A 144,179-nucleotide genomic window follows, 5' to 3' on the forward strand; every position below is an offset into this window, starting at 1 on the left:
AAAGACATGCAGGTCAGGTGCATTGGCGATTCTAAATTGTCCCTAGTGTGTGCTTGGTATGTGTGTGCCCTGCCTGGGGTTTGTTTCCTGCCTTGCGCTCTGTGTTGGCTGGGATTGGCTCCAGCAGACCCCCGTGACCCTATAGTTAGGATATAGCGGGTTGGATAATGGATGGATGGATGGTCTTACTTTTACTGATCTATCAGCCTCCCAAGCCCAGCCCTGTGCTTTCATGGAACATACTAGACTCTTGACTTTCCTCAGTCCCATTTCTGGTATGATGTTGTGTGGTGGCCCTAATACTCTGTCTGTGTTGATAACCTTTGTTGTATCAATGCATGAAGTTTTCTGACATTCTTGAACAATCTTGTGGGTACTGATTTGAGAACTTCAGATCATAAACACTTTACATTTGATTCAAATGTTCCAATACTTCAGTCTGCATAAAAATGTGGCATTACATTCAAGAATGTATAAATAATATTCACCATGGTCTCTTCTCTAAGCTTTGTTGATGAGCTTCTAGCTGTTGAACACTACAATTGTGTGTTTGCAATTTCATTTGCCCCTATGAAAAGAAACACTTTCCAATAAAATAAAAATAAAAACAGTAATAAAAATCATCACCCCGAAAGCAGATAGTAGACGTCACGTAGTATATGTTGTCAACGGCACCCGGGCACAGACAGGCAGACATCTTGTTTTGCACAACCACCACACGTTTATTTACAATATATACAAATTGTTCTGGTCACAAAGACCCCAGTCCTTTGGTCACACAGACCCACACAAGTGTACAAACCCCTTATCCCAAAGTCCCGGCCTCACGATGCCTTTCTTCGGGCCGCCTTCATCCTTTCCTTCTGCCTTGTCCTCCTTCCACCCGACTCCAGCCTCGAATGTATGAAGGATGGCCCCTTTTAAAGAGTGCCCGGATGAGCCGCAGGTGTTCCTGGCATTCCTCCGTTGGCCACGCCCCAGCGTGGCGGAAGTGCCGGCTGTCCTCCTGACAGCCCTCCGGGTAACACCCAAGGTCTTCCCCCCAGCACTTCCTGGTGTGGCGGAAGTGCTGGGGCAACAAGTCTCCAAGACATCGGGGCGCCTCCTGGCGGTGACCACGGGCCCCTACAGGAAGGGCTTCCATGCCCTTGACCCGTGGCCCCAAAGCAACCCGGAAGGCGAACCCCACGTGATCCAGGCCGGGCTCTGACCCTCTTCCGGTCCCTCCTGGCGTCCCGGCCGGGTCATGGCCCCTGGCATCCCTGACAATGTGTACCAAATTTCAGGTCAATAGGTCAAACGGTTTGCGAGGTACAGGCGATTTAAACTCCTGGACAGACAAACGGACAGCCACGGTAACGTATTGTATAAGAAGATATGGGGCTGGCCCTCATGGTGCCCTGAAGATTTTTAATCTCTCCCCCATTATTATGATAGATAGATAGATAGATAGATAGATAGATAGATAGATAGATAGATATGAAAGGCAGTAATGGTTATTATTGATAGAGAGTACTTTACAGTATTGATATAAAGTATAGATAAAGAGTAAAAGGGCATATTTAACTTTTCATAGAAGCTAAATACAAATAAGAAGAACAGCTTCCTCAAATATATACAAGAATTACAAAAAAGTAAAAAAAACAACTTCTGACTTGGTTAAAGATAAGAGAGCATATCAAAATGTGGAAATACAAATGTGAATTGCTGATGATATAAAGGAGCCCCAGTTGTGTTTCTTGACATGCTTCTGCTGAACGATTTATTGTCTGAAAGTCCCGTGGAGGATGTGCAGCTTGTTCATAATGGCACTCAGTTTTATTTTAATTCTCTCCTTTGCTATTACCTGCAGGGAGTCCAGAGTGCATCCCATAACTGAGCCTGTCCTTTTAATCAGCCTGTTGATTCGGTCGGCCCTTTTTTTGAAATGATGTTACCAGCCCAGCACACCACAGTGTAGATAATCACACTACTACTGTACGTGCAGGATGTCACTACCCACAATTAAAGGAATGCATTTTTTGTGTCATTCCCTTTCTTATATATTAATTGTGACTGAAAATAACATAAACATAAAGGAAAATAAAATCAGAAAAAATGTCCAAAACAGACCAAAGTATTTACAAACCACAAGATCATTGGCAGTGTGCTTGTTAGGCCTGTAGGGAGATGCAACTAGTGAGGTGCCACACATTTGGTGACAGGGACTGGACTGACTCTCAGAGTGAATTTGTGATTGAGCCAAATCCACTTTTCAATTTGACTCTTCAGATTTTTGAAACTTACAAATTATCATAGGTTTACATGAAGCTTCTGTACGCTCCTCTTGATATTTAATTCTGCTTAAGTATGAGTAGCAATCAAACATTTTTAAAAGCAAAAAGCATAGTGGCCACTCTGTGGATTGTGTATTACTTTTTCCTCATAAATTTGTAACACATTGTCTTGAGGAGCTCAGGTCAAAGTAATGTCAGCTATGAAATGTCACATGAGATCTTCAACAGCTGTTGCCATTAAGAGCATTGTGATAAGCAATCTCCTATTAGAGTGAGTAGCCATGTTTTTCATATCTGATATAAACCACCTTTAAAATAAACAGAGGCAGAGAAGTGTAATTAGGAGATAGTCTAAGTGTATTTTCAGTGCAGATAAATGTGGGAAAAACGGAGGAGAGGAAGGGTTAAATGCAGCAACAGTTAGGTAGAGCACTGAGCAAGTATAAGCCACTGCCCTGAGGGAGATGGACAGCCAGGATTAACTGGAAATACTGGACACAAGGACAGTGCAGTGACGGCAACATGGATACCCAGCAGTCCGGTCACTTTGGGCTTTACGACACAAAGGCAAGAGCTAAAAGTGGGGGACCAAGCAGTGAATATTCAGTTTGCTTCCAGAAAGAGTGTGAAAGACGAGAAAGAAGGAGTCCACCCTGTTATCAGCTTAATAGTTGCAGAGCAGTGTTACTCAACTTCATGTACTTCAGGCGACAAAAACTGGGAATTAGCCTGACTAAAGGGCCGCAATGCAAAACAACTTAACATTTTCTGACATTTTTGGCATTAATTGTTTCCTAAAGACTTAAGTTAGAATGTTTTAAAAGTAGCAAATCTATTTAACAAATTTTCTTTGCATTTGGGGTTACATTTAATAAATAATCCTTCAAAAGAATAATAAATGTAGAAATTAGCACTTTATTTAAAGTTTGAGCTAGCTTAAGACTTCTCTTGTTGCAATCAGAACAATTTTAACAAATAACATTTATCTGAAAATGGGAGTAAAGTAAAATGCATCTTAAAAAAATTATGAAAGCTATTTGAAATGTTAATGTCATTTAGATCAATTAACATTTTATTGACCCATCTACTTTTGCTCTATAAATGCCTGTATATAAGGATAATATGTAAGTAACATATGAATACTGCCAAGCTCCACCATAAATACAAACGGCAATACAATCAGGATGCTTATTAACGTTACCTCTTGTCAACAAATATCCTCTCCTCTTGTTCGGCACAGTGGTAGTGCTGCTGCCTCGCAGTAAGGAGTCCTGGGTTTGCTTCCCGGTCCTCCCTGCATGGAGTTTGCATGTTCTCCCAGTGTCTGCGTGGGTTTCCTCCCAAAGTACAAAGACATGCAGGTTAGGTGCATTGGCAATTCTAAATTGTCCCTAGTGTGTGCGCTTGGTCTATGGTGGGCTGGCACCCTGCCCGGGGTTTGTTCCTGCCTTGTGCCCTGTGTTGGCTGGGATTGGATCCAGCAGACCCCTGTGACCCTGTAGTCAGGATATAGCGAATTGGATAATGGATGGATGGATGTGTGTGCTTGGAGTGTGTATGTGTGTGTGTGTGTGCCCTGCGGTGGGCTGGCGCCTGCCCTGTGTTGGCTGGGATTGGATCCAGCAGAACTCCGTGACCCTGTAGTTAGGATATAGCGGGTTTGAGAATGACTGACTGACTGTTCGGCCTTTAAGTAGAAGAAGTGTGAGCATTTCCTCAGCAAGATCACCCACACCATGACCTGGGCCATGTCTGATATATTGGTTAACTCGTCAATGGCCAGACAAAAATGTTCCACGTTACAAGCTTTTCAAAAAGATTACCAGAAATTGTTTCAACTCTGCGGGCCAGTGTAGAATCTTATAGTTGTAATTTGGATATCTGACCAATGATATCTTTATTTTCAAAATCAGCGAAAAGAGATTCACTGCACTCCAAGAAACATTTTTTAATAAACTCACCTTCAGTAAAAGGTCTGCGGCTCTTTACAGTGTTCCACGCTATTTAATATCTGGCTTCTGTAATGGAATACTTTGCATCGCAGTAAATTATGCTGGCCATGTAGGCCGTCTAGAAGTGAGTGGATTTTATCCTTTCTTAAATTGGTCTGATGAGGATATCATTTTCTAAAGTCAGCATGACAGCTTTTGTGGTGATGCTGGATATATGCGTGTACCGCTATACTTCTCCTACAAAGCACACATAGAGGTTTATTGTTTAATTCATCCATCCATCCATCCATTATCCAACCCACTATATCCTAATACAGGGTCACGGGGGTCTGATGGAGCAAATCCCAACCAATACAGGGTGCAAGGTAGGAAACAAATCCCGGGCAGGGTGCCAGCCCACCGCAGGGCACACATATCCACACACCAAGTACACACTAGGGACAATTTAGGATCGCCAATGCACCTACAGGTAACCTGCATGTCTTTGGACTGTGGGAGGAAACCCACGCAGACACGGAGAGAACATGCAAACTCCACGCAGGGAGGACCCGGGAAGTAAACCCTGGTCTCCTTATTGTGAGGCAGCAGCGCTACCACTGCACCACCCTTGTTTATTTCAGTGATTGTGAATTCTTCTTCCCGTGCTTTGTTAAATGTTCTATGCTCGTTTGTCGTTTGGCCATTTTCTTGTCGTTTTCACCAGTAGCTCTCTAAATGTTTTGTCTACTTCACATTGCGATACAGAAAGAAACTTCGCATGAACTGAAAACACTAGTATGCCCACTTTTGAGAAAAAAAGGAATGTTCTTGTTTTGAGCAGGAATTTAAATTATGAAAATGATTAATTGACTTTAATACATTTCTTACTTCCTTGGGAGCACAGAAAATGCTTTAGGGGGCCGCATGTGGCCGGTGGGCCACGTGTTGAGTAGTCCATCCCTAGAGCCTACACTCAGAAGGACCCAAGTGTCCTTTGAACTCAATAGAGTTATACTCATAAACAGGAATACTTGTGATTTGGTGAATTGTGTTCTGAGAAACTACATGATGTTCACATATAAAAAGTTATTAGTACAACTTGCCCACCTGGTTGTCTGTCTGCCATTTAACAGTTTTACACAGAAAACCAAAAGTCCTTAGACTTACATCAATACTGAGATCAAAGAAAGATGTTTTAGGTTGAAAATGTCATCTGGTCAGTAGGGACAGTTGATGGTCTCAAGACACAAGAATAGGGAATTGTATTGTCTGTTAAAGCAAGAAGAAGGATGCCAAGAATTACCTGCTGGGCAGCAGCACCCTCTTCCAACTAGAAGTACCTCTTCTACCTCTCAGGCAGATTAGTTTGGGCCACTCTGGAAACAGACGTCTGTGTACTGTGGTGTCCGATGCTGATCCTGGAGTGCTACCATGGCTGCAGCTGTTCATTCTAACCTTTTAGTGACCAGTTTTGGTTTCTAATTAACATCTTTTGCCTTAACTGACTTGCTATTTCAGAGTTAGACCCCTTAATTGTTTCCTTTTTCTTAATTCTTAAATAGCAGTCATACAATAAAGAGATATAAAATGAGCCAACATATGACCAGCTGACCTGTGTCCATCATGCAATATCTGAAAATAAAGAAAGGAGAAAGTCTTAGTAATGCTGGTCTGTAAAACATATTGTCAGAGCTCTTAGAAAAAATAAAATCAACTGTTTTCAAAATATTATGGCACCAATAAGCCCCGGTAATAAATGGCAGATTTAATTAACATCAATAATTGTCTTCTAATTAAGAAACTGGTTGGAATGAAACTGGTGGGAGTCTGATCTAGCTGGTCTTCTATTCTTCACATCTCATGTCTGTTTGGCTGTGTCACACACGTGCGAATAGGAGAGGGCTTGGAGAATAATGGTAACACAATTGCCCAGCGGGTGGCAGGGTGCACTAACGCTCTTTCTAAGTTCCCTGCAGACCTTTCCCGGGAAATCCCATCAGGAGCCACTGCCTCATCTCAGGACATGCCACTTCCGGTCCCAGGCCCGAGGACGACATCACTTCCCCCAGACTTCCTATAAAGCCTCACAACAATTCAGTTCTGTTTTGGACTCTGTCTTGTAAACTTTACTTGCTACCAACCTTTTTACTTTTTGCAGCCTGGAACACATTATACGGGTGGCTGCCCCAAACCTTTACAATGTCTCAGGTCTCCTCTTGCCACAGCTGCTATTTAAGAAAAAAGAATCAATTCAGAAGGGTGAGTATTAAAAAATGAGTCATTGATGAAGAAAGTGTCAGGAATGAAAACCTGTGGCCAAAGTAGCCTACTTCCCCTGCTATACATCAATGCTGCATCACAACAAGGAGCCTGGAGCTTATGTTCTTGGTGCCCCCTTTGAATGTTGTGCCCATGTCCACAGGTTTCCTTCCACAGTTGTAAGTCATGTGGGTTAGGTGGACTGGCAGTACTAAATTGGCCCCCGATATGTGTGAATGTGGGTTTTCACCCTACAATGAGCTGGCACTCTGTCCAGGGACTGTCCCTGTTTTCAGCCCGATGCATGCTGGGATAGACTCCAGGCTCTCAAAAGGCCCTGCTTATGAAAAGCGGGTTTAGATAATGGAAGAATAGATGGATGAATAAAACATTTGCTGTATGTCTCATGTTGCAAGCTGTTGTTCAATCACCTTCTAATTCATTTTTTTTACTTAATCCCATAAAGCTGGAGAAACAAATTTCATTTACCATAATTAGGTGTGTGGCATTTTTCCAAAAGCAATAATATTGAGCTTCACTTGTGCTCTTAATCCATCAAGTTCTGCACTGGCACAAACTTATAAAGTACTGCCAAAGTCAATAAACTATCAAGTAAGCACAGATATCTGAGGGCAAACACAAAAAGACTCGAGCTGAGTTGCAGTTTCTTAATAGCTGAATCAATCGCTAAAAACGTCAGGTAGTGCTTCAACACTTGTGCTTTCTGATAGAGACTTCATGTTAAAAAGCCGATTCTAAACAACAAAATGCAAAAATCAGGCTATTTGCATACTGAAATGAATAGCAGAAAGGTTCGGCTTGAGAAACAACATTTGGCCTGTTTAACCAAGCAAAATGATAGCTATTTCTACCCTGAAGAAATAAGAATATCTCTTTTTCCTTTGACAGCTGCACGATGATGCAGCCCTTCTCTGGCAGCGCTCAGTGAAGCATCAGAGTGTGACAATTTTATTTTCCTTCACATATCCCTGATAGTTATTCATTCACTGAATTTCTGAATTGTGTTGTAATTCACAGGAGACATTTACTGTTTGAAGGACTTTCCCTGTTTGATGAACAACACCACCACGTTTATTCAGTATGGTCTCTGCAAACTGTTGAAACAAATATTAAACACACATCCTGCGATTGATGGTGCTTGATTGACTCCTGCTTAGAGAGTCTGTATTGGAACTGGCAGGTTTGGCAAATGAATAAATGACGAGCAGGAAATGCAAACTGACCTGGCCCCCTCTGCACAGAGATTACTAGCATTAGACTGAATCTCAGGAGGTAGGGGGATCAAAGATCCCCTGGTCACATTTCTTGTCTGAAATGTCCATTTTACAGTTAGATTTTAGTTTCAAAAGAAACTAAAGAAAGAGAAGAGTTATGACAGTGGTATTCTGGGAGTTCGCCAGGCTGTGTTTGGGGGTTGGGTGGCACAGCACTTCTAGCAAGGCTGATGTTCTCTTTTTTTTTTTAAAAAAAAGAACATTTCCTATTTTGATAACTGCCTTACCTAATTTTAAAATAAATATATCAGAAAATGTCAGTAAAGTAGTTCTGTACTAGTGCGGTTAGAGACAGTTGTCATCTGGAGTGATACTTGTGCAGCAGTCTGGTGATAATGCAAGGAAACGCCCAAAAAAGAGGGGGCGGGGCATGGGACAAGGACCAATAATTACACTCTGATAGGCTGCGCTTCAGTTCCATTACTCCTTGTCATGGTCCTCATGCATTGAGTCAGTACTCCTGTCTCACTCATCCAAATTCATTAATCTTATTTGGTGTCCACCACCCATGCCAGTTGTTGCTCATGGGTTCTGAAGAAGCAGCTCTGTATCGCTCCCCATCTCTCTGAGCCCAGTCATGTGAGGATGTAGACTGTCCTGGAACAAAAAAGCCAAGACTGATTGGTTTTTGCAAAAGAGAGTATTCTAACATGTGAGTGCTATCTTTTATAAGCTGCAAAGCGCTTCTGTTTTCTCTGGTCTAGTCCACCAGTATACATGAAAAAATCTGACATTACCCATGTTGCATAAACTAGACGGAAAGTCATCTAGTCATATGATCACAACGTGCAATATGTGTGCATCTTTTATTAAAATATTGTTAAATAAGTAACTACAGAAAGTAGTCCTCAAACAGGAAGCCCCTTCATATTGCACTTGTGAATTGAAGACCTGCCTCTTCCCTCATTCATTGGTCAAGAGTCCTGTCTTCAATTCAAGATAGTCAGATACCCCACCCACCCAGCCAATGGACTATTCAAATTTTTGCCATCTGGTTAATGCTACCGCAGTATTGCCAGACTCAGTAGGAGTTTCTTCCCACAGGCTATCACACTACTCAACTCCCTCTAACAACAAACAGCATGCTGACCTATTGGGGCTGCTATATTCCCAAACACACATATACTATTTGAACACATATATTCAGAATGTCACATCTCCTAAAATGCTGTTATGTCTGTCAGATCACGTCAGGTTGGGGAGCATGCACTGGTACAGCGTGTTGCTGCACCCACCACATGATAAAAAAGCTTGGGATCCTGGTTGTCAACCCCCCCCAGGCAGACACACGGTTCAGTCTCACCCCCGAGAAATGACCCTCTATCTGCTGACGCCAGGTGTTACATGGGTGTCCCCTTGGCCTGGTCCAGCTGCTGGGGTCTTCACCAATGAGGATCCTACGAGCTGGATCACCCTCATTGAATTGTGTCACATGGTCATAGTGCTGTAACTGATGCTCTCTCACAATATAGGTAATGTGCCTCATTTGGGACTCTGTGAGCAACAGCTAGTTCGACACAAAGTTATAATGGTTCTCTAAAGAGACACAGTACGAAGGAGTCCAGTCTTTATCTCAGGTCACTGGATAGCATCCATGTCTCGCAACCATTTAGCAAAACAGGAAGCAAAAGGACTCTGAAGACCTGGATCTTCGTCCTTTTGCAGAGATACCGGGAGTGCCACACCTCATGCTCTCCCAATCAATCTACTGACTTCATAGGAAGAGTCACCAGAGATGTGAATGTCACTGCTAAAGTAAGTAAACCTCTCAACAAGGTCGACACTCTCTCCGCAAACAGACACACTACCGATGGCTACGCCCAAGAGGTCATTAAAGGCCTGGATCTTGGTTTTTATCAGGAAACTCACAAGCAAAGACACTCGGACTCCTCGCTCAGCCTCTTCAGAGCCCCGATCAGAGCCTCCATTAACTCCGTGAAGATCACAGCATCATCAGCAAAGTCTAGAACAGTGAATCTTTCATCACCAACAATAAATTATGTTAATGTTTTTCATCACATGAACACTTTACAATTATTCACCAATGTGTCTTTTGGATTATACACATATTGTATTATGTCTGCTAATGCTGTCCATTAAATCTATTTGTTGTTATATAATATAAACTTCTCTCTATGTTTGTGTTTGTACACTGAGCCTGGAGAAAAGCAATTTCATTCAGCTGTGCACTCCTTCTTGTATGGTTTGAATAACAATAAAGTAAACCAATCCATCCATCCATCCAAAAGTGTTGATCCTGTAGGATGACAAATGTGAGTGAAGGTCACATCACATGACCCAGTTTTATGGCACCACTGTATAAGATGGTGGCACACTATCAACAACATCCAAGTTTCTAGATATTGTAAAAGAAAACCATATAAGTTAGTTCCTGAATAAATCTTTCAGACAGGTAGGACTTTAGTGTGCACTTTGAGTTTTGATTTTTGGATAGTGGTTTGGCTTTGATGACTGATATTTTTGACTTCCCAGGCTTTGAACATTTGCTAAGAATTTTTGACTAAGAATTCTCTCACCTGCTCAAAAATCGTCATTGTCCCTTGAGGCAGTCCGTCACAGGGCACAAAAGCTCATTTGTGAATCAGGTTCTTCACTGCCATCAATTCCGAGTCCCTAATGCTACTTTAGCCAGCAGGCCTCAAGCTTATCTGTGTGGGTTTCATCTCTCAGAATCTTTCTTGAGTGTCCACTTCACCCTTGGCTCAGTTTTTCAGGGTCTGGTATTAATTTCTGGATTGATTCCATGTCTGAGTCATGCCTGAGTCAGAAACGCATTTAAAGCAGGTTTCACTCAGCTTGTCATCATTTTGAATCATCCTCCACATTTTACTTTACGCATATTCATCAGCCTAATTTACATGGAAATAACCATGAGACGTGAGATGTTTCCTGCCAGCCGCATGTCTTTGGGGATATGGCCACTTGCAATTTTATTATCTGAATTGGTTTGATTAAAGCATTATGCAATTGTTTTAGAGCCTTGAGCAAAATGATTTTAAAAGTAAATGTCCTAATTTAAACTATTTATCATCCAGTGAGGCACAGTGCTCGGCGCTATTGACTTACAGATGCAGTGTGCCGGGTGTGATTTTTGTGATGAGTATGAATGTTTTTTCTGGTATCTACGTGGATTTTCCACCCAAATCCCAAAGACATGCAGGTTAAGTTTTTTGTAGATTGTAAACTGGCTATGTGGGGGATGAGAATGTGTGCACTGCTGGCTCGCAGTTAGGAGATCATGGATTCACGTCCCGGGTCCTCCCTGCACGGAGAGCACTTTCAGTAGTGAGAAAAGCATTGTATAAATGTAAAGAATTATTATTATATTATTATTACTAGTGCGACCTACAAGAGACTGGTACCTGGTGTGGGGCTGCTTCCTGCCTTGTGCCTAATGCTGCGGAGCACTAATTTACTGTAGATTACGTGTTATGCTACTAACTGGTATAAATTCTATGCATACAAATATTCTTAAACCATCTTAATATCGGGGCAGCGTGAAGCAGAAGCCTGGCACCAGCTGTCAAAGGGGTTTCACCTGATGTATTAAATAGTAATACATGTTTGAAGTTTTGCAGAGGCAGTCAAGTCACAGAATGGATGGAGGGCTCAACAGAAGAGGCCGGTACTAGGAAATGGACAGAAGCTCTACAAGCTAGTGTGCCACCAAGGGGGCAGTACAGCTAGATACTGCAGAGAAAGGAATTGTCATGGAGGGAGAGCGATGACATATTGGGGATAACTGAGCCTCACCATCTGGAGATGAAAAATGACAGCAGGTAAACTCAACAGGGTACTGGTGGGATCCTGTCATTATAACTAAATCCAGTCATAAGATCTGTCCCAAAAACCTGGACTCGTCCCCTTCTCTCTCTTATATATATATATATATATATATATATATATATATATATATATAATCCTAAGCCTAAAAATGCAACGATTTTATCTGTTTTTATGTGTCATGTTTTTTGTCACTCTTTAAATCAGGCTTATTTTAAAACCTACATATAAATGTTTGGTATCATTCTTTTCAGAATTTATCAAACTTTAATGTGATATTGTTAGATTTTCAGATTCTTATTCCGTTTTTAAATTATAAACCAAAATATCAAGAAAGTCGTAGTTTTTAATATCAAGAAAGTCTGGGTTTTTATTTTTGATCGAGTAAACTCTCTTTCACAGGAACAAACTATTAAAAAAAATGATCTATTCATAACACCAATGTTTGTAATTAGGTGATTTAGTTAGCTGAAGGTTGAGTTACGATGACCCATTGCATACCACTTTAGTTTTCATGTGATTTTTCCTGTTATTTGAATGAGTCCTTTTTTTAAAAAAAGTTTTTTTATCTATAAGAATGTCAGTTAAAATAAATGGATCGCCCTTTTCAGTCTCTTATAAATACTCATCGAGCATAGTGGACCTCAGTTTAACAGGAATAATCCGATCGGTAAGTGAGTAAATATTTTATTCTCAGTTCATGATTTTTAAATAATCTTTTACATATTTATAGAAGGGTGGCACGGTGGCACAGTGGTAGCGCTGCTGCCTTGCAGTAAGGGGCCTGGGTTTGCCCTGTTCTCCCCGTGTCTGCGTGGGTTTCCTCCCACAGTCCAAAGAAACTCAGGTTAGGTGCATTGGCGATCCGAAATTGTCCTTGGTTTGTGTGTGTGTGTGTGTGTGCCCTGCGGTGTGCTGGCACCCTGCCCGAGGTTTGTTCCTGTGCTGGCTGGGATTGACTCCAGCAGACCCCTGTGACCCTGTGTTAGGAAAATGACTGACTGATATTTATAGAATTTTGTGATTTTGACTCCAATAAATAATAATTTTTCTTTTGTACATTTACAGATTTAATAATATTTTGGCCGCAACTGGGGGTTGCGTGCCACAGGTGCCAGGGGGAGTTGGGCAATGAAGGTGCCAGGGGGGCTTGCTCCCCTAGTATAATATAACCAAGAGATGAATGAGCTGAAAAGGAGCATTTAAAAGAAAGGTGGAATGAACGAGCCTCAGCCTGAGGCAAACGTTGGAGAGCAAAACTACCCATCACTGAACATCCTTGCCCTAAGTATGCTAAAATATTTCATTTCTTTGTGAAAAGTGTTTAGTTATCTAAAAGCCTAGTGGCAGAACAGTAAGTGACACCATCTTAAATACTATTGGCATGCAGAAGTCACATGCAACAGGGTGTCATGTCAAGTGGCAAAAGTGGCAAGGCCATGACCATAGCATAGTGGGAAAACGATAAATAATAATAATTAATGTTGCTGACAAAATACCAAACTAATAACATCATTGCCATAAATAAGTAATAAAAAATGTCAGTCAGCGGAAGTATCAATTTTTACTGTCACTAGTAACTCAGCAGTCTGCATCTCTTTAACAGGCCACCATGGCCACTCCACCTGCCCGTTATTATGACTCCTTTGAATGCGACTTTTAGGAAAGACACTTCCTTAAGGGGTTCACGGAAGAAGCTTCTGGAGTCAAGTCATAATCAGCTGTTGTTCTCTCAATATTTAATGGTGCTTATGAGGGATTTCACACTGAACAATGTTTTAAATGTTTTAAATCCACAAGATTAGCTACAGATTCATCGGCATGTCTTTTGCTATTTAAATTTAAATGTGAAATCCAATCAGGATGTGACACTCAGTAAATATAAATATCAGCTTTGCAAATTTCACACGAGATTTCATTCAGTTTTTATCAGCAATTCGAGTGTGACAAATAATTGGCCACAAAGGTCAAAAACCATAATGTCTGAGCCATGTTAAGCCACCTCTAAAATAAATATAGGTGGAGGAATCCGAGTGTGAGGTTTTCATCGTGGCTTATCAAGGTCACAGAATGGGATAAATGAGGCCAAAAAGCAAAGCTGGCCAATCTTCAAGTTTGCACATCGTGGAGAGAGTCATCTGAGTGAGAAGAATGAAGATGGCGCAGTGCAGCCCTGGGTCACCTAGGTACAGGGTCCACATTTTCATCAAGTTCAGGGCTTTTTTTATGGAGCTGCTCATGTTTATCTGGTGCATGACTTTAAGGATACACTGTGGCTCAAAATTCATAGCACTGATGGTCCCATGGGGTGGTTCTTGTCCTCTTTGCCAGGCTCTTGCTCCCCTAAAATTGAAAAACAAGTTTCGCAGTTTTGAATGGTGAATAGATAAAGTCACAGCAAACTCTCAAAAGCAGCTCTGTTCAAAGTTTAAAAAAACACTAAAAATATGTCCTACTCTAACCAACAATTATGTTGACAGCATAATAAAAAAAGTCATAAAACTGCAGAGGGGGCGAGGAAGGTTGTGTGTGGCAGAGCTCTGTTTTTGCGTCAATTATGGAGGCTGAAAAAGTGCATGTAAACCCTAAACAGCAGTAAGACCTCTCCAGTTTAAAACCAAAGTGAACCTCTCCCAGGAATCAAAACCCAGCAAATGTCACCTCCACATCTGACAGTAGAGCTACGTCCACAGCGTCACCAGTAGTGCTTTGCCACCATTACTACTGAGCAGGGTGAAATATTGGGCTGGCTGCTTTTTAAAAGCCAAAAGAGTAGAAAACAAACCGCTTCAAATAATGGAACAGTAAGGAGGTGCAAACAGGAGGAGGAGTATAGGAACCTAATCAAGGACTTGTTAAACGGTGCGACTCAAACCACTTACACCTGAACACCAGCAAGACCAAGGAGCTGGTGGTGGATTTTAGGAGACCCAGGCCCCTCATGGACCCTGTGATCATCAGAGGTGACTGTGTGCAGAGGGTGCAGACCTATAAATACCTGGGAGTGCAGCTGGATGATAAATTGGACTGGACTGCCAATACTGATGCTCTGTGTAAGAAAGGACAGAGACGACTATACTTCCTTAGAAGGTTGGCGTCCTTCAACATCTGCAATAAGATGCTACAGATGTTCTATCAGACGGTTGTGGCGAGTGCCCTCTTCTACACGGTGGTGTGCTAGGGAGGCAGCATAAAGAAGAAGGACACCTCACGTTTGGACAAACTGGTGAGGAAGGCAGACTCTATTGTAGGCACGGAGCTGGACAGTTTGACATCTGTGGCAGTGCGACGGGCGCTGAGCAGGCTCCTGTCAATCATGGAGAATCCACTGCATCCACTGAACAGGATCATCTCCAGACAGAGGAGCAGCTTCATTGACAGACTGCTGTCACCGTCCTGCTCCACTGACAGACTGAGGAGATCGCTCCTCCCCCACACTATGCGACTCTTCAATTCCACCGAGGGGGTAAACGTTAACATTATACAAAGTTATTGATTGTCTGTTATACCTTCATTGTTATCACTCTTTAATTGAATATTGTTCTTTATCAGTATGCTGCTGCTGGAGTAAGTGAATTTCCCCTTGGGATTAATAAAGTATCTGTCTATTTATCTATCTAACTTTTGAAGGACGTTTTCTGCTGTTAGTTGCCATCTGTCATCAAAGCTCTCCAAATCTCTTTCTCCTATCTATTGCTCCAACCCTCCATGTAGGCCCTCCAATCTGCAGGGAAAAACCTGGGGGTTGGTGGCAGAATTGGCACTCCAGCCACCATAAAAAACCTCACACTGTTCCATTCCATCTGAACTTGTGTGGTGCTGAGATGTCATCCGTTTCATGGCTGCACTCGGGTCCTAATTTGGATCCTGAGTTGGTTTGTCATGTGGTGGGTGCGGGAATGTGCTGTATCAGCGCGTGCTCCTAACCTCTCTCTCTCTCTCTCTCTCTAGAAAACACATAAACCCACCAAACCAGGTAAAACAAATATTCACATTGGTCAACAAACTTTAACTTTGGTCAATCAGTCAAACACAAAATAAGAGACCACATAGCAGTACAGCTGCTTATTGAATGTCAAGGAGGTTGTGTGAATTACTTGTCTTCATAAGGAACTGAGAAATGTTTAATCCAAAGTTTAAAACATTCAGCGGGGCCAAAGTAAAGGCGGCCTGCTCCTTGAACAGATAGACACAACTACAACATGAATAGCAGACATTTTAGAAAATACTCAACTCTCTGTATAGGAGGCTCAAGCAAAGAGAGCCTCATGCAGTCTTTCATGGGCTAACCCGCATGTTTTTATAATCCTGTAGTTCTACAGGCCAAGCACAGCCTGCTTTTTTTGATCTTCACGGAATGGCCATCTTTTAAGATTAAATGAAAACCAAATAAAAATGAATTAAGGTAAGTCACCAAAAATAAAAACTAAAATATAAATGGCCAATATTGTATAAATCTGTAAATGAAATGACAGGTGAAAATAGAATAATTAATTTAAAAAGGTAACCTCTTCATCCTCCAGATGGGCAAAGCTGTCATTCTGTAGTGAACGGGAGTGCAGAAAAACAAATGTGCCACCAGAGGGAGTTCCAGCCTTGTGTTCCTAAACCAGTGTTGGTCTTCCCTGTCCCCAGCAGGCCAGCTGCTTATAAAATCTGAAGTCGAAAGGAGAACTGGGAGTCCAGATCCACCATGCACCAGGGTGAGAGGGAAAGAGAGAGGAGCTGAGACGGGAACCGGTTCTTGTGGTGGGCCCATGGATGAGCTGCACAACCTGATTTACAGAATGCAACAGCTATTCTGGCAGATTCAGAGTGATTATTTGTACTTTGAGATTGTGTTGGTTTGTACATGTGCAGAGGAGAGATGCTGGGAGAATTGGGAGAAGGATGTTAAGGATAGAGCTGCCAGGTAAGAGAAAAAGAGGAAGGCCTAAGAGAAGGTTTATGGATGTGGTGAGAGAGGACATGCAGGTGATGGGTGTGATAGAGCAAGATTACAAGGACAGAAAGATATGGAAAACGATGATCTTCTGTGGCAACCATTAACGGGAGCAGCCGAAAAAGAAGAAGAAGCTCTCCACATGGTTGTCCCACCCTCTAGTTTTTCTGTATTATTGAAGGTGCCATTTGTGTGTACCCTACACATTTTCCTGCTGCGTGAGTCCTCTCCTTATATATAAAAGGCCACTCACAAGTGAATGTAAATGAATTTGGAACAATTTGCTAAACTGAAACTCATTGATTTGAGCCGTTCTGCCACTAAAGCCCACCTTATGACTTTACTGGAAACTGATAGCTTTGGCTCTTTCACATGCCAGTAGCTTTGCCACCTCACAGCTGTGACGTGCCGCACTGACTCATCCTGGGTGTCCTCAAGGTGAAGTTTCTCTGTTATCCCAATGTTCCAATGGGTCTGCTCATACAATATAAAGATACAGATGAGCAACTCTAAAGCACACACACTGAGAACGTGTGGATGGACTGGCTTTTCATTCAGGGCTGATTCTTATCTTAGATTCTGAGGTAGTCCAAAAATACCTGGCATGGCACTGGAAAGTGCAATTCTGCAAATCAGATGGATGATGTTGCAGGCTAAGGTCAGCTGCATACACTATTTAGCCACCATAGTCGAAATACAGCTTTCATCAGCTAGGTTCTGTGGTATTCGGAACAATGTGATTTAGGGTTAATGTGTTTATTTTGCGGGGACTAAGCAATCAAGGAGGACATCTTGATTATCCTAAAATGCAGAAAATATACAAGTGGCAATTCCCAAAATTCCCATAGTACATGAATGCAGAGTTAAGTACCAATTACTATTCAAAGTACACACCACAGCAGGAGAGCTGCACCCTTCTTGCTGTTTACAGCACCATCCACACATTCTATGGACCTGGATGACAATCTATGGACAGAACAGTCATCTCTAACATGTATCTTGAAGTCGTTTAGCAAAAATAAAGTGTTCATCAAAGATGACGCAATTTAAAGAAATAGATAGATAGATAGATAGATAGATAGATAGATAGATAGATAGATAGATAGATAGATAGATAGATAGATAGATAGATAGATAGATAGATAGATAGATACTTTACAGCACCAGATTTAGTATGTTGCCATGGTAACAATTCCTATCCTCCCAATTGACAAGTCAGGATGCACTGCTACACATATAAACTCACAAAAAAAAGAAAAAACAAAAAAAGGCTGACAAATAAACAATGAACAACATTTAACATCTATGACTGGAAGACTTTTCAATAAATAGTGAACCGTTAATAAGATTTAGGCCATCAAAGCTGTCCAGATAAACCCTGTATTTTTAAAGTTGCCTTTTTAATTGTGATTATCATACATTATTCTAACTAGCATAGTATCTGTTGGAACATCTGAATTTTATATTACACTGAAAGTCCATCCATCTTCTGAATCTACTTTACATAAAACCTGGTGGTGGCAACCCTAATAGCTGTGAACACAAGGTAATATGAACTTCAGATCTATCAGTCCATAACAGGGTAAGTTCCAGCAAGATCATAAACTGCTGCCAGTCTGGAGATATCAAAATGCCCAGCAAGTACTAATTTGGAAGGTGGCGGAAAGCTGAAGCATACAGTGAATACACACACGGAGAACAGTACAAACTTCACAAAGGCAGTGACATGGGGTCTCATTTAGAAAGCTTGAGAGCACACAAAAAGAGACTCAAAATGTGCGCACGCAACTTCCCACGCAAACATTGCCGTGAAAGCTTGCTTATATTTATGGCAAGTACGACAACGTGTACACAACATTTAGGAGAAACTGGGAAATGACACCATTGTTCAAGTAGAAGAACACCATCAAACCAGCTAAATGACAACTCACATGGACAATAAACTCATCCACCTTCGTCAACTCTACTCCCTGCATCCTCACCATTCCACTGACCTCCCTCTCATTTACACACATGTATTCTGTCTTGTTCCTACTGACCTTCATTCCTCTCCTCTCTAGAGCATATCTCCATCTCTCCAGGGTCTCCTCAACCTGCTCCCTACTCTCACTACAGATCACCATGTCATCAGCGAACATCATAGTCCACAGGGACTCCTGTCTAATCTCATCTGTCAACCTGTCCATCGCCATTGCAAATAAGAAAGGGCTCAGAGCCGATCCCTGATGTAATCCCACTTCCACCTTGGATGCATCCGTCACTCCTACCATAGACCTCACCACTGTCACACTTCCCTCGTACATATCTTGTATTTATCAATAGCATCTGACGACCCCGACACTCTTGATTCACTGACACAATGTCTTACTTGTGCTTCTGAATGGATGAGTAGTAATTTTCTCAAACTAAATAAGGAGAAATCGGGAGTCTTGGTTGGATGTAATGAGGGTATTAGAAATACACTTAATCCATTAGGCTTGAAAGTGAAGACAGAGGTAAAGAATTTAGGGGTAATTATTGACTCTGACCTAAATTTTAAATTGCATGCTAATCAGATTACCAGGATAGCATTTTTTCACTTAAGAAATATAGCGAAAGTTAGACCTCTTATAACATTGCAAGATGCTGAAAAATCAGTTGTTTTTAAGTCAACTAGATTACTGCAATGCACTCCTCTCAGAACTACCCAAAAAAGACATCAGTAGATTGAAACTAGTGCAGAATGCAGCTGCCACAATCTTAACTAGGAAAAGAAAATCCAAGCACACCTCTCCAGTTTTGATGTCGCTACATTGGTTACCCATGTCTTTTAGAATTGACTTTAAAATACTGCTGATGGTTTACAAAGCCTTAAATAATCTCGCTCCATCTTATATCTCGGAATCCCTCTCACCTTCCACTCCAAATTCTAACCTTAGATCTTCAAATGAGTGTCTGCTTGTAATTTCAAGAACTAAGCTTAAAAGAAGTGGTGAGGCAGAGTTCTGTTGTTATGCACCTAAAATCTGGAATAGTTTACCGATAGAAATTCACCAGGCTAATACAGAGGAGCATTTTAAAAAAACTGCTAAAAACCCTTTACTTTAACATGGCTTTCTCATAGCTTCATTTTAGTGTAACTGATCTTCTGTATATGCATTTAATTATCGTAATCATTCATGGTGGCTCCTTAATCCGTACTAACCCCTACTTTCTCTGCTGTTGTCTTTCTGGTTTTCTGTGCTGGCGATCTGCGCCACCACCACCTGATCAAAGCACCGTGCAGTCCCTACATTGATGGATTGAAGGCCAGAGGTCCAAATGACAGTCATTGTTTAGTTCTTCCATGTGAATCCTGAATACCATGAGGACTGATTGAGGTCATTTCTTTTAGGTAGAATGCCTAGAGAAGGCTGGGTGGTCTTGTGACCTCAGAACCCCTGCAAATGTTTTTTTTTTCCTCCGGCCCTCTGGAGTTTTTTTTATGTCCTCCCTGGCCAGCGAACCTTACTTTATCCTTTGTTAATTAGTATTGCCTAATTTTTGCATTTTTTCTTTATTTGTTCATCTTGTAAACCACTTTGAGCTACTCATTTGTATGAAAATGTGCCATAGAAATAAAGTTGCTGTTGTTGTTCCTGATGTAATCCTGCCCATTTATCTGGGCTTGGGACCGTGTGAGGAAACACCTCGCAATGTAGTAATTGAAAAGTACTTTGCTCCGTTTTTGTTTGCATGCAAAATCTTTATAATAAAAGAAAAAAAAAAAAAACAAACTTTGTAACTTACCAGTTTGTTCCTCAGGTGCACAAGAGGTATTTTCTGTTTTGCTATATGGTTGTGACACATGAACGCTATCCAGTGACCTGAGATGAAGACTGGACTCTCAGTACCGTGTCCCTTCAGTGATTCCTTGACTACCGCTGGTTTAACTGTGTTGAATGGACGGTTGCTTACAGAGTCCCAAATGAAGCACATTACCTGCATTGTGAGGGAGAACCAGTTACGGCACTTTGGTGTTACGACCTACTTTAGACTTTTGCTTTTATATTCTAACTAGCAAAATACTCGCGCTTCGCAGCGGAGAGGTAGTGTGTTAAAGAAGCAATGAAAAAGAAAAGGAAACATTTTGAAAATAACGTAACATGATTGTCAATGTAATTGTTTTGTCACTGTTGTGAGTGATGAGTGTTGTTGTCATATATATATATATATATATATATATATAAATAAATATATATATATATATTTACACACACACACAAACATATATATATACATATCTATACATATACACATACATATACATACACACACACATATATACACACAAATACATATATATATATATACATACACACATACATACATACACACACATATATACACACAAATACATATATATATATATACATACACACACACATATATAAACATATATATACATATACATACATATCTACATATATACACACATAGCTATTTCGTATCAGTGCAATACGCTGTTTGTTAAAATGGATGACACCCGTTCTTACGTGCAAGTCTGCGTGGATATTATGAACTATCATATTTGTTCAAGTTCTATTTAAATTTTAAATAGAAGGAATTTTTATTTAGTCGACAGAAATATCTTTGGTAGGAATGGTAAAACAGACAGGAATATTATTCCTGAATAAATCAACTCAAACCTTAAACAACTTATAATATTTTGCTCTCCATAAAAATATATCCTGTCTAAATTATACAAGTTAGAAATAAAGTAAACATTAAAAGAACAAACATTCAAATTTCTTTACTCTTATGTAATTTTATATTTTATAAAAATAAACTTAGATTTTAAATATCCCAAAAGATTTTGCTCTCCATAAAAATATATCCTGTCAAAATTATACAAATTCAAATATGAACATGCTGCATAACAAAACCTAGAAATATAAATAAAATGTGTTCCTTTCAGCAATAACAAATCAAATCATTCAGTTGTCTTTGCTCATATGTCATTTTAGAGCTGGACGCCTGGCATCTTTTTTTGGCCACAAGTTCGTTTCTGTTTGGTGTGAGGTTCTGTGTTGTGGAGATTCTCAGGATGGATTGCAGGTGCTCATCAGTGAGGCGACTCCTGTGTGCTGTTTTGTTAGTCTTTATCACTGAGAAGAGCTTCTCACACAGATATGTGCTACCAAACATGCACAAGGTGTGAGCCGCATGTAGACGGACTTTTTTTGTTCTTCAAAGTCACCAAAGCGCCGTGCAAACTCAGTAAGCTCAGTTTATCAGCAAAGTGCGTATTTGGGAACACCGTAGTGACGACTTGGTTTAACATTACTTGGCAACAGGGAAAGTGGGGCAAGTGGTTGTGTCTCCCATAAAAGCAGCTCAATTGAAATCACTTTGTGATTGTGCACGGTAAAACGTCCGCTGAAGTGTCAGATTCTTATTTAATTCTTCTGCTTTCTGTATCTTCTGCATTGCATTCAGGTCTTTCAGGTTACCCTGATGTTTTGTTTTATAGTGCCGTCTTAGATTAAATTCTGTAATTACAGCCACATTAGCTCCACAAATGAGACACACGGGTTCAGTAAACATATACTCAGCCTCCCATCGTTTTTAAAGGCTCTATTTTCAGAATCAACTTTTCTCTTCAGCATCGTGTGAGCTAGCTTCGCAATAACTTGCAGCATCTTAAGGTAGACTTGATTAACGCGGTAACTGTTCGGCAAGGCAGCTGAAGCGCTGCATTATGGGATCTGTAGTTTATTGTGTTACCAGCGCTTCATATACCCGGCTTTAATAACAATAATACAGTATATAAAATGATCTCGCGGGCCGGATATAATTACACGCCGGGCGGATGTGGCCCGGGGCCCTTGAGTTTGACACATATGGACTAAATAGAACTTGAAAAGATATATTTTTCAAATGTGATCGCGCAATTCAGATAGAGTTGACGCGCACTACAGCCTGCATGCCTCAATAAGTCATCCTCCCCTCGCTCTTACTTTTTTACCGTTCATCTAATGAATACACTGAGTATGGCTTTACCAAAACAATCACTGATGGCGAATAAAGTATCCATTATTCGAGTATGTAGATCGGGTTATATATATATATACATATATATATATATATACCCGCGTATCGCAGCGGAGAAGTAGTGTGTTAAAAAAGCTAGAAAAAGAAAAGGGAACATTTTAAAAATAACGTAACATGACTGTCAATATACAGTATTTGTTTTGTGAGTGTTACTGAGTGTTGCTGTCATCAAGGATTTGATTATCATTATTTCTTTCAATCAGGTTCGTATTTGTAGGATGTGTTGTGTTCAAGTTACATTCCGTGTTTGTCAATCGTTGTAAAGATGACAGGTTTCATTCATCGATTCGTTTCTTACTGCATCAATAAACAGCTCGTCTTCTTCTTTATCTGAGACCTGACACACTGCATGCACGGGTTTTTTTTACACTGTCTTCCTTTAGCGGGACATTGACTTTTTCCAACGTGTGAGTGGAGTCTGTGAAGGACCAGTCCAGGCTGGTCTGTGCCTTGCACCCAGTGCTGCTAGGGACAGTCTTTGGTCCCATGTGTCCCTAGATTAAAATAAATACATGCCTGAATATACTGTTCCTCACAAGTGGCACTTTTTTCATGGTTTCAAAGATATCTCTTTCACATGTGTGATATTAAATTGCAAAGACAATCCTAATTTTTTCCAAAAGATAAAAAAGGAAAAACATTTTATTACAGTGAACACATATTCATTGGCAGAAAACCAGCTTGATGACATCTCTTTGTACAAAATACTACATTTTGTGGTTTTAAATATGGAAATATGTACTCCATTTAATTAAATAACAATAGCTACATAATGTGCATCAAAACAACAGTGCTTCAGAAAATGAAGCCAATAAACAAGAAGAAACTGTGGACAATTCTTTATATATACTGTATATATATATATATATATTTATAGAAAATAACAACTGCCTTTTTCAAAGCCAATTTGAATTTTATGACTTTGCACTGGCTGGGGAAATAAGAAATAAGGTTGCAAGACTGGAAAAAAAACTGCTTGTGTTGAGTAACTGATTTTTAGGCAGAATGAAGCACTGAGAAAACATGACAAATATTGAAATGTATAAAGTCCATCTGCTCAACCTTACATTCACAGCAGTAAAGGACGAATATGTCTTGGGGTGATTCCCCAGGAAAGCCTTGACTTCCCAAAACCCAAAAGATACCTAAATTACAATAACCGAGGGAGAAGAAGACACTTACTTACATAATGCAATGCTAATCTGAAACATTACACTTAAACAGATAAAAAAGCTACTATCTCAATCATTTGTGTTTGATAAACAGTAGTGTTTGCTTCATTATACAGTAAAAACCTTAGGCACTCAAAGAGAATTCAAGGTTTATAATAAACATAAACTATTACAAACATTGCATCCAAATTGCCTGAAAGAAAATTAGATATGCATGATATTCTAAATTTTCCTTTAAACTGGCTATTCTGATCTGAGCAGTTTCATTTTGCATAAAAACTAGAATAAGGCAAGCCACCAACATAGTTGGCTTTTATCTTTCAATAATTATAATACATGATCAACTAATAATTACCAACAGGTTTTACTATTTAAAATTTTATCTAACAAAAATGTCTTATCTTGACTTGAAAAACAAAATTATTCTCTTATAACACCATAAAGTGGTCAAATCTAACGATGTATACAGCAGTTTACAAACTATACATACACCAGCTCTCTGCTACAAACAATGCTGAAATGTGTAAAATAACAGAAAAAAACACACTGACAAAAAACTTAACCATTTTCAGTAAGAAAGATCACAGAAATGAGGGGATGTACTCACAAAGGGAAACATATACCATCAAAATTTAAGAAAGCATGTCCCATAATGACAGAAATGAGCTATTTCAAATATGTGGAATGAAAATTCTAAAACTGTGGAATAAAAGACAAAAATTTAAAAAGGAATGGGTAACAAAAAGAATTAAGAGTGATGACTTGCTTTAAAAATATTAAATATAGACAAGACCTGCTCACTAACTGCTGTTTGACTCAAGTAGCAAAAAAAAGAAAGAAAAAAGAAAGAAAGTGTATGACAATTTTTATATTAACAGTTTGCAATTAATGAAATGTAGAAATTGAATAAGGTTATGATATTGAACGTGTATTGCTTCATTTGGAAGTTAGGACAGCAAGTCAAATTTTCGATGCATGACTGCTGGTCATTAATGGTGTGCAAAAACTTCTAACAGTTGAAGACAAACAATACTTAAGATTTACACAGTGGAAGATCCTCCAAAATTCACAATAAAGATGCATATACTTCATGAATTTGATTATGAAATATTGTTTTCCCCTCAAACACTGTAGGACTAAAAATAAGTTATTCCACATGAGTTTTAAAAAAAGCTAAACATTTCCAGGCAGAAATAAAAAAAAAACCTGCCATACAGTACTGAGACCATTCCAGTTCAGACATTTAAAGATTACAACTGTGGTGCAAATTCACACAAATACAGCAAAGTATGTCTGCTAAAGATTGTACAAAGCTTTTAAAAGCTATAGAATATTCACAGAGACTACAAACATTTGGAGCAGATAATTATTTACTGTCTCATTTGCCTTAGCTCCTCCTTCAATTCTGTGAATAAAAGTTCATCAACATGGCTCTTCTTCCATGGGTTTATTGGCTAGAAGATTATTATTTTTGTTTTTAAATATACAGTCCATGAATGTTGCCCATCCACTGGTAATTATATGGTTCCAGTACCTATCCCAGTGGGTACTCCCTCCTCCATCCAGAGGGCAGAAGATGACAAGTTACGTTGCATTCTTCGATGGATACGACGTAAACGCAGCAGGTATAAAAGGATAGACAGCAAAACAACAAGGAAACACACTAGAAACAAATAGTGGTTGTAAACAAAAGAGAATCCTCTCCAGTGTGAATGAGATCCTTTGAAGTTCTCTTGTTGGATGTCCCTGAGAATAAACAAAATAAACTAGTAAACAAACATTTCTTACTCAGAAATGTTCTAAGAGATCTAACAGACTGGCATAAAGTCTATAATGGGACTCGACAGTATTTTGCATATATCAACCACATAAAAATCATAGCCCAAGTAAAACCTACAAATAATACTGCAAAGGGTACAGCGCATTGAGGAACTCTTTGTGAGACTGCTGCATTTCTGGACCTATTTGAAATATCAGTAGGACACAGAATTAGCAAACTGTGTGCTCAAGTGCTGCGGTTGGCTGACGCCCTGCCCGGGGTTTGGTTCCTGCCTTGCGCCCTGTGTTGGCTGGGACTGGCTCCAGCAGACCCCTGTTTACCTGTAGTTAGGATATAGCGGGTTGAACAATGGATGGATGGATGTGCTCAACTGTTGGGAACTTGGGAAAGGTGATTCAGAAAATCTGTTATTTGATTCAAAATAGACAAGCAACCATGTCTCGGTTTTACCAACATGCACATGATAAATTACTGTGTAAGATTTCCAGAATGCAAGATATTTTAAAGTTACCAATATCCAAATGTTCTATAAAATGATTGTTATGGAAGAAGGGAATAATATACATGGACCTCTTGCAACATAACAAAGTCCATTAGTGTAGCAGAGAACATGTGCTTCTTTTCTCTGAGAAATTAAATGACTCTCTCTCAGATCAAACAGCAAAATGTGTGGTTTTCTGAAAATTCTGAGATCCTGCATGGACTACATATGTCACCTTCCTAGCAATTCCTGCTTTCTGAATGAAATAAACCTGAACCTTCTTGTTGGTAGAGTTCACATTTGCCACCTTGTTGGAAATATCAATGTTTTTCAAATGAGTAAGCACTTCTTCAACCTGAGCGTAAAATTACAGAATAAAACTGACTATAGGCAGAGTTTGGAAAAAAATCAAAACCTGACCATCAGTTTCCCAATATTTGGTTAGTTACCTTAATGGCAGAAAACGTGTCCTGTACAGAATAGCACCAAGAGTCCATTGAACCTCTTTGTCATAAACCAGCTGGGCGGTTTTGAGACCTTTATAATTTTCTGGGAAGGAGAATCCCACATGAAAAACTTCATACATCCAAGCAGATTTAAAGCATTGGTACCTGAACAAACAGGGAGAGGAAATACATAAAATACTTGAAAGTTGTTTATTTTTGTCCATTAAGGGAAAGCATTAAGACTGCTTAATATTTCCTCATATTTCTGGTAAATTCTAAAGTTAATATAGCAAAAAATATGTCTGGTTTCTCTTCCTAAAGCTTTTTGTAAAATAGTTCATACAGATTGAGTATCTCTAATCCCAAATACCTCAGACCAGAAGAATTTGGGATATTTTTTAGTTTTGTCAACTTCCAATTTGAAGCAGTGTCTGGTTTTCCTAACATATTCTTAATGTATTGGGAGCAATTTACTTATATTACACTTAACGACACACTATCTAAAGATGGGAGTCCCAAAATCCCCACACATCATATTAAAACTGCTATGCAGCATCTATCTCTTGTCACAACGCTTCATGGGATGAACCTCGCTTGTTGATTGAGTGGTGGTGCTTGCTACTTCATGGGGAAGCCAAACCCCAGTTGTCGATCAAGCTTTGAGGTGCTTCACGGAGGACAACTTATCCCTCTCATATCAGAATAAATCTGTTTGCAATCTGCACATACTGTATGTTGTTTACAGGGAACATAGGTGTTGTCATTTTTGCACTCAAATATTTTTGGATTTTGTAATTTTAGATTAGGGGTACTCAACCTGTATTAATAATTAAGAAAACATTGCAACTGGCTGTTGTTAAATCATTCCCGTTGCCTTTATTAATTCACTCAATTTTAGAAGTTGGCAACATTTCTATCTTAGAACAAATGTGGCATTGCCATGGACTGACTCCGTGTCAGAACCTGACCTTACTCTTTTATTTAAAATCAATGACATTAGAATCAAACAGCTTATTACCCTTGGAATTTGGTAAGTGCTTTTCTGAAGACCACTGGCTCCAAGTATTTCTGTTTTCTGAATTCTGTTGTAGAATAAGTTGGTTGGTTTTACTTTACTCTTTTGAAGTTACCAAATTGTTAAATTGCTATTATTTATGCATTCAGATTCTAATTTAACAAGGATGTCTTTATTTGAATGTTTACACGGTAGATTCAGAAATTATTCTGACTTCTTCACTTTTTCACATTTTGCTATGTCACAGCTTTGTGTTAACATCATTTAAATGAATTATTCCCCCCACATAAAGTAACACGTAACACCCCAGAACAAGAAAGTGAAACAGAATGTATTAAAGCTTTTATTTAAAAACATTGTACTTACAATAATAATTGTATATTAGAATTTTTTGTAAAGACTTTTTCGCTAAAATTATATAAATAGCCATACCCCACTTCTATCTGTCACAGTAATTTATAATTCACTTCTAAATGAGCACTGTGAGTCAAAAACTCATCAAAAGACAAAAATCTCACGTGTGTCTGTTTTTACTATTGGATCACACATTGTTGATTTTTTGGAGTGCCTTAAATGTGGTGTGCTTGAAGAATTTAAATAAACAGTAACTATCAATTTAAACACTATATTTCTCTAATAATGAAGGTATTTTGTCCTTGTGGTGAAGTATGTTTGTTTGTTTCTGGAAGAACCAGATTGGTAGGTGTTTGGTACCAATAAAATAATGTAGGCAGCATGTTATGTATGCATAGCAAGCTAAAAACAAAACATAACTAGTATAGTAATAAACTATTTTGTTTGTCACTTATTAAAAATGTTAATTTGAGTTAATATATTTGGATGGAATGGTAACAAAGTGTTTACCAATGTATAAGTATTCTGCTAATGAAATGAATGTATACAACTTTGTTAGAAAAGTAAAGATATTGCTATAGCTGACCATTACTTACTTGAGCCTATGAAGGTCTGCATGAGATGCATAAAGTCCTCGATCAAATCGCTCTTTAAGTGTTGTCCACTTGGTGGCACAGTAGCTCTACAATGAAAAAAAAAAAAAAGTAATTGTATGTAAATACAATTAATCCGTTCCGGACCGTATGAACTGAATGTAAATATATATTTTTTTAAAGATTTTTAAGCACAAAAAGTGTTAATTATACCATAGAATGTACAGTGTAATAGTAAACTAAATGTAAAAACATTGAATAACACTGAGAAAACCTTGAACAGAGAAATCTAACATTGCAAGAGTTCACGCCTTACAAACCGCTGGCCGTAAACACTTTTTTTCCCCATGAGTTTTAAGCACAGGGAAAAAAATGAACATTTGAAAAATCTGTAAGGGGATGGTGCAAAAAGTACCAAGTGCTTTTATTAAAATCAACAAAACAACAATCAAAAACAAAGTCCAAATTAAAAAAGCGCAGTGCTTTCAGAATCCTTCAATAAATAAACAATCCCATAAAAACAGAAGTGAAGTGGAGGTTAAAATCCAATAGAAAGAAGTCTTCATTAAATAAACGAGGTTAAAACAATGCTGGAAGCAGTCTCTTTAAAAACAAGCCCGGTGCATTCTTTAACTGGTGACCCCCGCTGCCTCCTCAGCATTACGCCAGCCATCCTTCTTCTAGTCACACCAGCTCCTGGATTGCTCAGCTGGAGCGACAACTTCCTTCTACCCCACCGAGTGTCAGTCAAACACCCCTGCTTGGGCTCACTGTCCAGCTGCCTGCCTGCGAGCACGCTCGCTCGTACCGGTTCTTTCCACACTGCTTCCTGCTTACTTCCTCACTCCGCAACCTCGGTCTTTCTTTTCTTTTTCCTCCCTTTAGCCGCCTCACGCTTCTATTTATGAAGAGGATGTAGCAGCTGTAGCACGGTGATTATTTATTTAAAACTGGCCTCTTGACGTAAGCTGTGGACCCGCTATACCACAAAGTCCCTCTGCGCGATGCACGTCTGACTGAGAACAATGTACTGTACAGGGAGAGACTGAACATGTGTGTAAATCACCGGCGCATACAAACCAGAAGGGAAACGAAATAGAGCACAAAGAGTTCACAGCGAATGCACAGGGAAAAACTGAACACGTGCGGAAATCATCGGTGCTTACGAACCGGAAGGGAAACTGGCTTGTTCATCACCCAAGTGTGTGGTCGAGAACAGATGCAAAAGTTTGGTGAACTTTTTGGTCATAACCCGATTTGTAAGTGGTCTGAGACGTAACCCGAGGTTCCACTGTATATATATTTTACTAGGACTCTGTGAGCAGAAAAGTGAAAAGGAAGACCATGAAATATGAATATTGAGTTTTGTTCACGGTACACTGTGATCAAGGGAAATGCTAGGTAAATTCATTGTTAGATCATGGAAAACTAGACATACAGTACTGTAACATATAATGGTTAGCAAAAAAGTGATCTACATAAATGTAATCTGATAAGAATAGCTCAAAAGTACAGAAAAAACTTTCCAGTAGTTTTAATGAGGGGAGTAAAGCTTGATCAAAAAAAAAAAAAAACACATGATTAGTGGCATTAAAATCCTGGTGTACAAGACTGCTTAAGTGTAGTCTGCAATGAGCTGGGTTTCTATCTATGGTTCCCGATTTTCACTTGTTGCTGTATGCAAATTAACAGCTAAACATACGTCTTATAATTCCATATTAAAATCTACACAAAACTGGTATTGTCTTGACTTTCACATAAATAACTATTGCGACTCAGTGCAGACAAATTTTGCCTCATTTATGACACCACTGAGAACACCACAATGATAGTACTCAAGGAGAAATTAGAGTTTCATGACAACTTCCAGAGGAATATTTATTAAAACCTGGTGAATGGCTTTGTGGTTACCAAATTTCCATCCTCTACCCATGAAGCCATCAGTTCTTTTTTGTCAGTGCATACAGCAGTACAATCATAAGATGCTGCAGAAGGCTTTAATGACTTGTAATTTTCTGTGGCAGATCGTTATTCAAAGCTATTTTTGGTAAATTTCATTAATATGAAAAAAACATTATAGTATATTCATCATCCAGGGCAAGTATTCATACTGGCTCATACTAGCCCCTTTTAGACAGGGATGGTTATTTCATCTCTACTTTTTAGTCTTTCACTCAAGTCCACTCAGAATCCATCCAACTTTGGACAACTCCTCATACAGTGTGCTACATGGTCACTCTAACAATGCACCACTGTACAAGATAAAAGCAACTAATTACTCTAGTTATCTGTATTCTAGTATTCCACCTCCAATAAAATTAAGAATAAGCTATTCAAAACTACTGAGACTCCAAAAACCACCACCTGACAACATGAATAGAGAAAATAGGGGAGGGCAGTATCAGAAATATTACCAATTGTTAACAAAACAAATCATATTTAGAAATTGCCAGGTTTATCAACAATTCCAATGAGTATACTATACTGGATCTATAGTCTCAGAGAGCACACACATGCATACAAACACACACACACACAAAACAAAAAGAATGTGGTTTCACTGATACTGCAAAGTAGATCAATATGTAGTAGGATAATACTTATGCCAAATTCTGTTACTTGTATACTTATAATTTACACTGCCACTAATACATTCACTATGATAATGTGTGGCTAAATTATATAAAACTTTAAATTTCAAAATAAAGATTTTAAAAATATCACTAAACATAAATGTAAGTATAGGCAGTAGTTTGACGGGTATGGTCATAATTTATTGTAGTTTACATTTCTAGCTATGATGCTTGCTACCATTGTTTGAATTTAGTGTACAGCTTGGTCCTGAACATCTTTAAATAAAGGATTTGTTGGGGGCTTTGGAGGAAAGATACAAAAACAGTATGAAATGGAATTAAACAAATGTTTTGCCGGATGTCCTTGTATGGATGAAAAAGTGGAACAAATATGAATTCTCGCCGAGTGCTCACTTGTTGTTGCTCTCTGTTCTTGCTTTAATGAGAGAAGGACAAACCAGACATATTGCAGTTGCTTGCGCTTGCATTTCTGAGAATCACTGCAGTGCATTGTAAGTGGACTGCATGTCAGGTTAAAAAAAAACAAACAAAAAAACAACACACACACACACACATTAGCAGAACACTTCTTCCAGACTTCAACGGCATTTCCAATTGGTAGTGAAATTTGGCAGGTGGGTTCTGAGAACCAGGTTACATGTGACTCTGTGTCCTATTCCCAGACTTTGCCTGACAGTAACATAATCATAAAATGTATGTTATTCAACAGTCTTTGCTTACTCACCTTGGTATATATTAACTAAATCGAACTGTATGTTGCATTTCACTTACAGAATGCATACTGTGGAAGTTATTATATGATTGCTTGCAAGAACAAATAAGGATTCTGATGTATTTGTTACATAATGCAATAAAACAACTAAATATTAAATTAAGCAGTTTTCCTACTATGACTAAGCTAAAAGCATGACACATTTTTCATAAAAGTTGTGTTCAATAAAAGAAATTTGGGACAAGATTAGTTTCATCTAAACATTGATCTCAGTGAGACCTTATTTTCAACATGACTAAATTAGAGAACCACCTTGCACCAAAATTCATTGTTTCTTGCACTTAAGCCAGTTCCACACTAACCAGCAAACCTTGAATTTAATCTATGCCTCTTGTAGCTTGATCAACAGACAGTCATGAGGAATCATACCAACAGCTTTTTGAAAAATCAAAATCTATATTTTATGTGCCACTCTGACCAAATACAGTGGTGTGAAAAACTATTTGCCCCCTTCCTGATTTCTTTTGCATGTTTGTCACACAAAATGTTTCTGATCATCAAACACATTTAACCATTAGTCAAATATAACACAAGTAAACGCAAAATGCAGTTTTTAAATGATGGTTTTTATTATTTAGGGGGAAAAAATCCAAACCTACATGGCCCTGTGTGAAAAAGTAATTGTCCCCTTGTTAAAAAATAACCTAACTGTGGTGTATCACACCTGAGTTCAATTTCCGTAGCCACCCCAGGCCTGATTACTGCCACACCTGTTTCAATCAAGAAATCACTTAAATAGGAGCTGCCTGACACACAGAAGTAGACCAAAAGCACCTCAAAAGCTAGACATCATGCCAAGATCCAAAGAAATTCAGGAACAAATGAGAACAGAAGTAATTGAAATCTATCAGTCTGGTAAAGGTCATAAAGCCATTTCTAAAGCTTTGGGACTCCAGCAAACCACAGTGAGAGCCATTATCCACAAATGGCAAAAACATGGAACAGTGGTGAACCTTCCCAGGAGTGGCCGGCCGACCAAAATTACCCCAAGAGCGCAGAGACGACTCATCCGAGAGGTCACAAAAGACCCCAGGACAACGTCTAAAGAACTGCAGGCCTCACTTGCCTCAATTAAGGTCAGTGTTCACGAGTCCACCATAAGAAAGAGACTGGGCAAAAACGGCCTGCATGGCAGATTTCCAAGACGCAATCCACTGTTAAGCAAAAAGAACATTAGGGCTCGTCTCAATTTTGCTAAGAAACATCTCAATGATTGCCAAGACTTTTGGGAAAATACCTTGTGGACTGATGAGACAAAAGTTGAACTTTTTGGAAGGCAAATGTCCCGCTACATCTGGCGTAAAAGGAACACAGCATTTCAGAAAAAGAACATCATACCAACAGTAAAATATGGTGGTGGTAGTGTGATGGTCTGGGGTTGTTTTGCTGCTTCAGGACCTGGAAGGCTTGCTGTGATAGATGGAACCATGAATTCTACTGTCTACCAAAAAATCCTGAAGGAGAATGTCCGGCCATCTGTTCGTCAACTCAAGCTGAAGCGATCTTGGGTGCTGCAACAGGACAATGACCCAAAACACACCAGCAAATCCACCTCTGAATGGCTGAAGAAAAACAAAATGAAGACTTTGGAGTGGCCTAGTCAAAGTCCTGACCTGAATCCAATTGAGATGCTATGGCATGACCTTAAAAAGGCGGTTCATGCTAGAAAACCCTCAAATAAAGCTGAATTACAACAATTTTGCAAAGATGAGTGGGCCAAAATTCACCCAGAATGCTGTAAAAGACTCATTGCAAGTTATCGCAAACACTTGATTGCAGTTATTGCTGCTAAGGGTGGCCCAATCAGTTATTAGGTTCAGGGGGCAATTACTTTTTCACACAGGGCCATGTAGGTTTGGTTTTTTTTCTCCCTAAATAATAAAAACCATCATTTAAAAACTGCATTTTGTGTTTACTTGTGTTATATTTGACTAATGGTTAAATGTGTTTGATGGTCAGAAACATTTTGTGTAACAAACATGCAAAAGAATAAGAAATCAGGAAGGGGGCAAATAGTTTTTCACACCACTGTACATTTGTTGATTGCACTTAAACTTCTAGCCCATTAGTGCAACTTTGTCAGGGCCATTTTGAATGTTTAATATCCCTGTATGGTGTACAAGTTTCTTAAATAAATGCTTCTTTGACATAGCACACATGAAGTAAGGTATACCTGTAGAATTTAACCAACTTCCTGAAATGAAATTACTTCAGAAAAACATACATTAAAGGTTTACAGTTAAATGGAAAAGCATGGGTACCCTAGGTAATTTGCATTTTTCAATGAACCTTTAAAGAAAAAGAAGTTAGCAAACCTCTGCAGGGTATAAATTTCATCAGGACATAATTATACATATATTACTGCACAACTATTTATTTGCAAAATTTAAAGACTGAAAAACATAAAACATTCAATGTGCCAGGGACAAACCTCTAGGAACTGTGTCAGTCAGTATTTAGAAACACCTCCTAAGGCAGAATCACAGCCTGAAAATGCTGTTTTCAGCCACCCGTGATTTTTTCATTTCTTGCTGCAGAACTCTTCTAGCTTACAAATATTCTTACAGTCATGGCCGAAATTATCAGCAGCCCTTGAATTTTCCCAGAAAGTGCACCATTTCTCCCAGAAAATTGTTGCAATTACAAATGTTTTGGTATACACGTTTATTTCCTTTATGTGCATTGGAACAACACAAAAAAACAGAGAAAAAAAGCCAAATCTGACATGTCACATAGAACTCGAAAACCGGGCTGGACAAAATTATTGCCACCCTCAACTTAATATTTGGTTGCATGCCCTTTGGAAAAAATAACTGAAATCAAGCGCTTCCTATAACCATCAACAAGCTTGTTACACCTCTCAACTGGAATTTCCAACCACTGTTCTTTTGCAAACTGCTCAAGGTCTCTCAGATTTGAAGGGCACCTTCTCCCAACAGCAATTTTGAGATCTCTCCATAAGTGTTCAATCGGATTTAGATCCGGACTCATTGCTGGCCACTTCAGAACTCTCCAGCGCTTTGTCTTCAACCATTTCTGGGTGATTTTAGAGATATGTTTGGGGTCATTGTCCTGCTGGAACACCCATGACCTCTGAAGCAGACCCAGCTTTCTGACACTGGGCCCTACATTGCGCCCTAATATCTTTTGGTAGTCTTCAGATTTCATGATGCCTTGCACACAGTCAAGGCATCCAGGGCCAGAGGCAGCAAAACATCCCCAAAACATCTTAGAACCTCCACCATCTTTGACTGTAGGTACTGTTCTTTTCTTCGTAGGCCTCATTCCGTTTTCTGTAAACAGTAGAATGATGAGCTTTACCAAAAAGCTCTACCTTGGTCTCATCTGTCCACAAGATGTTCACCGAGAAGGATTTTGGCTTCCTCAAGTACATTTTGGCAAACCCCAGTCTGGCTTTTTTATGTTTCTGTGTCCTCCTGGCTCTCCTGCCATAGCGTTTTATTTCGTTCAGATGTCGACGGATTGTTCGAGCTGACACTGTTACACACTGAGTCAGCAGAACAGCTTGAATATGTTTTGAAGTTGATTGGGGCTGTTTATCCACCATTCAGACTATCCTTCGTTGCAGTCTTTTATCAATTATTCTCTTACATCCACGTCCAGGGAGATTAGCTACAGTGCCATGTGTTGTGAACTTCTTGATTATTTTGCGCACAGAAGACAGAGGAACATGAAGATCTCTGGAGATGGACTTGTAGCCTTGAGATTGTTGATATTTTTCCTCAAGTCTTCAAACAATTCTCTGTTCTTCTTTCTGTTGTCCATGCTTAGTGTGGCACACTCAGACACACAACAGAAAGGTTGAGTCAACTTTTCTCCATTTTAACTGGCTTCAGGTGTGATTGCTATATTACCAGTACCTGTTTCTTGCCACAGGTGAGTTATGAGCATCATATGCTTGTAATAAAACGATTTACCCACAATTTTGAAAAGGTGCCAATAATTTTGTCCGGCCTATTTTTGGAGTTCTGTGTGACATGATGTCAGATTTGGCTTTTTTCTGTTTTTTGGTGTTGTTCCAATGCACATAAAGGAATTAAACATGTGTATACCAAAAAATTTGTAACTGCAACAATTTTTGGGGAGAAATGGTGCATTTTCTGGGAAAATTCCAGGGGTGCTGATAATTTCGGCCATGACTGTAGGTCTTTGTGTCCTTCATGTGTGATGTTTCATATATGCAAGTACCAAATGGTTGATTTTGCAGCATATTTTTAGATCTTAACTCTTTTGAGCCCAGATTTATTTCATTTCCACAAAAAGTTTTTGAGAAATATGATTATTTTTTATTACTCAATCTGTACAAAACTAATAAATGTCTGAAAATGTATGAACACTCCATATATACTTTTTAAACTGCGTAATATCATCAAAAGCAGCCAAATAGATTCACCTAAAAACTACAAAATGTGTTGCATTGGTGTCACTGTTTTTTCCGCCAGTTGCTGCAAAGTACAAATATTGTTCAGTTAGCCGGCTTGGCAAGCTGTGGTGACAGTTAGTATCTGATGCCATGCTCTAAGAGGACCAGGTGCCTGAAGTATGCAAGCCTTGGTTTATTTCGCTGGCTTTGGTGCCATCTAGTAGCAAAATCAAACAACTCACTGTTGACAATTTTTATCAATGTTTACAAACACTTTTAGCCTTCAACCCCTTCTTGAAAGCGTTAATCATTCTGAAGTATCCAGCCTCTTGTTAGGCTAAAGTTCTTCTCTTACTATGGGACATAAGCTCTTAGGATTTTTGATATTTACTCAAGTATGTTCTTTCTTCTACTTACACAAACATTACATTCACCTCCTAAGAGGGTTTTTGAAGTTCCTACTTGTGACATCTCACTTTCTTATTTTGTTTCATTCACCTGAATTTCTGGTAAGATGGTTGGTACACTACTATAGGTATACTGTGAATTCTTTACCTAGTCTGCACAAAAAACAAGACAAGCTGTCATCATTTTCCGTGAAAATAAACAACAAGCTACACACATTTACAGTTTCGCGCTTCTATAAATATAATCTGAATACAAAAATGCCATTTCTGGATGACCAGGTTATGTTTTTTTTCCTATATTATTGACTAAAGTGAAACATCAACATTACGTCACAACTGTCTTAACTAGGAGCTCCCACTTTGAAAGGGCAATATTGTGAAATGTCCAACTTGGATTCAATGATTTTCCTTCTGTTTAACAGTATATCAACATAGATACAACACATAACAGAATTATTCTTTAATTGATAAGCTTTCTGCTTTTTTACATTTACTCTTTGTGGCTTTGGCCAAATATTTCAGTTTGTGTATCATCAGTCCAAAACCACTTTAAAACGTTTCTGGATTAAGCATGGATTTTGTATACTTCAGATGTTGTCTCTTGTGAGGAGGTTGTAAGAAAGAATATTCAAAAGGAAAGCCTTTGTTGGGGATCATTCTTCTGAAAGCAATACTGTATTGTTGAGTACTCTCCTCTGATGTCACCTAAATCACTTTGCACCTGGTCCTCTAAAGAAATTTTACCAGTTGAGCATTTTGGATATTCCAGATATTGCCATGACTAGAAAGTTCCCTTTATATTTTATTTCTTAATTATTCTTCTGACAGAGTAAGTTGCAATCTGAAATTTAAATATTATTATAACATAAAATATTAATAAATCAGTTTGAATGGCATGTGCTACATTCATTGTTATTTTTTCTTTGTTAACTTAAACAAATAAATTTAACTGTTCAAAAATAGTGTGTGTGTATATGTTTGTACTGCAGAGATTTTGTTAATTTCTTTGCATTTAGATATTCAGTGAAATGTTCAATTTAACCATATCCATTACATATGTAAAATCTTTGACCTCTTTAAGTATACTGATGTTGCCATATAAGGAACAGTGTGATTGGTCTTAAGAAGACAAGCCTTTAGGCCAAGAATCACATTCTGTAAATGACAAAACTTACTTTTTGTTTCCATTTAAAGTATGCCTATGGACAGTTTTCAAGAAGAATAAAATGTCCATATATAGTATCTTTCTATACAGAAAATGTAGCTTTTATTAAGTCTTCATCATGTTTACTCTTTTCACTCTTAGCATGTTACCTTTGCTAAATATACAATAGATTTTGAATAAATTACTACTAGTAGTAGAGGAACACAAAGAAAGAAAACCAGCTGGAAGTAGAACTTAAAGTAGTTTTTTTTAATAAAAATGAAAACTGTTAATAGTCTTGTGCATGTGTGGTGCAGAGCACTTGCATTAACTTCAGTTCTAATATGCTATAATGTTTCTTTTGCAAGAGGCCAATGTCCCACATCAGCAAATACTCTTGCCTCAAAATTAACACATTTTTTTCAGGTGTGTTCATGCCATATGAATTCCCAAATGTCCTCTGGTAGTAAAAGTATGTTAACTATAAATACTATTGATTGAGCCCTCTTTTAACTTGATTCAGCTTTTGATTCTATTAAGAATTTTAGAAAGTAAAAATTCTGTTGTACTTGGATATACGGCAAATAAAACAAACTGGAAAAAAAGCAATCTTTTGTGTGCTATTCTGAATCTTTACTAAGCCTGCTCACATACCTCTAGTCATTGTAATCATTATCCAGTACATTTACAGTATCTCTTGGCATGGTATATAAAATGTAATTATTTAAAGACACTAAACAAGTGCTCTCCTGTTCAGTGTGAGGACTAAACTGTGATATATGACATGAAATATGAATCAATATGGAATTACCATAAAAAGAGATTTATTCTTCTTAAAAAAATACAAACTGTTTTTGTGTTCTCTTTAAAGAATCATTACCATTAACACAAGAACTTTCCTGAGGCAAGGAACTTCAAATGCCTGGTCTTATGTTGACTAAATGCTCTGCTGTATGTGAATTACATTATGCCTATATAAATGGCAGATGCCCTTTAAGTAAGGAGAACAAAACAATTATAGTTAGAGCTAAATATTTAACCCGAGCATTTGGCTCAAAAGCAACTACATACCGCAAACTATTTTACCCTGCACATAAATGACAGAAAAAAATTTCATCCGTACCTTAGCAGCATTAGAATATTTAGTAGCATCATAGTCACCTCCCATACGAAGAACATCTTCTGTGCAATAGTAAAATTCAGAAAATCCATAAAATTCACTGTTTGTGTACTCAATGAGTGGCTGATACACTCCATTGAGAGATGAATGTGTTTCATTAGTCTTGTTCATGAAGGGCTGGATAACAACCCTGCAATGATCAAAGTCACCTGTCCCACGCAGATAAAGCGACTTTCCACCATTCTGAATTTCATCCTCAATATCCAGAGGAAGGCAGGGATCCAAATATGGAGATTCAGATGTTTCTCCAATATGTTTACCAAGCAACCTACAAAGAAAATGCAGTATTATAGCATAGGTTGCAGGTATCCTACTATTGAGTAGAAATAAGATATGTTTGACAGAAACGTAACTTGTCTTATTTGTTAATTGAACATTATACTTTAAAGATGAAAAAGCCTAAGGGAAAAGGAATACTGCATTGATACAATAATGATATTCATGATATAATCCCCCTGAAACTAGAACTTTAGTACTGCTTTAATATAATTTATTACAATTTTTTTTTGTACAGAACTGTTTATTCCATAATTTGCCCTGGGTAATAAGTGCTGGATACATCTACATTTAGTGTCTTTTTACAGCAAGTTGTTTTTAAGTAAAAAGACAGGAAACACTTTACTACAAAAGGAGAAAATATGCATTTTACCACATTTGACAGGGCATTCCCACTCTTTTTATGCAACACTTTTTAGAGTATTTATACAATATATTGTATGAATACAGATACAACTGTAATTTTAAAGAGAAAATCCATTTATGACTGTTTGCAGCCACCAGGTGGCAATTACTGGCAATACAACTAATAAACCAAAAAGTGTTCATCTTGAAATGCTGCATCTTTAATTAATAGCAATAGACAAAAGAAAAACAAGCAATCAGCTTCTAGCAGATTTTATTATGATTTTAAGACATATTTCATAGGCTGTTTTTGAGAGCCAAAGCCCTGAACCGAATTTAGCTTGTTATACCTATAGCTAGTTAAAAAGTGTTTAATTAGACTAAAATTAATGTTGAGTGAGACAGTCTAAAGGGAAAATGTTCAAAGATACAATTTTCACTACACATGAGAAGTGTAATCCTATTGTAAATGTCACACTTTTTTTTGGTTAGCTTTGAAATACCTTCATCTGTTTTAGACTCCATGAATCATGTCATGGTGAATGAGTTTGTCATTCTAAGACCACTTTCAGCCATTCTCAGCATTTCCATATAGATGTACTATGTATGTCGTTTATAACCAAAAAGGCATGAGCTTAAAAAATCTCACCCATTTTCAACTGCTGCTTTGTTGAACAGACTCTCTTCATATCTCTGCCTGGCAGCATTACCCCCAAAACCTAGGAAAGTTGTCACATAGACTCGATAAACATGCTCAGTCTGATGGGCATCACAGCCAAGGTTAAATTCTGCTAGTAAATTCTTGGCGACTTCTTCCTGTCAAATGTTGAAAAAAATGCATTAAATTCTACAATGAATTATTCTCAAAATACATAAATATGTACGTAAAGCTATATATTTAGTAATCATGCGGAGCACTGCATTTCTAAATATCTTTACTTACTAATACTTTGCAAAAATGGTAGTGAACTTATTAACTTCAAGATTACTCAAACACTAATATGCTATTCTCAACTTTATACTGTATTCTTCACATAAAAGCGGAGGGATGCAAAAACATATTTACCGTAGTTTACTTAATTAACTGGTCATATCACTTCAAATTCTGTTAATTTAATAAAATAAGGGAAATGTATACATGTTTTATTTAAAATCTCAACCTAATATGCTCAATTTAAACTTCACTATATTAATAAAATTATTACATACTAATATAATTGATGCAGCTATTCAGGAGCATCTCTGCACCATGTCGCTGTTTTTTTTGGGGAGGAGTACATTAGTGCATATTGTTGCAATTGTATGCTATATTTTGTGGTCCACTATATACAGTTTTGTAATTATTATTTACCACCCTGTTATTTGCAGTTTACTGAGGCAATTAAGAAGGCCAATATGGTTAGGTTATACAGCACAAATACCTGAAGTATAGGTTGAGGGAGTTTACACTTAAACTATATAATTTTTACTTGTTAGGTATTATCTAGAACAGTGCTTCCCAAACTCAGTCCTGGGGACCCACAGTGGCTACAGGTTTTTGTTCCAACCAGCGTCTGTTTTTAATTGGACTCCTGGGTTAACTAAGTGAAAGTTTGGTTAAAAAAAAAATATATATTTTTTTTTATGTATCATGCAGTTTTATGGGAATAATGTATTTTGTTCTTATTAACAATATTTACATCTTGATTTTCATTCTACTTTTCCAGGTGTTGCAGCCTTTGATTATTTAGTGTTGTTTGTCTGGGTGTCTTCCCTGCTTGTTTTTAATTGTCACTAATAAGATACAACGAAGGGGGAAAACTGCACAGAGAAAGGGCAAAATACAATGCAATCAGCAAAAGAGTTAAACATTTAAATCTATAGCAAGAGCAGAAATATTTCTAAATGTCTTATAAATGTAAAAATCAGGACACTGTGCTTTTCTGAATCTCTATACTAATAAAAGGCAAAGCCCTCACTGACTGACTCACTGACTCATCACTAATTCTCCAACTTCCCGTGTAGGTAGAAGGCTGAAATTTGGCAGGCTCATTCCTTACAGCTTACTTACATAAGTTAGGCAGGTTTCATTTCGAAATTCTACGCGTAATGGTCATAACTGGAAGCTATTTTTCTCCATATACTGTAATGGAGTTGAGCTGGATGGCCGTGGGGGGGCGGAGTTTCGTGTGACATCATCACGCCTCCCACGTAATCACGTGAACTGACTATCAACGCACTACGTAGAAAACCAGGAAGAGCTCCAAAAAGCGCTGAAGAAAACATGCATTATATAATTGAGAAGGCAGCGAAACAATAAGAAGCGAGCGACTGACATTTACAACCATATTCATGAGTGCTGCTACTTCGGAAACAAAGCACGGTGTAAACCTAAACTTTAAATTAAGTTCATAGACAGGCTGCCGCTGGCGTTTGTCATGCGGGATACAAGTTTAATGAGAGGACGCAGGATATAAACGAGAGTTTTGATTACTTTGTAACTAAGTTAAAATTGCAGGTGAAGGGCTGTGCTTATGTAAATTCCGAGAGACTGTGTTTGTGGGGGACAGTTAAGGCGGGTGGGGGAGTCACGTCGTCATCTCTCCTCCCATTCACCTCATTTCGCTCTGAGCTAAGCTCCACGGCTAACGCTGTCTTCCGAAGCAACTTTATCACACTGTCACCAAATACTCACAGAAAAATCCACAAGTTAATACACACGCTGTCTCTAGAGTTTCTCCACACTCAATGTATTCCTCTCGTCCCCTTTATACCCTCTGATTTCCCATTTCAATTCAGAAGCCTCCAATATCCAGTAAGGCTCTGCTGCGCGATGACAAGTAATAACTCTCAGGGACAGACCCTACAAAACGATGCAATTGATTTCAGGTGAGATTGCTTTTCTCCTGGACAACTATACTTGCATTCTCAAAAGTGACCTCGTGCAGCTTCGTCATATTACAACCGGAGTGCAGCCAGACACTTTTAAGTGCCGGGTCTTACTTGACATTAAATTAAGCCGTGGACATCGCAACATCACACAAGAGAGCAGCTCACGTGAATTTACTGAACGCAGTACGAGTGGTCACTTCCATGCATCAAACCTGTTCAAAAAACGCATTACACAATTGACAAGGTGATGGCTTTATATGGCGTTCGTTTATAAAGCAGCGGAGAGGCTGTGTGAAGGCAGCTACACAAAAAAACAGCAGAGTGCCACACTCTGAATGTATTGATAGCATCATCATTATACCCTCTGATCTCCCATTTCAATTGAAATGCCTCAAATTTCCAGTAAGGCTCTGCTTCGCGATGACAATTAATAAGTCTCAGGGACACACCCTACAAAAGGTTGCCATTGATTTGAGGCAACATTGCTTTCCTCCTGGACAAAACTATACGTTGCATTCTCAAAAGTAATATACTGTATATATATATATATATATATATATATATATATATATATATATATATATATATATATATATATATATATTATTATAGTGGCACCCAGCTGGGGCAGGAGCCCGGCCGGACGCCCAGGAGGACCAGAGGAGGGCTTGTACCTCCTCCAGACCGTGAGGGGGCGTCCGTCCTGGTTACGCTGGTGGCCTCGGGTAGAGGGCATGGAAGCCCAGCCCTGTAGGGGCCCGTGGTCACCGCCAGGCGGCGCCCACTTCCAGACCATCATCTGCCACATCCGCCGAGGCAGGAGCCCGGCCGGGACGCCAGGAGGACCGGAGGAGGGCCTGTACCTCCTCCAGACCACGAGGGGGTGTCCGCCCTGGTTATGTTGGTGGCCTCGGGTAAGGGGCATGGAAGCCCAGCCCTGTAGGGGCCCGTGGCCACCGCCAGGCGGCGCCCGCTGCCTAAATATCCCGAGAGCCCAGCACTTCCGCCACACCAGGTTTGTGAGCACGGTAGACTTTGTAAATAAACGGTGTGTTGGGTGAAACTATGTTGTCCGTCTGTCTGTGTCCGGGCCAGCGTTCACAATATATTATATATATTATATATATATATATATATATATATATATATACACACACATATATATATATATACACACACACACCCCAATCTACATACTGTCAAATAAACGAACAACACACCCTAGCGCAACATGAGACGCTTCGCCTTTTGCGCTGACGTCTGAGGTTTGATTCGCGAGAGTGGGTGCAGTGAGTGTCTACTGCCTGATGAGCCCAGAATTAGGGCGAAGCAGTGCTGCGTACTGTTTGCATTATTTGATAGTAAAACTATTTCAATGTATTCAATATATATATATCAGGGCTTCCCGATTCATTTTACCCTCGCAACCCCTTAGTTTGGGAAGAAGTATGAAAAAATATGAGGTTAACGCAGAAAAACAGATCACCAGTTGAAGCTTTATGAATAATAGATAACTTTATTCGCCATCAATAATTCTTTTGGTAAAGTCTTACTCGGTGTAATCCTCCTTCCATGTTATAATTTTTCCGCGACTAGCCATGATTAAATGAACGGTAAAAAAGTAAGAGCGAAGCGAGGGTGACTTATTCAGGCAGGCAGGCGACAGCTCAATAGCTCGAATTTGGATATGAGTAGGTTCTATTTAGTCGCCAGAAATATCTTTGGTAGGAATGGAAGTTGGATTTAGTCTTTAAATTTCTATGATGAAGAAAAATGTATGCAATGATGATTAAATTTAACTTTCATTCCTACTAAACATATTTCTGTCGACCAAATAAAAATTACTTATATTTAAAATTTAAATAGAACTTGAACAAATACGATAGTTCATAATACCCACGCAGCGCTAAGTGCACGTAAGATTAGGAGTCATCCGTTTTAACAAGCAGCGTATTGCACTGATACGAAATAGCCTGCCCATTTAATTATTTAGGAATAGATAGATAAATTAAGATTTTGTACAAATAACGTTTTTAATTTTTCTTCCTCAATGGATTCTGGCACCCCCAGCAACAGCTGCTCGCACCCCAAAGGAGATATATATATCTATCTATATATATCTATATCTATAGATAGATAGATATAGGTGTATGTAAAATGTGTGTCTGTATATATGTGTATACTGTATATAAATATAAATACATATATATGCCAGCAACACTCATGACAATGACAAAACAAATTACATTGTCAATCATGTTACGTTATTATTAAAATGTTTCCTTTTCTTTTTCATTACTTCTTTAACACACTACTTCTCCGTGGGTATTTTGCTATATATGTATATGTATATATGTGTATATGTATATATATATATGTATATGTATATACTGTACAGTATATGCATATATATGTATATGTATATATATATATATATATATATATGTGTGTGTGTGTGTGTGTGTGTGTGTGTGTGTCGGTGTCTATATATATGACAGCAACACTCATATTAGTGACAAAACAATTACATCTTACGTTATATTTAAAATGTTTCCTTTTCTTTTTCATAACTTCTTTAACACACTACTTCTCCATTGCGAAGTGCGGGTATTCTGCTAGTGTAGAATAAGAGAAAAAAAAATACCAGCTAATTAAATGAGATCAATGTTATCAGGTGTTGTCACTGATTAGGAATCTGGTTGGAACAAAAACCTGCAGCCACAGGGGGGCGACAAAACCGAGTTTGTGAAACGCTGATCTAGAATATTATGTGCAATTTAGTCACCATATTACAGAAAAAATAATAGCAGCACTATAGAATCACGGAGAAGAATGACTAATTTCAGAAGGTATGTGAGGTATTAGCTTAAAGCAAAGAATTACTTAAAGCAAATGGAGATGTGCCATAATCAAACTGTTTAAAACTATGAAAGAAATTAGTAGAGTGAACCTTAGCTATTACCTTAAAATAAATTCAACAACACAGATCCAGTAATGGAAACTTGTAAAGGGTAGATTTCAAAGTGAAAACAAACTCATTGAACAAGTTACCAAGTAGTATGGTATATATGACTTTAGGAACCTTCAAAACTTGACTTGGTGTTATTTTAGAGAATCTTAGTAAAAGGAATTTGTGATCCTGTTCTCTTAATAATAGTTCTGATGTTCAGTTCTTACAACATAATAATACAGTCACCAAAATTGTGCCCTGACAATTGTGTCATGATGGATTTTAATGATTCAGGCTGATTCAGTAGCAGAATAATAGTGTGTTTTTTACACAGTCTGTACAGTTAATCATCTGGAAGAAAATTATGTGAACAGGATTAACAAGCTTGTTGAGATTAATGACCTGTTCTTGTCAAAACTGTTCTAATGTTCTTTCCAACCACCTGTCATAATCGCTCTCAAAACAGGAGCAGTATGGTCTGGAAGCAAAGTAATATGGGACAGACTATGTGTTCAACCCACTATATTTTATCTAGAGCATTACGTGTGATTGACATTCCAGTAGTACACCACAAAATTCAAAGTATGCACTGTTTAATGTAGGTTGAAAGGTGGACAAATATACTCAGTGTTGTTTTATTTCCCAGAATCACATCATCTTGGTTGGAACAAGCAATATTTTCATTATTCCCACAAATTTAATTCTGGAAGCAGTGCAAAATGAAATCAAAAGTCTACCAGGAACTAAAACAGTTTTGTGTTGGGTGATTCAAAGCAAAATAGTTTGGCTGAAGTAGAATTAAAATTTTTCCTGCTTTTAGTTTGACTAGATACAAAGGCCAGTAGTCAGATCCACGTGCACTACTATCTAATTAAAAACGCTAACTCTTACAAGCATCAGTGGCACTGAGATATCTGGAGCACCATGCACTATACATTCCATCTCAGAAATGTAGGAGTGGTATGAACAAGCTGAATGGCCAACACTATAGTCAAAGCAGTAGTGGACTCTGTCTGTGACTGTTTTGGTTTTACAGATGCTTAGGAGACATTTTTGCATTTCAAACAGTCACAAAGCGGTGCAGAAAGATAAATAGGACTTAATTTTTACCTAGTAATCCATGAACTGATAAAGGACAGAATATTCATTTGCTAAAATATTTATTAGTTGCAGCCATAATGCTAGTGCCAGTTAAACAAAACAAGAGCACAATTAACAGAAATGTTAAACAAAAAAGTCATGCAGTTTTCTTAGCTGCTCTCCTTGTCTTAGGAAATTTGTAGACATTTCTAGTGAGCCAATATTTCAGGTAAACAAAGTCGAACCAATAGGAGTACTAAAGAAAATAGGGTTAGAAAAATTAGATACAGCTCAAAAAAAGAAAAATACTCATCTGGATAATAACCTGCTGCAAAGAGGCAAAGCTTACGGTTTTGGGGACTTCATAAGCAATCTGTGTAGACACGCCACCCATGTCCAGGATGCCAGCAGTGCGCTTCCTGATCAGTGCTTCTTGATTTTCACTGCCGGGAATATGAACTTCCACAACTGCATCATCATCTTAGTGGATGAATGAATATAAGTAAAGATATGAAAAGCATGATTAGATTACACTGAAAAAGAGTAATTTGAACAAGATACATAAAATGTAACAACTAAACCTTTTTAAATACTGTTAAGATTACGTTAAAAAGGTCAATATGATGTTAGGTTCGACAGCATGATGTACTGTGTAGACACTGTAGAGTATATGTCAACTTAAGATATACTTCAACTACATATAAATGTCTAAATGTTTTCAGCTCCTCAATTTGCACATTATTCTATGGAATACATAATGTGAAACATGAATGTGGACAAATGAGATAAAATAATTTACTGTATTCTGTTTTACATAAAACTGCAGAATGCTTTTTTCACAAATCTTTCCTTCTTGCTTTGAAAAAACAGTGGCAACAAAGTTTTGAATTTATGTACCTAGAAGATTCCCTCTCAGCTGTAACATGGTGAGTCTGATCACCATGTTATGACTATGACAAAACCATCTACACAAATACTAACTGCTTTAAAAAATCTGTCAGACATCATATGCACATGGTTTAATCCAAAAATGAAAATGTACCAAGAAAGTGGGCAACATCATAAATGAACAGAGATATCTGTTTTAAGAATTCCCCGCCATCCCTACCTGCTTGCTAATCTAAGAGTACATTAAACTGATTACATTCCAGAGTCTGAAAGGTTTTACTTTTTGCATCTAGTTTATCCAAAAAAACAAAAACAAAACAAAAAAAAAGACTCAAACAAACAGCATTTTAAACAGCAATGCCAAAATGCATTTCTGAGATTAAAACTATGTTGCTGTTCTAAAATGATGATAGAGTATGGGCCCCTAGTTTGTTATTTAATGACGTATGAAATTTCTGAACAGAAGTTGAAAATTGTAAAGAAATACAGCGAGTTGTCACACCTATGTCTTCCATATAATGACTATTTATTGTTTTTTTTAAATTAGTAAGTGATTTTAAATGCAGAATCATACTGGTATGACAACAGTGGTAACTGCAGAAACAGCAAGTCTGCTTTGGTTCTCAAGCACAACAGCATCAAAGTTTTATCAGACACGAGTCTGTAATAAATCCTAAATACTTCTAGACTTGCTTTAAAAAAACACACACACAACAATACATTATCAAGTTTAAACACCATGATTAACAAAAAAAAAAAAAACATAAACCAATGAATTAGTTAACTGGATGTTAACAATCTGGATTGTTGGTGATCATAACATGACAAATTGGGCCAGTTTGTGTGTGTTTTTTTTTTTTTGCTTTAAAACCATTTTTTGATGTCCTAAATCCTCTTGGAGACTTTAATCATCAAGGAATACATGGATGTTTCATATGAATTGTTTACTTACAAGTACATTTTTTTTTCTTAATTTGCTACATCGATTCTGTTAATGGTTTTGTGATAGTACATTCTTTCTTGATGAAGTTCTTAGAATCACAGAGACAGATATATAAAATATACACCTTGAGACAACGTGAGCGAATTTTGCTTAAAAGTAGGTGGGAACAATTAGACAATTCACTCAGTTTTGTACTAATCCTTAACCATTATAAATGGTGGAGATCAAAGTAGGGGTGGGGATTTTAACAGTAGAGTGCTTGTTAATCTGGTCTGATAGATGGATCCTTTGCACACACAGCCCATATTCAAATTTTTAACAGAGAACACTTTACATATGTTAAAAATAAGCATGACTTGTTGTAAAGGAAAAAGTCATAAAAAGATATAATTGGGTTAGTGATAAAAGTGAACAATGCACTGCGGCGACTATATGGATGGATGGACTAAACTGTGTGCATTCACACCCAGTTAAAAGGAGGTGAAAAGAACTGTCAATAAACAAATTGTTAAAGGAGAATCACAGTATATGTAACTTTTCACCCAACATCTCAATGATTAAGTAAGTTAACATTACTAATTGGAAATGCCAAACAAGCCATACTGGAATATGACTGCAGAATTTTAACATGTAGTAAGTACATAGTAGTTATTTAAAAAATGTGGTTCAAACTGTGCTAAAATGCAATATTAGGACAATAACATTTTTCTTTCTAAGCAAGTTTTATCTTCATAATAATCTGGCCTAAAACTTGCTAAACGAATCTAATACTCTGAAATGAAACAGTACGAAACAATGACTTACCCTCTTCAATGTGATCAAACCTTCCAAGCACAAAGTTGATGCCTATCCAAGCATAAACGCCTAAAATAGGGAGAAAAAAAAAAAGAGACTATTTCTGTAGAACAGTGTTTCCCAACCTTTTTTCTGCGGTGGCACACTTTCTACAATCAAAATAATCCCAAGGCACACCACTATTTAATTAACCACCAACACATTATATCTCAAACACATACTTGCTCAACTGTCTAAAGGGGAAGGGCTACTGGAGTTGACAATAATAAAGCAAGATCGGTGTTCTCAGATGCAGCACTTAGTGAGCACTTTTGCGGAATGTCAGCTGCTGATCACACACCCGACATGTCCAAAGTGCTCCAAGTGCTATGTCTGCAATATAGCATTTGCGGAGCTGCTTTTATGCCAGCTTCTCCAGGTAGTTCTGTCTCCCCCAGACAGGCGTCACCTCCTATGGAGCTTGTCCCTTTCAGGTTCAGACCAAAGCTGCTACACTATTATTTCCACAGCACACCTGGGTAGCTCTCACGGTACACCACTGCATGATGGCACACTGGTTGAAAACCACTGTTCTAGAACAGTAAACCTTCTCTTCACGTCTTGACTTGTGTCCGAATATACTGCATACAGCAAACTTAGTAAAAGTACCAAACCACAAAGTTTATTTCAGTAGACAGTAAATCAGTAAGTGATGGGACTGAGTATTTTTAGATACTCTACATGTCCTTATTTCTAAAAGTACTAATTAGTAACAAACTGTATTAAATACAAAAGATTGGTAACATTCAGGAAAATAAACATAATCACATAAGCATGTTTCAAGCTACAGAATATGACACTTACAATATACATGGATATTTTATTTACATACTGAAATGAACCAGAATCGATGAAGAGTTGCTAAGAGAAGGAAAAGTAATCTAAATGATAGGCTTAAACTAATGCTGGTTTATTAAGCTCATAATTGCATTTTGCTAAATACTATATTTTGCTTCCTATATAGTATGTGAAAGAAAAAATGTATTCTGCAAAGAACACTGGTTTGGTACTCTGTCTGATACTACTCACATACACATGTTAATTTCTTGCTTTTATATGTATCTGTATATTAATGAACACAATGCACAAACAACAATTCCAATATGCTTGTTATACATGGAAAACATAACTAAGTTTTGTATGAACAAGATAAATGCTGTGATAAATAAGAATGAAAATGTATAAATATAAGTATGTCTATTCTTACGTACACAAAAGATCAAGTATACAGAAACACAAGAATATGCAAGAAAAAAAAGATTTTCATCTAATGCAACTCAAAACACTCAAAACTTCAAATGTCATCATAATTTTGGATTTAGAATGTTTGTCAGATTTAACCTTATCCATTTCAATGGTCACAGATATCATAAAAGAGGTACAAATGTGAAGTATGTGTATTCGAGAATCTTCTAATGACATTCTGATGACAAATGTACAAAATTATTTCTCTCTAAAACAAACACCACTTGTTGCATAACATTTCAGTATACTATATTTATAAGGACTTCAGAAAGTTCAATTTTAAAGTAGAATTTAAGAAAATAAGAGCAATCATGCCTTATAGTATATCAAAAATATCAAGTGTAGGAGATTAATTGTTACTTTTGCATGCAATGTGTAAATTCATTATTCACATAATGATAATAATAAATATGTATAATGTATACATAGAAACGCAGTGACAGCATATGTGCTACATACTAATAGTGATTAAGGCTTACATTCTACAAGACATTGTAGACATTTTGTTTCCTTGTGGAATGGATAACTTAGTTATCTGGGTAATATATATACAGGAAAAGAGAAATTTATAGAATACTAACAGTGTACTTATGAACTGGAAACAGATGAATACGTTTGCAGAAACAAGCCAAACATGTTTCAATTTCTAAAGCTGCAGCAGTACATGTGATAGCAATGTATTGTATTATTGAATTTTTAACACAAGAGAACAATGTGCCGTTAAGAGATTTATTCTTGTTTAGTCAGCGTGTACTAGGACTATGCCCATTGTCATGTTACGGTCAAGATATGGGCTGCAAAACTACATTGAGGCAGAATGTCTCACAAAGATGACCAAAGGTCTAACTAGTCTTGGTCCAAGAAAATGTAGCCACCATGTAGTGAATAACAAGAGAGGCTTGAAGAGTGACAGTGTGTGAGATAACAGACAATACAGGAATTTATTATCAGTCAGTTGAATCTACTCTTGGGAAAAATTAATCATAAGTAAACTCTGTGTATGATGCATCTACAAAATGTTGTCTGCTGAAATTAGGAATCTCCACATCCAAACTGTTGAGAATCTCAGACTGATGAATTTGAACTGGGGTTTCTAAACTTGAGGAGAAGTGGTAGTTGTAAACGGTCAACTTTTGGAAGAAGCAGAAATACACAGTACCATTAAAAAGAACAATAGATGTTAATATTGCTATATATTGTTTAATTTTAAAAATACTGGGCTGTGCGAGGGGTTACTGAACTGGATGGTGGATGCTAGTGACAAGAGCACTGCTTTGTTTCACAGCAGACCACAGGTTAGATGGGGGTTAGGAGAAAAGAGAGATTCAGACAGAGAAAGGAAATGTCATTTAGAAGCTAAAGTGGGAACACATGGGACATTAGGGGACAGTATGTCTTGTATAAATGTTATGTTTCCTCAGGCATTAGGCAGGGGTATCAGTAGACGTCTGAGAAAGTGATGACCAAGGTGTAAGTGTGTAATACACTCCCCCAATAAAACAGAAAACCCAGAAAGAGGTATGGATGTCTGGCTGACTATAGAATTTGTCTCACTACTGAGGACAGTAATATTACTGAGTGAAACACATGTGTGTTTACCAAATGAAATATTGTCAAAGAGGATTACTGTTCAACACAGAAAAAAATAAAATTAACATTCTCAAACACTCTTAATACAAATCAGAGTCATGATGTGGCCAAAGCCTTTTCTGGAAACGCTGGTCACAAGACGAAAACAACTACGGACAGGACACCAGTCCATTGCAAGGACCATTCATATACATACTCACACTACCCATATTCATTCACTGGACGAATATGAACACTCCAATTAAGCTAATCTATACATCTTTGGGAAAAAAGATGTACCAGAAAAGAAACCCATGCAGGCACAAGGAAAACACCACATGGATGATGACCATAAGGAGGCAGCAGTATCCACTGCACCACTGCATAAAGAAATAGGCAAATTAAATCAAAAAATAAGAGTGTGAAAAAAGAAGAATGTGACATGATATAAAGACTAACAAGGTACTTATAAAACACAATTACCTTCTTGTTTGCCTGATATAACTTCAACATGAGAGTCAGAAAAAAGAAAGTCAAAATGAACAGGGATGTCTGTACGGAGATCCTCAAGGAGAGCTTCCTGCTGGCTGAACAAAAAAAAGAAAGCTATAATTTAATGCCATGCATGCATGGAAAAAACACCAACAGCACGAAAAACTTGGAGAAATTAGTGAAGATTCAAAGTAAAGATGTAAATGATTTGTTGACTCACTGTTAGTCAGTCAAAACAGATTACAGAGAATATTTCCAACGCAGCATAGTCACTAGTTAAACTTTTTAAAACCCATCATCATAAAATGAAATTAACTTCTTATTGTTAAAGCTAAAACTACTTTTAATAATAGCACTTATCACACACATGCACATTGGAGACAAGTTCAGGGCTCGTCCTGAGACAAAATTTCAAAACAAGATTCCTGTATGTACTATACATATCAAAAGAATATAGTTAATATCAAGTTAAAAGAAGTGGGAGTTCAGGGTGATGTTTTTAGATGGGTGCAGAATTGGCTCAAACACAGGAAGCAGAGGGTAGGAATATAAGTAACAAGCTGGTTAAGTTTGCAGATGATACCAAGATAGGTGGATTAGCAGATAATTTGGAATCCGTTATATCATTACAGAAGGACTTGGATAGCATACAGGCTTGGGCAGATTTGTGGCAGATGAAATTTAATGTCAGTAAATGTAAAGTATTACACATAGGAAGTAAAAATATTAGGTTTGAATACACAATGGGTGGTCGGAAAATCGAGAGTACACCTTATGAGAAGGATTTAGGAGTCATAGTGGACTCAAAGCTATCAACTTCCCAACAGTGTTCAGAAGCCATTAAGAAGGCTAACAGAATGTTAGGTTATATAGCACGATCTGTGGAGTACAAGTCCAAGGAGGTTATGCTCAACCTTTATAATGCACTGGTGAGGCCTCATCTTGAGTACTGTGTGCAGTTTTGGTCTCCAGGGTACAAAAAGGACATAGCAGCACTAGAAAAGGTCCAGAGAAGAGCGACTAGGCTGATTCCAGGTCTACAGGGGTTGAATTATGAGGAAAGATTAAAAGAGCTGAGCCTTTACAGTTTAAGCAAAAGAAGATTAAGAGGTGACATGATTGAAGTGTTTAAAATTATGAAGGGAATTAGTACAAGTGGATCGAGACTTGTATTTTAAAATGAGCTCATCAAGAACACGGGGACACAGTTGGAAACTTATTAAGGGTAAATTTCGCACAAACATTAGGAAGTTTTTCTTTACACAAAGAACAATAGACACTTGGAATAAGCTACCAAGTAGTGTGGTAGACAGTAAGACGTTAGGGACTGTCAAAACTCGACTTGATGTTTTCTTGGAGGAAACAAGTGGACAGGACTGGCGAGCTTTGTTGGGCTGAATGGCCTGTTCTCGTCTAGATTGTTCTAATGTTCTATGCTATGTAAGTGTGCATTTGTTTATTATTTTGGTATGTCATTTATTTATTCTGATTTTCTATCTACAAGTTAAATTCCGTTACAACGAAGTGCCAGTGACCTAAAAAATATTTTGTTGTAATGAAAATTTCTCAGTAATGAGATTCTTAATTTGTCACTGTAGCGTTTTCTTTAACTTGCGTCCAAGCATTTGCAATCATTTAAACAGCTTCTTTCACATTAATTTTCATCTTGGAGGTCCAAATCACCCATCAAGATCTATTCGGAGTTACTTTGGCGCCGAACCGCTGCAGTGCAGTGAGGGTAAATGGATAAACAGTCTTCCACAGACACAGTGATCGTGCTTTGGGACGGTCTTCTGCATGTAGTCCCATGACTTTGCTTTTTCTTGAATGAGTGGCCCACAAATAGGAATGTTTCTTGAACAAGCATCACTGTACCACATAAAAAGTGCTTTTTCAACATCTTCAAATGTGCTGAGGCCCAAGGTGTGCAACCCGAGATATTTCTTCCATTTTTGCTCAGTCTTTCAAGAAAGTTTACAGTGTCGTTGGCGAAATTTGATGGCAACGTCTTTTTTCTTTTTGCCGGAATTGAGAGCCGCAAAAATGTCACTTGTTTTTCTCATGTGAGCTGTTGTCATTTTGTCCTGTCTGCCATTTCTATAGGAGGGTGATAATGAGATAAATTCCAATGGATGTTTTCTCAAATGTTGAAGTGCAATAAGCAAAAGGTATCACATAAAACCGCAGAAAACAAACACAGCAAAAAAAACAGTACGAGGAAAGATCAAAGAGGGAAAGAAGTACAGTACAATGTTTCTGTCTGGGGATCGTTATGTATAACTGAGCTGCAACCACAGAACTCACGGCTCTGTGGACGATTCATTCAGGCATTTCAAGGTCACTTCGATGTAATGAAAGTATCGGCTGAATGTTTTTTTGTAGTAATGAGGTTTTTATAGAATCTGTCTTATGGGTAAAGGGTCGGGACCATAAAAATACTTCGTGTAATGAACATTTTGTCGTAACAAATTTTACCTGTATTTCTAATTTGTTTTTTTCTTTTCTTTAAGCTACATCCTTTGTATGAAAATGTGCTATCTAAATAAGTGTTATTGTTGCTGTTGTTGACATTGTACATTATGGAAGCTGTAGGAATTTTGATTTTGACAGGCTGTCTGCTTTTCTATTAAACATGATTTTCCACTAGTTTCTCACAGCATTTGAAAAACAATTTATCTGCTGAAACAAAAAAGGAAGAAATTTGTATTAATATCTGTAAAATAATGCTAACAATTGTTGTTTCCACTGCCTACAGTACATCAACAAATGTTTCATTTTTTGCAAAAAAAACCTCTTTTTGATAGGAACCTGGCTGATGAGATCATTAGAGGTAAAATGACTTCCTGATTATAAAATTCGCTGGAAGAAAAACCTGCAGCTACAGGGGTCTCCCAGGACTGAACTTAGAAACTCTGGCATGGTTCATTAAATCAAATGATATAACCTTGCTTTTTGAATTGCTTTAGATTTTGTTTGTAAACGAGGATGTGTGTTATTGGATGATATTGTATTTCATAAATAAACTGTAAGTCCACGGTTCTGGAGGATAGCAATTAAGAATTAGTATGTCAGTGAGAAACGACTGAATATTCTTAAGAGTAAGGATGTCAAAACAACCGATACTTTCGGTAGCAGACAATACTCTTAAAACTGTAACGGTTCTAGCTTTGTATCACTATCAGTAGTATCGAATGACAGTCGGTACTGCTCTCATGCATGATTTCAAGTAGACCTGGGAGTGCAAATGGCATTTCAGGTGGTGCAACAATGGGAAAGGATGCATCACGATTTGTCAAAATTGAGCAAGTTATCTGACTTTATCGTGGCACAATTGGTGTCTTTCAGTGTGCCATCATTTGTAGGTCATTTATAAGTTAGTGCTCCACTTCAATAAATGAAAAGAATCAAGCATTGCACGTGCAATTTTCAGCTGTGAATGAGCTGCACAAATGCACATTTTTACTGGTTCATTGCTGTAGGTGGAGCGTTCATAAAGGTGAATTTTTTTTTTTTTTTAATGTGAATGGAATTTGAACCTTGCAACGATCTGTAGAGAAGTTAGAGGTCCTGTATTGATTTCTGTGCAAGCCCTGAATGTGAAACATCACTGATTTTGTTGTTTTGTTGGTGGGGGTTTCAAGGAGGACTGAACTGAATGCAACATCTACTACTTACACTCAACTCATCTCACCTGCTGGCAGTACCACAGCAATTTTAGTTGTGCAGCGCAGTGTGCATCTGTTTATTTTTTTCTTTTAACTGCAGTGCAGGTGTTATCAAAGAACAAAGCTTGTTGACTACATTTTATTGTTTAGCAGAGAAGTACTGGTCCTCTTCCTTACTCTAAATTTAAAGTTGAGGCGGAGATATTTCAACTAATAATAGGTTGGAAAATAAATCCACAGAACATATTCTTAAACTACCTTTCAGGCAGGATCCTCATACCAGCTGTACACAATATATATAAAGGTGTCTCTTTGTGTTTCCCTTTGGGAATGTGCTTTTCTGCAAAACTCAACAAAGGGTAGATATAATCGCTGGCTTTCTCCGGAGTAGTGGCAAGATCAGAAATTCCTTTGTGAGAAATGGAAAAAACAAAGATTATTATTGCATACTTCATTTGCTTTGTGCAGTTTATTGTAGCAGAAAGACACAGAATGTGTGCATCCCAAAAATACATAAGACAAAGTTCACCATTACAACTGCTTCACATATGCAGAATGTCTTCTTTTTTATAATATAGGAAAATGTTATAATATATTTTAATAAATAAGAAAAAGTAATAACAAAGATGCAGAAAAGATTAACTATGCATTGAACATAATTTATTTTAAACAGCAAAGCTAAGTATTTTATCTGTTGGTCTAAGGCCTTTAGGTTTAACTTGTAATAGAAAAAAAGACCAAAAGAAAGAAGGGCAGGGTCTGCTAAACTCTGAAACCAAGTTGAAAGCTAGAAATTGCCTGATTGTTTTCTGTTGTTTTTTGGATATAGAGGTATCCACGTCAGACCATGTTTCTCTTTAAAGATAAATACAAGTAAATTCTATTTGAACAGACAGACATCCATAATGAACATTTGATGAGATTTTCTCTATCACCTCAGGATCCAGATGTTAAATGCCTACTCAGTCTAATCAATATCAATTAGGATTTTATCCTCTAATTTTACCAAGGCCAACAGCATTCCAAATCACTACCTGATTTATTAGCTCACTGGAAGACCAGTCGTTTACTAATAAGCAGCAAGATCATACAGTTTCTAATAGGAGATATGGACAGGGGGACATTGCATCATGGGCCATGTAAAATAAACATGGTGGCACCATTCACCTGGGAGAACTCCCATCAGCACACCTGCAGGTCTGCATGGTAGCTGTAGTACCAATGGGTGGTCCTGCTAGTGTCTCTGGATGCCACCAGAGGAGACTCCTCTGTCCCATTGAGGATCTCCCTGACCCTGAGGTCAATTTCCTGAAGGCAATATTGTAGCACTAGGAGTACTCCCAGGTCTAGCATTAAAAGGAGCAGCTGTGCCTCAAGACAGTTGGAACCAGATGAGGACACAGCTTGCCTGGAGAGGAATGGAGGAGAAAAGAAAAATAAGTGTATGGCTTATTGTGGAGAAGAGCCTGTATTGAAAAAAAGATTCTGACCCTGGGTTTGAAGTCTGTACTCTTTTGGTCTGGGTTTGGGTCTATGAACGCACTCCTCATGACCACACAATAACCCCTCTAAACAGTAAAAAGGCTCAATAGTACATTCCTAAAAAGAAAGAAAAAAAATCTCAAGAGCTGATTCTTGTCTTAGACCCAAAGCTTATCCCTGTACCTTTATTACGGGGGTCTATAAATAATCGGAAAGAAAAATAATGTACAGTACATTCATACATACAAAAATGTACCAGTTTGTTATTTAAATAAATAAATAGATATAGAGTAAATATGGAAAGAATTAAGTTCTAAGTTTTGTTTATACAGGACCATGCAAAATCAAAACATAAAGATGCACTTCTAATGCCTGCACCACTGAAAACAGAATGCACTCTGGATTTTTTAGCAAATGCACTTTTAGTTGTGACACTGCAGAGATGATTATTTTAAGTTTGGAAGCTCTTTGGCGATTCACATAATGACCTTCAGTTTCATGTGTTCATTTCCCGGTCCTAGTCATGCAGTTCCTATCCTGCCTTTCCTTACAGCAGAACCCCATAATGTAGAACAGAAACCATTTATAGATAATGCATTATTTAAAAGAGTACCTGGCTTTATTTTCATCACTACGGGTTTCCTGTTTTTGTCTCTCATTTGTTTGATGTCTAGCAAATCATGTGGATTTCCATTGTGTCTTGGCCAGCAATACACAAAGATTCTTGACCCACTACTTCCACAGTCCACTACAATACCATAGTTCAGATTGGTATTACTGGTATCTGTAGCTTCCGTGTCTGTCACTCGTGCCAAGTACCTGAGGACAAAAAGAAAAAAGAGAAAACCATCACTGATATGCTTTTACATTATTTCACATGTCTTGTGGCCATTGTAATTTTTACACATGCTTGTCAACAGCATTAAATAAAGTAATGTAAAAGGGCTGCTCAATCATTGAATTTTATTTTGCCTCATTTGGGGAGACAAGATGAAGGAAGGTGTGAGGTGCTAATGGGAAGGAAAGAGAAGGGCAATAAGTCTTTTGTTCTTTCCATAAACTCTGTTATAAACACAACCTTACTGAAATTTCAGCAGTTTAAGCTCATGTAATAACTTGAAATGGCACAAAGTAAGCAGTAAACAGCCAGAGTTTAAAGAACTGTTTAGGTTACCAAAAACTGAAAAAGAATATAATTTTAAAAGTTATGAAAAAAAATCTTATTAGAGTTAACTACTTACTACTTTTGTGCAGTAACAGAAATTAATTTTATTTATATATATATATATATATATATATATATATATATATATATATACACAGTGGTGTGAAAACTATTTGCCCCTTCCTGATTTCTTATTCTTTTGCATGTTTGTCACACAAAATGTTTCTGATCATCAAACACATTTAACCATTAGTCAAATATAACACAAGTAAACACAAAATGCAGTTTTTAAATGATGGTTTTTATTATTTAGGGAGAAAAAATCCAAACCTACATGGCCCTGTGTGAAAAGTAATTGCCCCTTGTTCAAAAATCACCTAACTGTGGTGTATCACACCTGAGTTCAATTTCCTGATTACTGCCACACCTGTTTCAATCAAGAAATCACTTCAATAGGAGCTGCCTGACATAGAGAAGTAGACCAAAAGCACCTCAAAAGCTAGACATCATGCCAAGATCCAAAGAAATTCAGGAACAAATGAGAACAGAAGTCATTGAGATCTATCAGTCTGGTAAAGGTTATAAAGCCATTTCTAAAGCTTTGGGACTCCAGTGAACCACAGTGACAGCCATTATCCACAAATGGCAAAAACATGGAACAGTGGTGAACCTTCCCAGGAGTGGCCGGCCGACCAAAATTACCCCAAGAGCGCAGAGACGACTCATCCGAGAGGTCACAAAGATCCCAGGACAACGTCTAAAGAACTGCAGGCCTCACTTGCCTCAATTAAGGTCAGTGTTCACGACTCCACCATAAGAAAGAGACTGGGCAAAAATGGCCTGCATGGCAGATTTCCAAGACGCAAACCACTTTTAAGCAAAAGAACATTAGGGCTCGTCTCAATTTTGCTAAGAAACATCTCAATGATTGCCAAGACTTTTGGGAAAATACCTTGTGGACTGATGAGACAAAAGTTGAACTTTTGGAAGGCAAATGTCCGTTACATCTGGTGTAAAAGGAACACAGCATTTCAGAAAAAGAACATCATACCAACAGTAAAATATGGTGGTGGTAGTGTGATGGTCTGGGGTTGTTTTGCTGCTTCAGGACCTGGAAGGCTTGCTGTGATAGATGGAACCATGAATTCTACTGTCTACCAAAAATCCTGAAGGAGAATGTCCGCCATCTATTCGTCAACTCAAGCTGAAGCGATCTTGGGTGCTGCAACAGGACAATGACCCAAAACACACCAGCAAATCCACCTCTGAATGGCTGAAGAAAAACAAAATAAAGACTTTGAAGTGGCCTAGTCAAAGTCCTGACCTGAATCCAATTGAGATGCTATGGCACGACCTTAAAAAGGCGGTTCATGCTAGAAAACCCTCAACTAAAGCTGAATTACAACAATTCTGCAAAGATGAGTGGGCCAAAATTCCTCCAGAGCTGTAAAAGACTCATTGCAAGTTATCGCAGACGCTTGATTGCAGTTATTGCTGCTAAGGGTGGCCCAACCAGTTATTAGGTTCAGGGGGCAATTACTTTATCACACAGGGCCATGTAGGTTTGGATTTTTTTCTCCCTAAATAATAAAACCATCATTTAAAAACTGCATTTTGTGTTTACTTGTGTTATATTTGACTAATGGTTAAATGTGTTTGATGATCAGAAACATTTTGTGTGACAAACATGCAAAAGAATAAGAAATCAGGAAGGGGCAAATAGTTTTTCACACCACTGTGTGTATATATATATATATATATATATATATATATATATATATATATATATATATATGCATCAAAACTATGAATGAACACATGTGGAGTTATGCACTTAACAAAAAAAGGTGAAATAACTGAAAACATGGTTTATATTCTAGTTTCTTCAAAATAGCCACCCTTTGCTCTGATTACTGCTTTGCACACTCTTGGCATTCTCTCGATGAGCTTCAACAGGTAGTCACCTGAAATGGTTTTCACTTCACAGGTGTGCCTTATCAGGGTTATTTAGTGGAATTTCTTGCTTTATCAATGGGGTTGGGACCAGCAGTTGTGTTGTGCAGAAGTCAGGTTAGTTGGACGATCATTTATTTTTCAACAGGACAATGACCCCAAACACACCTCCAGGCTGTGTAAGGGCTATTTGACCAAGAAGGAGAGTGATGGAGTGCTGTAAATGGTCATGAAAATAAAGAAAACACATTGAATGAGGAGGTGTGTCCAAACTTTTGGCCTGTACTGTGTGTGTGTATATATATACACTGCTTCCCAAGACAATCATTAACCCACCACCAAACTGCTCATGCTGAATGATGTTACAGGCAGCATAATGTTCTCCATGGCTTCTCCAGACCCTTTCACTTCTGTCACGTGCTCAGGGTGAACCTGCTCTCATCTGTAAAAAGCACAGGGCACCAGTGGTGCATCTGCCAATTCTGGTATTCTATGGCGAATGCCAATCGAGCTGCATGCTGCTGGGCAGTAAGCTCAGGGCCCATTAGAGGACCATTAGAGGTGCCCTTGGGTCACCCTCATGAAGTCTTTCTGGTTGTTTGGTCAGAGACATTCACACCAGTGGCCTGCTGGAGGTCATTTTGTAGGGCTCTGGCAGTGCTCATCCTGTTCCTCCTTGCCCAAAGGAGCAGATACTGGTCCTGCTGATGGGTTATGGACCTTCTATGGCCCTCTCCAAGTCTCCTAGAGTAACTGCTTGTCTCCTAGAATCTCCTCCATGCCCTTGAGACTGTGCAGGGAGACACAGCAAACCTTCTGGCAATGACACGTATTGATGTGCCATCCTGGAGAAGTTGGACTACCTGTGCAACCTCTGTAGGGTCCAGGTATCGCCTCATGCTACCAGTAGTGACACTGACTGTAGCCAAATGCAAAACTAGTGTAGAAACAGTCAGAAAAGATGAGGAGGGAAAAATGTCAGTGGCCTCCACCTGTTAAACCATTCCTGTTTTGGCGGCCATCTCATTGTTGCCCCTCTAGTGCATCTGTTGTTAATTTTATTAACACCACAGCAGCTGAAACTGATTAACAACCCCTCTGCTACTTAACTGACCAGATTAATATCCCATAAGTTTCATTGACTTTATGCTATACTCTGATTAAAAAGTGTTCCTTTAATTCTTTTGAGCAGTATGTGTGTGTGTATATATATATATATATATATATATATATATATATATATATATATATATAGAGAGAGAGAGAGAGAGAGAGAGAGATACATATAATCTCTCTCTCTATATATATATATATATATATATATATATATATATATATATATATATATCTATCTATATCTATATATCTATATATCTATATATATATATATATATATATATATATAGATATATAAATGACCCTACTTTTTCTGTTACTTGTTGTATAGTATATCTATGTTATTTTTGGTATGTTACTCATTCTTAGATTGATTAATCGATTTTTGTTTGTCCCCAGGATGAAATGTAGCTTCTTCCAGAACCTCAATGACTTAGCATTCCACTTCAACAAGCGTAAAATAATTGAATTATATGGGTTTATTATTCAGATATCTCACAAATTGCCTAAAACCTACCTAGGCTAAGATCCAACCTTTGAACAATGTCAAGAGCCCACTTCACTAAATGACATTTTGGGAATGTCCTATACTTGGTTTAGTTTGGGCAACACTGATTAGAATTGCATTACAATCACTACTAACACCTTAAAATTAACATTTGGTATAATGCCTGATGAGATAAATGTGCACTGTTAAACCTCATTTATGGCTTTGCTCAACTACAAAAATTCTAGTATAATGTAATATAATTTCAATTAGCACAATCTATACAGTTATGGCTTTCTTGCAATGTATGTATGGAATTAAATTGGTCTACAACATGAATTAGATAATGGAGAGTAGAAAGCAGTCCCAAAATGCTTTGGAAAAGAAGAAGAAGAAGAAGAAGAAGAAGAATGTTTTCTGTTTTACTAATGATCATATGAACTAACCATTAAAAATGAGAAAGGGCAGATTCTGTGAGTCGTGTGTAAAACCAGCTCTGCAAAATACAGCAAAATTATTTAGCTTGTCCTGAATAATATGATGCTAAAATTAGTGTGAGTAAAGAACACCAACCATTCTCCTGAATTTGAATATCAGTTTTTCCCTTCAAATAAGTTTTTTTTTGTTTTTTTTTTTTGCATGAATATTTGAATTATATTCAAACAATGATACATGATATGACAGCCTAGAGTGGCTCCAGTTTTGTCTAAACTACAAAATACATGGTAAATATGTAATCCATAATGATATATACTTTATTAGCAAGGTCTTTCAAAAACATAGAGCACATGTGTTACAGTTGATCGCTTTACTAGTTAAGTATGTAGTCCATACTCTGTACAAAAAAGTAATGCCCCAAAAAAGAAATGTTCTTCTTAACTCTGAAATTAGGTTGTTTTCATAATACATTTTGCTGCTTAGCTGCATATTCATTAGAATAAGAGTTCCCCTGATACCTCACAAATGATCCTTTTAATTTTGGTGCCTTTTATATGCTACATCACATTTCTCAATGTCTACAAAACCATCCAGAAGTGTCCATACTTGGACAACAAGCCAGTCAGATGCAGTTTACCGTGAATTAAAAACCTGTAGTTCTCAACTTTTGATCCAAGCTTTTGGCTTTAGTCTTCCTTCCAGTTTAACTTTCAGCCTCTCTTTAAAACTGAAAGACCAGATTTTTCTAAATGCCTGTCTACATGTTTGCACTTACTGCCCTGCAATTACGTGCTGACTACATTTCCAGCTTAACTGATATGTTAAACAAAATAGGATCATTTACAAATTATCACATTTATAGATTTATAAACCACAAACAGCAGCACTACTCTGACCTTACTTGAACAATTCCAACAACTGTCTTCTTCATGCAAACTAAATTCACTAAGCTCCTGAGGTTTCAAAAGGTAAAAGAAAGTGGTTCAATTAATTACTTGCAATAATGGTCAATCAGGTACATTTGGTCTAAACTATTGGTAGTGCCTTCAGGAAGTGGATAAAAATGAAAGTTTATGGACTAATGAATATTAACATTTTCACCTGTTACTTAAAGCATAGGCGTGTGATATAAAAAGCCAGTGAAGTTTAGTGTCGCTGTGCATCAAAAAGCATGTCTGTCTACAACAGAGATAAACAAGCTTCAAACTCATTTTTATGTGTGTAATCCATTTATGATGTGAATGTCCAAAATAAATAAGAATTATAACCAGAGGATGGGGCACACACCCCAGCTTAGTGCTTATCTTGCTGACAGCACTACTGTGCAAAGTGAAAATAATTGTGAAGAAATAACTGTCTTAATGCATAGCCTTCCTCCTTGATCTACTCACTTGGGCAAGCTTTATTGTTATTAGGTATTACTGAACAAGTTATATATTAATGAGCAGTACTATACGTACAGTGATTATAGTTAAAACATTATGTAACATGATTATTTTAATATCACTCCTAATCTGTTACATATGCCTTTTTATGAATATGATGTGAGGAAATTCTAGACTTCTAATGAAATAAAGGCCCATAAGACTAGAGCTATAGTATACATACCTCTGAAACTGCTTATCCTTAAATAACCAACTATGTTTGCTCCTGCTCATCACAAGAATGAAGTACAGAAGCAAAATCATTCCCAAACAGATGCCAAGCAGCAAGAGTTGGCGCAAAGCCAGTCCCACAATTCTGGGCACTCCAACAGGAGCCAAACTAAAGTGCCAAGACGCTGGTAACAGACAGGAAAAGTTTATTCTAGAATGAGAACAAAAAAAAAAAATTAAACAGAAAAGCTTAATGGTGTTTGATCTGTTCAAGATATAGTAATCCAAGAAGGAATAATTAATGAAAAGGATAATACAGTTTACCTAAGCCTATAATTAACTTCTAGTTGTTTTTGTCCATAAAAGTTGGAATGAAACAAACAAGAATTAGAAAGCACTTGAAAAGTGGTCCAGTATCAAGCAAGTGTGTCTATGTGGATTTTCCTAGACACATCAGTACCCCTTTGCAGTTCCAGGACATTCTATTAGGCTATTTGAAAATGTAACATCGGCCTGGCATTAGGGGATATACAGTGCCCTCCACTATTATTGGCAACCCTTATAAAAATTAGTAAGAAAGGTTAGAAGAAAATCACTGTTTGCTGAAGAACCGTCATCTTGCACTGAAAAAAATCAGAAACACCTGACTTTTAATTGAAACAAATTAATTAAAAGAAAAACAAAGCACTCATCAAGACAAATATTTTTAACAAAAACACACATGCCACAATTGTTGCCATCCCTGCATTTAATACTTTGTACGACATTAACTTTGCCAATATAAGAGCATGGAGTCTTCTCTTATAACCTTTTACAAGATTGGAGAATACAGAGCATGGCATCCGAGACCATTCTTCTTTACATTATCTCTCCAGATCATCCAGAGTCCTAAGTCCCTCTCCTGTGTACTCTTCTCTTTAGCTCACTCCACATGTTTTCAACAGGGTTCAGGTCAGGGGACTGAGATGGCCATGGCAGAACTTTTGATATTGTGGTCAGTTAACCATTGCAGGGATGATCTGGACACGTGTTTCAGACTATTATCCTGCTGAAGGATCCAATGACGACCCAGTTATAGTTTCCTGTACAGCCCCACAACATCATAGAACCTCCACCATATTTCAAAGTTAGGACAAGTTTCTTTTCATTATAGCTATCCTTTTTACACCAAAACCACTCTGCGTGTTTATTGCCAAAAAGTTCAATTTTTGTTTCATCGGACCATAAAACACGGTTCCAGTCAAAACTGTAGTAATGTTTTACAAACTCCAGGCACTTACGTTTGTGGATAACTGACAGAAAAGGCTTCTTTCTAGCATACCTTCCAAATAATCTGTTGGCATGGAGATGCCATCTGATGATGGTTCTGGAGACCTGACAACCCCAAGATTTTACCTTTTCTTGCAATTCGCCAACAGTGATCCTTGGAGATGATATTGCCTCTCTTACCATCCTTCTCACTGTACGTGGGGGTAAAATAAACTTGGATCTCTTCCAGGCAAGTTTGTCAAAGTTCCAGTTGATGCACACTTTTTTATTATTGCCCTAACTGTAGAAATTGGCATTTTCAGGTGAGTAGTTATGAAGGGCAACACACTTTTCATTCATTTGGATTTAGTGTTCTATTTTCTTTGCCATGATGATGGTTGGCTAAGGAAATTTGGTTCTGTCTCTCCTCGCATTTGTATCCCAGTTAATCAGGAAGTCATTGATTTCAGCTGGAAAGTTCCTGTACACTCCAATCAACTTAACAATGTCCAATTCAAATAGGAAACATGCTTCAGTTACATTGTTTCACATTAATTTCCAAGGATGCCAACAATTATGGCACGTTATTTTGTTAAAAATATTAATTTCTTGATGAGGACTTTGTTTTTCTTTGAATTAACTTGTTTCAATTAAAAGTCAAATGTTTCTCATTTTTTCAGTGCAAGATGATGGTTCTTCAGCAAACAGGGATTTTTTTTCTAACCCTTCTTACAAGGGATGCCAAAAATATTGGAGGGCATTGAAGGTGCATGCAAGAGTGCACCCTTCTATCCTGAGCTGCTTATTCCAAGGAATCTTCTATCTCATTTAACACTATGCTGAATAAAGACAGATCAAAAAATTAATGAATGAATATTTTAGACTGTGTATATTGGCCTTTGCAGCAATATTAAAAGGACATCAATAAGCAGATAGCTGGTGACAGCAAAATAAAATCAAGTCACAAAAACATATCTAAGAAACAGAATTTCTGAAAATGTTACCCTTACTTTTGATTATAATTTATAGCAAGCAATTTGATGCTTATAGAAAATTACTTACCTGCCCATGGTTGCGTCTCTTCAAGGCAAAAAACGATGAATACAGTTTCTACCAAAATGAACATCCTATCTGGTGTCCACCGTTAACCAAGAGATTCAACTAAAAGAAAGTCTTTCTCAAGACCTTTTTTTCCTGTAGAACTGCATATTTAATTTCTCTCCAATATTATAGATAATTCTTCCTCCTATTTTGCGAGAGAAAAAAAATTAAACTGAGCTTGCATTAGTCAGCAATCCAAAATTTACAACACAGAAGGAATCGTTACAGCAAATGTGTGAAGAACATGCAAATACCTGGAAAGGGACATTTTATTGTTCGTAAGTGTCAAATTACAATATGTTTTGAATTACTGATAAGTATGGTGGTGGGGGTGTTATGGCTGTCACTGACACACTTATCTACACTGCTGATGGAACTGCTGATAGCCATTGCAGAATGAATTCTGAGATATGAAGAAACATATGATCTGCTCAAGTTCCAGTAAATGTCTCCAAACTCATTGGATGGTGCATCATCCTATAAGAAGATAATAGCCAAGCTAGTCATGTGATTTAAATCCAGTTGTGCATGCCTTTCATACGCAAAAGAGAAAACTTAAGGGGACAAGTTCCCAGAACAAGCAGGAGCTCAGGATGACTGCATTAGAAGCTTGGCAAAGCATCACCAGAGGAGATACTTAGTACCTGGTGATGTCTATGAATCACATACATGAAGCAGACATTGCACGCAAAAGATATGCAACAAAGTCCTAAATATGACTGCTTTAATATATCTGTCATTGATATGTCCCAAACATTATGGCGCCCTAAAATGGGGGACAATGTAGAAAAAAATGTTGTCACTTCTATCATTCTATAATTTATACAAATACCCTTAAAAGTTTGCAGTGTGCACTTTAATAATGTCCGAATTGTTTCATCTGTAACTTTAAACTGTGGTGCACAGGGGTAAAAATCTATACAAGAATCAATTAGTTATTACCTAAGGAAAATAAATCTATCCACACAAATTACAGAAAACTGGGAAGAACATTCAGTTAAACACACTTATTTGGCATAGCAACTACATTGTGTCCCAAATACTCATTCCATTTCTGAAGCTGTTTCAACTAAATGATCTGGATGATTGTTCTAAATTTCCACAAACCCATGGGTGAAGAAAGCTGAGTACACTTCCCTTTATTTGTAGGGCTTGAATTTCAGAGTGGGACTGCAAGAAATACACACTTTGAGAAGTTTAATTTTACAAAGCACAAAACATCCATTTGCTCTTTCAAGGGAGCAAAAAGTAGTTAAAATAAAATGCTACCAAAACTGACAGTTCTACACAATTGTAGTGAAATTGAAGGAACAAAATTACATGATTAACACATGCTTTGAGAGCATGATAAAATGGCCAATCAATTGTGAATTGTCATCATACACAGCAAAGGTGGTAAGTCACTAGTGTGGGATCAACAGTACTATAATTTTGACTTTAGTATTGATGTCAGCAATTGGTACCAGTACCAAAGCAATTAATGTATGACTCCAACCCCAAAACCCCACTTCCCACAGTAACATCCCTTGGGCACAAAATCACACACCTCACTGTCCTGCCGCACTCTGCATCAATAGAACTATTGATTCCATTTCTGAGTCTCCAGCTCTGTGATGTTTGATATGGAGATTGAGTTAGGGGGTGACTGGGGTGGTTGTATGTTATACCCCTCAGAGTTTGTAGCGTGTTTGGGCCTGGGGGGTTAGGGGATTTTATCTCCTAAATAACCTCTAGTGCAGGGAGGAGGATAAATGAAGCTATTTCATTGCACCATTTTAAAAATTAGTTTTTTTGGTATTTTTTTCTCACTACCAGTATACCACAAACGAGAGAAAAAAATCAAGATGGACTTATGGTTAATAAAAATTTTTTTTTTTTTTTTAAATTACACATTGTCAGATGAGGAAATATCTTCTTCAGATTCATACTCGGAATATAATGGTTCTGCTGCTTAAATGTATTCTTGTTTTTAATCTACAATTATGTCTTTATACCTCATATTCATTCCATACAAAACTTATAGAGCTGGTGTTTCTTAATACACTGGCCAGACAATCAGGAGAACTCAAAATACAAATTTGAAACAGAAGATATCTAGTTGGCACAGAAAGCTATAATGGCAGAAGCACAATTTCAGTGTAGAAATACGGGGGCAGAAAGTGTACAGTATGCCCAATATGTGTGCTGCAGAAAGGCAGTAGGTAAGGAGTCCAGCGTAAGAAAAAAAGAGTGAAAGAGAGAGGAAAAAAAAGCCTGAGTGTAAGCTGTTAATTGTCACCTAGAACACTAGGGGACAATCAATTTAGATACTGGCTGCAATGTCTGACCGCTTCTTAAAGAGGGTAAGAAAAAAGAAAGATCATCAGAGGCTGCTGGAGAAAACACTATATTGATTACATTACACCATACTGTTTCTCAGCTAAAGTGCTAGCTTAGAAACCTAGCCAGCATATGGGTACAAGAACCTCAGTAGAGGCTAAGTTGAGTTCTAGCCTGGTATCCCGGCAGCAAACAGAAGATCGCCATGACCACAAAAGTGAATTCAGGGCTAACAAGTGACCCTAACAAGTGATTTAAAGCTATCTCTTTGTAAGAGAAGTGAGACAAATGCTAAAATTGCAAGAGTTAGGGATTAGAATTTACAGAAAGAATGAGGGGGAGACAAAAAGTTATAAAGGGTGTTGTTTTGTGTGATACTGTGGTGAACCTGGGGATGTCCCATCCACCCCAACAGAATAAGATTCAACAACAGTTTAGGTGGGCTCAGAGAGGCTATCTTAGTAAATACTGCTCTCTATAGTTCAGTGTGACTTTTTATATAACTAAAGGCAAAGCTCTTCATCCATTTCTGCAGTAATCACAGATCATAATCTGTGTATTATATGTATCTATATTATACACACGTGTTTTATGATTTACATGTTTTTATGATTTAATGGATCTGAATTACATATTTGCATATATGTCATTTTTGAGTCCTTAACTGTCATTAAGTATAATTCATGGGGGTATTATTTTTATAACATGGTATGTACTTCATTTTTGGCTGGACAACTTTTATTTTGTATCCAATGCTCTTAACAACTTCTTACGTCCTTCCTTCTCTACAATATACAGTAGATACAGGGTAAGTACTTTATAGAGCCAGTATCTGGGAAACATCTGAGAAGGATGGTGATATTTTAATGGAATGGACACTGCTGCAACTATCCACTGAAACATTAGTTTTGGTTTCCATTCCAGTAAACACTGAAGCAACATCTCACTATTACAATTTACCAGTATAAAATAAGAGATTTTTATTTAATTAATTGATATTGCATTATCTTAGACTGTAATCAAAAAAGTAGTCTGGTTGTTTATTTCACTTTTATAACTCCTGACCACCCATGCTCCACCAGTGTTAGTCAAATGATACACAACATCGCAGTCATCATTGCAGAGCAAAGTTACTTTATAAAGCAGTCTGATATGTTAGCCAGTTATGCACTTTTACTTAAAATAATCAATTTTTTGTCCGACATTAGCACTACTGAATGAATTACACCCATGAGGAGCAATCTAACACAACCACCATGAAGCACACCATACAACATTTTGCAGATGCTTAGCTATAGTATTTCATTAACTTTGCCATGTGGAATGTGAACTAGGTTTACAACGAGCCAATAGGAATAAACAACAAGAATAAGTGATAACATTATTATTGAACAATAGGAGCACAGGTGTCTGAGCACACTATTGCCACCATCTTGCTTTACCTTATTTCTTTTAGTAAGCTGTACACTATGTTAATAGTAGTATATGGGCATGCTGTACCATATAGTACAGTAGTAGATTTTACATTAGTGCTGTGCCTTCCTGCCATACTTCTGGTAGCTTCTTGCAATTGCCCCTCATCCCCCATTCTCTTGCTCAACACTTTTAACTTAGTCACTACAAAGGTCTCTCTTTTAAAATCCCCTAGATATCAGCATGAAAAACAATCATTTAATTTAGTGTGGCTGTGATGTGTACCACATCAGCCTCATCTGTCATGTTCGGTTGCTTGATATTATCTTTATGGCTCAGGGGTTATTATGGATCACTGGCTGAAATAACTGTGGTAGTTACAATGAGGAATTATGCAAATAAGAGACTTTTGTTCATAGGTGGTCTGCTATATCTTAACATTTAACAAATTCTTTCACAGTTTGAACCCCTTTAAATACCACTGACGTACAGTACATTCGTCTGTTTTTTAGAATGGCTCAATACATTATTTACAGCATTTTAATAATAAAGGAAACTGAATCTGCAGGTGTACTGCTTATTTTCATATTTTAATAAAAAAATAAAAATCTCTGCGGTGGGCTGGTGCCCTGCCTGGGGTTTGTTTCCTGCCTTACAGCCTGTGTTGGCTGGGATTGGCTCCAGCAGACCCCCATGACCCTGTAGTTAGGATATAGCGGGTTGGATAATGGATGGCTGGAAATGAAAATCTATTATCCATTTTATTCTGTTATTGATAATACTAAACAAATCACTTACAATATTGGGAAAAGGTAAAATATTCTATAAATTTTGCAAAATGCAGCCAATTGTTTTTAAAATACACCCAGATTTCAGTTAGTGTGGAGTAAATTGGCCCTTATGAAAATTAAAAGCTAAAGAAAAAAGAAAAATGCAGTTGGTGGACAAGAGACAGGGCATGTGAAACCGAATTGATGATTTACAGTGCAGGGCCAGCTAGATAAAAGGCTGACACGGCTGTCAAAGAACAACATTAAGAACAGAATAAACTACTCTCTCCCCTTTTCCCATCCTTTACAGTTAAAAAAATATATACACTACAGCGGAGTAAATATTTTTTAATTACTCATTATTGCTTTAAAAAATGTTTAGCAAGCCAGCAGACACACAATGAATATGAAACTATATGATGGCTAAAACAACTGAAATGAACATTACTGAAACTGAAAAGTTTCTTTAAAGAAGTGATTTTAAAAGCTAGTTACGATAAATGCAAATCAGAAAAATCTGTACTGAAAAAGTAGCCACCTTTTAACTGCTGCAATTGAGTGTTTGTTATACAGAGGAACTATATACAGTAATAAAAGACAAAGCGGACTCTTTTTTCTTTGGAGACTGCATTCCTTTAATCTACAGTAGGTAATGACATCCTTTACATATTCTATTACTCTGTGATGGCCAGTGCAATTTTTTTATGCTGTGGTGTGCTGGGCCGATAACATCACTTCAAGACAGGCCCACCGAATCAACAAATTAATTAAAAAGGTAGGCTCAGGTATGGTACTCTCTCGTCTCACTGGAGTTAGAACCAAAAGAGAGAATGAAAACAAAACTGAGTGCCATAATGAACAATACTGGCACATCCTCTTTCTGACACACTAACATTGAATACTTTCAGCCAAGGCATTATTTAGCAGAAGTGTGTCAAGAAACAACACTGGGGCTCCTTCATACAAATGGCAATATGCCTGTATAATGCCTTACTGTGACTGTAACTACCAAGTCAGAAATTTTCTTTTTAGTTTTCTTCAATTTTTCGTCAATCCGGTGTATATTTGATTAGGGGTTGTTGTTGGTAATAATATTGTTCATTTATTTATTTATTTACAGTGGCATGCAAAAGTATTAAATCCCTTTGAAAGTCATTAGAATATTCTACAAAAAATGGTTTATTTTGAATTTGGAAAAGTATTGCTACAGCAATTTTTTAATGTACAGCCAGAATTCTGGCTGGGTTGTAGGGGATCAAATACTTATTTCACTCAATGACATGCAAATCAATTTATAACTTTTATGAAATACGTTTTTTCCGGATTTTTGGTTGATATTCTGCCTCTCTCGATTAAAATGAAACTACCATAAAATTAGAGACTGTTCATTTCTTTCTAAGCAAGCAAACTTACACATTCAGCAGGGGATCAAATACTTATTTCCCCCACTGTATTATCTGTTTTTAGCAGCCTATTAACTTTGAGATGAAAAATAAAAAGGGTCAGTTCACTATCTAACCTGGTGTTTGTCATTAAGTTTCTATTTTAATACAATAGTTGGACAAAAAATGGAAGAGAAAAAAACTGAAGGTCGGAGAATTGTTCATCTGCTCTACTTCACAAATAATTTGGGTGATAGCCTCAAAAAGGAAATTCTAAAATATAAGAATGACCTGACAATGGGACAATCAGCATACTAACAAACAATAACACTAGATAACAAAAAACTTCATCAACAAGAGTCAGCTTTTAATTAAACAGCTGAGCTGGAACAAAAACCTGCAGCCGCTGTGGCCCTCTGAGACAGAACAGGAGAACCTGTGCTTCACTGGATAGTTGCTAAATATCATAAAGGTGCAAACTGAAAACCACCACAGATCTGAATCAGTACCACTGTGACACATTCTCAAGAAAAGCTTGAACTCATGGCAGAACTGGCAGTAAACTGATGTAAGGAGCACATAATCTGGAGCCCTAAGCAAATAAAAAAATATGGTCAAATGAGTCATCTTTCGCCATTTCTATCAAATGGACAGGTTTGTTTTAGGAGAAAGTCAAACCTTCAATGTCTATTTTCAACTGTTAAAAATGGTTAGGGGCCCATAATAGTATGGTATGCCATTTCATGCGGGTCATTAGAACTGAAGAACTACTCTGCATTCTTGTATAAAGTCCTCATATAATCTGGCCATTTTACATACCAGGAGTATTCTGTCATGCAAACATGGGTTCCATATGATGCTCCCCTAATCCAAGATTGCAATGTTTTCATACACACTGCAAAAACAATTCACAAGTGGTTTCAAGAACACCAGGATAAACTTAAATCACTTAGACAATAACCAGATCTAAACATGACTGAACTGTTATGTGAAGATTTAGTGTGTAGACTGTAAAGAATGTTTTCACCTACTTTATTTATTCCTGAAAGGACTGGAGGTTTTTTCCATAAAGAATGGTGCAATATCACATTACAAACCAGTTCAGAACTTGCATGACAGCATTCCTGGAAGAACTAAAGCAGTACAGAAGGCAATGTGTGCAGCATCAGAAATAATTGATCTGCAATGTCCATAAACTATTAATTGGATTGATTCCAAATACAAATGTGTGCTATTGAAATACTAATAATGTTTTATAATTCTTGTCAAGGTTTCCTTCAAACTAGTAACAGTGCTGAGGGTGATTTCATGGTGTGCAACATAAGCACACACGCACACACAAATATGTGAATTTCCAGCACCAACTGACAAGGCATCACATGTCTGCTTTTGGTGACAAGGAATGTTTACGATGTGCTTAGTAAGCTGTTCACTATGTTACCGATAGTATAATCCATTTCTATGTAGCACTATATACTTTAGTAAAAGCTTCTGGTTCTATTTCCTGATCACATGTTGTGAGCACCTTGTCTTTCGCTCTTCTTCAACATTTCTTCAAATTCAGCCCTCTCAAGTCCTGATTTTATTATTCACTACTAAGGTCTCCTTTTAAAATTCATCTTACCATCAGCCTGGAAAGACCATGTCTAGAAATTGCAATTCTTTAATTCCATTCAACCAGTACATGCTACATCAGTGTTGTCATGTTGTCTGTTCTTATACTTTATTCATGGTAGAGGAATTATTACTGATCATTTGCAACACAGGAATAGAATTTACCCTTTTCAAACAAATACCTTTATTAAAAACTAGCAAAATACCCACTTTTCGCAGCGGCGAAGTACTGCCCTAAAAGTTTTAATAAGAAGAAAATTAAACCTTTTTAAACTGAGGGAAAATATACCAATAATTATTTGTTAAGGATCTCTTTGTATACCACAGTTTGAGTTCGGCCCTCCAGTTGTAATATGACCAAGCTGTGTGCTGAGCTTACTCTTAAGCATGCAACGTACAGTTGGCCATGTGAACAGTAATCTTGTCTCAAATCTCACAGCTTGGATTGCTGCTGTCATAATCGGTTTGAGTTTCATGGTTTGTTTCAATTACGACAGTATTTGTAGGACTTGTGTTGTAGTGACATTCAGCATCTGTCAAGCGTTGGAAGTATACAACCAGTTTCATCGATAACTTCACATCCTGCTTTTGAGAGTTTAAACATTCATAAACATCAAGGTGTCCACTACTGAAATCGTCACCTGTGAATCTAAGATGTTTAAGAGGCATTGGCAGTTCTCCAAAGGTGTAAAATATTTGGCTATTTCAGTACACTTGAAAGCGACAACCGAACAATTCAGCGGCAGCCATCAACTCACATGCAGAACCATAGGTGAAGGGCTTAAGCATTTCACTCTTCTAGTGCTCCTGTGTAGTATAATTATCTCCTGTGCCGTCATCAGTCCACACCTTGAACCGGTCTCAGTCATTCAATACATAAGACACAATGTTCCTCCGGATATCAAGAGTAAGCCTGATATGGCCGTGCAATATGTAACACAGAGAATGGAAAAGGCAGGCGGCATCTCTGGGCATGGAAACCACTCAGTAAGTGACAGTTCTTTGATCGATGGTGATCACCTCGATAGACATGTTAATTGGGGTACGGTTGGAACGATAAAGGAAATGGGTACCTGAACAATGTAAAGTAAGTCTAAAATACCTACACAATAACTACAATCGTAATAAACGAACAATAAAACAGCAGAGAAGTCGTGGATTAAATAAAAAGGCTGTAGTTATCAGCAGGGAGACGTGAATCCTGTGACGAAGCAAGGAAGGGAATGTAGAGACCGGAGCGACGTTCGGCCTTATATAGGCAGGCAGCCAACAACGTGGGAGGTGTGGGGATGGGGGACCCAATGCTGCCTCACACGACGACCAAGCTGCAGGCTATGGACGTATATATGTATATAAGTAGGATTCAGTTAGCGTTGGAAACCCGCGTACCAAATTTCTTAAAGATGGGCCCACAGGTAACAAAGACCGTTAGAAAGTTCAATATGGCGGCCGACAGTGACATCACACCACCGAAATAAGTACGTACATCGGTTTCGGTTAGCACAGGGAAGCCGCCTACCAAATTTCGTGAATATGGGGCCATAAATAAGAAAGTTAAGCATGGCAGACGTTGTCGACCGTTACGCGTAGAATTTCTAAATGAAACCTGCTCAACGTTTGTAAATAACCTGTAAGGAATGAGCCTGCCAATTTTCAGCCTTCTACCTACACGGAAAGTTGGAGAATTAGTGATGAGTGAGTGAGTCAGTCAGTCAGTCAGTGAGGGCTTTACCTTTTATTAGTATAGATTAAATGTGGTGAGAGGAGCATGAAGTCTCTCAAAAAAAATGATGGTTGGCTATAATTGGTCAACTCTATCTTTAACTTTAGCAATTTGGTCCTTGGTCTGAAACACTTTAAGCACCATAGACTTAAATATAACATGATCTCTTTTGCTCTTATCAATATATTGCTTATTTTTAGACTTTTTGAAATAAAAAATAGGAAGAAAATTGAGTCTATGCACAACTTAATTCATTATGCTTATGTTTTGACATTTTTAATAAAAAATTATACATCACTTAATTTTTACTGGAACTGGGGAGACTAAATAAGTCACTTTCTTGTTAGTATTTTCCAAAATCGACCTATTTGCTTATAAAATACCCTAGGTTTCAGTCAGTGGAGGCAAAAATTGTCCCAAAAAAATAATTTCCTACCTCTATTGCAAAAATTACAAATAAAACCAAAACCATTTAACAGAAAACAATCAACCAGACTGCTCCCACCCTCATATAAAAGTGACATTGCAAAGAGGAGGGTGGCATATGTATATTTGTGAGAATTTATTATTTATCTGTTTTGAAATCTTCACCTATTCAAACCATTTATGTATACACAAATCACAAACATTCATGGACTTTAATTTTCCATTGGAGTGTCAATCCTTTTAAGACACAATTAAGACAACAAAAATGTAAAATTGTAATTTCACATATGCTGCCTTGCGCCCTGTGTTGTCTGGTACTGGCTCCAGCTATCCTGTGCCACTTTCTGTGTTAGGATATAACGGGTTGGACAATGACTGTTTTTTTCTTTGTAATAATAAGTACAGCATATAACATTTTCGATACTGCGTTTTTAAATCTATGTTTTAGCAGGCTTTGGCACAGCAAATGTCAATTAAAATTTAAAGAAGAACAGTTAGTCTTTCAAGGCACACGAAAAACAATTTTAGAAAACCTGATCTTACTTATTTGTCATTTGCCACATACTGTATGTGGCCTTTAGCTATTCATTCCACTTAACTTGATATACCTCTCTCATTAAAATAATTATATTGATATTTAAATCCTACACATTTGTGATTAATTTGGGGTTTGACATAATATCAAAAAGAAACTGCTTTAACATTAGGACTTATTCTATGATTTTAAAAAAATGGCTGGAGTGAAGTAAGAAATTCACAGGTATACTTAAGGGCCAAGCATTTAGCCTTTGTGCTGTACACAAAAGTACAAAAAAAATTAATCATTTTAGTTGTTCAATAGCAATTAGTTATGAAGACATACAAGAGTTAAAAAGCAGTCACGTTTACAATAGTCTGACATAATACTATACTTATATGACAACTGCAATTTTTTTTGCATTTCATTCTATATATTATGTGTTAAAAAATCTTCTGTCTAACATGAGACTTAATGAGTCCATTATTTTAACTCGACAAAGAAAAATATAGCTGCCTGTAACTAATATTGATTTCAAAAGATATAAACATCAACTTTTACTGTTATTTATACATAGTACAATTTAGTTCTTACTTGTAGGACTTCTCCGAACAGTTACAATAATATGATACCACCCAGAGACACACACACACACACACAAAGGAAGAGTACAATGAATTTTTAAGACTAAATTAACACATACAAACCAAGCATCGGCAATGTATTACTGTATTTGTGGAAAGTTCATGAAACATTTAATGAACAATAATGAAATAAGTCTTTTTTTATTTTTTTTTTTAAACACCAGATATCTGCCTTTGCTATACATATAAATACACATGCATATATAAAACCCACAGTGTTTTTTAGTTACAATGTTTGTTGTTAATGATTGACTGTTCAGAAGCCTTATGATGAGCAGACAGAAATGGACACGGTATCTATTGGTGCAAGTGCTGCAGGTTGGCGAAGGTCTTCAATAATACTATTTTCCTTTCATTTTATAGAGTTCACAAAGTTTATATGTCCTGGCAGCTGGGTGCCACTATACTGGTAATATTCTGTGCCACTTTTACTCAAAAGTATGTCACTAAAATAACAGATGGCCTTTTATATTTATTTATATTTATTTTATAATTATAAATTATTTCCAAAAGACAATGATTTGTTTTAGATGACATGAGAAGTATGTGCAGAATGAGAACAATGACAACATGTAACCATTTCATTACACAGGCGTCCTTGATGTCTCTTTATAAATGTTTCACTTTCAAACTTGTCCTGCTTCCAAGAATTACTGATAATTCAGCAATTTTACACTACAGGTGACAAGTATATTCAAACCTGTAATTAGTGCATTAAAGGTCAAGTGTATTCTATTTTGGCACCTTTCTACTTATAATAGTACACGTGGCATAAACTGTGGATGGAGTGAAATCTCTGAGATATGTTTATTTTTCCATCAAATATCTTGCATAGCAGTACTTAATTGGCAACAGATAGTACTTTCTATTTGGCGTCTCCTCTAATGTTTAAAAACTACTATACTTTGGTAATTCAGTGTGATAAATCGTATTACTTGCTGCTTATTTTCTCATGACTTTATTTTTTTTTTTTTAAAGATTTCCTCTTTTCAAGTCGGAAGGTTATAATATTAATAATAGTAAAGTACTGATGTTATAGAGTTGTGTTTTTTCAATTATTAGTTTCATACCACGTATCAAGCTGGGGTAATGGCCTGAGTGGCATCTCTGTATTTTGTCTATATAAATTGAATGTGCCCAATACTTATCCCACACTTTCGCTCCTGTTTTGCGCTGGAAGCAAATAGGATTGGCCCCTACGATCCTGTATTTGAACACGTAGATCTGGAGGAGAAACTCATTGGTGTATTATCAAAGTATAACATTTCATTTAATACCGTTCATCCAATCGTAAAATCGGTTTAAATGATGTCTACTTTTCTTCCAAAATATCTATAATTCCATGATTGACATGTATCAATTAACCCACATATGACTTAGATAATGCTGCATTTGTATTTTTAAAAGAAATGGAATTGGTTCCTCTAAAAAACCAACCGTGCAAGGGTTAACCCGTTCACGATTCCATAACATTTCATTGAAAGAACATGCAAATCAACAACTACATTACTTCTGCTTATATGTGCGATCTCTGCTCTCTTCATCAATACTAAATGTTCACAAATTATAATTACTACAGGGATGGGTATACGCAGTCACAAAACCCCTTGCGTTGAAACTCAACACGATGGCAGAGACAGCAACAGTGGTTCACTACAGTGACCTACGCAAGACTGTACATCGAAATCGGTATGAAGACATGCTACGCTTTCACCTCAGGCAAGGATGTTCAAGGAAGTGCCGCGTAAAGTATTTACTTACCCACACGCCTTTAAAGACGTCTAACATAACCACTGAAAAAAACTCTACATGTCGCAAAGTCCGATGCTGATGTGTCACTGCTTCTTCTACACGGCCTCCACAGTCTCAGGTGCTTCAAAATGTCAAGTTTCCTCCTGTGCAACCTATCTTGACACGCACGATATTACGACTCAGTCAGTACCTCTAATTACCAATAGAATGAATGTGCCGGTTACCGTTTCTTACTGTCAAGGAAACTGGTGCCATGTTGGCTCTGTCGCATGAAGAACCCCGCCTGAGGAAACGGTAATCCCCAATCTTAACGGAAGCGTCACTAGAGCCAAAATGGCATCAAAGTTAAAACAGTTTCACAGCCGTGAACGTGCAGCCAGTGCGCGCGCGCGCACTTCCGACCAATGTACAGTTTGGTGAGTCTGAAGAAATAAATTATTGAAGTCATTCAGAAGCTGGAAGTGCGTTCGTTTTTTTTTATCCGAAGATAGAGAATATATACATGTAGATTCAAAATTTTACAAGAAAACAGAGTAAGTTTTTTTTTCATTAATAACATATGAATCTTTTTCATATGTTTTGTATTTTCATTATATTTGCAGCCACGCATTTTAAGTATAAATTACGACGTAGAAAACAACCATTAGTCCCGTATCTGCAATTCTGAACTTAGAAAAGCCACTTGATGAACTTTAAGAAATATACAGAATTATTTTTTAAACACAAGTTTTCTAAATATGCAGCTGCCCCAGGTTCAAATTCTACGTCAACTCACCACCTGTGGTGAGTCTGCAAGTTCTGCTTGCATCTGCATGGACTTTACTCCCACATCCTCAAACGACTAAAAAACTGACCTGTGTGTGTGCGCACGCCCAGGGTCTATGAGAGCCAATGCCAGGCCCTGGAAAGAGATTTTTACTGGGTCCCTCAATAAATAAATCAAATAAGCAATTATTTTTATACTGTCATGTTTTATTAATATTAAAAGAATAGGTAATCAATACTACACTAAGGAATCAAACTAAAAGTTACTACAAAAATAATTATATTAATAATAGCAATGATGCTTTCAAGGTAATTGAATATTGCATATTCACTCCTACTGAAGACAAATGCATCTCAACTCGAGAGAAGGAATGCAAACCTCATGTGCACCGACCAGCTCTTTGAGTTTGCATAGAATCGAAACATGAACACCTGCTGTATTCTTAAAAAAAAAAGCAGAAATTTTCCTAAAATTAAGAATAATATATTGGGGCCTAGGAATCACAGTCCCAGGGAATTCTGCTGGATCTACCAATGCCTTCTGAAAACCTGAGTTAGGTTCCCACATAGCCTTCTCTGCTCAAGATTAAATAACTTCATTAAGGAATCTATCTGAATATGATAGGTGTTTAAGTCCTGAGTTCCATCTGGTTGCACTCCTCTGCACAGCTTCTGGTAGTGCTGTGTCTGTCTTGTACCATGGTGACCAGAATTGCACACAATACTCCAGATGCGGTTTCATTAGTGCATTATATAGTTGGAGCATAACGTCTCTTGATTCATATTCAGGTATCAATGATTTAATCTTTCATTTTATGTCTTTTTAATTGTTTATGCACATTGCTTAGATGATTAAAATGTTTTTGCCAACATAAACCCCTATATCTTTCTCAGAGGTTGCTTCCTTTAGAGCCATGTCTCCCATCTTATATTTATAATTCATGTTTGCACTTTTCTACACTAAACAACATTTTCCAAATGTTTGCCCAGTTCTGAAGCTTCTGGAATTGTTTTTGCTGACTCCTCGTTGTCTTGACATTCCTCCACTTTTATTATCATCTGCAAATTCCACAAGTTTACTAACTACACTGAAATCTATGTCATTAATGTAAATCAGAAAAGGTAACAGTCTTAAAACAGACCCCAGGTGGAGAATTCTCCTCTTATTTATAATCTGCTAGTTAAGAAATTTGAGATCCATTTTTTTGGGTTACCTCTTATGCCTACAGCTTCTCTTTTCATAATTAATCTTCAGCGTGAGTAATAACCTATCCTGGTAGCACTGATTACAAGACAAATAACAATTTTCCAAAGATGTTTATAATATATGAATATTATATATTGTGGCAAATGGCCGGGGCCCTTGCCCAGATGGGACTCTCCTGTGATGGAAGTACCATGGGAGAGGGCATATTTTGGGCAATACATCTCCTGGAAGACTAGAGGACAACAACCCTGGCTCAACCCTGCTGAGGCCTGTGGCCACTACCAGGGAGCACCTGGACAGTTTCAGAGCCCTGGGTTGCAGCACTTCCACCACACTTGGAAGTGCTGCCGGAAGAAGATCTGGGAGCATCTGGAGCACTTTCAGGTGCCCTATAAAAAGGGCTGCCTCACTCCATTCGAGGAGCCAGAGTTGGGAGGTAGACGAAGCTTGCTGGAAGAGGAGCAGAGGCAGCAGAGAATGGAGAAAAGGAAGGAAGGAAGGAAAGGACTGTACTATTGCTTGTGTACTGTGCTTTTTAGGGGGGAGTGAAGGAAAAATACTGCCCCACTTGAAATAAAGGTGTGTGCTGGACTTGAACTTGTGTCTGCCCATTTGTGTCAGGTTAGGGCAGCTGCACGCACCCTAATGGTCCAAATTATATTAAGGTCATCCTTGATTATTTAAAACAAATTGTAAAGCTAATCAATCCATCAATCCAATTTCTAAAACCCATAAGGCCTAAGGCAGGGTTTAACTCTGAAATACGGACTTCAGAAATGGATGGTTGAATGTTATCATTTTTTTCTTTAGCATTTGTGGTTGACTTGACATTGCTGCCTGTTCACAGTCTTTGAGCTTCAAGGAAGAGCAATACGGCCACCTACAAATGTATATAACAGCAGTCACAGATAATGTGAGACATCATTTACACTGCACCACTATTTCAGAAAGGACTGTAAGATATTACAAAGCTTAACTATTACAGCCAGAATGCTTCATTCAGGCAACTTTTGTTGATTTAACTTTTTGAAATATGATTGTATTCCAGTATAGTGTACCATTGTTTAAAATACTACTAGTAGTCTCCTTCTGTGGTAGATATGTTCTCTGATGTCAGGTATTATATGCTTTTAGTGGAGATGTATAAAACAAATTAACGTCACTGTAAGTGGTGGGGATGAATGTGCCCTTCAAGTCCAGAAGGATTGTGTATGCAAAAGGTTGTGAAGTCATTCTCTTCCCAGGCTTTTCAAGGGAGTCTGTTGTGAATTTGAATACTGTAATAGTAGTGGAGAAATGTTGAGAAGGGTCTTTGTTTACAGAGATTCCTAATGTGGATTTGCTGATGTTTGAAGCTCATAGAGAGAGATTAATTCTTTACCAACATACTATTTTCCCAACAGAAGCATATTAAGGAATGCAGACTTCAAATGTGTATTTTCCTAAGCAAATTTTATTCCTGGCATTTGTTGAATATGCATTTTAAATTGTAATTTGAGTATGTAAAACATGCCATAACAGACTTAAGTACATTTTATTACATTAATTTATTAACAACTTTCTTTTTTCATTTAAGGATTGTTCCATTAAATGCCTGTATAAGCTCCAGTCTACTACAACTCTGAAATAGATTAGGAATGTATAGATGGATAAATTATATAAACTACAAAATCTGATGTGAATGTTTAGGCAGATTTTAGGTAAAGTACTGATTATTTGTAGGCATATTTTTGAATTTTACAAATGCATGAAATGTGGAGACACTGACTTCCTCAAAGAAAAAAAATAAAATGAAACTATTGTGTGGCTCTCAGTGCAAAAAAAGTGCAGATAGATGAAAATTATAAAATACGAAAGTAAATAAAAAAATATAAGGCAAGCAATTTGGACACACACAGCGCAGCACTCTCCCACTATTCTAGTTGAAGTCAAGGTCAAATGACCATTTACGCTCCACTTTAGGACTGCCCCATTGTTGAACAATGCACCATAATGAAATTTCTTTGGGCAGTAGGAGTGAAACCAGCTGAAATTCACCGAAGGATGTTGGCTCAGTACATACTGTAGTAAAAATAGCAGTATTCAATTAAACGATTATGAATGGGTAAAAAGGTTTAAAGTGAGAAGAATAGTGTAACCAACAAAGCTTGATCTGGTCAATTATCCACATCAAGCACACAAGCCCACAACAGCATGACAATTGTCTTTATCAGAGAAGACTGATTGATTACATTGTCTGCTGTTGCTGCACATTTGGATGTCAGCTATGGATCTGCACGTGCCATAGTGCAATGGTTCTCAAACTGTGGGGCGGGCTCCCCTAGGGGGGCATGAAATAACAAAAACAGGGGTGGGAAGATGTGAAAAAAAGAAAACAAGAATCAAAATTATGAAAAATACATCTATCCATCCATCCATCCATTTTCCAACCCGCTGAATCCGAACACAGGGTCACGGGGGTCTGCTGGAGCCAATCCCAGCCAACACAGGGCATGAACCAATCCCGGGCAGGGTGCCAACCCACCGCTACAAACTACATTCTGATAGTAGAAAAATATAGAGTTAGATAAATGTCGATAAAAGTTAATGGGTATAATAAAATATGCATCTATGATATATCATTAATTTAAAAAGAACAAATTGGTATTAGTGGGTTCCTTTCAAAAAACGTTAGGGGGGTGCAATTAAAACTGTTAGGAAAACTCGGGTCGCAAATACTTAAAGGTTGAGAAATGCTGCCATAATGCATGATGATTGGGGTACCATAAAATTGCCTTTACCTTTGTACTGTAATTATCCAAACTATTATATGATTCATATTATTGAAATTTAATATTTTCATAAAACTGCTAACATCATGGATGGCATAGTGGTGCCATGAACAGTGTTGCCACTTCTTAGCACGTGGATCACGATTCTAATTCTTGCTGGGATTCACCATTTCATAGTGGTATTTTCTCTCAATGGTAATATATGCTCACTCAAGACTAGCTGTGCTGTTCATCTAAGGTGAATTGAAATCTAACTTAACCAACGTAGACCTCAGCATTAATGTTTGCAATTCACCATGCAACGTGTACAGTATATGCAATTTGGTATGGATTTTCTAAAAGCAGTGTTGTTTATTGTGCATCATCTATTGGAATGACAAATGCAATGCATTTTATTATTAAATATGTTTGTGACACATCATCTTTTGGAATGACAGAGACATAGTAACCAAGAGGGCACACAGACAGACAGACAGACACATACACATTTATCTTTTTATTAAGGTGGATACTTTGGCTTCCTTTCTAATTGGATATGTGCCATCAAGTCAAAAGGTAACTCTAAATGGGCACAGTGTGTGGGTAAATGTGTTCTGCAGTTAACTGGCATCTTGTCTCAGTCTAGCTCAGTGAGAACATATACTGGAAAATTAAGGCAAAGAAAATATATTTTTTCATTTCTTTAGAGTACAATTTGTTAAATGCAGCAGCAATAAATCATTAACATTTTAACTGAAAATAAGCCTTAAAATTATTTATTTTTAATTACCACAAAAAACACTTGTTTTTTTTTAAAAGTAGCTCTTTATTAATTAAACACCTGATTAAATTAAATTATGTCAATTCTCATTGTGAAGGATAATTGCAAAATAAAAAAAAAATACACCTGCACCAAATGCTGAAAAGTTTAAATACCAATTTTAAACAATCACTTTCCATTATAACATAATGATACATTTAATTGTAGATGTAGCCAGTCTTCAAGTAGGCCATTTTGCTATTTCACAGCAAACCAACAGCCACTCAGATCACCTGAGCTGCATTTCACTATATACCAGTGTATGTACATGTGGCAAATAAATAAAATCTCTAATAATCACAACAAAGGCTAATGCTAACCTTTAAGTATGCTAGCCCTAGCTTTTTAATTTCTGACATGTTAAATTTTAATTATAATGCAAAGATATTAGATGCTTAGTTAAACAGTTGTTGCAGAAAGTCCTACAAAGTAAGCAAAATAAGACTAACATTGTACTTCAGTACAAATGTCATAAAGATCAATATTATCATTATAAACATATTACCAAAGGCATTTTATTCTCTGTACAACATATTCTGAAGAGCAAACTGAAATAAGTATTAAATAAAATATTGAAGAAAATTAACTACCTTGTCAATATTTACTTAAAAGTCATCTTTTACATTTTCTCTCTTTTTTGTAAGATTCCAATTATAACCATGTTTGCCCCTTCTCTGGACTTCATTTACATTTTGTTTTTTGTTCTCTTGGAACACATTACAACCAAGACCTAAGTCACTGTAAACTGTGTACTGTAATCTTAGATGCCTTCTACTATTCTCATTAACATCCTATATTCCCGCACTCAATATTCTGCAGCTCACCAAGGTCCTCAGTCATGTCATTTGACTGCTTTAGATGAACAGTAGCAGACCTTGTTGATGTCTATGATGACACACTATGCTTCTTTTTCTTTTCTTTTCTTTGACCTTCACGTCCCATACCTCCTGCTCATGTATTCTCACTTCCCGTACCTCCTGCTCATGTATTCTCACTGAAAGTATTGGGTAGAGTTGCAGTTATTATAATTCTACCAAGCAAAATTCTAAGAATTTTGATACAATTTCCCAAGCAAATTAATTAATAGTATAAAATGTTGTTAATTGTGCATAAAGTATAACTTACTTGATGTGGCCATATTTGAGCAAGATGGTAGAAAAAGTAACCAGTAATCATGTCATTAGACCATAATGCATTTAATTAAATATCTTTGATTTATAGGATTATGATAAATGAATTGTATATTATTGCATGATTGTATTTTAAAGAAGTGATTTTGATATATCTGATTATGGTAAATGAACCATACACAGATCCTGCATGATTTTTGACCCCTAATTATAGTACAATATTTTGACTACTACACCAAATATGACTAAGTATGTGTAATATTACTGTAGCTTTGCTTGCAAATAAATTAACAAAATCTTAAAAAAACATTAAAATAACTCTTTCTTAAACCCTGGGCTGAATGGTCGCCTCTCATTTTTCAAATTTCTGATGTTATTTTCTTTAATCACAACTAACATTTAAAATTATTCATTAAAATTAAACCTATTATTTTTAATATTTCATTATATTGCATAATTTTTTTCTGGTGGTTTTCTACAATCTTCAAACCATCAGTGAATGTTTCGGTCATTTGTAATGTTTATTTTTTCCTGGAAAACATCTTTATCTGACTCCAATGTGAGTGTCAGTAGGTGTGTGTATGTTGTGTGTGTGTGTCAAAGTTGAATACCAGCTTATACCCACCGTCAGCCCAGTAACCTGTGCTTACTTCATAAGTCAGACAAATCAACCAAGCTAGCATAAAAAGTAACATGGATGAAATAGTCAAGGAAGGTTTAACATTTCATTTTCCTGGATAACTCTGATTCAAAGTAGTATCTGGACTATAAAACTTTTGTTTATTATTTTATTTTACTGTTATTGTTTCTTGCAAAAGGAATACCAAATGGAAATAATAAAAAAACTGGAGACCCAATACATTTAACATAATTAAACATAAATATTATTAAAATCCTTCATAGATTACAGGAAACCTGTACATTCAAAATCTGTGCAAAATAAGAACAGTCCCAAAAGAGGAAAACTGTCAAATCTGATTTGTAAGCTTAAAATATTGGTGTAAAAAACCTTCTCCATTTAGAGAACACAACTTCAATTGGGACGAATCTCCAAAATAGGCTCTGAGGTTCCAGAACACCTCCCATCTGCAAAATCCATCTTTCCTGAAGAAACAAAGATGATAATAAATAAAGATATAATATGATATATATATATATATATATATATATATATATATATATATATATATATATATATATACTGCTCAAAAATTAAAGGAACACTTTGAAAACACATCAGATCTCAATGGGAAAAAGAAATCCTCCTGGATATATATACTGATATAGACTGGGTAATGTGTTAGGAACGAAAGGATGCCACATCGCTTGATGGAAATGAAAATGATCAACCTACAGAGCCCTGAATTCAAAGACGCCCAAAATCAGAGTGAAAAATTATGTGGCAGGCTAGTCCATTTTGCCAAAATTTAATTGCAGCAACTCAAAATTGTACACAGCACTTTGTATGGCCCCTGTGTTCTTGTATACATGCCTGACAACATCGGTGCATGCTTCTAATGAGATGACAGATGGTGTTGTGGGGATCTCCTCCCAGATCTGGACCAGGGCATCACTGAGCTCCTGGACAGTCTGAGGTGCAACCTGGTGGCATTGGATGGACCAAAACATAATGTCCCAGAGGTGTTCTATTGGATTTAGGTCAGGAAAGTGTGGTGGCCAGTCAATGGTATCAATTCCTTCATCCTCCAGGAACTGCCTGCATACTCTCACCACATGAGGCCAGGAATTGTCGTGCACCAGGAGCCACTGTACCAGCATAGGGTCTGACAATGGGTCCAAGGATTTCATCCTGATACCTAATGGCAGCCAAGGTGCCTTTGTCAAGCCTGTAGCGGTCTGTGTGACCCTCCATGGATATGCCTCCCCAGACAATCATTAACCCACCACCAAACTGCTCATGCTGAATGATGTTACAGGCAGCATAATGTTCTCCATGGCTTCTCCAGACCCTTTCACTTCTGTCACGTGCTCAGGGTGAACCTGCTCTCATCTGTAAAAAGCACAAGGCACCAGTGGTGCATCTGCCAATTCTGGTATTCTATGGCGAATGCCAATCGAGCTGCATGCTGCTGGGCAGTGAGCTCAGGGCCCATTAGAGGACATGGGGCCCTTGGGTCACCCTCATGAAGTCTTTCTGGTTGTTTGGTCAGAGACATTCACACCAGTGGCCTGCTGGAGGTCATTTTGTAGGGCTCTGGCAGTGCTCATCCTGTTCCTCCTTGCCCAAAGGAGCAGATACTGGTCCTGCTGATGGGTTATGGACCTTCTATGGCCCTCTCCAGCTCTCCTAGAGTAACTGCTTGTCTCCTAGAATCTCCTCCATGCCCTTGAGACTGTGCAGGGAGACACAGCAAACCTTCTGGCAATGACACGTATTGATGTGCCATCCTGGAGAAGTTGGACTACCTGTGCAACCTCTGTAGGGTCCAGGTATCGCCTCATGCTACCAGTAGTGACACTGACTGTAGCCAAATGCAAAACTAGTGAAGAAACAGTCAGAAAAGATGAGGAGGAAAAATGTCAGTGGCCTCCACCTGTTAAACCATTCCTGTTTTGGGGGTCATCTCATTGTTGCCCCTCTAGTGCATCTGTTGTTAATTTCATTAACACGACAGCAGCTGAAACTGATTAACAACCCCCTCTGCTACTTAACTGACCAGATTAATATCCCATAAGTTTCATTGACTTTATGCTATACTCTGATTAAAAAGTGTTCCTTTAATTCTATATATATATATTTAATTTAATATAAGTGGTCTGTCAGTCCCTGAAAAACAGAATTTACCAATTTCACACCTGTTTCAAATTATTATTTACTTTAACATAAGTTTATTCTAAACTGATTTGTATATTGTCAGTTTTACTTTGTGTTCTAAGTTTTTATAACTGACCTAGTAAAACTACAGTACATCCTAAGAATAAAAACCATAAAACAGGTCAAAACCTTGAGCTGATAAATAATAAATGTACAACAGAATGATACTTGCATAATGTGTATATCTTGGACCTCATTTCTGAAAATACAATGACAGCCTCCACATCTGCATGTTTAGGGTGTCTGTACTCATGCTACATGTAACCAAAATGCACCATATAATAAATAGCAGTGCTTAAATTACAGTGAGAACCCCTTTAAAAAGGTTATTCAGTATTTCTTTATAAAACAATGCATTACTTCTATGTGTAGACAATCAATTTAAAACCACATTTAAAATTCTATATACAAGTGGTGTATCATAATGCCTGAACGACTGAACTCAATCCCTACCACAGACATTATAAGCCTTTAGGTTATTTTGCTGCACAAGATGTTAGCAAAATGTTCATACAATTTGTAAGAAGCATTAGATGTCATCTTAACAAAGATAAATTGGTTCATTAAGGATCAATTTATTATTCATTCATAACATGATACATTTAAGTGTACGTTTATTTTAAAATCTCCATCTTAATTTGCACAAATTCCTTTAATTTATGAGAGTTCATCAAGAATAATGTGTGTAAAATGAATGGAATACCTGTTAGTTTTCTTAATGTTTTTCCAGTACTGGGCCATGTGAACTATAAGTTACAAGGCAGGAATCCAACATTTTGTACATCACACAAACCAAAATATTCCAGGTAAAACTAGAGTTACCTTTAACCTCCTATAACATTGATTTCTTTGGTATGTGTGAGGTGCCAGGGCTTCTTAGGGAAAATCTTTGCAAGGAGAAGTACCTGTAAAATATACTCAGTCAGTCAGGACAGGAATGACACCAAGAGCTCAGGAAATGTGAAGCAGTAGCACTATCCAATGTGCCACCATAATGTTATAATGTACTATTATTTATATCTGTATCTGAAATTGTTAGCTCTATGTAAGTTTTGCACTGACATCTATAACAGTAAGTCAATTTTCTATTAAGTGTTTTAATTGAGGTATACATTATTTTAATAAACGTCCTTTTCATTGATGACCAAATTAAAATAAGGCAAGTATGATAATAGTGTGAAGGTAGCACAGCAATCTGTTTGTGTTGCCTTTCTTCCAGATGGGGTCACTTTTACAGTACAGTATATATGGTGTGTCTGTAATAGATATAATATTTTACTTGTTTTCTTCACATGAAATTTTCCTTTAAAGTTTTAAAGTATCCTCATGTCATCTAAAAGATAATTCTGTTACACTGAATGACTAATTCAAAACTGCCTAGTGTGTAAGTTTGTATCGCTCATTGTAATACAGCCAGTAATCAAATGGATGAATCATAATGTGGACAAATCCAACCAGTTCTGTCCTGCTTTGTCCCATTCACGGACACAGATACTAAAATAAATTTTGGCAGTACTGGGTACAAAATATGAACAAACCCCAAGTGAAATTTCAGTCCACTGCTGGGCATGCTCACATTGCTTACATATAGTTAAACTATTTAAAGAACTTGGATTATATGTATTTAAGAATATTAAAATAATTATGGTTGACAGTATGAATCAATACATTATCTTTAACCATTTTAAATGAGTCTTTTTCTGTGTTGTCCTCTTTCAGTAACTCTGACACCAACACCATACCATCACAAAGTTTGAAAATACTTTGATTACTGTTGTCATTATTAATGATTACCTAATGGACTCCTTGATTTTCCACTTTGACCTGTATTTGACTTGCACCCGTTTCCCATCTTTGCATTCCAGAATAATAGGGGCTGTATCAAGTGCTGGGTTCCATCCATCCAATCATCTCCTAAACCATTTTGAGTCACGTTTAGGGCCACAGCATTTCACAGACCCTATTCCAGGAGCGTTTGGGAACCAGAAGGGAACGAATCCCCTCACTACCATATCAAAATGGCCTTTAAAACGTAGCCAGATGTCCCTCGTGCCCAAACGTCTATGAGTGTTAATTTAAACTGACAGAGGTGGATCCAATAGATAATGAAATGGTTTTAGACGTGCCCGGGGTCACCTCTTCCTCCTCCTGTGATGACATTTCAGTCCCTTGGAGAATGGTTGTGGAGAGAGAAGTGACAGTGTCCCTGGGTCCATCTGGTCTACTTTTTTTTCTCTGTAGGTAAGCCTCCCTTGCTTTTCTTCTGGCTGTTACATTTTGCACGAGTGTGCTTTGCTGTTTACGTTGCTGAACAGTTTTTCTGTTTTTTGAATTTCTCTTCCTGCCTGGTTGCTCTTCGTTGCTGGACAATTTTGCAGGACCGCCGGTTGACTCCCGTCTGAACTCGCCGCCGGTTTGCTCTTGACGGCGGCGATACCGCACAAGTTTGCTGGCTACCGACAATGGCAAGCCGACCAGCATGACCAACTGCTTAGCAGTACAGCGGTTTAAGTCCACCGGGGTCAATGAGGCCATGGCGCTAAAGCAGGAGGTTCACTTCCTTCAACTCGTCTCCACACCCGTCTGCCAACGACTGAACTGCAAAAGAAAAAAACATTCTTTTATCTTTTGTGCGACAGTGACGTAACTGTAAAGCGTCCTGGGAATGAACATTACAGTAGTAACCACGGTAACCACGGCCTCATAAAGCTATCTCCTTGTCTTGTGTCATCTTTTTCGATGAAGACTACAGACTTCAAATTTTCAACTGGTCCTCGTTATAAAGCAAAATGAGTATATCGGTGAAGTCCACAGCGTGAGGATAAAAAAAATGATCGCATGTAACAATTTAGGCAATTAGACAAGTGTAACTAACAATCATCAATCAATTTTGTCATTTGAAAATATGGAACAATGAAGAGGCAATACAGATCAACAACGGTAGCACACTTCGTCGAAATGTTTGAAGCTCCAATATAGACGTCTGTTTCTGATTCTGGGAGAAACAAATGACGTGAACAAGTAAGGTTCAGAATTTTGCAGTGACAACGTAACTATGCTAACTTGTAGCTTTGGAAATTGTATTGATACGCAATTAGCAATCCGACAATGTGCCGTAGCATTGTTATCCGCCACAAATGTTCCATTTTATAGGAGTTAGAACAGAAATTCAAATTAAAAGTGGGTCGAGTTACAACTCGAAACATCACAGAGGAAATAACTGCGAATAGAACTTCACTGCAGCGCTGAGTACACTCGTGCGTGGAGGGAGAGTTAAAATGTGCTAGTTATCCCAACAAACCTGCCTTTGCGAATAACTATGACGAGCATAAAAAGTGAAAAACAATACAGAGCAAGGTGTTAATCTTTACCCGAGCCAATGAATTTTAATTAACAAAACATTCGCGATCACGAATGAATAATGTTTTTTAAACTAGAATATGAATCGCTAATAAGAGCACAGTGAGTAAGTAGCACGATTGCCTATCGGTTAACGTGTTCTATATATTCGAAACCAGGCTGCTGTCTCCCCATCACGTCACCCAAGACCCCTAAATTTAAGCAATACTTATGCTGATTAAAGCAGCATATACAAAAAATTCAATTATTTTTTATGTGGACTTTCTCCATATATAAGAATTCAATTTACTAAAATTGTCTGCAGCATATTAATCATCATCTTATCAGGGCATTTCATACTGTAATTTATTCAGATGAAAAGAACTTATTGATTGGGAATGGTTTTAATTGAGTTCGAGCGACTAACTGACATAAAATCTTCCCACGACTTTCTATTCCTGTAAATTCTCGATACGAGTTTTTGGGACAAAAGCGAAGTTGGTATTGATTGCGTATGGATTAGACTAGTAGTAGGCTGTTATTTAGGCGTCCGCGCACGGAGACGACCTGTGTGGATTTTGCCCTTAGTTTTGTCAGGGCACTACGACTACAACTGTACTTTGCGGTTTTAAATGTGGACCATTTTCAGCGTTGGTGAGTGCATGAGTGGATCCCCAAGATGGATTCTATGCACTGCGATGCTGCCTCCAAGGAGGATTCGCCATTGTGTCCGGTAGTGCCGAAATTGACTGAAATATCCAATCTATACATGAAAATATAAATCTAAGGAAATGGATAAAATATTTGCCTGACCTAATAAATTGTTATAAGTTTGCAGAAAAAAAAAATAGCGTTAAGTCACAGCTGCGATCATTTTGAAAGCACGAACTTTCCATATTCCCCACAGCATGTGAACGTAGCCTTTACCTAACCACAGCGATAGGTCTTTTTTAACCCTAGACTGTAATTTTTTTTGCGAAAAGTCAGCTGGATGAACAGTAAAATATATAAAATCGTAACGATTCTATCAAATATTTGCACCTAATATTAAATATTACACGCATCGAACTGGGAGGAGTAAAGGCTTTAGGTAAAATCGCCATTGGACCAGGCCTGTCACGGATGCTCAATTAATTTTACACTAACAAAATTGCCATGGTAACTAATTTTTTGCCCTCTCGTGACGTCATATTAGTAAGCCGAGTATAAAAGGAGTTGAAGTTCTTCCGTATGTCATTTTTAAGGTACTGTAGTGAAGAGAGGTTGTTAAATGTGAACATTACGTTTTAGTACCATGACCAAGTTGTTAGACTTGAACCGTAGCACCGCCAGGCAGATAACGTCCCTAACTGGCATCTCAATACCCCAGGCCAACCAGCTGGTCCAGTATCGACGCCGCAAGAGACAGATGGCGTGGGAGGCACTGAAAGCCGCCCGGAGTGAGTCCAGAGAAGGTTCATCGAGACGCCACAGCAATGAAGAGGAGGCAGGGATGAGTAGCTCCGATTATGAAAGATCTTCGCGCCGGGGCAAAAGAAAGAGACCAGAAAGTCAACGAACTTCATCGGGAAGAAGACGATCAAGAGACGCAAGGAAAGTGAGAATGAAGACGGAGCCTTTTTATGACGACATGTCGTACCCAAGCAGTGGGAGTGGATCACGGGAAGCATCCTCTTTGGAGGAAGGCACATCCCGGGCGCATACGCCCAAAGTAGAACAGATAGAACAGTCAATCTCCATGGACGACTCGTCCCGCACTAAGACCCTGCGGCTGAAAGTTAGCGAAGGGCCCAACACGGAGAGCTCGGCGCCCGCGAGCAATTTATCCAACAGGACGTTGCTAGGGATTGTTGTGGGGATCGTTCACCTGATGGAGGATCATTTAGAACGAGGGGCTAGAGTACGAGTTCGAATAAAAAACGAGGATAGGGCTTTGAGGACCCAAAACAAACAGCCCTGGTGCTGTACCATTCTTTAAACATCTCCTGGGGAGAAAGGTGACAAAGAAAACGATAAGAAATACTGGGATGATTAAGAGATGCGAAACCCCCCAGGTGGGCGCCCTAACCAAACTCCTCAGGCGTGATTAAAACTGATCGAGTCACTTCCTGTGGTTACGTATTGTCTTTGTAACGGTGGACATGGAGTTTGAATGAAATTACCATTTCAGTGCCTCCAAACAGTTTCAGGTAAATTTAACAGTTTCATGGACCAGTAATAACTATTTTCAGAAGACATTTGGATACTCTCGGCCAGTTGTACAACTTGAGTCTGGAAAATATTTATGGGTGACTGAACAGAATGCACAGGATAAATGAAGCTGTTAAGTTGGACAATGTATCTATGAAGTATTAGTGAACACACTGTATGGTTTAACCAGTAATACTTTTAAAAGCATACTTTGGCCCCCACTTTGATAAGGGAAAGGTGGTTCAGATTTATACAGACATGTATATACAGCAGAGTGTAAAGCTTCATTATGGTAGTGTTCATTACAGCAGTACCTGTAGATCAGCATGGGTGTGATCACCATCAAGATTCTCAGGTCTCAATCCTTACTGTTTTTCTTTTTTTGTGTGTTTAGATTTCTGTTGTCAAAAACAATTAACAAATAGATATAGTTTATTACCTTGGACATTGTCCGCAACTCACCAACTTCTAAATATACCCATGCTCCTCCCATACTTTGGAGCTCTCTGGTAAGGAAAGCAAAACAGTAAGTCATGTAACGTATGCCCAGTGGTGTAACACAAATTCACATATAAAGGATTTTTGGTTTTAGTAAATGTTAATCAAATTAAATGTGAATCAAATACAATGATAAAACAACTGAGTTAAAGAAGACATCACCTGAACAAACAGCTAACTATATTAATTAATGTACTGATCAAATACCGTATTCCTATCTTACTTCCCGCTCAGGAAGCCCCTTTAATATATCCAGGTCACCTTTAATAGAGACATACAAATGAAATCACCAGCTTACCAAATTTAACCTCATTGTGTGATCTGAGACAGTTGATTTTTTTCTTTCCTGTGCTGTGAGAATGTATCTGTGTGTGGTATTTTACTGTTAATTGGTTGGAGATGGTAGTATCTATGAAGTGCACTACGTAATTGAAAACAGATTACTGTAATATCTCAAACATGAAGGCCAAGTCTTTAAGATAAACTTCTAAACTTGCAGGTTTTTTTTTTTCTTTTGCAAGGGCTACGGTTTGATGTGCGAGCCGAGAGTACAACTTTTAAAGTATTGGAATAGGAATCATTATAATGGCAAGGTATATAGTGCACTAACAATATATAGCTATTACTTCTATGAAGTGTACTTTCTCCCGATTTAAATATGAAGTACATACAGTGTAACCTATCCCTGAGAAAAAATGTACCTTATTTATTTTCACCATCATTTGTTTGTACTGTATCATTTTTTTTTCCTTTCCTTTCTTTACCAAGTTATGTTTTGATTGTTTTACTATTGTGATTCACTGGACTTTAAAAATTAGTGTGGCTTACACAGACATGCATTATATTATTTCTTCCTACATGGTAGAATAGCTTTGTAATAAATTATGTGTTAATATAATCCAAAGGTAATTTAGTGCCGTATTATTATTCTGAGGCAAGTAACGTGTTATATATGTGTATTTTCCAAGATAGTTTCATATTGTCAAGTGTGTCTTTTAATTGCAGGCTTTGCTTTTCTCATAACATTTAAGTTAGCTAAATAAATCCATTTGGTTACATTGTTTTGTGGTTGTGAGTACTGTTTTTCTGCTTAACTCACCCTTCCTTTGTGAAGTTTCATAGGGAAAGGTCCTAATGATTAAAGCTGAATACTGTCTTTTCTTACATGGGTAACTAGTCAAAATCCTCTCAAGATTTGCATTAACAGTTTATTAACACAAAAGGTTTTGGCTAAGGGTTTCAAGGTTGAGCAGTAGCTCAATACTGCTGACTCACATCTCCTGCTATCTGGGCTCAGGTCCCAGTCCTGATACTGTGTGTAGTTGAAAATTGTTTTTGTTAGACTGCGTTTCGTCTCAGTGACGTATGTATTACTTTTGCTGGTCCAGAGTGTGAGCTTGCCCGGTGATGAACTGGTATCCTATCATGGCTTGGTTTCTTCATTACACTCAAAATAGTGCAGGTTGCTCTAGTTCTTAACTACTTAACATTTGAAAAACAGGTTCAGAAAATGGATTGATAATCCATTTAGACTCCAGTCTAATGTAGGCAAAATATGCCTGTCATTTTGCTCTCTTTGCTAATTGTCTGGTGTGGTGCATTTTATTTTTAGCTACAGTATCTTAATAAATACATTGAGTTATTGTTTGTTCCAAAACACCATACTATCCTAAAAGCGTGGCATAGAGATTAAACTGTAAACCTTAATGCTGCTGTTTCAATGATTCACTATCTGAGTCATCTAACCTGCTACTAGCCTATCTGAAGAAAGAAATAAAAGAATAATAATAATCTAAAATGCACTTGTAAACACACCTGCACTTAGTTATATTACATTTACAAAAATTGGGAGTTTGGTTTACTTGCAAAACAGCTTTCATAATAAGTTAGTAAAAGTCGAAGTCAAAGCTTCCACCATGCCTGTTTGAGTATTGTATAAATCCTTCAATTCATTTTCTGAAATCGCTTTTTCCATTACAGAGTTGCAGGGAGGCCAAGCCTTTCTTGGCAGCAACGGGCAGCAATGGGCACAAACCAGGAACCAAGCCGGGATAAGAGGCCAGTGTTTCAATGTATTGTATAGATGTTGATTGTTTTAAATATGCCACTTGCCTTCCAAAAATGTCACTGAGGTGAAATGCAAACTTTGAATTTGAATTTCTAATTATTAGAAAGGTTTGTATTAGAGTGCTGTGATGCTTTCTTACAGTACGTAAAGTTCATTCCCCAGTTCGGGTGTCTTCTAGGTGCAATCAGAATTTCCTCTTGCTGGTTTTTTTCCTACACTCAAAGCAAACACATGCATTTGCATGAATGTGATAGAATGGTGTCCACTCTTGGCTCACTTCCTGCTTCCTGCTGTCACATTTTACTCAAAGCACATTACATAGACCGCTCAGCACATTACATAGACCGCTTCAACTACTACCAGTATGCAACATCCATCAGGTTGATGCAACGATGGTCATTTTTGGCTCAGTTTGCCCACCACACATTATTAGGTGGTGAAAGGGTGAGAGAGAAAAAACACAAAATAGGCATACAAAATAAGTGCATTTGCTCTTTAATGATGTGCAGTACTGTGTATATGTATTTTGAAATACTTGCATTGAACTTTCAGTGGTTAAATACACCACTGTTTCCTTTTTTTATTTTTACAGCGTTCTCACTTTGGCAAAGCCTTTAGTCCTGTAGTTCTCTGGTTCAGTCCTAGGGGACGCTTGTGGCTGCAGGTATTTTTCCCAATGTCTTTTAAAGTCACTCAGTCATTTTAGCTTTTAACTGATCTCATTGTTTATTTGTCTTACTTTATTGTGCATTCAGATGAGGGCAGTAGTGTGAGGTTTTTATTTATGAGAAATGTGAGGATATTTACATTTTGCAATAGTTCTTAATTATCTTTTGTTACTTTCCTATTCATGCAACTTTTCTACTCCCTAATAATGGCAATTAGCAGCGAATGAAACAGACACATGTCAAACACTTAAAGGTGAAAGGCAGGCCACTCACTACATGCTAATTAGAAAAAAATGTCTTAAATAACCAAAACATTAGGAAACGTGGACTGAAAATCTAATGACAAAATCTTAAAGCTAAGGTGATTTATTTTATTGCAACATCTAATTCAGAAAGGATTGCTTCATTCCAATAAAAAAACAGGAAACCCAATTTTATAATGTCCATGCTGACACCAAAACAAAGTAACTGGAGAAAAGCAGTTTGTCTAATTAAGGAAGCAGACCAAATAAAAATAAAAGTTGGTTGGATTGAAAACCTGCAGCTATAGTGGTCCCCCAGGACAACACTTGGTAACCAATGCTTTAGTCATTCTTCTAGTCTAAATGTATTTTTGAATTTTTATTAGATGCCTGTTTATCTAACCACAGTGTAGAAGAGTCTAAGTGTGCCCTGCGATGGATGGTCAGGGTCATTTCCTGCCTTGCGCGCCCCATGCCAGGACAGCTCCATCCTACTGCAATCCGGAAATGGATTAGGCGGGTTTGAGAATGTTATGTTAATTTATGTCATATCATGTTGTGTCATGTTACATTATGTGCTAGGACAATACCCTGGTTAGTGTTTCATAGTTCATAGTGATTTAGAATGGCTTAGTAACCCACGCCTGGTTAATGCCGGCACAGACTCTTCACATTCCCTCCATGTCTGTGTGGGCTAACCCTGTTTGTAATCCTACAGCAGTGGTCTTGTTAGATTGTTTGGCAGCTGTAAACTAACCTGATGTGATTGTGTGTGATTGTGTGTGTGTGTGTGTGTGTAAGACAGAGAGTGTCCTGTAATGGACTGGTGTCCATTTCAGGGTTGGTTTTTGGTTTGCATATGATTCATGCCATTCAAAGGATGAATGTGCATGTCATGGAAATGTTTTGTTTAAGTCCTCTTTTTTTCTTGCTGATGATTTCAGTGTCAGTACTGGCTAATTTCAACATTATTAATTACATCCTTTTGTTTAGATTAGGGGTTTCAATGGAGGGTCGCAGTGGTTGCAGGGTTTTTGATCCAGGCACATTTCTAATTAGTAACCAATTACTGCTGGTAATGGTACTTACGTCTTTTGGTACAATTTTATTTGACGTCTATTTTTAAGGCTCAGAACCCTTAACTGTTTCTTTTTTCTTAGCAAGCGGTTAAACAATAATGAGATGCAAAGTGAGCCAACAGTTCTGGAAATGTCTGTAGCAAGGGAAGTAAGAGGCCACATGCTTGAATAACGTGCTTCATTAACGGCACAAATTGGCTTCTAATTAAGAATTGATTGGGGCAAAAATGTTGGCCATGGAGAAACTAAGTTTTAGACTTCTGATTTAGTTGGCCATCTGCTTGTTTGCTTGACATTTCATAACTGCTTGGCTTCTAATTAAGAAAAAAAAAAGAAATAATTAAAGGGCTCTGAATTTTTGAAAGCCAATTACACATTAATTGAACATACAAGCACTTCTTTTATTTTAGCAGCACTAATTGGTTATTCATTAAGACTGTGACTGAAACAAAAACCTACAAGATCTGACCTTGACATCCCTAGTTTGGACTCAAATTTGGATGCACTGTTTACACCTACTGGCAAAAAACACTGTTTTGGGAAGAATTATGGCAAGGGATTTATTTGTACAGTTGTTGCAGTTCCAGCAGTATTTCTGTGATATATGTATGTTCTCCCTGTTCTCTTTAGGGGTCTTCTGCATCCCAAAAATGTACAGGTTAGGTTAACTGTCAACTCTAAACTGGCTTGGTATGACTGAGAGTGGCTATGTTTGTGAATATGCCCGCTGACTAACTGGCAGGCTATTCAAAGGGTATTTCTGCCTACCTTATGAAATTTATTAAGACAGATTTGAAAAGGAATGCATTGAATTTTTTCTGTACCACACAATGTTTTAACAGCCCAAATGCATAGCTAAGAAAACCATATGTTTCTGTAAGTATTTAATGTCATCTCATTTTCTGAAACTTCTGGTGAGGATCATGATTGCAGCTGGCTCCCTTGTCCACAGGTTACCGATTCCTTCTGTAAGTATATCAAATAGTACTTTGTTTTAAAAGCAGATACTTATCTGAGAACCACAAACACATGTTTATTACTCTGTCAACGTTGGGGTAGATAAGTAAGTACTGCTTTTGGTGTTTTGGATGGACCTGCCCCATATCCCCTGTGATTTGTCTGGTCTTTATCTACAGGAAATTTATAGATTCTATAAATTCTATAGGTTGCCAGTTCGAATCCTGAAAGCGCCAGAATTGACTCTACTTTGTTGGACCCTTGAGCAAGGCCCTTAATCTGCAATTGCTCCTTCCTGAGTATGATGTTAATCTGCATCCAGCCCTGCAAGCAGGTCTTCCAATTTACAGGGAAAACTCTGGGGTTAGTGGCAGGATTGTGACTCTAGCCACCGTAAAAAAAAACCAAAAAAAAACCTCACACTGTTCCAGTGTGGTGCTGAGTTGTCACCTGCTGCACTCGGGTCTCAATCCAGGTGTTCTGTTGTGTGGTGGGAGTGGCAACATTGCCATCAGCACATGCTCCCAAACTTGTAAGTTGGGTTATTGGCATTGCAAAATTGGCCCAGCAGAGAGTAGAGCATTGTTCCCTCCAGGGCCGGTTCCTGCCTCAAACTTGATGCTGGTGGGATCATTTCTGGCTGGCAGTTTCCATTTAATAGAAAGACACGTTTAAAAAAAATGGTAATGAATAATGAATTGTATGGTCTTGAAATCAAAGCAGTGTTTTCATCTTCTTTTAGCTTTAGAGCTTTTTTTGCCAGATTTTTACATATTCCTTTGTGGTATTTTGGCCACTTACATAAAATAGATAAAAAGTGAAGGAATTAGTCAAAACTATCACCATTTGAATTTGAGTAACCTTGGAAACTTCTAATATTCTTTAACAATGAAAATAAGCCAGGGAGAGGAACATCTTTTCTGAATACCCTAAAACTGCAGACAAATGCATTTATAAGCAGACATAGTTGACTATTAAGAGGAGCAGTGGAAAACAATGGCCTAGTGCTTATAAGACCCTTTCTGCAATAGAAAGTTGCCTGATTGGTCCCCACCATGTTCACTTTGCCTCTCTTTGCCCTTCCTTAAACTACTTTAATTTCTTGTATGATTTAGCATTAGAAAACAGGCAGCATATAAAATAATGATAAACATAGAAGCCACATTGACAGATTGTATGTAGTTTTGAAAAGCCAAACATTTTGTCCATTGCTAGTACTTTAAATGATTATGAACTCCTGAAAGCTCCATTAAGAATGTGGATGTTGAATGGAGCGGATACATGGTTCCTTGCTGCTTTATGATGTGTGTGCTTTGGGAGATGTTCCTGACATTTTTGTTCACTTTTAAGTGAAATCCACTGCTATTCACTCAAAAAAAAAACTTTTATTTTGGAAAACATAGTGTGACCCTTAGAGTTAATTTTGAGACAATCCTGAAACCAGAATAAGAGGCCCAGGGAAAAAAAATAAAACTGATAATTTATTAACAAAATACGGGTGAGTGAATCAAAAGGAGAAACAGAACTACATCATAACAGTACACCAAATACCAAACATTGTGATACTGCAGGCCATACTACACCAAATATGGACTTGGCTGATCCATGGGGTTGTTTGTCCTTTTTCCCAGTAGTAATTATCACCAAGTCTCCCACTTCTCAATTGTTTCCTGTTTTTCTCTCAGATTCTACTGGCTTTTCTTTCTTCTTGCCAGGTCCTCGTCATGACTTCAGTCTCGCCAAGCTTGTCTTTTGGTCTTGGGACTAGCAGCAGCTTTTAACCCTCTGCTACTAACACCTTTGAGTCCTGAGCTCAGTAGAACTCCTAAAAGAAACCCTCGCCCCCTTTGGCCTCAGGTGGCCCTGCAGGCCTGAACCTGTGTCTATAATATAAAGGGTAGATAAATTGAGATGGGTCTAACTGCAGCCTGTAATACCTATGATGTAGGTCAGGTAATGCCCATGATGTAGGTCAGGTAATGCCCACAACATCAGTCACAAAATTGACTTTGAGTCAGATAACCTTCCCACAACCCTAACCTTAATTATAGTGTAAGGGGGCATGTGATCGGCATTTTGTGTCTGACACTGTGGCCATTTCATGATGGTGGGGTGTTACATGACTGACCTCAGAGTTACTGCGGTCTGCAATTACACTCTGTTGGATACACTTGCAGAAGCCCATTAACCTAAAAACAGGAGGCTGTGCGTATGTATCTCTAGCAGGGGGCACTTACTGTCTGGGATTGTGTTCTCAAGTTATTTTTCAATTCTGGTTACGGTATGCAACCTTGATATCAACAGTGATCTCCAGAAAAGTTATCTATATGGTTTCTCCACTTAACTACATTTTTTGGCAACTCTGACAGGACAAATTCCCATAGAGAACGCAAATTATAGTTGCTAACCAAGTGCTAAGATAGTCCTGACCATACCAACCTGTATAACAGTCAATATAAATACAATTGACAGCACAGCAAACATTTTAATTACATGAGTAAGGGACGAGTTTAATGTACAGTACATACAAATAGGTGCTCTAACAGGCAAAGAAATTCATTCCTCTACTTGTATGAGCTAACAACAATGAAATACTATTACATTAAAACAGACAGCAAATAGTTTGGTTTGGTAATCTTTCTAAAAAAATAATACATGCACTTGACGTAAAAAAATAAATGTTTAAATTGTAGGCCTGGGGTCTTGTAAGATAAAAAAGTTTAAATTGAAATCTGCAGAAGCATTTTGCATATTACATTATAATAAATAATGGTGAAAGGGACATCAGGAGCAACTTAATAGAGCACACTGGCATCACAAAGTGGTGTGAAAACATCTAACTACTCTACTCAAGATGCACATTTCTTAGAGTGTTGGGTTTTAATACTGTAAATAGAATATTAAACTGTTTCCTAGAAATCTAGATCCGGTTCATCAGGATGACCTGTTATCTGCTTTCCCTATAAAGAAAAGTCTTTGTAAAATGTTTAGATTTGTTTAATGGCTATATGGAGATACTACTTTCTCTTTGCTTGGATGTTCTCAGATTCAGGCCCAGCCTTTCTGTTATTGGAGTGCTGCTTACAAATAATCATTTTACTGTTCTGGGCTATCTTAAAGTACAAAACTATTTTTGCCCAGAAATTCTGATATGCCATTTCAAAAGGTAACCAGTCATGTTGAAGAGTTTGAGAAGACAATGATAAAATCTAAACAGCATAATGCTCATTTATTCTTTATCTTGCTGATAGAATACCATTAAATGCCCTGGTGGTTTTATATCTGTAAGAGTGGGGCACTGTCATTTAATTTGACTGTTCCTGAAAGGCGAGGTCTTACCAAGTGGCATTTGGTAAAGTCTAATATTTGCTCAGCTGACATGGGTGTGCCAAGAGCAAGGAGGGCATTGAGATGGAGAAGGGTCCAAAAGATGTCCTGTAAGTTGAATTAAGCCCATGTTAGTGAGTAGGGATCATATCCAGAGTCCAGAGTTATAACAGCAAAAATCCTCTGTACTCCAGATGACTGTAGGAATGCCTGTTGGTAGACTGATGTGGATTGCAGGGGGATAAATTAAGTTTACCTGCACCTTCACATCCCAGAGGGCTTTGGGTTGTAGTTGCTCCAGGTGTCAAGCTTACTCTTTAAAGTGTGCACCATTATCAGTCACTTGTGCCATTTTCCCTGTCTTCTGGTGTATTTAACCTTTACACAGAACTTGGTGTTTTAATTTTTTTTTAATTTATTGTTTGTGTTTTCCTGTTTTCATCACTAATGGTATTTACTTTGACTATATTGGATCAAATGATTTTACTTGTGTCTAAGATGATTGAATTTAGAAGTTACGTCTGCCTTTTTGATTATGTTTTGCATGATCTCTATTAAGTTTTACTGATCAGCTAATAACCTTACTCCATTTTACCAAGTGTGCTTATCCAGAAGCTGTCAGTTTTAAAAGTTTCTTTAACAATGTTGCCAGCCTCTCTCATCCTCTTAAGCAAGCTCAAATTTCCTGGACATCATTGATCTTAAAATATGGTTAACCACGAGAGTCACAGATCCATTTTTGGAATTGCTGAGCATACAGCAGTGCAATACCAGTGGTGGGAGAAATGTGGACTGCAAATTACCCTATCCTGAGGTAGAGTGTAGGCAGTTGCTTTTTGGAAATTAGTTGCTGTCAGAAAATTATCTTTAGGTAAAGAGAAGGAGGAAAAAAATGACATTGTTGGCAGGTTAAGTAAAGAAAATGTAAGGAAAATTTTAACGGGTAAACTAGGTTTGTAGGTTTTGTTTTCTTGGCTTTATTCTTTGCTACTTTATGTAACCCTCCTTTATGAAACTTCATTTAATAAAACACACTCAGAATTGATCTTTGATTTTTTTTTATTTTGGGTGGTATTGACCCTTATGGGCATTATTTTGGCAACACTGAAAAGGACACATTACACAATTTTAACCTAAACATGTAAAGAATGTGTCTATGTAAGGAGCTGATGGCTGGTCATGTGCTCTGAGAGTCCATCCTACATGTTCAGTTAACCTTCATTTTACTGTTAAGTTTAAAACAATTCAGACTTCAAATGTCTTGCATTTGCAGCTTCTGTTTTTGAAAGTTAGCAAATACTTGTGCATGTCACAGTTAATTTGTAAATCACATGATAGAAATACATAATAAATAAACCATGTATTCCCCGGAATCCCACCAACTGCTAAACATTCATTCATCGCTAAACATGATGCAGACAGGACTAGCAGCAACAATATTCCATTCCACAAATTTAGTAGTAGAAATCACATCTGGTACTCCTTACCCCAAAACAAACACGTATATTGAGAGTTTCAAAACCAAGTGGAAGTGTTTTAAATTAAGATGTTAGACAAATTGTATGTGTATGCAAAAGTAACATGAGCCTATCTGTATCTGTGAGCTGCACATGAGGTACAAATTCAACAGGTCTGTGTTGAATATCCGTAAAATATCCCTTTAATCACCAAAAACCAAATAACCAGTGCAGTTTAAACATAATTGTTTAAGTCCTGGTGGCTTGTAATATGATTTGTTGTGCTTTTATATAAAAAAGTGAAACATACAAAATGGAATTTATACATTTTTTAATTAAAATATTCAATATATACATGTAATGTAACTGTACAAAATTCAGTTTGTTCACATTTATTGGCCAACATAGCCCTGTAAAATCAGTAAAATGTGAACTTAAACATTCAAGGATTTTTTTTTCACACAATTCCTTCAACTTAACTCTGCACGTGTATCTTCTGGGTGCAAGAAAGACTGTACACAGTGCAGTCACTTCGGGGTTTGCTGTTTCCTCACACTTGAATTCACATTTTTTCCTTGTATGTTTTAATATTAAGTTAAAAGTTAACAATTTCTTAAATAAGAATTTGTATTCAAAATAAATTATCAAAATGCTCAGAGAAATTGTTTAAAAATACCATAACAATCGAAAAAAGCCGAGAGTCTCATTGAGCACAGGTACCAGACCCTTAAAATGGGAAAATGTCTGACTCAAACATGTTATTAATTCCTAAAAAAAACTACGACTTAATTGCATTGAAAAACTATCCAGTTTTTCCCATAGGTTTTCCCATGAAATGTGAGAGAAACAAACAATAATTCTTCAAAAAAAGATTCTGAAAGTTGCTCATAATTGTTCATTTGCAATTGGTTTTCCTCCTCTTCATATCCATGGACATTATTGAGGCTGACTTTATATAGAAAAGTTCACATTAATCCAATTGTTAATCAGTATTGTGTAAAAAAATATTTCAACCTCAAAAAGAATCCCTTAAAAATTAAAAAAATTAAAACATTTTCATATTCATTTTGTTCTGATAGTTAAAATTCTTCATCAGAAGCAACTGAGATATATATTTAACAAAAACACAAACTTCCCTGAAATCTGATATCAGTAAAAAAAATTTTCCTATGGAAGATTACCTTAGGAATCATATAGCTCATAGGAATCCATCAGTTTCATAAAGTTAATCAGCCTTGGGCTGGCAAAAGGTAATTTTTACAGCAGCAGAGTTTTGTACCACTGCTATTAAATATGTTTCAGTGATTCTAGATGACTGAACACCATCAACTACTATAACTCCTCATGTACATTTGTTTCAATGAGGTGCTTCCATTTTTGGTCACCCCATACTGGCTATGCAAACACTACATGTTAATATTGTGCCATTACTGAGACTGACCTAGCAGTGCACTGCAAGCTACCAAAATTTCTGCAACAGAACCCACCATAGCAGCAGACCACCTGGCCTGGTGTTTAATGTGAGTCAAATCTTGGTACGTTTTTGTCTCTCTCTTAAATCCTTTCTTCATTAGTAGAAATCGGATTCTCACAAGTTCAAAAAACACTTTCCATTTGTCACCATAAAAGTCCATGCTAGCCATTTACTTTTTTGTATAATTTTTTTTCTATAAGGGTACTGGTTATAGTTTCAGCTGTAAGCTTCTGGTTCAGTTCATACAATGCCCTCAGCAGAGTGTTTATATCAGATTTGGCTCCATTCTTTTCTAACCACATCAGCAAGGCAGAGTGAAGCTCCTCATCTGTGCTTTTTGGGTGCCGGTAATGTGCTTTCTGTATTTCATTATCATCCAGTCCAATGCTCCTTAGGAACTTGGGCCGCTCCCGAACTAAAACAGAGCTGAAGTAGTCTAGACTTTTTTCAAGAGCTTAGGAAGAGAAAAGAAGGAGAGAAAACCATCACTAAATTACCACTATCATGCATTCTTTACTAATTTGTTCCAATAAAATTTACAATCACATTTCAAATCACTAAGTCCATTATCATCTTCTCCTTCCAGTGAGACTTGTTATAATCCTCAGGTGAAAGTAACTTTACAAAGTCAAGAAGAGACCAAAAACAATGTTCACATTGGTGCTGTGCCCAATATGTCAATAGTGTGAACTGAATGACTGTTTGCCTGTATTTGTTTTACCTATTCAGTTAGCTACTTAAACCAATTCTTCCTAACAGACTCACAGATTTATTTTCCATTGATTTCAAATTCTGTTTTTTAAATTTTCAAAAATTTCAGTGTAACACAATGTGGATAACCTTCCAGTAGGTCTCTTACATATTCCTGTGAAATGAAGACTAATATTTGTTACTCTGATCATCAGTTTAGAATCCACCCTAGTGACACAACACATCAAAATGTGTTCTTAGTCGGCTGATATGTGGCTGCTAATATTTCCTTCTTTGAAGGTAAATCTGTTTATTAAATGGTTTCTCAAATAGCTTTGCCTGTTCAGACAAACAGTCTCCTTGATTTAAAGACATGATTGGGAATTAATGAAATGAAACTCCATTTCCTACCACGACTGTGAATCTCGCATCAGTTGTAAACGACAGAAAAGTATTTTTGTATGGGCAGATGCTTTGTTAGGTTGTCGCTGAAGCTAACAGTACAGACTGTAGAATAATGACAGGGGTTGTGGAAAAGTGTGTCTGAATAGCTTAACTCTTTTTTTATTGTATGGCTACAGCCTGAAAGACGTTCAGTCTAGCAGCCCACATTTTCCCACTTCCACGTTTGAGCCACTGCCTATAACATTTTGCATTTTGCTCTTTCCTACAGTGCAGTAGATTCTGTACCAGAGGCCAAGACTATGGATATGCAATTAACCTGCAGTAAAAAAACAGAAATATGTTCACATCTGTCATGTTTTCTTAAAATGTACTTGGATTTAGTATCAATTAATTTGCTGTTTCATTATTATGGCATTTTTTTACCATACAGCGTTTAAAACATCATTATTTTGTATGAACAGGCATTCTAAAGAACAGAAGAGTTAGTTTGTGAGTTCCTATTTTTGTGAGAGATCTTCCAGATACTTTAAAATCTTTAAAGGTTTCCAATACAGCTGCATGAGCCAGTAGTTTGTTTTAGATTTCTACAAAACTTTGTGTGAATAAGAGCTTTCTGGTTTGCTTCTTAAATGGTGAGAGGAAGAAATATAATTTTTTTTACTTGTTCCTAGTTGATAGAATTAATATAGCTTTAAAACCTTCAGAAACATATTGAGTATATACAATAAAATTTTATCATGAAAATGTCCTAAACTCTGTTTATGTTTTCTGTGTAAAGTATTACACATAATTAATGGTCATTTTAAATACATGTAAGAAGTTCAGAGACAAATAAAATCAACATTAATTAAGAAATAAGTTAAATAAAATATGGGAACCAGACTTATGAATAAGAAACATACTGTAGTAGAAATCCATAGGTGCTGTATCTCTCCAGGACTAAGTGGCATACTGCATGACAGTTTTCTTATATAGTGGACACTTATGTAAAGTCTTCTCAGGTAGCTTTCAGTAATTCCTACATAGTGGAGACTTCATCGTCAAGAATATTAAATTTATAGAATTTTTAAAGGTGTATTTGTTCATTCTGGTGGATTTGTTGGGAGTGATTAATGCAATGTAATCCAAGACAGAAGACAGACATCTGCAAATGGTTAGTTATTGTGCACTACTGTAAAACTAACTGAACAGTCTTAACAGTGAATAACAATTTGGGATATTAACTAGCCACAAAAATGCCCACCTTTCTCCTGATTAGGAATAAGATCTGGGATCTCCTCTTTGAAGTTTTCTGCCTGCAAATGGAGAAAGAAACCGTTAAAAATGAGCTGTAAAACTAGGAGTCTTGGACAGCTTTAATGCCTACAAGCTACAGTCATGACACAAACTCTCTAAATTACATATTGTTACTTCTTGGAGTGAAATTTATCAGATTTCTTTTCTCAATTGACCTTTCCTCACTCTGTGCCTTAGTTCAGGACTGTAATGTAAAACAAATGGCAGAAAGCGATCTCCAAGGATGTATGTGGAAGGATAATAGAATGGTCAAAACTAGAAACCTAAAGAAATAAAATAAATTCATAGATTTGATGCACCTGGTGTATAGTGCTTATCTTCTAACAAATTTAAATCTTTTACATCTATTCCTAAGAAGCATTTAGGATAAAACTAAAACTGCAATGTTATCATATGTACAACAAAATACAGTACATTCCAACAGATGACAGAAAGCAAACACTAATGCTGAATACATCGAAGTGGGATATAGATAGTGATTTTTTTTGTTTAATTTTTTCTTAAGTTATAATTTCAGTTTGTTGCCATGGTTTTATGCTATTTCTAAGTAGTGCTAATGTTTGTGGTATGCCCTCTACTGAAATGAAAAAGGTATTGCATTTTTTTGTGACATGCATTACAAACCCTGTGTGTGTGTGTATATATATATATATATATATATATATATATATATATATATATATATATATATATATATATATATATACACACACACATATATACAGGTGCTGGTCATAAAATTAGAATATCATGACAAAGTTGATTTATTTCAGTAATTCCATTCAAAAAGTCAAACTTGTATATTAGATTCATTCATTACACACAGACTGGTGTATTTCAAATGTTTATTTTTTTAATTTTGATGATTATAACTGACAACTAATGAAAGTCCCAAATTCAGTATCTCGGAAAATTAGAATATCAATTAAGACCAATGCAAAAAGGATTTTTAGAAATGTTGGCCAACTGAAAGGTATGAACATGAAAAGTATGAGCATGTACAGCACTCAATATTTAGTTGGGGCTCCTTTGGCCTGGATTACTGCAGCAATGCGGCGTGGCATGGAGTCGATCAGTCTGTGGCACTGCTCAGGTGTTATGAGAGCCCATGTTGCTCTGATAGTGGCCTTCAGCTCTTCTGAATTGTTGGGTCTGGCGTATTGCATCTTCCTCTTTACAATACAGGGTTAAGGTCAGGCGAGTTTGCTGGCCAATCAAGAACAGGGATACCATGGTCCTTAAACCAGGTACTGGTAGCTTTGGCACTGTATGCAGGTGCCAGGTCCTGTTGGAAAATGAAATCTGCATCTCCATAAAGTTCGTCAGCAGCAGGAAGCATGAAGTGCTCTAAAACTTCCTGGTAGACGGCTGTGTTGACCTTGGACCTCAGAAAACACAATGGACCAACACCAGCAGATGACATGGCACCCCAAACCATCACTGACTGTGGAAACTTTACACTGGACCTCAAGCAACGTGGATTCTGTGCCTCTCCTCTTTTCCTCCAGACTCTGGGACCTTGATTTCCAAAGGAAATGCAAAATTTACTTTCATCAGAGAACATAACTTTGGACCACTCAGCAGCAGTCCAGTCCTTTTTGTCTTTAGCCCAGGCGAGACGCTTCTGATGCTGTCTCTTGTTCAAGAGTGGCTTGACACAAGGAATGCGACAGCTGAAACCCATGTCTTGCATACGTCTGTGCGTGGTGGTTCTTGAAGCACTGACTCCAGCTGCAGTCCACTCTTTGTGAATCTCCCCCACAGTTTTGAATGGGTTTTGTTTCACAATCCTCTCCAGGGTGCGGTTATCCCTATTGCTTGTACACTTTTTCTACCACATCTTGTCCTTCCCTTCGCCTCTCTATTAATGTGCTTGGACACAGAGCTCTGTGAACAGCCAGCCTCTTTAGCAATGACCTTTTGTGTCTTGCCCTCCTTGTGCAAGGTGTCAATGGTCGTCTTTTGGACAACTGTCAAGTCAGCAGTCTTCCCCATGATTGTGTAGCCTACAGAACTAGACTGAGAGACCATTTAAAGGCTTTTGCAGGTGTTTTGAGTTAATTAGCTGATTAGAGTGTGGCACCAGGTGTCTTCAATATTGAACCTTTTCACAATATTCTAATTTTCTGAGATACTGAATTTGGGACTTTCATTAGTTGTCAGTTATAATCATCAAAATTAAAAGAAATAAACATTTGAAATACATCAGTCTGTGTGTAATGAATGAATCTAATATACAAGTTTCACTTTTGAATGGAATTACTGAAATAAATCAACTTTGTCATGATATTCTAATTTTATGACCAGCACCTGTATGTATATTTATATATATATATATATATATATATATATATATATATATATATATATATATATATATATATATATATATATATATATATATATATATATATATATATATATATATATATATATATATATATATATATATATATAGTGCCAGACCTAGGACACCTGGAAGGGGGAAGGACTGGGAGTGGGACAATACCTCCCTGGTTTGCATGGGGGCCACGTGATCAGAGCATAGAAGCTCAATCTTGTTGGGGCCCAAGGCTACTGCCAGAGGGCACCCGGGTACTCCCGGAGACATGGAAGGTCATCAGGGAGTACCTGGAGCACATCCAGGTGCATTATAAAAGGGGCAGCATCACTCCATTCAGGAAGCCGGAGTCAGGTGGAAGAGGACGGACCTTGCGAGTGGAGAATTGGAGGCGGCAGAAGACTTGTGACTTTAAGTACTGTTTGGTGCACTGTGCTGTGAGATGGAAGAACTTTGAATAAAAATGTGTGTGTTTTGGACATTTGGCTCTCTCAGTGTCTGTCTGTGTCCGGGCATCTTTCACAATATATATTGTAAGAAAGACGCTATATTGCGCCCAGCCCTGGCCATCTGTCACAATATTTATATATACAAACACGCATGCACACACACACACAAGTTACATGCACACATGGAAGCGGGCACAATAAGCTTATTCATCAATTTTCTCATTCTTGCAGCCATAAGCACTGTGCACCCATCAAATATTGCAGCTTTCTTTGCACAGACAATTTTACTGCACTGGTTGTCACATGACAGGACGTAGTGATCACTTTGGAATAGTAAGTGCAGATAAGATTATACTCTCACATACTGTAATCTCCAGTATATTTAAGGGGCGGACAGGTCCATAGTTTATAATTTCAACCATATTATAAAACTCACCGAGGATTCATTCCCTGTAGAGGACTCCGAGTTGTTCTGAAGTGGAATGTTGCACACTGAGGGAAGGCTGTTTTGTGATGAATGTGCTGTGCCAATGCTTCCTCCTATGCCTTTATCTTCATCTTCATTTTCTGTTTGTGTTTTCCTCAGCATAAAACTGTTGTTTGTATTATTCTGCCTCTCTTCTTGATTTTCTTTACTTTCATTATCCTGTTAACAAAGAAGTTCTACTCTGAACCTTGGTATTTTATGCAAAAACATCACAACTTTATGCTCTGCAAAAACATTCTAGGGTTACTTTCTATGGTTGTTTTTATTGTTCAAAAACAAAAGTCATTATATCTACTTTTATCATTTTAAATAACAAATCTAGTGAGAAACAGGTAGCGTGGTGTGGTGTAATGGTTAAGGCTTTGGACTTCAACCCCTAAGGTGTAGGTTCAAATCCTCCTACTGACACTGGGGGACAATGAGCAAGTAACTTGACCTGCCTGTGCTCCATGTAGAAAACCAAAAGAAATTTAACTAATTGTATCATAAATAAGTAACTGTAGAAACATACTTTTATGGGCCATACATGGATCACCCAATAAACAGAAAGGTTGTGAGTTTTTCAGAGTAGACCAAAGAGAAATCTGGCTGGAAGCAGTCTCACTGATTGTGCTACTTTATTTGAGATGGCATAGCTGCCCAAGACATGAACAATGCCAATATGGGAAAGAAGTTGAACTGACCTGATGTAACATCTTGCTTGCGGATTCAGGGTCATCTTCAGTATCTGAAACATTTAATGTGGATTTAAAATTTGTACCTTGATGAAAAATATCAATATTTTTATGGAATAGTTTTTATTTTACTTATAAAAAAGCAGGATTTTTCAATAAAACTGTACTTTTTATTTATGACCATTTATCTTTTGCATTATTTTGCAAATAATCTACTAGAAGATCTCTTGGTGCATTTACTGTTTTTTTGTACTTAGCCCATTTGTTTTCATGAATGGAATGCTTTGTTTTAGAAAGTCAACCTACTAAATTATTTTTACACCTAAAACCAAAAGAAGATTATGTGCAATTGTTTCTCCTAAAAATGAATATTTTGGTTATCATTTAAACTAGGGGGCTTTGCCCCCTGCTCGCTTCGCTCACCAACCCCGGGCCTGTGCTACACGCTAGCCTCTTTGCGGTTCTGCCACTCGCGCATGGGGATGTGGATTTACAATTTAAACAGATTGTTATTTTCATGGGAATTGTTACATATGCATAATAGAACTATTTTACATTACAGCGAGTAATTAACCATATTAAAAAATAGTAAAATGTAATAATTTGAAAGTAACTTATGTTTCATGTTGCGTTATTCATTGCGTAATACGATTTCCTTCTGTTTAGCTTTGAAATTAACACACAAACACTTTTTAAATTTACACTTTTAGTGTAAAACTTCAATAAAAAATTTTTTAAATTAAATTTTCATCAATATCGCATTGAATTTTGATTCTGTGTTTGGACTTTCATTGTGACAACGCAATGTATAACTGCCCATGAATGAACTTTGTTTCTTTCTATAAATAAAATGACTTTTTCGAATGTTTGTCTCTGAGATTTGTTAGTTGCCTTTGCAAAAGCTATTCTAACGGGAAACTGTTAACGTTTTAATACGAATGGCATATCAAGATCTCCTTTGTTGTCTAATGCTATCCACGGAAGATGTACTACATTACCTTTCTTGAATACATCCTTCTTTCTACAGTAATTCGTGTGGTGGAAGACCGGACAGTGTTAACAGATATAGGTATTTTTCGGGATATTATAAGTTGATGTTTTCATCTTCTGCACAATCACCACCAAATGTTTCAGCATAGTCTATTGATATGCATTTAACCAATTTTCTGTGTAACTGATCGACAGTTTTGGCATTAATTCATTTTTCTTCATCGTTTCTCGACTACTACTCATTTATTCTGTTGATAGCCCCTCATGATTAAATTCTTCAATAAAATTTGGACATAATGCATCTTCTTTAATTAGGAACTCAAAGTGAGGAAAACCTAAAAATTTATAAGAGCTGAGAGAGCAGGAACTGTGTCTGTCAAAAGCATTCACACGAAGGAGAGGTGAGAGGACCGTGTGCATGTTTGAATATGGTTGAGAGGAGGACGTGACTTGAAAAAATCTCATGGCAAAAGTCTCATCTCGCAGGACTTCAAAAAATCTCTTGAAAAAGTCTTGTCTCATCACAGGAAATTTATATAATAGAGAGATATTGTGGGTTACATGACCTTATTAAAATATTTTTAATTACTTTTTTATCTATGAAAATAAAGTTTCAAAGGCAACTGATATTTTACTGTACACCTATAAATAATCTGCATGACACACCTACACCGATCAGCCACAGCATTTCAACCACCTGCCTAGTACTGTGTAGGGCCCGCTTATGCCACCAAAACAGCTCTGGCCCATAGAGGCATGGACTCAACAAGGTGTCCTGTGCTATCTAGCACCAAGACTTTAGCAGCAGATCCTTCCAAGTCCTGTTAGTTGCAAGATGGGGCCTCCAAAGATCTGACTTGTTTTCCAGCACATCCTACAGATACTTGAGCAGATAGAGATCTGGGAAATTTATAAGCCAAGTCAATACCTTGAACGTTTTGTCATGTTACTCAAATTATTCCTTAACTAATTTTTGCAGTGTGGCAGGATGCATTTTCCTGCTGATAGAGGCCACTACCACAAAGTAACATCCATATGAATGCCAGAACAGAATGTTTCCTAGCAGAGCATTGCCTAAAACATCACACTCCTAACTTGTCTTCTTCCCATAGTGCATCTTGATGCCATCTCTTCCCCAGGTAAAGGATGCACACATACCCGGCTGTCTACATGTTCTAAAAGTAATTGTGATTTATCAGACCAGGCTACCTTTCTAAATTATTTCATGGTCCAGTTCTGATGCTCACATTTCCATTTTAGGCACTTTCGGTGGTGGTCAGGTGTCAGAATTATCCTTTCTTGGACCACGTTTAATAGGTACAGTACTAACTACTACATACCATGAACATCCACAAGACCTGCCATTTTGGAGATACTGTGACCCAGTCGTCTAGCCATCACAGTTTGGCACTTGTCAGTTGCTCAGATCCTTACTCTTCCCCATTTTTCCTTCTTCTAACACATCACCTTCAAGAACTGACTCTTCACTTGCTGCCTAATATATCCAACCTCTTCACAGGAGGCATTGTAACGGGATAATCAACGTCATTCACTTCACGTGTCTGTGGTTTTAATGAGGCTGATCGGTGTATACTAAAGAAATGATTACAGTATTTGTCATTCACTGCATATATAAATAAAACCATTTTTAAATATATGTAGAATTCAGTGATATAACTATTTCACCTACTTCTAGTACTTTGCTGCTGATTTTTCTTCTTCCAGAAATAAATCGCCAGAGGTATTACAACTATCACGATAACTGGTAACAAAATGACCAGATATATTCCATGTGAAGAACCTGCATATAAAAAAACAATGGTAAACACCCCTGACCATAATCATTTACTGAATTAAAGGTATTTACAGCATACTAAATCTCGACAATAGTTTTATCATGTTTTTCTTACTTCTATAAACTAACACATTCTCAAACTCCCTTAAGTGAATTCAGGGTCAAGGGGTGCAGGAACCAGAGCTTATCCCAGTCAGGAACCAGCCTTGGATGAAGTACTAGTACATTGCAGGGCCCTCTGATACACATACCAATGCTCAAATACAAATACACATAAACCAGTCTTGAATCACCCTTTAGCCTAATGTGAATGTCTTTGGGGATGCATATTCAAGTAACTGATCTTAACATTAAATCCCTTGAAAATATCTGCCTCGAGCAAACAAACTGATGCAGCAGAATACTGAATGTGAGACATTCTGCAAATCTGTGGATTTTTTTACATTTTTCCTGTGTCTGTGTCTTTTTTCCTCTGAGTGTCCTGGGGTTTACTCCCATATCATTAAACATACACACATTAGATTAAGGCGGCACGGTGGCGCAGTGGTAGCGCTGCTGCCTCGCAGTTAGGAGACCCGGGTTCGCTTCCCGGGTCCTCCCTGGTGGAGTTTGCATGTTCTCCCGTGTCTGCGTGGGTTTCCTCCGGGCGCTCCGGTTTCCTCCCACAATCCAAAGACGTGCAGGTTAGGTGGATTGGCGATTCTAAATTGGCCCTAGTGTGTGCTTGGTGTGTGTGTGGGTGTGTTTGTGTGTGTCCTGCGGTGGGTTGGCACCCTGCCCAGGATTGGTTCCTGCCTTGTGCCCTGTGTTGGCTGGGATTGGCTCCAGCAGACCCCCGTGACCCTGTGTTCGGATTCAGCAGGTTAGAAAATGGATGGATGGATGGACATTAGATTAACTGGTGATTCTAATATGGCCCTGTGTGGGTATATGAACAAAGCCCCTAATGAACTGGTAGCTCCTGCCTTAAGCTCAGTGTTGCTGGGAGAGGCTCTGCAAACCTGAGTTGAATTGAATAGATTTGAAAATGTTTTGTTAGTTTCATGGTTTCTTGATTTTATGTCATTTTATTCTGTTACTTAACATTTTACTCATTATATTTTTGAAAATAAAGTGCTCAGTGGAAAAGATTATGAAGCAGTCAAAGGCATTCAAGTGTCATAACTTTAAGGATATAAGTATGGTGTGAAAATAAAATTGCAAGCAAAAAAGAAATGAAATTAAAAATAATTTGCAGCAGTGTTGCAGTAATCATGAATTAAGATAGAACAAAAAAAACAAGATATCTGAAGAGCTTAAAAAAAACTTACATTTTTCATCAAACAGAAGACAACCTAAAACAATAATTAACACTAGCTAGGGCACAAGTTCTTCTCAGGGTTCATCCACACTCAATCATAGCAAGACCTTTACAGTTGCCAGCTAACTTGACATGCATTCCTTCATTGTGTGGCAGGAAACCCGAGTGCACAGTTACAGTTCATGAGAATAACAGGAGAATGAGCAAACTTCATTAAATCAGTAACTGGGCTGGGATTTGAATGCAGGATCTTGTCAGGTGCACTAACTACTGTATCAACATTTGGTCCATCATATATTATTAAGTATTAAAATGTAATTTTGACTCATGCAGTTTTTAAATTTGGAGTACAATCTGTTTAAGTCTTGAAGAAATAAACAGTAGTAGGCTAAAATATTCTAAGCAATGATGGAAAGACCCTGACAGACTTACCTTTGTCTGTATTACCGTTATTCTCGTTAGGCTTTTTAGTAACAGGACTGCCACAATCAGTGTCTGCGGTTGCATTGCACCGTGCAGTTTCAATCTCGCCTTCTTTACATCTGTCAGTGAAAATAAGTAAATAAATATTAAAATCAAGCAAGCACATAATCAAACAGAGTCTTATTGTAATCAGTCATCTATTCATTCATCCAAGTGTAAGCCATAGCTCTTTAGCTTTTACCCAAAACAAAGAAAATAGCACTACAACATTCTTCCTAAGGTACGTTGATCCATCTCGGATACAATATGTACACACTGTAATACTTATTCTCTCTCCTGGCAGTCAAGAATGAAAGCAACAAGGTAAATGCAAGAAAATATAAATTATTGATAGAATTATCACAGTCCAGTTGTTAATAAGGGAGCCCCCCTGGCCATGAGGAGTTCTGTGATGCTATTAGCTACCCATTTACTGAATTTACTTAATCCAGTTATAAAGTATTGGGAAGATTGAACTCAATCCAGAAGCAGTAAGTGCAAGGCAGGATGCAGTCTTCTATGGTGCACCAGGCACGCTAATGCATATACCCATACTCACTCAAACAGAGCCAATTGAGAGTTACCAATCAATCTAATCAGACAATATTTGGGATGTGAGAGGAAAGATGGACTACCTGAAGAACAGCACATGCAAACAAAGAGTAATATGAAAATTCCATACAGATAGTGATGGGGTCAGTATTCAAAAACCATTTTTAAGAGCTGTAAGGCATCATGTACAGTAAGTGACTTATCGAGCTCTCAGTCATTCACTGGACCACATCAGGGATTACAATCTGCAATCTCAATGTTTCAGAGCTCCTTACTTAAATGGGGTGTATAGCATTTGACACATTATATAACCTGTCAAGTTATATTTTCTACTTCCTGTTGCATTCTAGTAAAAAGAGTCCAAAAAATTAATAGAAGGGGAGGAACATACTTTTTGCAGCGTTTACACACTTCACAAGGATGGTTAATGTTGCAGAAGAAGGAGCCTTTTCGACACTGGCATATTCTGTTCTGCTTGACAGTACATTGAGACACTTCTTCTTGATCTGAAACAAAACAGCAAACATCTGTAAGCTCTGAATACGTGAAGATATTTGTTCAGTCCTACACCTCGGTATTAAATACCTAATAATGTTAAAGCAAATTCCCCCTTAAACCAAATTCTCATAGATAGTTCTTAAAAGTACGCTGAACTTTTCTTGTTTCTTAGTATATTTCTTCCAGTTTAACACCTTAAAAACAGGAAGAGTGGTCTACAAATATTGGGGTTCAAATCTATGAAACATGGAGCTGCCTAAACTTTTGTCATTCTGATTCTACATGTAGCACATTTAAAATGAAAACAAAATTGAATATGTGTTGAACAATAAAATTATGGCATAGAAATCTGTTTTATGTCTTTATTTTGCACTATTTTTAATATGCAACAAACTGAAACATTGGAACTAAAGGTCTGTTTTTTTGGCTAATTTGACCCCTTACCAATTGATCTGCAGGTTGTGCAGGGTCGGCATTGCTCCAGGCCATTCTCGTAGCTTGTGTAGTCTACTCCAGGAGTGCAAGGCTCACAGATACTTGCTGTCATATCTGATAAACAGTTATTTTTCACATGTTCTCCTATAGGAAAAAACAAGAAGAAAAGTCTTGTTGTCCTAATACTTATACTGCCCACATAATAACTAGAACTAAAAATAGATTTTATGTTTAATCAAACAAACAACTAAAAAAATAACATCAGAACATGCTTGTAATCCCTTAAAATACTCTGTTTCATTTAGATCAAGAAATGTAATCAAAATACAGAGATGACATGGATATGGCATCATGACAAACAACAAGATATTTTATAAAGTAACTATGTTAAATGGGTCTGGCCATTTGAGGGCCATATGATCTGGTTTTAGAAAAGAAAGTCTAGGATTTCTAAAATAACAGTCTCTTCACACCATAACCACTGTGAATGAAATACCTTTCTCACTAGGTTGGTTTTGAGAATCTCAACGTATAAATATTAATGCCAATGAAAATTTTGGAAAAAGTCATGTAAAACTCCCAAAGGTGGTTTCTACGGTAAAATTTAAATAAATCAGTAAATCTATTTAAACAGGATTTGTAAACAAATTAAATTTTGAGAATTTATTTAGAATCCTTGCCTGTAACAGTGCAGAATGAGTTTGGAAAATTTGATTACTGATGTGTATTTCATACTGACCTGAAGTGGAAGTAAAGTCTAGAATGGGCATGTGGACTATGTGCACTCAGAAAGAATAAATGAGTCGCTCACTCTGCTCTGTCCATTTGATAACACTGTGTTTCTGTTATTCCTAAACCCAAACCAAGCAACCAATCCACTTTAAAGTTAGCCTCTTGACATGAAAAATCACAAGGCAGAAAGGCACAAGATTTCATGTCCTTTAATTAATGATTACAAAATTCCTTAAGAATTTAGATGAAAATTTTTACCTTCAAAATTTAGATGAGAGGTTTTTTTTTTCCCCTCCAAGCTCAGAAGATTTGGTACACTTTGTATAAATGTTAAAATAAGTCTCTTTGGAGGAAGTCTGAGCGCCTTGGCATGCATTTTCTGCTTTATGATGTCAGCACTGACATTAAGTCTGATTGTCTGATTGGCTGAAGGTGCATGGCTGTGTTGAAACAAGAAATTTGATTTGGTTCCACACTGTAAAAAATGTCAGTAAATTTAACGGTAAAAATACTGTAAATTTTGAAAGTAAAAGACCTTTTCTAAAAAAAAAAAAAGAAAGTTACCTTATGTTCTACTGAAAACTACCTATATATCTTAATACATTTTATTATTTTTTACAGCCAAGTTTTGTAAAATCGATAATTTTCTTCCATCAAAATCTGCTAAATACCGTTTACTGATGCATTACACTTACACTGAAAAAAATTGTTAATTTTACAGTGTAAAACTGTTAAATAGCGAAGGTAAACAACTGCAAAATGTAAATCGGTAAAGCGTCGTTTCAGTAAAACCGAAGTTACGACATTTGCATAAGGACACGCCCCCTTGCACCATATTGTTCCTGGTGAACCACATACCTTTGAATAATAGGGTAAAAAAACTAAACTAAGTTAACAAACTTTTTTTTTTCCCTGCGTGCTGAAGGTTTTTTGAGGTTATGGAAGCTGATTTATGGTGGATTGTATTCGATAAGCTGGCACACCTTTTGGACACCATACACCACAAAAGCAAACTTTACTTCCCCACCAGACAACGCGCTATCGCTTCCTTAAACATTGAATTGTTTTCAATGTGTATAATTAAACGGTACATGTTTATTGCTGGTTGTTATTACTTTATTGATGTAACGTGTACTTGAGTTTGACCCTGACAGAACTTTCTAATGGTTTATTGATTGGCATATTTATTACCCTACTTTAATTTATGGTTAAATGTTCCCTTCTGTTGGAATGTGTTGCAAAGAAAAAACGTTGTTACTACAAAGTTATACCATAGACTTAAAAATACTGTCATCTTTTCTTTTTTAACAGTAAAATTCTGGCAACCCAGCTGCCAGTACTTTACCATAAATTTAACTTTTTTTTTTTTTTTTAAAGTGTACCATAGACCGAAAAATATTGTCACTTTGTTTTTTACGGTAAAATTCTGGCAACCCAGCTGCCAGTATTTTATCCTAACTTTAACATTATTTTTCTTTACAGTGCAGGGACAACAGAAATATAACTGTCACATTCAATCAATCTGTACTGTTCATTTGTTGTGGTCTATTGTATTTTTTGTTTGTTATAACATGCCTTGTAATGGTGTACTCTGCGAAAAGCATTCTGACTAAAAAGTGACATGAAAATCTAAGCCCCACAAATCATATTATTTTAATCAAATGTTTTTTGCACTTATGGAAAAAAAATCAACAAATTAATTGATAATGTTGCTCTTATTTGTTATTTTCTGGTGATGACACTGAGCTCATTAACTAACCTGTCTATGTACCCAAAGTTAGATTCTATTGAAGGGTGGTGCACCGGGTTAGTGTTCCTACTTCACAGCTTCGAAGTTTAAATCACAGCCTAGGAAATGCCTGGTTAGAATTTGTACATTTCTACACTGTACATTCTTCCTGTGTCTGCATATGTCCTGTCTTTCTACCCATTTCCCATATATGTGCTTATTATTAAACTAGCAACTTTAAATTATCAGCTGTGGATCAATATGCCCTTTGATGGTCTAGGGTCCCATCCAGGGCTGATTTCTGTTTTGTACATGCTGCTGCTAGAGATGGTATTGCACTTATAGTAACCCTGAATTAATTGAAGAAATTGGATAATGGAAGGATATTTTAAGTCAACCTAGATAAAGGTCATTGCCAAATATATAATAATAATAAAGTAATAATCCATATTTGTTGATGTATTCCTGTTGGCACTTAAAGTTATAGTCCAACTTTCAATGCAACTGTTAATCAATGCTAAACACTTTTCCTCCTTTGTTTAATTTGCACCCTCAACTTTTTCTGGATTCTTATTAAAGCAATTTATAATATTCCAAAACGTGCCCTTTTTTAACCCGAGTATAAAATATTGAATTCTCCTAGTTCTGTATTAAAAGCACATTTAGTTAGGTGCTTTTAATCTACTCCTGGAATGAATTTTCTCCGACAACTCGCAACATGAATCACAAATACATTGTGCAAGAATCATATTCACAAATACATTGTGCAAGAATCATAATCTATTCAATGAACACTCTGGGGTTATTCTAGCTGCTTACCAGCAGGGCATTTGATGCAGCACCGTCCTTGATATTGATATGCATTTTGTGGACAAGACACCCCTCGGATGGTTCTGTTTTTCAGGGAGTCACTCGCTCCTGCTTCATCACTCCCTGAAACTGGTTGAAGCAGGAAATATGTAAACAAGCCCTACAATGGGAAATTAGAAAAAAAAAAAAAACTTACTGGTTACAATATTCAGAAACAATTGCTTCTGCAGATATTTCTGCAACTTTGAGGTAACTAATCAGAGGAGAATGCAGTGTCTGTTCTAAATTTTTTCCAATATTGGTTACCTTGACTGCCTCTGATTAACTCATTAACAGTCATCTTTCATAAGAAAGTGTTTAGCTGTTAAACTGCTAACCAAAAAAAAAAATCTACTTTCATTTCACAGTTAAAGCAAGAAAAATAAAAACATACAGTAAGTCTGATTTGTAAAACATTCTAATAATAATATTTGGTAAAATTACATTACTTCTTTTCTTTGTTATAAACCACTCTAAAACTGAATTGTCACATAGATTGTTTGTAAGTGTATAAATAGGTCTGTCATATTGCAAACTAATACAGAAATCCACGTCTGATTGCCCATAATGTATTTCAATTAAGAAGGTGTTGTTGAGAGCCTCATTGACCTTTTTTTTTATTTTTTTTGTTATACCAACTCGTACCAGCAGATGGCAGGAACCTCTTATGCTTTCTTTTTCCTTGCAAACACCAACTGCAGGAAACCGTGTCATATACACTTGTACCACACACGTTTATTTATACAGAAAATGCTTGTCACGATGCCCCAATAAATAAACTAATGTTTAATGCCACCGAAAATATTTGACATGAAAAACAGGCATGCTGTGTTCAGTGTGTCCCTCCAAAGAACACTCATCCTCGGTGCATTTTTCCATTGGAGTTCAACAGCTGAATTGTGTCACTGCAGCCTGGCGCCCAGTTACGAGACAAATGCTGTGTCCACAGACAGCGCTCATTCAGTGTTATTGAGATAAAAAGATAACATGCACGAACACTATATTGACCACCATATTAAAAAAGCCTGCAAAATGTTATTTTCATATGTATGATAAACAGACTTTTTAAGTTAACAGTTACTTATTCAAAGTATGTTTAAAATATTCTGCAAATTAACAAATAAATAAAACTTTTTTGAAGGATCTGGATAGTACAAATCTATCCATTTTGTTATACAGTATTTACTTTTCCAGTATCCTCAAACATTAAGACTCCTGCTTAGGAGGAGCTGGAGAAACCCCCTTGAGAAGTTAGGTGGGTAGGCACGGTGACTGGAGGATGGGGTACTGAGCACTGGGGTGTGCACTAGCATTTCTAGTATCAGGGCCAGCCTTCCCTCTGCCATCATACATTTCAACTCCACAATCTGAGTTTCCCCAAAACATTTCAAAGATCAGTCCCACAAACATACTATCTTCAGTGTGTCATACTTTGCCAGATCTATGAATAGCTCAAAGAAACTGCTTATTCACTGCACAATTGTCAGTATTGAACTAACTGCTTTTGTGTTAAAGTACGAGGGATGTTCATAAAGTGTCCACACTTTTCTATTTTCATTGGAAACAGTGAAGGCAGGAGGAGTAGTAATTGGGCATTAAAAAGTTGATACGACGCTATTGCATCACAAACAAAGGTGCCTATGGAGAAAAGTGATATAGTTTGTTTTTGAAATTCTTAATAGAGTTAAAAAGAAGTGCTGAAACTTTTTGAACATCCCTTCTAATACTTTAAACTGTACACTGTTTATAAGCAGTGTATAACACCTCTACTTTAATATCTTACACAATGTTAGTGTACCGTAACAATGGTAATTAACAAATATAGTATTACACATAGTGTAAATTACAAAATTGCGATTTTCTTGTGATTAGTATTAGACTAATATATCCTTAGAGGCTGCTTCACATATGGTGCTAATGTATCTGTCCGTATATTTCTCTGTTTATGTTATTTTGCAAAGTCTGCTGGCTAATCATTTCATAATATGTCACTATATGATTCTGGACATATTAAGCAGTGCCAGAACACTTATGTTATAAGATAAGGTACATTTCTGTCAATTTTTAAAAAAGAAAAAATGATTAATTATATTTATATAGCACTTTTCTAACCTACTAAAAGCTCTTTACATAAACAGTGGGTAACCACTGCAACCACCATCAATGTGTAGCAATCACCTGGATAATGCAACAGCAGCCATTCTTGTATCCGTACAGAGATATCCATTAAGGTACAGGGGATGATCAGAGGGTCAGAATGACCAGGCTGTGACTGGAAACAACCTTCTCTCTTTTTAAACGATGCCCAGGGATCTTTTATGACCACAGAGTTTTATATCTTATCTGAAGGACAGCACAATTTTACAGCCCAGCGTCCCCGTCACTGCACTGGGATCCACAAGCAGACCACAGAGTAAGCACCCCCTGATGGCGTCACTAACACCTCTTCCAGTAGGAACCCAAACTTTTCCTATCCTATGGTCTATCATCCAGGTATTAGCTGGGCTCAAACATGCTTAACTTCTGGTGGACTACCTGTTCTGAACTGCAGGTGGTATGGCTTCACGTATTGTACAAAAAAACAACTGAATGACACTGAATAAAGGGACTAATATAACTATAAATTAATTGACAAAATTCGCCGTCACACAGCCCAATAGCTATGCTAACAATCTTGTTTCACTGTTTGCTCAAGAAGAAGTCAAGCTGTAATTTGAGGATCCTTTAGTGACAAAAACAACACTATGTAACACATATCATGCATCTGCACTTTAGTGTGAAGCATACCTTTCCAACATTTCTTTTCTCTTGCCCTTCTTATGAAAATGACTACACAGTAAGCATGGTGACCTGCTGGATAACAATATGAACTTTCAACCAGTATAGTACCAGTCCATTCCCTGCATGTCATTCACTGTGGGAAAACGTCTGGCGTTTCAGCTGCAAAAATGTGGCAACATTAGTACTATAAACGTTCAATAAAAGTGTCAGCTATATAAGTTATATTATAAAAAGGAATACTACATACGTTCTTGACAAATTTGTACAGGTTCTGAAAATCCTCTATGAATAACAGAATTTAAAAAATGGAGTGTTTCGCTCTTGGCAGAATTTTAAACACTTGATCCTTTCATTTAAATGCATTATTTAAAATAAAAAAATTTAATTATATGTATTATATATATTTAAATATAGGAATATATATATTATTATTAATAATAATAATATATTTGTAAAGAGTTTCCTTGCCCTCACAAGGAGATACACTTGTAAAGCATTTTTTGTTAATGTTCATTTTGTTTTTTGTTAATGCTCATTATAAAAGGCACCGAAAAAAATATAGGGCAGATGGTGTCTTGCAAAATTAAGATGCAATAACTGCTGATGTACAGATTTTTTTTTTAATTTAGACAATTTTGGATTAAGTGATTTTCTTCATTTCACAGTCAGTCTTAGAAAGAATGTTTGAATGCCCTGAGCCCTTAGCCATTACACCACAGTACCTGTTGTAAAGCATGCTTTGATGGTAACTACTCATTGTAAACAACACTCTGTAGGAAAAGGACTGCTTCTGTTTGTACATTGTACATTTTGTAAAACATACTTCATGTAAGCCGCCTTGTAAAATACAACAATAAACTCTTAAAGATAAAAATGATCTCAAGAAGTCATGAATAATAACGATTTTTAGTTTTAAGAGAGAAGCGAATTTCACGTTTTCCTTCAACCTCCATAAACATCTTACAAGCAAGCTATGTAAATATGCAGACAGCTTAAATTTCTCATTTAATTGATACAAAATTATTTTGTAATTTCCTTTCTTCCACATTTACTTAAAGAAACCAGATAACCCAGATTCATTCTGGTGTTTGTAGAACAATGCAGCCATCATGGAAAAGCCAACTCACAGACAGAGGCATTTATCATCTCAGAGACGCTTCCTTAGCTAAAGCCTTCAAGTCCGGCCAAAAATCAGTGAAGCTGGAACCTCCGGCTCCAAACTTCCTGACTATTTGTGCAGCCACTGGCGCTTAGAAAGACAAAGACTAAAGACAAATAAAAGCAATCAGACCTTATTTCATCATACTTTGCAAACTTGAAGAGGTAAAATTCACCATTTCTCATAGTCTAGTTTAATAATAACTGTCGAAAATGTCCATTTTCTTAATAGCAATCGCCCACATGATTTTTCCATACAGTTTTCAGCTAGGTTTGTATTTCCTTGTTTGTTCATACAGAGCTCTGAACGACTTTCCGAATGCTTTATCAACTCTACATTCTCAAGCTTTCCCCACTGAATGTCTTAAGACAGGATTAGAGGGAATTGTTGATCTCGCTCTTTAACATTTATTAAGCACACATTAAAACTAAATTCAAATAAAAAGATTTCAGGTAAACACTATTTAGATAAGGATCAAGAGTCTTCAGCTTTAATGTAATTTAAACTGGAATGATGCTGTAAGTGTACTAATAGATTTATCAAGACGCACTTTCGTTGACAATTTAAAAACACTGTTCTTCTGGTGCAAAGTGAATAAATTCCATGTTTCTAGGAAATGTAAGAGCAGGTCTTATTAATACGCTTAAAAAAGCCTTAATAGCATTTACGGGAACTCAGTTTTGCGGCAAGCTACAGGAAGGGCGTGTCTGGGTGCGCAGGTTATACCTGAAGAGACCTTTTAAGGAAATGGCAGTGATGTCACTCAGGTGACTAATGGTGTTGGAATCACCTAGCGGTAAACACCTTCTGACCCTCGGCACCTGCGGACTCGACTTTGGACTGCGAGCTCCTCACAGCTGAACTCACAGGCGTTCGTTTAAATGAAGACGCGTTGGGGACTTTGACTCTGCCTGTGAGGTGTCATATCAACTTAAATACATAAAATCTAGACACAAAGAATGCAAAGTTAATTTATCTCTTAGCCTTTCTTTTAACTGGCTGTGATTGAACCCCGGATCGAGAGGGAAATGGGAGTGCCAGTGACCGAGTGAAGTCCGTTAAATTAATCTGCAGATTTAACTGGGCCTGCAGTGCACACGACCGTTCCATGACCCAGCTTCTAGTCCGGAATATGTTTGGGTCCAGCAACAGTTGACCGATATGCTACAATTCTTCAGCAGGAAAATCAAATACGGAAAAACCGCATTAGAAAAAATAAGCAAATGCTTGCCCGGTGCGTGAGCTTGAACAACAAGATTAATTCGCGCACTTAATCATCCGGGTGCGATTTTGTTTGTGATAATTATGAAAACTATCCAAATGCTTGAATCTTGTACACGTTTCGTGTTGCGTAATACAACTGAACGGCGCCGCCACAAGCGATCTCACACCACGGAGTACACAATCTGAATGACTCAGCGACAAGTATAAAGCCCACCGTTCAGCTTTTTCGGACTCCCCAAGTCTACTAATGGCCTATAGATGGGAACTAGCCAAGGACACTCACTTGCATGTCTTTCCGAAGAAACTCACACTACATTTTGGAAAAGGCAGACTAGGTGGAGAAGACATCGCCCCGGGAGTTGAACCCTGGTTCTTGCAATGTGGAATAGCAAGAAAATCCTGAAGTGCCAACGAACCACCATGTAATTTAAACCTATGCATAACTTGACGCACGCGCTGTAAGCGTCATTCGGTAGACTACTTTTTTTTTTTTTTTACCTAACCCGGTTAAGATTGAATCCGCAGATAGTCCACACCGCGCAATTCGGGAGGGACACTAATGAGCATGAATATGCGTAACACGTTAAAGTCACAGACATGTAATTGCTAAAGAAAATGGATACATGTTTGAAATGAATGGAAACATTTAAAGACATTCTCACTTGTTACATTATAGCCCTTTGTCTCCAGTAATTCTACAGTCACCTGCTCATACAGAACCACTAGACTCACTACAGACTTTCAGCCCACAAAATCATGAAAAGCAGTTTATGACTATGATAACAAAATCTCCAGCCTTCATTCCAACCTATGCTCATAAGCCAGAAACATTAAAGACAGCAAAGACAATTTTCCAAAACCTCCCACAGTAAACCTTTACGTTGCATGGTTCGGCTTTACATGAACCCTGCAGCATACCTAATGTCTATCCATCCAGCAAAAATCTATCCCAGTTATGGAGGTATACTCTTAAAAGTAATGATGTCAAAGTGGCTCTTCAGAGTGATGCCAATGAGGAACAACTTTTGATTTCCAAAAGAACCATCCACATGAAAGTTCCAGAAAGATAAAATACCACCCCGTTAGTAGCCATTATTTTTAAAAGTGTATAAAAAATACCTGGACAAGGCAACTGTCCATCTTTTGGAAAACACACATGCACAGGGCCAATTTAGCAATGCCAATCACCTAACCTGCATGACTCTGGACTGTGAGAGGAAACCAGAACACTGGGAGGAAATCTGCTTGCACACAGTGAGAACATGCAAACTGCATGCAGATAATACCCAGGATGTGAACCCTTACTGTAAGGCAGCAGCACTACCACCGCGTCTCTCCCCCTTAAAAATACATACAAGTAAAATATATGTGTTATCCATTAGCTGCAGTGGACTGGTGTCCAGTGCAGGGTCCTGCCACACTTACTCCATGTGACCCTGCCCTGAAAGACGATGGTTTAGAAGATGAAAGAATAAGTATTTATTAATAAATTATTTACTGCTGAATTAGCTATTAGTTCCATTATTGCCTAATGCCTATGACCGTGAATTGAATAAACAAGAAGGAAAAATGGAAATCTTGAAGTATTTCAGCAACATAATAGAACACATTTTTTGTCATTTAATCCATGCTTCAGATATGTGACTCATCAGATTCACACCTATAATTTCAGTGTGACAAAAGATTAGTAACTCTATGTTTGGAATGAAGGTTTTCATTTTGACACAATTGCAGGCTCTGTGGCAACAGCTAGGTCTTGTGGTTTCAGCCACAAAGTTTTCAATAGCTTTTTGTAAAATAAACTACACTATCAGTTCTCACAACGGAAAGTCTTATTTTGAAGTGTGGCCTGCTATTGAACTTCCACTTGAAACAGATCTCCTATGGATCTTGGGAAGTGATTTGTCTATGAAAAACACAAGCCACTGATCATGATCATCTTAAGGACTTAACTTCAGCCCGTTTTGGGGATTTCCACAGTAATGCAGAGCAGTGCAAGTACTTCTCAGGTTATGGGTTGGGAAGAATGCATCAACTCCTCCATGCGCCACGTGACAGGTAAAATCCAATGCCTATAGCAACACTGAAAAATTAATCAAAAAATAACCAAATAGTAATGGACAAAAAATGACATCCACTTTGGCGTGTACTCTTATTTCATAATAGCAATAGATGTTTAACCTAAATTAAGCAAAGAATTTTGTTAAAGACAGACAAAACAATTTTTCTCTATGTATTATGTATTTCTGATGAGTGTTTGATTAACCTCACCTTCTGGGAATATATTGAGCTTGTGGAACTAACATTCCCACCATTTTAAATAGATAATTTCAAAATTGTTTATTTTTTAATCTACCGAGTCCAGTCTGGAAAGCTAGGAATCAACAGCATCACTGCAAGGTCAGAATCAGCCCTGAACATAAATGCCACCCAGACAGGGTCTTAAAGAGATTAATGTTACCTCATATTTTGTTGGTAAACATTGCATATATCGGGTAGTATTACTGGAAGGACCTTCAGCACCCTTCACAACCATCATGCTACCTGGGGCCATTAGCAACATTTTGTAGAATTAAAACAAATATTTACTGAGAAGAATCACCCAGCATGGTATAGTATTTGGTTGCAACACCCCCAACTGTATTTGAACCTTCATTCATAAATGAGAAATGACATTTTCCCACCAACACATTTTACAAAAACAAAGATCACAAAAATGCGTCAATCTTCACCTTCAGTAAAACCACAGCAATGCAAAAAAGTAGGACAGTATTTCATTACTTCAAAGGTTCTCAATGCTAACATACCGCAAAGGAAATGAAATGGTTTGTCTGTAACTCGTGTTACTTCTACTGTTTTGAAACAGATAATCAGTTATGCATTCATTTTCCTTATACTTCTCTATGAACTGTTACATTAGTTACACATATAATATTCTCAGAACTACTTCAGGGTTGGAGTGATTTGGAGCCTATCCCAGCAATTATGGGCACAAGCAGGTAAACCTGCCACACTCACACAGGGTTCAACTTGGAATCACCAGTAAACCTTAATGGTGTGTGTTTGGGATGGGGGCGCAAAATGCATGCAGAAACGGGAAGAATGCGTAGACACCACTTGGACAAGGAGTGCGATTCAGTCCCAGAATGCTGGATCTTTGAAGCAGCAGCATGTATTGTTGTAGCATGTTCAAGGGTAAGTAAGTAGCTCCAGTGGCCTAATGATATTAGCCCCTGGTTAAAAAAAAACACAAATCCTGTATACAGAAAAGTACTTTGTTTCATAGTACTTCTGATCCATCCAGTTAACTGAAGGCACTCTAACTCTGTCCATCACTTTAGGAAACTTCTTAGGTAAAGTTGGGTAACGCAGCTAATGCATACATAAATGCAAGACACTAATACGGGGTATGCAGAGTATTCACCCTCAAGAAAAGTGCATATATATATATATATATATATATATATATATATATATATATATATATATATATAGAGAGAGAGAGAGAGAGAGAGAGAGAGAGAGATAGAGATTAATAATTTGCTTTATATAATGCAAGAAGAATGGGCCCAAATATAAATCTTGCATACCCACTCAAAACATCTTGTTTCCCCCAGTATATATTAAGGGAGACACAGTGGCGCAGTGGTAGTGCTGCTCTTGCAATAAGAAGGCCAGGGTTCATGTCTCAGGTTATCCCTGCATGGAGTTTGCATGTTCTCCCCATGTTTCCATGGGTTTCCTCTGTGTGCTCCAGTTTCTTTTCACAGTCTAAAGACCTGCAGGTTGGGTGAACTGGTGATACTAAATCGGCCATGGCGTTTGTCATGTGTGCATATGAAGTTGGTTCTTGACGCTTTGAAAAACTTCCTAATATGTAAAAAAAAAAAAACGGAATCTTTAATATATGGTGGGCACTAACTGATTAAAGAACCCCGATGATCAAGTGTGTACGTCTATTAATACCATAGTGCCAAGTGGGACGGTCGATCCACGCTTGAAGCCCGAATAGATATGGGCGCCCCGCGACACCTTCTTTCCCTCTCCCTCTCTCTCTCTCCAAACACCCCCTCTCTCTCTCTCTCTCTCTCTCTATATATATATATATATATATATATATATATATATATATATATATATAGACTCCGCGCAAACTCGGACATCAACGAGACTTTTTCTGTTCCAAATGAGTGTTTTTGAGTTTGATCAAGCTATCCGATGCCAATAATGCCGATCGCGACTGCCCCCACGGCCCAGGTCCTTAAATCCACAGGTTTAGCACAGGCTCTTTCACTGCAAGCCCGGACATGCCCGCAGGACCCGGGCACACCACGAAGCCAGGTAAAGTAGGTAACAGTACCTTGAGTTGAGTACCGAACCGCTTCTCAAATGCAAGAGTCTCTTCAGCCTACAAGTTAGCCGCAGACATTAGTTATTGTAAATCATGTGCCATGCCACGCTGTACCGGCCTCTGAGAGAATTAAGCAGAAATTCTGCCCCTCCCCTTTTTAGTTACTCATCTATTCGCTTTCCACCAAGTCGCAAGCCATCCCAAGGGCAACTCGAATTTGGCAACAGAATAATTACCAATTTCAATACTTGTTATATGTACAGTTTATTCATACATCGCTTTTAAAGTAATTCGTAAAGGTTATACATAACACTAATGCGGCGTTTACGACTGTAAAATGCAATGACTGTGGGAATAAATCGACTTGTAAAAACAAATTACACAATACAATACAGCACCGCAATAAATAATAAACAGCAGCTCACTCTGTCGGTGTTCTAACGAAACAGAGATTTTTCATTGCGTGGGTGGAGTTAATGAATACAATTCAAACTTCATAAAATGAGTCACATCGAGCAAGACGAAATCAAACAATAGAAATGACGTGTCTGTGAATAGAATAACATCCAATAAATTGCTGACTTAGTATACTGACTTTTAAAAAGCGAAGTCCACCACACTGGTTTTGTATGCCAGCGCTAACGCATTCACACGATCATCGTCCTCATCAAAAAAAAAATTCTTCGTCTTACTCACCAAATAAATAATCCATACGCTTTTAAAAAAGTTCATAGTAAATTCCTTGGTTAATACAGTTATCTTCGTGTAGTTTGCCTTTGTTGTCAGTACATATTGTTCATAAAATTCTTCATTAAGTCTCTTCCAACTTTCCCCGGCTTCTAACTAAGTAAAATAACATAGACCGAAGACTGTACAAAACTTTTAGTATTCCGGCTGTGGGCGTGGCGTTAGGAGGAGTCTTATTCTCATTGTACAAAATACCTGTCAATAAAGCGACGTAACAAGTTTGCGTCATGTCGGCCTCCTTACAGTTCGCTCTCACCGCGCGATTCCTCTGAATTTGATTCTGGATAAGTTTTGTCACATGTAGCGCGCCCACCACTGTATTGGGAAAACTGACGACCTACGAACTCCAGTGGATTTCAAGGGGTTCTCGTCGGGTGTTTTCAAGGAGTGACACCCTCGAGTTAAATTACTACTACTACTGCTGATCATTTTTTATACAGCGCCTTTCCCATACAAGTGATTCGCGGAAATTTAAAAGTGCTCATTGTTGCAGGTCTGTGTAAGGACTCTTGCAGCAGAGTTTTGAACCAACTCGAGCTGTGATATAAGATTAAAAGGGGCACCTGCCAGTAGGGAGTTGTCCGATGTGGGAGGTAATTAAAGCATGAAAAAGTTTCTCGACATCAGAAAGGAGAGGAGTGAGTGGACAAGGGATATGTTTTTATTAGGTGGAAGTAAGAATGTTTCTTAATGTGATTTATGTGGGTAAAATAAGAAAGGGAGGAATCAGAAATTATACCAAGATTCCTAGCAGAAGATAAAGGTATGATGATATAACCAAGAATAATTAAAAAGGAATGCTTAGCTTTAGTGCCAATTACCAGGATTTCAGTTTTGATGTAGTTTAAGAATTACAGTATGTTCCATCCTGGTTTTAATTTTACAGAGACAAGTTGTGAGCTAAGACAGCTCTGATGAATCTTAACTTTAAATACTGAAATAGATCTGAGTGTCATCTGCTTAAAAATGATAAACCAGTCCAAAGATACTGTACATATAATATGGTCAAGAGGAGGTGTTTACAATCAGAACAGCAGAGGGTCAAGGAGAGAACCTTGAGGAGCTCCTTGTGTGGCTGACAATTGAACACACAGTTTGTTATTTTATAGCCTTGTAACAGGGTATTGTAAGGATATGCAGATATCAGGGTTTTAGAACTCTCCCTGATTTTCGCATAGTGTTACTCAGATATACTAATAAAGACTGGAGGGGCCTTCTTTGGATTTTCCCATGAATCAAGATTTGAGAGTCGAGTGGGGAGCCTTTTGAAGGTTAAGGGCTGAATACCAGAGAATAGGTGCTAAATTCCTTGAAGCCTCCCATGACTCCACTGCTGTGTAAGTGTGCTGTATGAATATGACATTTACAACAAAAAATTAGTTGCTTTTTAATAGAAACAAACTATCCAAGGAAAGTGTAATTTCTAAAACAAGTAACACAAATGTACACCTCCCTGGAACCTTTATTGTAATTATTATTGTTATTTTTAATTAAATTAAATACAGCCCCAAAGAATCTGAAATGGATTAAGCACGTTTGAGAAAGTTATTCATATGTTGGTACTTCCTTAACACTGAAGCTTAAAGTACACAAAGAAAATACAGTTACTGTTTGTCTTCACAGTGAGAATTGCATGTCCCCACAATCATGAAAGTGGAATTGAAAATGGATGGATTGATCTAAATGTTTGAGGATGGGATGGTGGTGCGGTGGTTAGTTGTCTTGCCTCACAACTCCAGATGCAGGTCTTCAGTTCCTGTGTCCGCCTACATTTTTTCACTTAATCTGGCTTCCTCTCATATCCCACAAATGTGGTGGTGGACTTTGCATCCTCCTAACAGCTGGTTTTTGCCTTATGGCCAAAGCTGCTGACATAAAAATGACTTAAAATGCCCTAAAATGAAAAGTGTTGGTTCAGTAAATGAATGTCTATCTCATCCATGTTTCAGATATCTTGTTCAAATTTGTTTAGGCAATGAAACCCACAACCTCAAATTCCTGCTATCTTAGAATATCCCTACTAAATGCACTTGTTATACCCAATGCTTAGGCATTGTTACACTAGTGATATATGCAACCCAGAAGAAATGAATTTTTAAGCTAAATTTCCTTAAAGAATAAGTGTGCACAATTTGAGCAAAATCGAACACACCTGAAATGGATCAGCAAGATGCCACAACAGCATCAAAATCTAGACTTCCTAGTTTTGGCATTACCATGAGCAGCTGGGATGTTTGGGGTATCTGACTGAGGCATTTGAATATTGTATTCTTTGCATTTTTCTATAAGTAGTTTTGTTTCCTGTACCATTTACTAGTTAGTACAATGTACAATTGCAATATATGGTTCCTGTCCACTTCAAAAAGAAAAAATTACTTCTTTGCCAAAGTAAACAAAAGTGGACTGTCCCAGTGACCACTTCGCTAAAGGATAAAGGCAGTACAGCTGAAGCATCGAGTCTCTGTCCCTTTTTTCATTTTTGTTTCAGCCTGAGAATTACTTTTACCTGTTGTTTTTTTCTTCGGCAGAGACACACTGTCACTGCCCTTCACTGTCACCATGACTACAGACCTTTAGCAGACACTCCTATTTCTATGAAATGCCTTCTCAGACTGGCATTAGAAAACATTAAACAGAATACTCCAGATAGTTGGGACCACCTTCAAGTTGTACTGTAGCTATTCAAAACCAGTCTACAGAGCATCACACATTCCTTGTACTTCATACTGTCTGGACACATCTGGATAATTAAAAGAGCACAGTTTATAGACAACATCTCAGCATTTAACACTGCGGTACCATCCATGGTGACAACTGTCCTAGTGCCACACTCTAAAACTTGTTTTTGATATTCCTAACTGAAAGACCCCAGTATGTGCAGGGTGAAGGCATCACTTCCTTCATGCTGATCCTCAACTACATTATTAAATTTACAGTTGACACTACCAGTGTAGGCCTGATCACCAACATGGAAAGACCACTTACAGAGAATAAGTTTGTATTTAGAAGTACAAGGAAAACAATCTCTTCCTTAATGTTAGCCAAACCAAAGGGATGGTTATGGACTTCAGGAAGCAGATCACATTCCAATTTGGAGCAGGGGGTGCTGTTGAGAGCAGCCTTACTTCTTCTGGAAAGACCATCACTGGTGAACTGAAACAGCAACAGCACATTTAGGATTTTGGCAAGAAAGCTCACCAGAAACCTTTATTTGCTCAGACATCAGAATTCTCCATATATCCTTACTAACTTGTGCAGGTGCAACTGCTCAACTTAAAGAATGAAAGGAATGCAGAATACAGTATTAACACACCCAGCTACCTAGTGTTCAGGACATCTACGATATACACTGCCTTAAAAGGGTAAACTGTAATACTAAACACTTGAGCCTTTCTGCATTGGCATGTTTTCACTCCTCTCTTCTGAGAAACTCACATTTGCAACAGTAGATTCACAGGCAATAAGTGTCTTCAGGTTGTAAGGTTATTGAACAGGCAGTCATAATAATGAATGCAGTACAGTTGTGCTTAAAAGTTTGTGAACCCTTTAGAATTTTCTATATTTCTGCCTAAATATGACCTAAAACATCATCAGATTTTCACTCATGTCCTAAAAGCAGATAAAGAGAAACCAGTCTTGGTCATTTATTTATTGAAGAAAATGATCGAATATTACGTATTTGTGAGTGGCAAAAGTATGTGAATCTCTAGGATTAGCAGTTAGTTTGAAGGTGAAATCACAGTCCCGTGTTTTCAATCAATGGGATGACAATCAGGTGTGAGTGGGCACCCTGTGTTATTTAAAGAACAGGGATCTATCAAAGTCTGCTCTTCACAACACATGTTTGTGGAAGTGTATCATGGCATGAACAAAGGAGATTTCTGAGGACCTCAGAAAAAGAGTTGTTGATGCTCATCAGGCTGGAAAAGGTTACAAAACCATCTCTAAAGAGTTTGGACTCCACCAATCAACAGTCAGACAGATTGTGTACAAATGGAGGAAATTCAAGACCATTGTTACCCTCTCCAGGAGTGGTCGACCAACAAAGATCACTCCAAGAGCAAGGCATGTAGTAGTCAGGGAGGTCACAAAGGATCACAGTGTAACTTCTAAGCAACTGAAGACCTCTCTCACATTGGCTAATGTTCATGTTCATGAGTCCACCATCAGGAAAACACTGAACAACAATGGTGTGCATGGCAGGGTTGCAAGGAGAAAGCCACTGCTCTCCAAAAAAACATTGCTGCTCGTCTGCAGTTTGCTAAAGATCATGTGGACAAACCAGAAGGCTATTGGAAGAATGTTTTGTGGATGGATGAGACCAAAATAGAACTTTTTGGTTTAAATGAAAAGCGTTATGTTTGGAGAAAGGAAAACACTGCATTCCAGCATAAGAACCTTATCCCATCTGTGAAACATGGTGGTGGTAGTATCATGGTTTGGGCCTGTTTTGCTGCATCTGGGCCAGGACGGCTTGCCTTCATTGATGGAACAATGAATTCTGAATTATATCAGAGAATTCTAAAGGAAAATGTCAGGACATCTGTCCATGAACTGAATCTCAAGAGAAGGTGGGTCATGCAGCAAGACAACAACCCTAAGCACACAAGTCGTTCTACCAAAGAATGGTTAAAGAAGAATAAAGTTAATGTTTTGGAATGGCCAAGTCAAAGTCCTGACCTTAATCCAATCGAAATGTTGTGGAAGGACCTGAAGCGAGCAGTTAATGTGAGGAAACCCACCAATATCCCAGAGTTGAAGCTGTTCTGTACGGAGGAATGGGCTAAAATTCCTCCAAGCCAGTGTGCAGGAATGATCAAAAGTTACTGGAAACGTTTAGTTGCAGTTATTGCTGGAAAAGGGGGGTCACACCAGATACTGAAAGCAAAGGTTCACATACTTTTGCCACTCACAAATATGTAATATTCGATCATTTTCCTTAATAAATAAATGACCAAGTATAATATTTTTGTCTCATTTGTTTAACTTTTTTTTCTTGATCTACTTTTAAGACTTGAGTGAAAATCTGATGATGTTTTAGGTCATATTTATGCAGAAATATAGAAAATTCTAAAGGGTACACAAACTTTCAAGCACAACTGTACATGTTCTTACACACATATATATCATTGTATATACAGTATATGTTGCATTCTCTGTGTATACTTTTTTGTGTATGTGTTTTTGTTGGTATTGTATTGTCACTATTCTGAGGAGACATGCAAGTGTGTATTTCATTGTATAATGCACACTAAAAGTTAAAAATAAAAACCAACAAAATGCTTAAAACTGCAGTGGTTTTGGGAATTCATTGTAAAGCTCTGGGAAGTCAAGCTGGATACTCCATAATACCTTACAGCATGTATGGAAAGTCACATGAACAGTTCAGATTGTTAATACATACTAGTATTAGCCCATACAAAAGAGCTCTTACCAGATGACATCTTCTGCAACACCACTGCCTTGTAACCACCTCTTGTTCTCTTGCGCTTACTCAAACATCAAGTTAAATTATGTCACAAATCAGCCATTCAAACACACATAAACATAGATTTAAGCCAACCAGCTCAGTCACTTGGGCATTCTGGATTGCGTGGCAATCGCTTTTCTAAAATGAAGGACTATTTTCTCTTATGCCATTAATGGTACCATAACTAGTCATTTTTACAATGGAACATTAGCATTTATCTGTAATCCCTTGTGACAGCATTGTCGTGCAATGCCACGATGCTGCTCATCATGAAAGAAACTAGGACATTTTTGGATGTATTTATTTTTTCACTTTTATTTATCTTGTCCTTAAGTTTTCATCCTTAGTTAGTTTAGTTTACTGGTTTCTTGCAATTTAACAGCTCCCTGCCTTATTATTGCATTCATTTTCTGTTTGTTTCAGTTAGAGAATTACAGTAATTATATTTTTCTGGTAAGGAAAACAGACGTTTCCAGGCAAGGTAATTCTACTCACAAATGATCACACTGGAGAGTGGTGACTTTCATTCATACATTTTCCACCGCTCATCCGAGTCCAGGTTACAGTAGCAATAGTCTAAGCAGCAAGTCCCATACATTCTTTTTTCACAGCCACACTTGCCATCTCATACTTTAGGATCCTTAGGTGCTCCCATGGCCACCTGAGAGATATAATCCTCCCAGCGAGCCCAGTGTCTTTCCTGGGGTCTTCTCCCAGCTGGTCATGCCTGTCACAACTCCTCTCAATGCGGAGGATCAGCAGCTGTAGTCCAAGACTTTCCGGGATATCTTATCTTCTCACCATATCTCTAAGGGAGAACCCAGCCACTGTACGGAGAAAGCACATTTTAGCCACTTGTACCCATGATCTTGTTGTTTTGCTCATTTCCCAAAACTCATGACCATAGGTGAGGGTAGAGATGTAAATCAACTGGTAAATCGAGAGCTTCACCTTTTGACTCTGCTCCTTCTTTATCATTGAAGAAGGAGATGAGGGGTGACATGTTGTGTGTTAATGAACACATGCAAGTTACAGTTTTACACCACTCTGTACGCATGACAACGCATGACAATAATGACACTCTAAACCCTATAAAGCAGGAGTTTCCAACCTGGGGTTCCCAGGGGGTGTGAAATGGCATTTCAAGGGTGTGACAAAGAGGAAGGCTGCCTCGCGATTCACCAAAACTGAGTGAGGTGAATTGTCCGAATTTATTGTGGTGCAATCGGTATCTTGCAGTGTGCCATATTTTGTAGGCCATTTATTAGTGCTCTTGTGCAATGATATGAAAAAAATCAAGCATTGCATATGCAGTTGTCACCTGTAAATGAGCTGCAGAAATATGCGTTTCCATGGGTTCTTTGGAGTGTTTGTAAAGGTAAATAACTTTTTTCAAGAGAATGGAATTTGGACCAATAGAGAACAGTGAGGTCTAGTGTTGATTTCTGTGCAAACCCTGATTATGAAACATCACTGATTTTGAGGTTTAATTAACATTTTTGCCGGGGAGGGAAAGAGGGGGACAAAATTGGATGCAACACCTGGTGCTTACACTCAGCAAAACTCTCCTACCAGCGGTCCTGGCAGTAGCGCAGCAGTTTTAACTGTGCGGTGCATTTGTTTTTGAATTGCAGTGCAGGTATTATCGGGGGGCAAAGCTCATTGCTTGGGTCACTAATACCCAAATCCCATTGATCGGGTGTCATTTCCTCCTGGTGTATGATGCTTTACAGAATACTGCTACCTGATTGTCAACTGAGTGTCTAAGCTTCAATGAAGATACATCTACAAGATTATGGAGATTTATAAAGGTAAATTGCTCAATTTATATTAACATTTTATGCACTGAGTTAAAAACATATTTTTTTAGTTCACTTAATTCACTAGAAGTACTGTATGTGGTTCCAATTGTGCTTCAAAAATGAAAAATGTGACTTCTTTATCTTCAGATGTAATATTACTTTTGTTAGGGGTATGAATATAAATCAAACATTTAATAAGTTTGTGGGGCATAGAAAAAGTTGGGGACCATTACTATAAAAAAAGTGCTTTTGGAACAGGCAGGTGAAATTTGCACCCCTGTTTGTTTCTGAATTTGGACGGGCCCATTAACTCCATATTTGCTTTTAATACCTTTTTGCTTTACTTGACTTTACTTTAAAAGGGTATCCACGTTTCAAATGTACCAGTTACGTCTTTATTTCCGCTCTTATAACAGAAGCCTGTAACCACAATTTATCCCTGTTACCAAATGTTACAAAGCCTGTATTGCATGAAGCTGCCTGTCAAAAAGGTGACAGCATTATGCCCTGTCTACACAATGTGATTCCAAGGGCTATCCTGCAAATGTACCACTGAATTCACTCCTACTCCAAGAGATCTTTAAGAATTGAGTAACGATGTAGAACATTTATTTTTTGGGACTTGCATAGTGCTGCTGGAAATGTAGCTTTTCAGTAGAAAACTGTGGAAAGATACAGAGCTTGCATTTGCCATAGGGTGGGTATCTCCAGATTCATCCTTGGCCTTAATTCTGTTCTTCTTCTCACCTGAACATAGACTGCTCAGTGGCGTTAAGGGTAAGCAGAAGGTGGAATTTCACTGAGTTGCTGCAGCATGTCCTGTGGTTTGTAAAGGTTGCTGGTAGTTGTTCTTTGCTTTCATAAGACAGAAAATACTGCAGGTCAAGAGAAAACCATTTGTAGATGCTTACTTGTTATAATTAGGTATTTCATGTCACTGCTCTGTACCACTCAGTCTTTCTAGCTTAATAAATGTCCATCACATGTCCATTTGTCCTATGCTTTTCCATAGCTGAAACTGTTTAGTGCACTGTTGTCAAGCTTGCACACTCCTTTTGTATTGGTTTTACTTTGCTTGCTTAGTAAGATTTTGAGTCCTTATTTGTCCTTCTGTTTTAACCAACTTCCAAACAAATTAAAGCAGGCTGTAAGAATACAGTGGCCAATGCTGGAGAAGTTGACTTCCTCTCATTTATCTTCCATTAGGTGTCTTTTAGGAAACAAATAACAGATAATAAGGCATTCAGAAATATTCATTTGTCATGATATGCAAAATATTTAGTTCATTTTCTCATTAATATAGAGGTACATTTCAATATAAATTAAATGATACAGTCCATTAACAAGATATTTTGCTTCTAACTAAGAAATTATGTGAATAAAAGTCAGCAGTTACACGCTTAAAAATAAAGGTGCCAACATGGTACTCCAGAACATATCCAGTTCCATAAAGAACAATCCATATGAAGTTTTCAGAAAGAGAGTGGGTCTGCAAGGACCACAAAACCCAGTAAAGTGTCATTGAACTAGCACTGTTATTAAGAGTGTACTGTAACTCTCCAGGATGTGAATCTGAGAGCTCTGATCTGCACTGAGGGTGCCACAGTGGAGTAGTGATTAGCACTGCTGTTTCAATGAGAAGTCAAGCAAAATGGCACCTTTTATTGGCTAACTGAACAGATTGCAATATGCAAGCTTTTGAGGTAACTCAGGCCCCTTCTTCTGGCAATTTTTAATCTGATTACAAACTGTCTGAAGAAGGGGCCCAAGTTGCCTCAAATGGTTGCATATTGCAATTTGTTCAGTTAGCCAATAAAAGGTGCCATTTTGCTTGACTTCTCATTGCATTCACAATGGCTAACACGGTGCAACCCCCTACCACCACTGCTGCTTCACTAATATATTTACTGTAGATGTTTCTTTGTAGAGAAAAAGTCATTCAATTCAACTTAGAACAAAAAAATAATGAATCATGCCGCATGCATAATTGTTGCAAGTGAACTGCTTGGCCCCACTGGGCAGTTAGTCATCCTCCGAACATGTGGCATTTCTCATCGAAATGAGCTCAGAAAGGAGGAAGAATTAACCAAGTTTCTTGGTACTCATTCACATACATATCAAGATGAGTGATTAAAATGAAATTGAACTGATTTATTTAACTCTCCATTTATATGCTGCATTGACATTCAGAAGTTTCTCTTTGCAATATTTTAATATTTAGGTTTACAATTCTTTAATGGGTTTAAATAATAAAAAGAAATAATTAAGCAGTGCCATTGGGGAATTTCCCAGTGGATAAAACTAGGTGTTGATTTGCTGAAGTAACCCAAGAAGCTACCACAGCAAAATGAGAGTATTTTCTATAAACACTCAAAAAATGCATCTACTTTATCCAAACTGAAGATTTCCAGTATTGCCAGTTTATACACATGAGAGGAATGGTACATTTAAAATTTCATTGTGAGTAATATCTACAGTATATTTACAGTTTTTCACCAACAATTGAAACATGAATTGCATTTTCAACACATGAAAGTGAAAATAATGCAGGTGTTTTATAGTGTACCAGCAGTTTGTATTCACGTACATGTCAGATGGAGGACAAGCGTCAGCTACTGGGAAATTTATATGTAGCCTGTTATATAAATTCATGGTAGAAATCCAGGACTCTGCTCCTTCTAAGTGCCTAAATGAATAACTTTCAGAATACTTTGACGTAAATCTAGCATTTTCATTTTTGTAATAAAAGCTGATGTTCTAGTAAACTAATTTCGCATATAATAGCAGCACATAATTAAATTAAACTCTTGATGACTTGTGTCAACTGAGGGAGTACACTGGTCATGAATGTGGTGTTGAGGCGCCAGTCAGGTTTCCCTTTTAATAAGTACACAGTCCTTAACCAAAACAGGTGCATGTTCAGTAAAGGAACATGAAAAGCAGAGTAACAAAAATTAAATAGGAGTCTTCTTCGTTCTTTTTCTCTGGTGCTTCACTTTCAGGTATTAGCTCCAGTCGTCATTCTGCTCTGTCCTGACTGAGATGGGAGAGTCAGTTTCTCTCTGTTTTCTCAGGGCTGTGGGAGATGTTACCATCAGCGACCATGCTCCCTCGTGTCTCAGAGTGGCAGTGCTTATCTCAGATGAGCTCGGAAGGTAAACCTCAGACACACACGTGCAACACTTTACATTAGTTAAACTTGTATATACCCTGTTACCCTTACCCAATGAACTCTTATAACACACCCTTAACAATGGGGACAATATTCCTTTCTGATCAGGTAGATTAAGGCTCAGGCATTTCAGAGATAATCAACATTCTCTTGCTTTTTCAGATACTTTTGTCTGCGTGTATTATGGATTCAGGTATTATCAGCTATTATGAATCAATTTCTCTAACCTAATTTTTTCATTATCGCATTTTGGAGTTGTAGCCTACTCCAGTTGCATTAGTTACTAGACAACAAACAACCAAGACCCAGGTGCCATCTGATCATAGTCATAACCAAGCACACATCAGATTTCACTCATGCCACGAAAATTCAAATATACTGTATAACAAATATTATCAACAAGCCTTTGATTTGTCAGCAGAAACCAGCAGGCATAGGGAAAACATGATTTGTCAAAGCCAACCACAATGCAAAAATACCTGCTTCTGCCAGTTATTATTCACTCATCCATTGCAGAATCTGCTTAATCTAGTTCAGGATTGCCTGGTACAAGGGAGAGATCACATATGGATGGGATCCAGTCCACTTCAGGAGACACTCACACTGAGATAATTTTGAAGTATGCTTCTTGTGGGGAAAATTGGGATGCATAGTGAAAAACTCATGTAGACATGGGAACAGTCAAAAACATCACACAGACAGTGTCCTGGATCTGTGAGGACACAGCCCTAAGCATTGCACGACATAACAGTTTACTGTTTACTTCATTTCTGCCATTAGGAATTTTAAAAAAGGATCTCTGCACAACCTTAACTTTTCCATTCTCTGAATTTTTACTTATGCATTAACATGGTGGGGCTTCTTTATTAGGTTCACCTCTCATGACATTATCATAAGGGAAAGGGTATCTGTTTATAGCATACGGGTAAGTATTAACAACTCATGTGTTTTTACAGTTCAGAGGGAGGGTTGGCAATGAGATGCATACAATTTACCTTATATTTTATCAGGTTATCCTGGTCCTGAGTTGCTCCCAACATGGTGGAAAAAGAAAGAGAGATAAAAAGAGTAATAGATAGATCATTATTTGTAGCAGTAGTATTGTCACATATACAGAGTTCTTACATGCACATCCAACCAACATGCAACATGTTACCATTCTCTGGCACCATAAGAAAAAAGAATGTATTAAACAGTAGACAGATAGATAGATAGATAGATAGATAGATAGATAGATAGATAGATAGATAGATAGATAGATAGATAGATAGATAGATAGATAGATAGATAGATGCCCACCCTGGAATGTCAAGTTGATGTGGTGGTGGGGCTTCTGCACCTTAGGGATTCTCAGAGCTAGGTTGTCTGGAGCATTGTGTTCCTAGTGAGGTCTCCCTTGGAAAACTGGTTTGGGTTGAAATGTCACACAAAGAGTGCTTCACATTGACCCACATTAAAGTACAAAATTAAATGCAGGGTTCCCTGCTCAGGAAAAAGTTACCAGGACTCACTGGTGGATGTGGCTCTAGAGGCAGCATTCACTGGCAAGAACCTGGTGGTCAGCAACCCACATGAGTTGGCTGGGCTCAGCTTGAAATGTTGATGTGAGGTCATCTTCTGAGCACAATACCTGCAAGACACAGGTTGAGGGTCAGGTGCCATGCCATTTCTGTGGCAGGCATAGGCGGGAAAGACCAAGAGGGACTAGACCCTAGAAATGGAGATGAAACAAATGTTCCTCATTGGGGGTGGTCTCTCTTCTACTCTGGAGTTCTGAT

General features: G+C 37.4%; 2 protein-coding genes across 4 annotated transcripts; both read right to left on the reverse strand.

Annotated features, from left to right (window-relative positions):
- Window positions 1-23,189: 23,189 nt before the first annotated feature.
- On the reverse strand, window positions 23,190-79,484 carry entpd4 (ectonucleoside triphosphate diphosphohydrolase 4). Of its 2 annotated transcripts, none has more exons than XM_039768530.1 (13): window positions 79,214-79,484; window positions 66,606-66,789; window positions 64,309-64,506; window positions 58,155-58,360; window positions 56,318-56,468; window positions 52,386-52,489; window positions 49,059-49,118; window positions 46,773-46,903; window positions 40,172-40,338; window positions 38,845-39,169; window positions 28,424-28,509; window positions 26,462-26,623; window positions 23,190-25,497 (listed from the first exon to the last, which is right to left on the reverse strand). In XM_039768530.1, exons 2-13 carry the CDS (start codon window positions 66,611-66,613, stop codon window positions 25,269-25,271), a joined length of 1,827 nt encoding a protein of 608 aa, XP_039624464.1. In that variant the 5' UTR covers window positions 66,614-66,789; window positions 79,214-79,484; the 3' UTR covers window positions 23,190-25,268. The 2 variants fall into 2 exon arrangements, with proteins under 2 accessions (XP_039624464.1, XP_039624463.1); XM_039768529.1 differs by having other exon boundaries at window positions 46,749-46,903.
- Window positions 79,485-104,851: 25,367 nt separating this feature from the next.
- LOC120538918 (tumor necrosis factor receptor superfamily member 10B-like) lies at window positions 104,852-132,062 on the reverse strand. Of its 2 annotated transcripts, none has more exons than XM_039768532.1 (10): window positions 131,907-132,062; window positions 121,666-121,816; window positions 118,395-118,529; window positions 117,844-117,958; window positions 116,871-116,980; window positions 115,034-115,144; window positions 112,363-112,406; window positions 111,629-111,838; window positions 108,350-108,401; window positions 104,852-106,465 (listed from the first exon to the last, which is right to left on the reverse strand). In XM_039768532.1, the coding sequence occupies exons 1-10, from the start codon at window positions 131,940-131,942 to the stop codon at window positions 106,173-106,175; spliced, it is 1,257 nt and encodes a 418-aa protein (XP_039624466.1). In that variant the 5' UTR covers window positions 131,943-132,062; the 3' UTR covers window positions 104,852-106,172. The 2 variants fall into 2 exon arrangements, with proteins under 2 accessions (XP_039624466.1, XP_039624467.1); XM_039768533.1 differs by lacking the exon at window positions 131,907-132,062 and adding an exon at window positions 127,143-127,871.
- Between the last annotated feature and the right edge of the window lie 12,117 nt (window positions 132,063-144,179).

This window comes from Polypterus senegalus, chromosome 11, assembly GCF_016835505.1.
Source record: "Polypterus senegalus isolate Bchr_013 chromosome 11, ASM1683550v1, whole genome shotgun sequence".
Taxonomy (NCBI): domain Eukaryota; kingdom Metazoa; phylum Chordata; class Cladistia; order Polypteriformes; family Polypteridae; genus Polypterus; species Polypterus senegalus.

Excerpts from the sequence above, each read along its gene's own strand:
- entpd4 (XM_039768529.1), bottom strand. Across the intron at positions 56,469-58,154 it reads AGTGATGAAAATAAAGCCAG|GAATTTCTGATCTTGCCACT; the intron begins GTACTCTTTTAA and ends TTTCTCACAAAG. Across the intron at positions 25,498-26,461 it reads ACACGTTTTCTGCCATTAAG|GGACATCCAACAAGAGAACT; the intron begins GTAACTAACCAA and ends GTTTATTCTCAG.
- LOC120538918 (XM_039768532.1), bottom strand. The coding sequence starts at position 131,942 with ATGAACTTTTTTAAAAGCGTATGGATTATTTATTTG. Across the intron at positions 121,817-131,906 it reads GCGTATGGATTATTTATTTG|GGCTTGTTTACATATTTCCT; the intron begins GTGAGTAAGACG and ends TTCCCATTGTAG. Across the intron at positions 115,145-116,870 it reads TAACGGTAATACAGACAAAG|GTTCTTCACATGGAATATAT; the intron begins GTAAGTCTGTCA and ends TTTTATATGCAG.